Source organism: Camelus bactrianus, chromosome 1, assembly GCF_048773025.1.
Source record: "Camelus bactrianus isolate YW-2024 breed Bactrian camel chromosome 1, ASM4877302v1, whole genome shotgun sequence".
In the NCBI taxonomy this organism is placed as follows: Eukaryota; Metazoa; Chordata; class Mammalia; order Artiodactyla; family Camelidae; genus Camelus; species Camelus bactrianus.
In genome coordinates, this window is record NC_133539.1 from 100,468,105 (window position 1) to 100,593,422 (window position 125,318).

Consider the following 125,318-nt stretch of genomic DNA (forward strand, 5'->3'; position numbering starts at 1 on the left):
ATGGATGCCATGTTTCTATATGTCTAGATAGATTAGCTAGTTTAAATTTCCCTTATGAACCAGGAACATTTCTGTTTTTACAGTTCAAGGAAACTGCACTACATCTGGCTTCTCTGTGTTTGAATATGTGATCATCGGGACAAGCTCTAGACTCCAGTATACTATTACAGTTTTCATGAAGAATCAAAAAAAAAAACAAAAAAAAAAACCCAGCATATTTCAACCCTCCCCAAAAGCAAAGCAAAGTAATGTAAGTAACCACATTACCTACCTACATATAATTTATATGTTTGATTCTTCACACTAAATTCTTTATAAACTTTTCTGCCTTCATTATATATTACATATTTGTATGTCTCATTAACAATGGCATATACTTCCACTGTATACACACAATGTATGTAACTGTGAAGGAAAAGCTGGGCTGGTCTAACAAAATAACTCACAGGTCTAAGTATTGGAATACTGATCTGAGTTCTGCTGGACTAACTTGCAAATCTAAGTTAATTAGTGTTGGTTTGCTGTTTATGTTTTTTTGCTAGCCAGCTGGATTTTCGAAGATACATGTTGGTTTGCTGCCTCCCCACCTCCACTTTTGTGATGATAATGCTGCTAAAGCTGTTCCATGCCTATTGGCCGAATCCCCCAAGCTTATACTTTACCCTATAAAACCTCATGCGCACGTCTTGGAGGTGCTCAGAGCTTCGGAACCAAAGCCCCTCTGAGTCCGCCGGCGTAATACATCTGAGTACTCCAACCCTCCAAGTGGTGCTTGTTTCTTGACTGGCCTGTCATTTCCGTAACATAACAATAAACATACTTCCCTTGTTAATGAGATCATTACTCAGGGCGAGGCTGGTGTGGGAAGCCTCTGTTGCTAACACAGTTTTGAAAATCATCTTTTAAAAATGACTTCCCTGGGGGAGGTATAGCTCAGTGGTAGAGCACATGCTTAGCATGTACAAGGTCCTGGGTTCGATCCTCAGTAGCTCCATTAAATTTTTTTTAGATAAATAAATACCTAAAAATGACTTCCCAAACTGTAAAACTCAGTTTGTACCATAAACTCAATGACTCTGTTGAATCACTCATTACAGTCACTCATTTATCTCAAATCTACTCTCAAAGATTATCCAAGTTGAGTTACTCCCCTCTGAAAACCCCGCAGCAGTTTTCCACCTTACCCTGATGTCCTAAAGCAAACTGCGTTTCCTCTCTGGGTCCTGGATTATTCCTCCCAGATCTTAAATTCCCTTCCTCCTCCTTTTCACAGTTTTCCTCAGAAAGGCATTCCCTAAGCCTACTGTCTAAAATATTTCCAGTCTGCCCAATCAGTCACTCCTTGCCAGGACCTAATACCATCAGAAATATTTCTTTGTTGATAGTAATTTCTGAGAAGGCAGGGCTTTTGTGTGTCATGTTTACCACTATATCCCCACTGCCTACAACAGTGACTAACAAGAAGTAGAGACTAAATAAATGTTAAATAAATGCCATTGAATGTAGGTAAAATAATCTGATAGCCTCTGTAAAGATAATTTCAAAAACTGAATTTAAAAGAGTTACATCTGGATGGTTGGATTATGAGTGATTTTATTTCTACTTTATTTTCCTATTTTCCTTGCCAAGCTTTCTCATTCAATCTCCTTACATTCAGCTCTGCTTAAAAAACTTTGATCCTTCTCAGGCCCAAATTAGCCAAGTTCCAAACTGTCCAAGTCTACCTCTCACTCACTGGGCTCTGACGCTTTTTGTTGCTTCTCATGTTCATTCTTCATCCCTGGGTCCAGGCTCACAGGTTTAGACTGTTGTTTCCCTTAAGCTCCAGGAAATAATTTCCACTGTCTGGAACTCAGGCAGTTTTAAAACGTTGTCACAAAATTCTTTGACGCTACTCCTATTGAGTGGTGGGGTCTATGTCCTCTCCCCTTGAATACAGGCAGGCTTGTGATGAACAATTTCAACCCATCAAGTATGGTGGGAGCGATGCCACGTGACTTATGAAGCTGGATCATGAAAGGCAGCGCTGTTTCTAACTTGTTTTCTGAAATACTCACACTTGGAGCCCTAGGCTCCTGTATAAAGCTTGACTACCTTGAGGCTGCCATGTTGGAGTTAGCCTCAGCCCCCTGGAAGCACCATGTGTGGGTGCTGAGCCCAACAGTGAGAATGAATGAGACGCCAGCTGATTCTAGCTCTGTTAGGCTTCCCCACTGCCTTCAAATCTTCCCAGCTGGAGTCCAGATATGGAGAAGCAGAATCAAGCTGTTCATACTGTGCCTTGTTTGAATTCCTGACAAAAGATTCTTTGAGCTTAATAAAATGGTTGCTTGAAAGTGCACTGCCAAATTTGGGGGTAATTTGTTACACAGCAATAATAACCAAAATAGGAAACTTGAGCCTAATCTGAGTCAGACTTCTGACAAAGAGCTGAAGTCAGCTATTTTTTAAAAATTTTAATCTTAATTTTAATTAATAATTAATTAATTAATTTTTACTGCACAGGAGCCAAATGCAACTGTCCTCCTCAGGTTGACATAATGTTTTTCCCAAGTGTTTCATCAACTCAAGGAGCCTGAAGGAGAGAGAAACTCTGCTTCCTATTACAGAGATGCCCAAGGAGGCCCTAGGAATATAGACTCCTCTTAATATGTTCTATCCTTTCCTTAATAAGGAACTATCCTTTAAAAGTCATTCCCTTCCTCTGTGAAACTTTGGATCCTTGGAATTTGAGGGCTCATTTTCTTTGCCTCCCAAATTCTAGACATCTTCTCACTTCCTAAAAAACATGTATTAGTCTGTCTCCTGGGCCTCCAAAGGAGATTTGGCTGAAGATTTTAGTTTCTGAAAATTTTCTTCAGGCTTGACCTAAGGTCACATATATCCTGAACGTTAGAGGTCAGAAGAGGAGACAAGGTGAAAAAAAGCAAAGAACATGAGTATAAATTGAAAGTACAGGAGAAATTTAGGAACCAAAAGAAATACAAAAAGAATTGTCATTCCTGATTATTTGCCACGTGCCAGTATGTTATGTGTGCTATTTCATTTCAACATAGCAGCAGTCTTAGTGATGCAGGTATTTTTATTAACCCCATAATAAATGGATACTTGGATTTTCCTCGGGGTGGCAGAGTTGATAGTCACATTCAGGAGTCTGACACCAGATCCTGCCCTATTTGACACTAGACCCTACTGCCTAGAAATAGCCAAAACTATTTGCATAATAATATTAAAGTTTATTTGACTTTTTTCACTCTTATTATCTAATAAGCGTGTGGTGGAGTTTTCCACTGCATATTTGGAACAGATGCATAACTCAAAGGGCCAATATATTTCAAATTTCCAATGCACAATATTACATCATATGTAGGTAAAAGATCCATTCAAAGTGCAAAAATGGACCTAAGGATTGTCATGTAACAGAGTACCAAACGTTCATTGACATGGCTTCAGATTTCATTTCACAACTGATCTTCCAGAAACTACCACCTTTCAAATTCTGGTGTGGCATCAAGGAAGAATATCCACTGAAAAGTCTGTTACAATAATCCTGTCTTTTTTGACTACATATCTGAATGAGACTGGATATATTTCATATACATCAACCAAAAAGCAAAACCAAAACAGATTAAATTTAGAAGATATAAGAATGCAAAGCTGTTTTCTATTAAGCCCCATATTAAAGAAATTTACCACTCTTCTCTTTAAGCTTTTTGTTATGGAAAATAAAGTTATTTTTTCATAAAATATGTTATTTATGTTACATGTAGTGGAATAAATAAATATTAAAAAGTCTGTTCTAATTTTGGTAAATATCAATGAATATAACTATATATTCAAAAGATCTTTGGAAGCTGTCTTTGGCAATTTGGGCTATTTTAACAGAATATCTTGGACTGGGTGGCTTAAATAGCAAATGTTTATTTATCTTAGTTTTGAAGACTGAGAAGTTCAAGATCAAGGTGTCAAGAGAGTCCCTGTTTGGTAAGCACCCTCTGCCTGGTCTGCAGGTGGCTGCCTGTTTGCTGCATCTGCACAGGGCAGAAGATAGAAGTCTTCATATAAGGGCACTAATCCCATCACGGAGGTTCCACCCTCATGACTTCATCTGAACCTGATTACCTACCAAAGGCTCCACCTCCAAGAGCTGTCACAGTGGGGATTAAGGCACTGGCATAAGGACAAATGAATTTCGGGGGGACAAACATTCAGTCCTTCAGGACTTTAAACAATTTCTAAGGGTGTAAGGTGTTCCTCAAACCAAAAAGTTTGATAATCTTTGGTCCAGAAATTGGGTGAATACTTAGGTGGGGACAAAGAAGTGAGTCTTTTGATTTCATTATAATAGACTCTGTAGTGTATGCCAGTGCTTCTGGGAAAGTGCAAAGAGAGAGGTGTTGGAGGAATGGGAGGCTACTGATGGGGTGCAGTATGTGAGTAAGTTGAAGCGACTTGTCCCAGAGCACAGTTGGAGGGACCGGCCTGGGAGGGTGAGTGATGGCAATGAATGAAGGTACACCTATAGTCGGAGCAATGGGGATAGAGAGGGAGGGAGATCAAAAACCTCTAAATTGATGGCTTCCAGGTTTTCTATAAAGTAGAGGACAAAGGATTCTTTTGAGATTGCATTTGGGAGTTGAATCTTGAGGAAAGAAGCAAAGAACTCTACAAACCATTACAGGAATGGGAGAGAAAACTCCCCAGAAGCATATAGTCTTATGTTGGCAAATGAGCAAAGATACATTTTTGAATTGCTGAAACTTCCTGTGGAAAAACTTAATTTTTTGCTGTTATTGAATATTGTTCCTTTGTATCGTGCTTAGCTCATGTGAAGAGCGAACAAGGAAAAGATTGTTATAAAAATGACAGTAATGATATCTGGAAGTTAGACATCTTAGGTAAATCTTGTTAAACTGAATAGTGAATGTGTTTTTTTCTTTTAGAATAATCATTATCCATATTCTTCTTTCATGTCTTATTATAGATTAAAAGCAATGTGACTATTTCAAATTTAATTTATGGCTTAAAAGGATAGAGCCAGAATTGTACTATTTAAAAGGCTGGAAACTCACACTTGATCATAAATCTCTTCCTGAAAATAGCATCCAAACTTTCCTAAAACAAAATTGCATTGATATGACTTAAAAAATACGTGGTGGGCTTTACTTTGTTTCTGTCACAGCCCAAGATGACATATCTGCTTCTCAAGTGTTAAAAAATGCTATATCAGCTTAATTCATATTTCAGAATAATTAAAAACGTCTTCATGGGGGAAACTGGTCGGGAGTTAGAGCTCAGGCTGCAAGGAGGTTGGAGGGCCTTGGCCTAACACTGGGCCTGCGATTGGTCAGGGACCCAGGAGGTGAGAGAAGGCAGTTTCTGGTGAGAACTCAGTGCAGAAGCAGGTCTCACATCATTATGGAATCATCCTACTTTTTGCAATCAGCTACATCCCTGTAAGAGAGGCTGTGTTTTATTGCCAAACTGTGCACGAGATTAGTGACACCATCTGTGATGTTAAATCGTATCAGCAGAGCCCTGTGATTCAGGGAAGTGTAAAACCTCTGTTTCATGTTCAATGACCACTTCTTCATGCTGTCATGAAGCCAAAACACTTTCTTCAAATGATGCATCAAAAAGCCACATAGATTCCTTTTATCGATGGACGTATAAAAGTCCCAGCAACAATTGACAAGAAAAGCATGCTGTCAATTTGTCTTGTCTGGATGGTGACCAAACGCCAAAGCCCAAATCTTCACCACAGCCTTCAATGCTCTGTGTCGTCTCCTCTGCCAGTACGACCCCCGCTCCATCCTCCCTCTCTGGTCTGTCTCCTCTCATGTGCCCCTTGCTCGTTACCGCTCAGCAGCTTGTGTTTGCTCTCCTGCCTGTGATCCTCGCATCCCCAGAGCCCCCTGTCCCCAGCTCCTCCTCCTTCACGTAGTGAAATCCCACTCACCCTTCAGGCCTTTGTGTAAACATTTTCTTGCCTAAGCCTTCCCTGGCTAGCTTAGCCCTTCAGGCTGACCCAACTCCGAGCACTTTGTGCTTCTCTCTTTCATGGCATTTACTGCAATTATAATTCCTCTTCCCACCTCTGTCCTCTCTGATCGATTGGAGGCCCCAGGAGGATGGGAATGTGCCTGTCTAGTTGGACACCCCTATCCCCATCACTCAGGATGAATAAAGCAAGGCAGCTTAGTTGGAACTACAAATATGTTTCTATTGACCGATGAAACAAACACTAACTATTTAAAAAAACGCTGAGAAACATTTCTCTCCAGATCACCTCATTCCGTTCGATCAAATTTAAATTGCATTGAAGTATAATTCATAGATGCAGTCAAATGCACAAATCTTATACGGTCTCAAGATATATAACCTAGGTAAACAGGACATCAGTTAAGATACAGAGCATTTCCGTCACCACAGAAAATCCTCTCATCTGGCTTTCCAGTCAGTCCGCCTCCCATCCCAGCACGACTGCTGCTCTGATTTCGCTGCCCAGTACACTATTACTCAGCAACACAAAAGAAGGAGCAGCTAATGCGACCAGCCACATGAACGAACCTCAAAAATGCTATGTTGAGTGAAAGAAGCCAGACACAAAGAACACACACTATGATTCCATTTCTGTGAATAAGCAATCTGTAAAACGCTTTCCTCTGGCTGCCATCGTCTGCTGATAAGGAACGGCTCTGCACTAAGACACACAGCAAATCCTGGTCCGCAGGCTTTGGGAGGCAAGCACACAGGAAACAATTCTTTTAAAAATATAAGAAAGGCTGTTGATTCAAAATTTCTTTCTTCAACCTGAAACTTAGATCATAAACATACTACACTTAAATAATTTTTTTTAAAAAGATAAATAAAGCAAACAAAAACCAAAAAGCAAAACAAAAACAAAACAAAAAACCCACAAAATTTTCTTCAAATACTTTTTATTCTTTCAAATTTCATCCAACAAACACATTGTACTCATTTTTTGAAATTTCTATCCCTGTGATTGTAATGAATTATATTATCATGTATATAAAGATTGCCAGGGGTAACATAAGACCTACTTATCTACAATAGGAAAGCAAGCATATGTTTAAATAAGTTCCCATGGCTCCCAAATTAAACTTTACATATTTAATCCCTCAAAACACTTACAACTTTTGCTCTTAAAAAAATTCCATAATTCAATATCCTGGAGAAATAACAAATATTTTATAGTAAACAATTGATATGAAAATGCGTGTTTTCTGAGGAAATAAATCATCATGACATAATATTATTAATTAAGCCTAGTCAAGGTGAAAATGACTTTACAGAGTTCTGGTATATATTTTATAAAAATCAGAAAAAATTTGATCAACCAGTTCTAGTTTTGAAAAGTTGTTTATAAATTGCCTCTTGTTTTTCCATTGACTTGGATTTCCAAATGGGACAGGTCCTCCTAAAGAAAACATTTTGGTTCTTATTAACATATTATTTTGAACCTGATAAAATATCACATTTGTTTTTAAATATTTTTAAAAGCCAGTTTTCTGAAAAATTCTGGTAAGTTTCTCAATAAGTCAAAATATAAGACTGCAAACTAACATTTTTTTTCATTTATAAGTTTCGACTTGGACAGGAAAAAAATTATGGCTCAACTGAACACCCCTCACAGGCCTGAAAAAGCACAATTGCCAACAGTCATTCTTCCCCAAATGAGACATCGTGACAGGCTTAACGTTAGCAACCTAGCTTCTGAACCAAACAGAAGTGGAGAAGTGGAGATTCGGCAGTAACGATGTAAAAGAGAGAAACCATTAAAGACAGAGAAGTGCAATCAGAATAGACTTTAGATCCACGGCTAGGGGAGGACTGGTTAAACTTACTTGTGAAAGTCAATGTCCTGTTTTATTAATCCCAGTGTAGGAAGTACAGTAAGAATATATCAATGACTGAAACCCGGGTTGGAAAAGGGAATCAATGAATTCGATCTTAGTATGTGACAGAAAGGAAGAAAGAAGTAAATGTACTCATTCATTCATCACATATTTATTGCATGCCAGCAGTTTTCAAGGCCTTGTGCCAGGGCTTTGGGGGATACAGACATGAATCAGGCATGGCCCTGACTCCTGGGAAAAGAGAACTCATGTGTGAGGAACTATGTGCAAGCTGAGATAGCAAGTGTGACAAAGAGATGCAGGCGAAATACCAGGCAGGGCAGAGAGGGAGGGAGAAGGTGCAGCTGCAGGGATCAGGGAGGCCCTTTCGTGACAAAATGATAAACTATTTCCCTTTTTTTATGGAATGTCCAGACACCACTAAATTCTTTCTTCAGTGACTATATTCATCTTGATGATACAGTTTTAAAAGAATATACCTTTAATAACATGCTGATCACTTGGACTTTATATTTCCTTTAGGGAATCATGGTTTCTTTCAGGCAAGACTAGGAAAATCCCTGTTTTTCATAAAAGTTTCAGAATTAGAAATATTTAGAAAGCCATTTTCATGTCTCACTATCTGCCCCCTTTCCCAAATTATTTTATTAAACTCAATAGTTTCCCTTTAGGAAATGATTACAGAAATATAATTATTTATAACCAAAACAAAGAGGTAACTAATTATTTGCTGGGCTAGGGCACAGGGAGGTCTTCAGTGTTTACCAAAGAGCATAGTATCTCTAAGCTTCCATTTTAATGAGTTGAGCCTCATAGGCCTATGTGTCTCCATCTGTGAAATACATGATAATAATTGTAAAGATGTTTTCTTTATTTAACTGGTAGAATCTTGTAATGCAATTATTAAAAATTCAATTCAATATAATTAAAAAGATATATTAATCAATCATAAGCGGAACAGGCAACATTTCTATTCTTACGGAATTTTTAACATAAAGTAGAGAGAACCAAATGTATTTTCCTATGCATTATTTGTTGTATGCATATTTCTTGTATAACCTTAATAATAATAAATATTAAGTTGCTGCTTTCTATGTGTTAGGAAATATACTAAAATTTTTAATGCTTTGCTCTTTTAATCCATCATGCCTACCATGAGATAGGCACTATTCATATTCTCATTTTATGGATGGGAAAACTGAGGCTTAATGTAGTTAAGAAACAGAAGCCTAATTAAACCATGGATCAAACATAAGCACTTTTGTCTACTTCCTCCAGAAATCCCACTAAAATGCAAGTGAAGGAATAAAATCCAAATGGGTAAACCCAAAAGGTGATATAAATAGAATGAGAGTGGATGTTGTTAGTAAATTATGGGCAAATGTAAAGCAGATAGATCCATGTTCACTCTCTTAGTGGGGTGGAGGAAGCTAAACGAGAGTGAGTGCCTGCACACAGGGATTCCAATGAGAAACGAAACAGTTCTTGCCAGCCAAAGGCTCATAATTTGTAGCTATCGAATACCTTGGAATGTGAGTGGAAGTAATAGAGAAGGACCGGTTTAAAGTCTGTGTAGGAAGGTCTGTAGAGATCCCCGAACCCACTTGGCACAGCCAGAAACCTATCCCTCCCTTGTCTTCCCCGTTCCCTCCAGGTGCGTGGAGATTTATTCTTTGCAGAATATGGAACAAAGAGGCATGGACTCAGGGACCCAGAGCTGATGAAAAATCATATAAAATAACACACTGAAGGCAAGATAAATTTTTAAAGAGAATTATTAATTCCAGGAAAAGCAGAAGGCATACAAAATGGAAATGAAACCATAGTAAATTATCTAGCTTAACAGTGAATATTATTTAGATGGCCATAATCATGCAAAACTTAGATATTAGTCTAACTAAAATCGTAACATATTTTGGGAGTTTTGGAAAGGAAGTATGTGTGTGTGGTGTGTGTGTGTGTGTGTGTGTGTGTGTGTGTGTGTGTGTGTGTGTATTAGGTAATGAGTCCTCAACTTCCCTGGTAGCCAGTCAACAAATAGATAATGAGATATGTTGGCTGTCAACATTTATGTATTCTTCCTAATTAAACCTCAATTTTGTTGAAGTTTCCAAAACAAACTCCCTCTCATGTGACTCAGAGAAAGCTGACCCTATCCACAGCCTTAGGAAAAGACCCTAATCAGCCAATCTCTTTCCCCCACCGTGACTGGTTTAAGGATGGCCATGTGCCGTAATTCTGACCAGTGACACCAGGGGAAGTCTTTTGATATGTTTTTCAGTGGGGCCGTGGAGCAGCTTCTGAGCAAAGATATGAAAAAGACATCTTCTTTTCTTTTTCTGAACATCTTCCTGTCAGTGTAATGCCCAGAACTCTTACACACACATTGCTACCAGTCCAAGAACTATAGTAGGGCAGGTAAGAGGATCAGAAAGAAATAGGGCCAGAGACCTAACATACTGGGCCTGGGGACCTCCCTACTTCTGGACACCATTGGATGTGCAATAGTAAATTTTCTTTAATTTTAGCCAGTTCAGAACATTAAGAAACCAGGTCAAGGTTTCAGAGGTATTAGGTGAAAAAATTAGGATTGGAATCTAGGTTAGCCTGAGCCAAAGATTTAAGATAGACAGTGTTATATCACCATTGCTGAATTATCTTCAGTGTATTCTTTAAAAATGGAAATCAGTTTTGACAGAGAAAGAAATTAGGTGATGCTCTACTGGTCAAGAGTAAAGACTGCATTAAAACCCTAATAACTTACCTTTCATTGCTTTATTTTTGCATTAAAAATGGTGTTTTTGGTAACTTTTTTTTTTTCTTGGTAACTGAAGTATCAAAATTAATTGTTTCCTTGGTCTGCATTATATTTCCCAAAAAGAGTGATACGGAGAATTGACATGGCCAAAAAATTTTTTAAAAAGGAAATAAAAAAGAAGAAGAAATGGAAGCACATAGTTTCATACTTCTGTTATTCAACTATATCCCCAAATCAGTACACCTTATCCTTACAAACAGCCGATGTCAAAAATGTATTATCTTCAGAGGATAATTTGAATTATTATTTTATCTGGAGCATTAAGATACAGCCAAAATAATGTAGTATCCAAAAACCAAAATGTTAATTTCTTTCTTTAATAACTTTTAATTTAGATATATTATAGACTACAGAAGTGCATAATATGATTTGGTTTATTCTTTAGCACAGTGATTCACACAAGCATGGAGGTATTCAAAGTGAGGGAAGTGTCTGATTCATCCTGGAATCTGGAAGACACGGTGCTTGCACAGTAACTCTTTGTTGACTGAATAGGTGAACAACCATGAGCCTAATTTAAGGAAATCATGGGTAAAATAAGGAGAAAAAGGGATTTTCCACTTTTGTGATTGATCTGGGGCCATTTTTCTGTGTGGATGCTAGCTGTAACATTTATTTGTTTTGATTTAGGCAATAAATTAAAGTTATGGACACACTGAAGAGTTCAAAGGGAAGCATTAAAGTAATTGCTATGATAATATTTCTCAATTTGAAAGATTTTTCGGTTTTTAAGTCAAAAACAATTCTTGTTTCAAAAATCAATTCTTGTTTAAAAAGTAACTCATTTGGTAATATTTCCCATTTTGAGAGCTTTTTTGGTTTTTAAGGAGAAAGCCAATTCTTGTTTAAAAATTTGTTCTTTAAATGATTATTGGCTTTTTACAGTCTATTCCTAAAACATTATTTAAAAAAAATACCGATAATCTTTTGCATCTGAATAGTGTTTTCACTTTGGGCTAAAATTGGTGTTAGTTGTCTCTCAATTGTGATTTTTAAGAATCATATTAACAGTCGGTGAAAAAAAAGGAACACTAGAGCTGCAATTAAGAAAAATACTGTGATTGAGGTAGAAGATAAAATTAGAGGGCAGTCGCCAAATGGCTACCTGCAGGGAGTTTACTCAACATTTCACAGAGGATGCAAAGAGGCTCACAAGCCGTCAGCAAATGGGCTACATGATCATTATGGCTAGCTTCAAAAAGTCTGAAGGGACTCTGTGAATTGTGATCTATGTCTATAGTACAGAAAATTATATCTGATGCAAACCATCCCTTTTGGAAACCTGTAATGGAAAACGCTCTAAAGAAGACGATACTTGTAGTTCTGGGTGCTGCATTCAGACTGAGCATGGCAGGCACTTCCCTATGGCTACACCCTTTACAGTAAATCCTCCTTCCTTCCAGTTCCATTGCAAAAATAATTCCTTTAGTGTACGTCACGGAATTCACTTTCCAGATTTTAGGAATAATGGGCAAAAAATAGTACTAGCACTTTTATGGCATATTTCTGAATAATATCCACTTCTCTAAGGCCAAAGCTTTATTATTTTATCCTCTCTGTTCTTTTTTATGACATCTAACATTCGAGTTACTTATATCTGTTTTGTTGTGTAAGGATCTGTATATTTTCTTAGTTAGGCTCTGCTTCATTTCAAAGTAGCATTCTTGGAGGCCTCACCAAGTGACATTATAATTCAGTTATTTAACTCATAGTATTCTGTTGACTTAGATGCTTGTAATCAATGAATGTTAAGTTCAATTCTACCATAATCAGCTCTGCCAGAACAGAGATGACCAGAACCAGCAGACCTGCCGGTCATGGGGCAGGACACGTAAAGCAACACCCAACAGTGGGTGGTTAAGATGGTGCCGGCAGGAGGCTCAGAGCAGTTTCAGAGGCTGAGGAAGCTATCGAATTCTGCTCTCTGGAGATTTACAATAAGACAAGGAAAGACCTCAGTCTGAGATGAAGCAGGCTATCAGACAGGGATCCAAGATAACGGCTAGGACACTTGAGCTCAGATGTGTAAGGACGAGCTCAGTCACAGAGGAGGAAGATAATCATATCAGTGTTGGAAACCGGGCAGAGAATATGATCAGAGTTGATGAAGGAAGGCCCATCTTAGGGCTGAGCCGAGAAATGCTGATCATAGACTCCTTACAATCTCGACACTTACGGAAAGGATTGGGTCTAGATTCTAGGGGTAGGACAAGGAGTGAATCGTGGTTTAATGAGGCCTAAAATTTACATTATTTTAGGGATCTTTAAGAAAAAATAGACTTTAGAGTTACAAATATAAAATAAGGTAGAGAAGTGAGTACTCACTTAGGAAAAGAAAACCTAACAGTTTACTGGATCCTTGGGGCTGGGGTCTCTTTTTCTCCTAAGATCTTTTTAGATAGTTCCTGAGAAATAATTTCTTAGTAATTGTTTCTGATTATAATCTAGCTTCCTTCCCAATCTAGGATACCACATGAGTCTCAGTCAATCCCAACACCCATAGAGGTGTTTGCAAGTGAGGGGCACTGATACTTCACTTTACTAGCTTCAGGGCAAATCTGCCTCTGAGCAGAGATGTTTCAGGGAAAGGATTTACATGGTCCTGAGAAGCAGGAGAATAAAGGACCAGAAGGGCAGAAAGCTGTTCAAAAAAAAAAAAAAAAAAAAAGAGAAACTATTGTTGGACCAGAAAATTTTGACACTGTTTTGTGGTTAATCATAATTAATGTCATTCTGGTGTTACCTATGTCAATAAATATGTCATAGCTTAAAACTTCAGTAAAGTATGTTTGGAAGACTGAATGCAGAAGCCACAAACTTATGCTGCCGACCTTGCAGGGTGACTCATAGCCTAGACAGCTCTGTCCAAATCAGTGTGACTAGTCACAAAACATCTGCTAAGACCATCTTTGGAATACTTGTACGCTCTCTGACTCTCTTTCCTATCCTGGCCTGCTCTTCCAACTTTGAATCTGGCTGAATTTAGTTTTACATCTGACATCATTCTGCTAGGTACAAGGGTTTCACAATTCATATTTGCCCAGGGAAGATTCTATATAATCAAGCTCAGATGTCTAAAACATATAATGAAGGTTTAAAAAAAAAAGTGATGCTTTGGCTACAAGTGCTGAATGAGAACCAGGATTCATAAATAAAGGGTTCTTGAAACCAGAGGAGTAAAAAAAACCTTCAGAAGGTAACCCAGGCACATTTCCCCTGTGATAAATAATTGTTTTTCTTGGGTGAAGAAACCTCTTATGCTTACCATATGCTAAGCAGTTCACTTGATTGTCTCACACTGGTTTTGTTTGCATTTCTAACTCTTGAACCTTGAAAACTGATCACTTCAGCTCAGCTGAAAGAATTTAAAAAGAAAACAGCTGGGGCCACAAGTCAGAGGGAACCTTCAGACTGGTGGCAACCTTCTCACCCTCCAATTAGAAAAGCGGCCCCCTGATAAGGGCAGGGGAGGTCTGATGTAGACTGAATGCTTTACACCCTCCTGTCCACTTTGTGCCTTTCATTCCCTGTCCTTTCTGCTCCTATCTAAAGTTGGATCTTAAACTCCTGTCCCCAGTGCTGAAATCAGTGACCTTTTCTCACGCTTCCTCTTCCTATTTTCCAAGTCTCTCTTCTGTAGATGTTTTCCTGTTTGTCCGACTTTATCAGTCTCCTTTGCTGACTCTCCTCCTCTTTTGTCCCCTAATGGGTCTGTCTTCTCTGAGTTTCAGCTCTTGGCTGTCTGGTTGCTTCTCCTTCTCATCTATTACATTTAACCTCTCCCTCCCTCTCCACCCCCAGGGCTATTGCATGTGTTCCCAAGGCTTTACTTTTTATTCATTCAACAAATATTCACTGAATAAATATCCTTGACTCTCCCTTTTTTTATCTCTTACACCCACATTCAAAATGTCAAATTTTGTTGACTCTACAATTAAAATTCATTTCAAAACTGACTTGCTTTTACTGCTACCAACCAAGTTGAAAACAGCATCATCTGGACCAGTGCATTAGGCTCCAAATTGGCCTCCATGCTTTGCAGTTCATGTCCCCACTCATCTCCATTTCCCTTAGTTTTAGTCTCACCCAGCATCTGGACTCTGCCTTCCTTTTCAACCCCTACATCAGATCATGTCACTGCTCTGCTTGTAACTATCCAAATGGCTCTCTCTGTCTTTTTTTCAATTATGGTAAGAACACTACACATGAGATCCACCCTCATTCCAGAATTTTAAGTGAACAATAGAGTATTGTTATCTACAGAGATAACACTGCACAGCAGATCTCTAGAACTTATCCATCTTGCATAACTGAGATTTCATCTCCATCAATTGGTAGCCCCCCCGTCCTCCCTCTCCCAGCCCCAGCCCCATTCTATTCTTTGCTTCTCTGAGTTTGACTGTTTTAAAGTTAAGTGGAATCCTGCAGTATTTGTCCTTCTGTGACGGGCTTATTTCACTTAGCAGAATGTCCCCAAGGCCAAGGCTGATACCAGGCTCTACACCAGCACACCGTCTGCTTACCCGTCCCTGCCTGCTACCACTCAGGCTTCGTCTCCTCCTAATCTTACCCGTGCTCCCTGAAATCCTGCTCATTTCTCTCTTGCCCCCTTAGAACACTCTAGACATGTTCTGGCCACAAGGCCTTTGCACTTCCTGTTTTTCTTCATGGATATATTTCCCCCACACAGGACAATCACCTCTTTTCCTCACCACTGTTGGGTCTTTGCTCAAGCATCATCTCAGTGAGGCCTTCCCAGGACCCCTGTCTTCAAAGTTTCAGCGTGTTCTCTCCTTTTTGGTCCTTCCTACTTACCTTTACTGCTTTATTTTCTCTCTACCACTTATCACCATTATATTTTTCTTATCTCTTTCTTTATATAAGAGTAAAATCTCCAGAAGAATAGAGATATTTGTTTGTTTTTTCACTGATATATTTGTTTTATCAGCATCTAGAACTGTGCTTAGATATATTAGGTACACAGTCAATATTTTTTGAGTGAATAAATGAATGAATAAATACATTCTCCTCTGTGCCACTATGGAGTACAATGATGAAGAAAAATTGGATCCTGCCCTTGATAAACAAAATCTCTAGTAAAAGATTGTCAAAAATGAAAGAAGTTTGTTTCAGGAGTTAGACAGCATGAAACAAGGAGACCTAATCCAGACTGAGGCAGAGTGAGGCACTTAAGTTGGGCTTCCTGGAGGAGGTGGAACCTGAGCCCAATGAATGGAGGAGGAGAGGTTTGGAGAAGGACTTTTTAGATAGAGGGATAACATAACGGCATGGTGGCTGAGCAGACACTGTTAGTGCTTCTCTTATTTCTCCTCAAATTCCTTTACCATTTCTGAATCTACCAACCTGAATCCCCCTGGCCAAGACCTGCATCATTCCCGGGGAGCTGTCATGCCTGTAAACACAGCAGGCTGGGGATGCCTGAGTACGAATGAGTGCCCCCGCCCTTAATCAATGACTGATGAGTGTCGGGGGCACATCATTCTCTTGCCCCTTGGCTGGGACATTCGTGTGGGGTGTGCTGTGCATCAGTCCTGTGGGGTAATGATCACCTACTCTGGTGGACTTAATAATGTATTCACTACTGGCTGAAATTTCCTTTCCTGTGTCACTTTACCCTCAACTACCCCCTTTCCTTGAGACTTGGCTCAGGGTTGGGCTCTGGAAGAACCAAAGTGAAGACAGTGATTATTACCCAAACTCCAGAGAATAAAAAATAATAGTCTTTGGTCTGCTTTGGGAGATGGTAAAGCAAATCAGATTGGCTATAGGGAGAGGTGATTAGGTTTGATAGTGAAGGAATTTGAATTCTAGGTTAAGGGATTTGGTCTGCTTTCAAATTCCTTCTGAAATCTTTGAGTTTGAGAACAAAGTAATCAAAAGAATATTTAAGGATGATGAATCTAGCCATGGTGTATGGGGGCAGGAGGGTCTTTGGGGAGGATGATCAGCTAGGAAACAGATCAAACAGCACAGTTAGGACATACTCAGAAGTGCTTTGGTGAGGTGGCAGGGAGAATGGAAAGGAATGGAGGAGAGAAAATGCAAAGGGAAAAAAAAGACAGGATTTGGAGTCAAGCTCTGTGTGTTGTGGGGAGGGAGGTGGTGGGAGGAGAGAAATAGAAAGTGTCTGAGGCTCTGTGAGTTAGAGAGCAGCTGTATTATTAACAGCGGTGAGGAAGCTGTGAGTGGGATCTGGATTTCATGAGTTAGACATTTGGAGTTTGTGCCAGTGGAACGTCCAAGTAGAAACGTTCAACAGACAGCTGGAAATATAAGGAGGCAGAAGGGACAGGGTTTTAGAATTGAGATCTTTCAGACAGTGATAAATGTGTCTGGCTATTTTGAAAAGCCCAAAGAAACACTTACTTTATACAAGTCATATAGTCCTGATATTGTTAACTCGCAACAGAGAAAGAGGAATGTCATAAGTAACCTGTAATTTTTGGTGGACTTGGCCGTTGAAACACACACAACACTTGGGATGCAGAGAGGCTGTAAGTGCGCATGGGGTTGAGAGGGGGATTGGGAGGGCAGAAATCTAGGTTCTAACCATGCAAGTTCTTGAAGATACTGGACAACCAGGGAAGGGAGAAGTCAAGTCCAAGGAGTTTTGCCAAATTCAGGCACAGTAGACAGGTTTGGAATTCTGGAGATTGAGATTTGGCCAAAAGACCAGCCATGCCCAGCAGAGTCCTCAGACTCGGAGGACTGATGCTGTTTGCTTTTCTGCCTAGTTTTACGGAGTGGCACTGGCCAGACAGTGAAGGATGTTGTTAAGGAATCTCTTCCTTAGCCCTTTCTTCTTCTGTCTAAATAAACCTTATTTCACTGTCACAGGTCATACTTTCCATTTCTTTAATTATTTGTTGCTCTTCTCTGAACTTTTTCCAAATTCGCCTTAGAAGACTGAGACCAAACCTTCCAAACACAGTAACAACTGGCTTAGTTCTAGGCACAGGAAATGATTCTTTTTTCTAAAATGTCACACCCAGGCAACATTTCTTTGCAGGTTTTTCCACCTGTTTTTCAATGTGACCATTTAGTACTCATCTTACTTAGAAATCATGCTAATTTCAGACAAAATATGATCATAAGAGGCACATCCTTTCCAATAATTTTGTTTTAACTTCAAAGGCTGAGTTGGACAGGGTATTGGCTCAAATAAGTTTTTTTTTCTCACCCCTCCCCCATTTTAGGAAGATAAGAGGTAAAAGGTTATAAAATACTGCCACACTGCCAGTCTGAATCTTTTTCTCCCATAAGCTATCTCATGTCATGAAATATATGAGGCAAATTGTCAGGTTTTTGTCTTAATTTATGCATTTGCCCCTGCTTATCCCTGTAGATTAACTACTGGGCTAGCTAAAATGTAATGAGAAGTAATACATTTAAAGGCATTTGCTTAGACATGAGTCAAAACTGGAAGCAGAGGACGCGCCAGGGAGCTGAGATGGCTCTGACAACATCTCTGGGAGTAATTTTCCATGTGGACTGAAGGAAGACCTTGTAAGGCACAGCCCCAGGTTACACATGCTGGACTCCGATTCCGCAGGATTTCCAAGCCATTACTGGAGAGAGTCCACGGCTTGCCTGGCACAGTCAGAGGAGGAAGAGATGTTCAATGGACAATAAAAACTTTAGGTTTACAGAGTAAAATAGAAACAGGGCCTTCCTTTAACAGGGTTTAGAAACTTGCCCCTCAGTTAACGGGTGCGTGTGTGGGTGTCTGTGTGTGTGTAAATTTCCATAGTTCATTGCTTGGCGAGGTCCCATTCAGACAAGATTGCTGCCGATCTGCAGTCACTTCTGCCCCGGGGGTAGGATCCAAATCCAGAGAGGGGCAGATTCGCACCCTTTGAGGCTCCTGGGAAGCTCCGGCTGCCGGGGCAGCAGAGAGGAGGGAGCAGCGAGCGCCGCCCGCCGGCCAGACTCCCGGCGTCTCCTCCCCCTGTCCCAGGCCCACTCCCAAATTTAAGTACGCGCTTCCCGGCTCCAGCCAGAAGCCCTGCGTGAGCCTCCACACGTAGCCGCAGACAGCTCCTTAAATAGGTCGGAGCAAACAATCCCAGACGTGGGGCTGGGGCAGGCCGGCGGAGGCAACCGCACGGTGCACGCAGCGGCGCAGCGGGTCAGCCGGCGGCCAATAGCCAGGGCGCGGCCCGCCCCGTCGCCTCCCCCTCGGGGAGCCTATAAGGCGCCCGCGGCGCCTCGGGCGCCCGCTGCTCCGCGCCTCCCCGACCGCCTGGTTCCGGCCGCCCTCCGCGCCGCTCGGGGTGCCGGCCGCGGGCTCCCTGCGCGCACTCGCTCCCTGCCGCAGTCGTCGGCCCCGGGCGGACCAGGGGTCCCGGCTCTCGCGAGAAGTGGGCCTCCTTCGGCGGTGGGGGTGCCGGAGGCCGCGGACCCTCGCGGGGCCGAAGATGGGGTGGTGCGCGGTGAAGCCGCGGCTGCCCCTGCTGCTGCTGGCGCTCGTCCTCCAGCCCTGGGATTCCTGCCTGGGTGCAGACTCGGAGAAGCCCTCCAGCACCCCCACAGGTGAGCACCCCCGCGGGCCGCCGGGCCTCGTGAGGCTCGGCCGGACGGCCAGTTCATTCATCCAGCAGCCAGCCCTTCGCGTGGAGCCTGCCAGGTGAAGTAGGTGGAGGGGGCCCGCCCCTCCCCTCGCCCGCAGGGGTGAGTGGGTGGGAGCCTGTCCTGCCGGAGGACCACCGAGGTGAGTGCGGAGGGCTGTCCACCCGCCCCAGGACCGCCGAGGTCCTGCGCGCGGGCGGGGCTGGTCCCCGGGGAAGTGTGGGAGCATCCGCCCTCTGGGGCGCTTGGCGTTCTCAGAAAGCCGAGAGCGCACGAAGTTTTCTTCAGCACAAGTTGGGGTTTCCTTTTGGTCTTGCGGGTCAGTGGGTACCAACACCTTGTCCTGCAGCTTTCCTTTCTTCTTTGCTGGAGTTGGCATGACTTATCCGTACTCGACGAGGCAGTACTCCCTCTGTGACCTGAACACGGGGCTCAGTGTACTTTCTGATTGATGGTGACACATTCCTTCCAGCGCCCCAGGAAGCAGCCGGTAACACCTACCTTCTGCCAAAAACAACGCTCAAAACCTTGGTTGTTTTCAGTAAGACTGCTTGGCTACCCGGTAACCTCCAGGCGGTAGCTTTCCTCCTTGGGGATTTGGAGGGGAAGCTGTCTACAGCTTCTCCCCTTAGCCACCCCTTTCCTTAAAGCCTTAATGCCATTTCTTGTTTTCAGAAGCTCGAACTGCCCCGAATAGTTCAGTCAAGTTCATGTAAAACAAGACTTTTTACATTTAGCAAGATTAAAGGGAGTCCCACCACATGTTTGTCCAAACATACTTTGCTGCCCTTTGCTGCACATGAGATACCCTTGGAGTTTTCCACTTTGTGCTCTAACTCTGTGATCCATGAAATTAGATCTTGCATTTAAATGTCCTTCTGCTGTACTGCTTTTTTTTTTTTCAGATTAAAATCATTTTGTCATTTTTTTTTTTGGTGGGGGAGTAAATAAGTCGTTTTTCTGCTTGAACTTTACACTAAACACAAGGACAGAAATTTCTATTTTAGGTGTACATTTAGAAGTTGGCATTTGGTGTAAAACCCAGTTAATCCATGTAAGCAATAGTTTGGCTTTCCGTAAGTGTTTTAGAAAACTGTGGACTAAGTTGCCCATCTTTCTACATTCCTCCCAAACAGTACTTGCTTTGTTAGCTTGAGAAACTTAAGCATTCAGATAGATTTTTGTCAGTTACAGGATACTTTTCTTTCAGATTTATGTGGTGGCTTCAAAATGGGTTTCTCAAACCTTTTTGGTTTCTTTAAACTTGAACTGAAATTTTTTCATAACTTCAAAATTTTCTTTTAGTGTAACATCTAGAAAGTAGACAAGTAAATGCCTTCAGCAAACTTGGAAATCTAGACATTGAAAAAAAATTCCCAGAAAAAATGACTTTCTTTGTTGAAACACCCGAGAAAACTTCCTGGGAAATAAAATAACCTCTCAGGGCTTTGCTGCTTTTAGAGGGACCTCTTCAGCCTTTGTATATTTTATTTCACTTTGTTATCAACACTCCTTACTTTTTTGTAGAAGGCATCTCTTTGTAGCTGCCTTTAGGTTTACATTCAAAATCATCTTCCATTCCTAATCTGACTTTTAAGTTTCATGGAGCTGGACAGTAAAGTTTTAATGGATTGTAACATCAGAGAAAGGATATTTCAGATATGATTTTTTTTTTTTCAGAAAATGACCACGTAAAACCTACTGCTGAAATTTGAGGACTGATTTTGATAAGTGGGCATGGAAAATTCAGATATCTAAATGCAGAAAAATATTAATTTGTAACTGATGGAATCAGCAGTAGCCAGTTTGATTATGAACTGTTCGTTAATTAGGTAGATGTGATAAGCTAATAAATATAAATATAGATGGGACAGTGCTTGATAACATAGCTAGAATCCTGGATTATGTTCCATTTTCTCGCTAAAATACTACAACTGAAAATTGCTTAACTGGAAAATTTTCTTTATCTATGTGAATATCAAGCAAACTTTAGGACTCTAAGTTGTCTAGCTTACTTAATGGGAAGTCTTAAAGAAGAGTGCTTATCATCTCTGACCCCCTGTGTTGGTCACCATATCTCAGATAGCCACTAAGAAATAGACTAGACCAGGGTTTTGTGGCCCTTTTTGCATTTTGAGCCAGATAATAATTGTGGTAGACTGTCTAGTGAATTGTATGATGTTTAGCAGCATTGTTACTCGCTAGATGTCAGGAGCACCCTTCTCCAGGTGTGCAAATAAAAAGCGACTCAAAATGAAAAGTGACCAAATGTCTCTGCAGGGACAAAATTGCCCAGGGTTGAAAACCACTGAATTAGACAAATCTATGTGTATATGAGGCATTCTAGTGTTACCAGAATGATAATAGCAACGCTTTTTAGGAAGCGGATATTTATAGTGATTTTCCATCTTTCCACCGTAGTGGGGAATGTGCTGTTTGAATCACGTTAATCAGTTTTTGGAAAATAGTTTTTCCTAGCTTTGATACTGTGTGTTAACTAGAGTTGAGAACACTGCTTTTTGTTCTGTTTACTGAGAGTTCTGCTGTGGACTGTGTTCATTTCTTTTTTGGTTGCTACTTTGTTCTTAGCATGGAAAGACTCGAAGCACGAATTTGGTTAAAATCAATCATTTTCTCTTAGAATCAGCTATCAGAATTTTACCTTAAAATTTTATCCCCACGGGAGCTTTCGAGGCAAAACCATCCTAATGAATGTCAGCAAGTCACATTCATACCCTGATTTATCTTCCCTATACTTTTTTTGCCTTCTAGATTAGAGAAGGAAAGGATTGGATATATTTCTGCCAAGCATTTGTAACCAGGTCTGCAGACCTGGATCAATGTTTTTGTCTGTTTTCTAAGGTACCTTGACTGTTCCATGATCTAAATTGGGCAGAAACCAAGTTTTGGGCAACAACGGAGGAAATGGTTTCAGATGTTTCTGTGAAGACCAGTATTTTTCAACCATGTTCATTTATAAAGTCTTTAATTTACCCTGGCACATTCAAGGAGGAAAGGGAAAGTTTGTCCCTATCTGTTGATGCAAACTGGCAATTTATGGGGCGGAGAGGAAGAGACCAAGGTCCTGGAGAAACCTCTGGAAGAAGAGAGGGAGGCTTGTCCTTTGTGTACTTTCTGTGTCCTGGGCTCCAGCCACACAAAACAACTTGTCATCCTTAGACTCTGCCATCCAACTATATGATAAAAACAGACATACAAAATGACTTTGAGAATGTGGCGGGCAGATGAGACAATTAGATTGAGATGATCTTTTCTACCCATCACATTGACTAAAGCATTTAAAAATAGGCTCTGATCATACCAACTTGTGAGGATGAGAACTCTCCAACTGCTAATGGGAGTAGGACATTTCTGGAGAGCAGCATAGTAATGTCTAGTGGAGCTGAGAATCCACGCCTCCTGCGGTCCTAGATCTATACGTGAACGAGGCTCTCACATGTCTGTGCCTCCTGTTCTCCTTGGAAGTCTGTTCTCTGTTTAGATCTAGCTCCTAGGAAGTTCTCCCCTTTACTGTCTTTTGTTTGGCTCTTTTTCTGACTTCTTAATGCTGTTGGTTTATACAAATCCTACCTGCTTTGTATGATAGATCATGTTTATGTTGAATAAAGTAGAATTCTGCAGGTCATATCACCTCTGTGGGAACTCGCAACAGCCGCAGAAGGTATGTCAACCAATGTGGCCATTTACATCTTTGAAGTAAAGGACTGAGTCTTACTCATTTCTCTGCACCTCCCAGTGCCTTCCCTGTTCTTTTAACACAAAGAGATTCTCGTTTCATGTTTGTCGAGTTTCTGGCCCGCTCCGAGAATCATGAAAACTGTCATGCAGTCAGTGAGATTGCTTTTCTCCCAGAATTTTAACTCAATTCGGTGAACTTCCTTTCTCTACCCAGGGACCCATACACAACCATGATCAAGGAACTTCCCAATGAAACATCAGGCAAGAGTTTGTTTCTGAACTGTGGTTGGCAACTCTTATCCACAAGTTGTATTTTCTGCTCTACCTACCCTTCTGCATATAAAACCACACCTTCAGAAATACTGTGATCCTTTTTTTTTGTTTGATTTTTGTAGATGGTGAAATGGGCATGGGGAATGGTTATGCCACTTGCAGAAGATAGCTGGAAAGCAACCCAAGAGAGCTGGTGCGCCTTCTTCAGGCCATACTTTGTGTCTTTTCTGACCTCTCTTTGTTCTGTTGGACTTTTGGGAGCTGTGGGAAAGAAACAGAGGCCTAAAGAAGGGCATCAGAGACCTAAAGAAGCAAAAGCGATGCTTTTCCAAAGAGCACTCATTGTAGGTTTATGTAAACGGAGGGGGAGCGGTAGTTGGGGACTGAGGGAAGGCTGGGTGCTAGGCCAGGGTGGCAGACTTTCGGCCCATGGGCCCAATCCAGCAGACTATTAACAGCTACCTGTATTTATACAGCCAGTGATGGTTTTTACATTTTTAAATGGCTGAAGAGAAAAGTAACATATTGTGACATGTGAGAGTTATATGAAATTCACTCTTCAGGGTCCATAAAGTTTCCTTGGCTCATAGCCACATTGGTTGACATATCTTCTGTGGCTGTTGCGAGTCCCCACAGAAGTGATATGACCTGCAGAATTTAAATTGTTTACTCTCTGGCCCTGTGCAGAAAACTGCCGACCCTCACTTGGGAGACGACGTTCCTTGTTTAGCGATGTCTCCTGCAGATCTGCTGCTGTCCTGGAAAGAGCCGGATTCTGGCCAGTAGCAGCTGGCTCCGGGCATTGGAGAGGGCTGTTTTTCATTTTAAACTTTGCCAGTGATTCCTGTGGCATTTTGAAATCAAACAGAGAGCTTCTCTGTTACATCTTTTTAAACACGGTGCTTGATGCTAACTAGACGTGTACCTTGGGGTAAATAGTGTAGTCGTGATAAAAAAATGAATTAAACAGCTTGTAGGTGGGAACGGAGATAACATATTTCTTCTTCAGAGCTTGTGTGTGTTTTAGAAATTTGCCCTAGAAACTTGGTTATGAGTTGTGGCCTCATTCCTGGGAGGAAATGTTTAGAACATTTATCAATGAATATTTTTATTCTTCAATCTTTGCTAAAAAAATTAGGCTAAACTGAGAAATTGGTGACGTTTAAATTGACAAATTTTTTTTCTTTCACATTTTACTTGTTTGCATTTGCTGTGGTATGGTTGCCTCACTAAACAGAACTAATTTTCAGAGCTATTGAGATTTTAGTTAGTCAAGAAATAGTTATCCAGAGTAGTAGGATTTTAAACAGTGTATTGTGACTTCTTGTCCTTATGCTATTTGCTTTTTTTTTTTTTTTTCCAATTGAAGTATAGTTGATCTGCTACTTACTATACTAAGGCCCGTATTTTGCAACCTGTGTTTGGTAAGGGTGCTACTGAATTTATTACTGCCCTATTAACTGTGTCCCAAGAATGCTCCTTCAAAAAATACTGTTTATAATTTAAAGATACAGAAACTTTAAATAAGTTTTAAAGTTTTTTTTTTTTAAACAAAACATTAATGTTTCCCACTTAGGATAACTTTATTTAAAACAAAATTCGAAGAGCGAAGGTGTGTTATTTTTATACCTAGAGGAAAGATTTCCATCATGTTTTCTTTTGTATGTTAAAAGAGGGAAATTACGTTCTGTTAATAATTTTAATTCAGTTTTTAAATATAAATCTGTTAAAAAAAAACTAAGTCAAGTTAGTGCATTTACATACTTAGTTACTAGATTGATTCATAAGTATTTTTCAGGCCTGATTGTATTAGTAGCATACTGTAGCAGTTTTGGGAAAGTAACAATCGTTTTTTATTCTTACTGAAATATGGTTCTATTTCCCCCCTTAAATTTATTTCTTAAAAGAGATGTGACTAAGTGAGAAAATGCTTAATTTGTTACTATGGAAATATATTGTGTTTACTATTTATATTCTGCTACAAAAATCTGGTTTAAAGTTTAGTTTTTATAGGGTTAGACAAATTTTGTTTAATTAGGGAGAAAACTCTAAATGAATAGTGAATAGACAATCTTTGCTTTATTTTGATCTTTTCCTTTACTTTTTTTTGGTACTTTTTTTGACTTTTACTGTTCTTTTTGATTTTTACTCTTTTTACAAGGGAGTATCAGTCTTTATGCAAGTTTCTGAGTGATGGGGGACACTTCACAGTCTTTATTAAGACAGAATGACAGGGTCTCCTACATCTGAGTATCCTCTCCCTTTGAACTGAAGACTCGTATTTCTGAAGTACTACTGTATTTATAATCAAAATCTTCACTAGAATTGAAAAAACCCCCACATTTTAACAATTCAAAGAACATGCTGATTACTCTTAGTATATTCTGTAAAACTTTTAATACAAATAAAAGTTTTCAAGGACACAGCTAAAAGAAGGGGGCTAAGTGGTCAGGAAAAAGTGCTTCTAACAAACATGGTTGAGTTTCTAAAATGGGCTAGATTTATAATTAAACCTCATTTGTTATATTGATTTTAACATTGCTATTATTTTGGACTAATAAGACATCCTGGAGTTATTACATTAACTGATCATCTGCTCTTTTTCTTTAGGGTTACAGTCTCAAATTTTCAAAAAGAATTCTACTTATTTTCTAGTTACCAATCTGTTTTAACGTTTCTTCCATAGAGAGGATTTTCCTCTGATTTAAGTGCAGTGGTTCTGTTCTTCTAATGCTATGGACATCATGCATAAAGGTTCTCATGGCAGGAAGGAACTTGCCAGCATATGCAATTTTTATTGCTCCCATCACCTGCCCCAGTCAGACCCAGATACTCCGGGGCACTAAGGAGACACTGAATATGCATCTTGCGCAGGCACGGCTTCACTCTGTAGGCCCAGCGGCAAGTGGAGGAAGGACGTGGAATCCTGGCAGTCTTGGGTTCCTGGTTCTGGGACATTGTTCAGGAAAAGCCCCAGAAACTCTACATCTTAATTCCAGTGACCACAGAGCCCCGACACAGAGCCAGGGTCCCATCAGCAAGGCCCTATTGTTGACTATTTTGTCGGTTTGAAGCTACAATTTTTATGGGGCCTTAGGGTGCAAGTTACTTTTGGTGCTACACACATGGCTAGAATGGAGCCAATTACTTTTAGATGTTTAAAATGCGTTCTCAAACTGGTTCTTTGAACATTTAATTCTTTTTTTCCCTGGGCCTAACAGTATACTAAACTCCAGCAGCTATTTTAGCATGCCAAAAAAAAAAAAATTAAACAAATATAGAATTTAATTTTTTTTTTTTTAAGAAACTGGCTAGCAGTTTTCAGGCAGACTAAAATGACCTTCCTAGTCTAAGGCCCTGGGAAGTCGTATGGAGCTGTTGTGCAGAGGGCAGGCTGGCCCTCTGCTGGGATTTTCCAGTTATGCCCAAGCCAGCTCTGAGGCCCCTTGTCTTCTGAGGTCCCCCGTCTCCTGCGTTAGCCTTGCTGGATCTTTCCTGGCCTCCAGCTGGCACCACAGCTGTGACCAGAGTGCCTTGCTCGTCCAGAGCCTCTGAAATTCCTGTCTGCCACGTCTGGAGGGGGACAATTCTCCTTTTCTTCTTAGTTCAGTTTAAACAAGGTTGGAATTTTTTAAACAGTGACTTTACTAGGTAACCAAGGGCAAAACAAAACACAGCTCCAAACTGGAAAACCACCAAAGCAAAGCAGTGAACAGACTTCCAAAGTAGAGACTCAGAGTTCTTACTCTACTCTGACTTTAGTTAGAGACCCACATCCCAGCACATCCTTGGGGCGCAGGTGGTGTGCTGTGCTCAGTTTTCTTTCTCCACTCTTGCATCCCACACCTCACTTCTCTTCACCACTTTCTTTTTTACACAGACAGCTCGGTCTTTTCCAGGGTTGGAGTCCACGAAGCCCACGGGTAGATAAGTGTTAAAACATTGTGAAATAGTTAAAAAAATATGTATATATATATTTAATATATATATTATATATATAGTATATATATATACACACACACACACATATATGTATATATTTTTACACTCACACACACACACACACACGCACACACACACTTTGGTCTCTACCTCCCTGTTCTGTTGTTTGGTCTTTGAGCCTGGTGCCTGGCACAGAGCTCCTAAAACCCTTGCAATTTCCTGAGGGAAAGGAGTGTCTGGCACAGAGCTCCTAAATCCCTTAGAATTTCCTGGGTGATAGGAGCATCTTTTATTTTAACGAGACAACTCTTGGTGGGCTTTTGGCTGGGGGCTGGTCACGAGAAAGACCAGGCCATGATTAGGAGCTTGGAGCTTTCAGCCCTAACCCCCCAATATTCTGGAGAGGGCAAGGGATTTGAAAATAAGTTAATAATCAGTTGTGCTATGTGATGAAACCTCTATGAAAATCCCTAAAGTACGGGGTTTGGGGAGCTTCCAGATGGGGGACCAAATCTACAAGCCAGGATGGTGGTGCCCCCCAACTCCGTGGGCACAGAAGCTCCTGCCCTCCGGACTCGTCCAGCCCTCGCCCTGGGTATCTCTTCATCTGGCTGTTCATTTTTATCCTTTAAAACATCTTTTGTAGCAAACTGGCAATAGTAAGCCAACTGTTTTTCTCACCTCTGGGGTTCTTGGGAACCTCTGACGCGCAGCCAGGTCAGACAGGAGCTGTGGATGAGCTGCGGACCTACTGCCTGTGACTGGTGTCAGAAGTGGGGGCTGTCTTGTGGGACCCTGCCCTTAACCTGGGGGCCCTGTGCTGGTTCTCGTGGAGTTGAATCGAAGGGCAGGACACCCCGCTGGTGTGGGAGCACTGGTCTGTGTGGGGGAGAAGCCACACATGGGTGTTGTGTCTGAGTAGCAGAGGAGCTGACAGCAGTGTTTTCTCTAGACGTAGGTGGGCTGCGTATTTCTGTAGTTCCGTGGGTACCTGTCAGCATAACACTAGCCATTTGTTTTCTTCCGTGGGTAAGTTTTTGTGTTTTTGATATTGCTTTAATTCTTGGTTTTGAGTAGTAATTTACATTTGTTTTTATGAACATACATACTTTAATAAATCTACATTTACTTAGTTACCTTTAAAAGATCTGCCAGAATACATTTTTTTTTCTAGAGGTAATTAACACTGTTATAACTTCTTAGATACAAATGTATGCTACAGATAATTACTAGTGTGTGAAACTCTGAAAGGTGACAATTAATATTTAAAAATTCAACTCAGTGAGTATTTATTCAGTGAGTGGCTAGTCTGTTCTGAATTGCCTTATGTGGAGGAAGAATAGAAAAACAAAACATGACAGACAAAAAATGCATTAGGCTTGGTTCCTATTCTACATTGAAAATTCTAAGATTCTTACAGGGAAAATAATGCATGTGTAAAATTGAACAAGTCAAAGAAGCACTTACGGTGAAGCCTGGCCTTTGGGCAAGAGGATAGACATCTGGACGTCGCTCTGACCCTTCCCTCACCAACCTTGAGACAGTTCCCTTGCCTCTCCGACATCTCTGTGATTTATGATCTCTCTGCCTCTGCTGTTTGATGGTCTGAATTCTAAACGTCAGGATGTGTAGCAGAGACAAAGAGCTGCAGGCATCAGAAAAGAGACCTCAAGGAAACTTACTATTAATATATGTGAGGCAAAAGTAAACAAAGATACAAAGTTATTTTGTATTTTAATATTCCAGTTATTCTATCAGGAGCTAGACTTAGACTTCAATATTGTTTTTTTTCCCCTAATTAACTTTTGATTTAGAGGTAAGAAGGTAAGGCCAAGAATAACTAGAATTAAATTTACATTTAAAAATATTCCAAGTGTTTTAATGCGAGAGGAAAAAAACAGTCTGGTGTTTATGTGCAGCTGTTTTCTGTCTTCTGAGAAGAATCATAACTCAGTATATTTAAATATTGTAAGTGGTTTTTAAAAATAACTTTATAGACCTATATTTCAGTCCTGACCATTTTAGTTCTGTTGGTTAACAAAAGTGATGCTGGTACCTCTTTAGAAGTTAAAGAATTTTTTAATGAAATGTACTATTGAAAAATGGAAGCCCTCCTCCAAAATATTCTTGAAACACTTATCAAATCACTTTTTAGAGTCATTAAATATCTTTAAAATATGATTGCATTTAGTAAACTAGAAACATGGTAAATATAAAGAAAATCAGCTCCTGGAAGAAAAGTATCTGTGTGCATTGTGTGTGTGTCTGCACAGAGATGACTGTTAAGCCTTGAGAATGGAGTAGAAAGATGGAATGCCTTTCGATCTGGACTTCTCTTTGATATATACTGCTCAACCATTGTCGCAGTAACGTCTGTTCCACGTGTGTTTGCACCTCTAGGATGGAACATGCGTAGTAAGTGGTGAAGTCTCATACAGACCCAATCCTTGGACGCGGTAATGGTGTCCAGTGCTTTTTCTCTTTTTCTGGCTATTTTTCCTACTGCTGCAGAGAGATTTTATGTAAATTGAAGGAAACAGTTCAAATTAAACAGCTGGATGGGAAAGAGGGTGGCTTGATATTTGAAAACATACCATTGTTACTTTTTCAAATGTAAGATTACCAAAAATCACAGAGCCATTTAGTCTGGATGTTGTTTTTGGAGATGAACTGTGATTTATTGAATAAGCGAGGAAGCGTTAGCAGATGTTTCTCCTGTAGGGTAGGTAAGGTTGAAGAAAAGTCCGTTTTATTAAAATGATTACCCTTTGTGTTACTGTTTAATATAAAGTAGTTGATACATTTATGTCCCTCAAGTGTAAGCACAGAGTTTTTTCTTAGGGTACATAATCCTATATAGCCAAACCCCCTCCTTCATAGTGAGTCACTGAATGGCTCTATTATATACCAGTAGCAGCAGCACTGTGGTGGGTTACAGTTTATGGCTGAGTGGATAGGTAAGATTTTTCAGGCTGAGGTAAAAGATAAAATAAGGCTTGTTTTAAGCCATGCATGTAAACTTAAGCAATGTCTGCAGTCGACAGTTATATCTCCTTTTCTAAAACTGAATTTAAATTCTTTGCTGATGCAAGGTATGACTTTTTCTTAGTAAGTGTCAGAGCAGTCCATGTTTGAATAAGGTTAAAGCATATGTGAGTTGTAGAAAATCCTTTTGGAAAGTGAGTCTTATTCAGTGTGAAGAGGTGATGGGAGGCGGAGATTAAGTGGAGGAGAGGAAGTGAAATTGTTTGTAAGCATGATAGACAAGTATAAAATGCGTGATTTCAGTGGGTTCAGGCAATTAATTCAGAAATATGTGTAAGTGCCACTGCCTCAAATGCATTACAAGTTTGCTTATGTAAAATTGGACACACCCTCAGCGGAAATGTGGGTTTGAATATTTTCATATGAGGAATTTACTTACCTGGATTATGCTAATTGATGGTGTAGCATTTCATATTAACTGGAATAAACTGTACATCCCAGCCATTCCTGCCACACCACGACTCCCAGCCTGCATCCCCTGTCGTGGGTCCTGGTGGGCCGTGCACCCTGAGACGGTGTGCAGTACTGGATTTGCTTTTCATTTGGTTACAGGGAATTCGCTGGTTGCTGTGGTGACCAGCAGAGGTTCGGAAACTTAGGCACTGTGTCTATGATGGCAACCATGGACGTGTTCCATGGTGGAAGAGGGTGCTTCTCATTTCTGGGTGTTTCTGATAAATTGAGGTGCAAGTTCATTGTGCTTTGAATTATCTGGAAAGTGGCATTGGTCCCACTTTCATCCTGAATTATTATTAAGAATTTGAGAATGTTGCTAGTTTGCGCTTTAAACTTTAGGGCAACTGCACAAGTGGTACAGGAGGGAATGCTTGCTTTCTAGATAAAGCCAGAGAGGGTTCTCTGAACGGATGGGGGCAAGACACCTTTAAATGCGATTTAAATGTATGTATGAGCTTGCCTGGGTTACTGGAATACGTGATTTATTTTAAGGCCAGATGTTCACAAACTGCTTGTATGCTAATTATGAAAGATGCCCCAGGGGAGACAGTGTAGAATAATGGCTGAGGGGATGGGATTTTGGAATTGGACAACCTAAATTTAAATCCCATCTCTACCACTTGTTTGCTGATTGTCCTAGAAACAAGTTACTTAACCTCTCTGAATCATAGTCTCTTTATTTATAATGATTATTGCTCCCTGAGGTTGACTTGAAAACTAAATGTGATAATGCCAGTAAGAAGCTTAGCACAGTGTCTGCAAACAGAAATTTCTCAGTAAGTGCTGCTAACTGAATTTATTATTTTGAACAGTATAATTAGCATTATTCTAAAGTGAAACATACAATGTATGGAATTAATTCTTGTATTCTGAATGATAAAGTGGAGAGAAAAGTTTAGGCTTCCAGTGAATTCTAGAAAATAAGTTTTCACAAGTTAAGATATAAAGACAACCTTTTCCAAGGGAACCCAAAGGAAATAAAGAGATTTAGTGGTGCAGTTTCTTTGATAATGTTCTTGGATTACTTACTCAAATTCACAATTTTGAATCACTTTTCTTCCTTCCTCTTATTTATTCTTGATATACAGATATGTTGAGTTTCACCCATTATTTTCTCTGTCTCTTTTTGGTTTAATCTGTAGTGGAAAGAATATTTTTATATCATTGAATATTGCAAACAGATAAGGCCTGTTTAAAAACAAAATCTTAAGACTGCTGTCACACTCAGTAGCAATTCTTTCGTGTCATCAAATACTTATTCAAGTTCCCTTCCGCCCTCTGTTCTCAAAACTGTCTTTTTATTGTTTGTTTTATCAAAATCCATCAATTTCTCCTCCTAAACCCCCCTTTAAGTTATCACCACCTTAGTGGGGGCGACTGATCTCTGGCAGCTTGAAGGTCAAATTCAGCCTGCATATTGTTTTTCAGAAAACTTGAACTAAGTCCTATGTTTTTAAAATCAGGACATTTTATTTAAAAGTCTGGAATTTATTTCTCGGGTTTGGCTGGGGTGGGGAGGAGGCCTGGAGACCTGGATTGATTTGCCGGCCCACATGGCAGCCACGGCAGGCAGATGTGAGGAGAGCTCCCCCTGCAGGTGATACTGGTGCACTCCTGTTCGCCGTAGCTCCCTGTAGGTTGCATCACTATTTATTGCGTGTTGCAACTCTTGGTCTGGGCGCAATCACAGAATGATTATACACACAGTTATAATTGCTTCTTAAATTGTTAAATTAACTTGCCTCATCTTTCCATACTAATCTTCCTCAAGTCCGGTAGCTTTTAGCTGTGTTGGCTTTTTGCCCTTCCCCCTCCCCCCATCCCATGCGATGTTTGATAATGTCTGGAAACATTTTTGATTGTCAGGAGTGGTGGGTACTACTTGTACCCTGTGGTTAGAGACCAGGATGCTGCTGACAGTGCACAGCGTGCCCCCGACCAGAAAGAGCTATTTGGCCCCAAACATCAGTAGAGATGAGGTTGAGAAACTTTGCCGTAGTCTGACGGCACATGTCTAATTTCACTGCTCTGTTTAGAAAGTTCCCATGCCTTTCCTGTTTCCCAATGTATTTATCATTATTTCCCAGTTTTCACTCGATATTCAGACTGGACTTCTTATCCAACCAAGAGACAATGCTTTTTATCTTTTTTTTTAGTCATATCTGTTTTTCCAGTTTCTTCCCACTGTCAAAATCCTACTTATTTTTAATGCCTCCAGTTTCCCTGTTCATGAAGCTGTTTTTTGGTTTGTTTTTTGTTTTTTCACCTGAAAATATTCAGCTTTATAGCACCATAAAATAGATATTAGAACAGTAGTAACACGAAATTTTAACATTCAGGTTTGTAAAAGTTAAAAAGGATGTTGGTATCAGTGCTGGTCAGAATGTGGGGAATGAGCCCTCTGAAACATGATTAATTATCAGTACACCATTTCTGGAGGACAGTTTGTCAGCATGAATCCAGGGCATTAAACATCTTTATACTCTGTTCAGTGATTTCATGTCTAGAAATTTCTTTTAAGGAGATAGAGATGAAAACATTTATAATCAAAAAGTTTATCACAACATTACTTCTAATAACAAACATTTAAAAATTCTAAATCCCTAGTAATTAGAGAGTAGTTTAATGAATATAAAGTAACATGATGGAATATTTTACAGCCATTTAAAAATTATTTGTAAAAGGATATTGAATGACATGAGAAAATGCTTAGGAAGAGGAGAAGAAAGAAAGATGTACAATTACCTGCAAAAGACATCATACATAAACTGTTCTCTGTTTGGCCTACATAATGCTTTAATAGAGTTGAACTGCCAGGGAAGCTCTGACTTTCTGCAGATCATGTTGGTCCCCTGTAATGACGGCCTTGTGCTAACGGAACATGGTCAGCAGAAAGGGGCCAGTATTCTGGGTGCCCCAGTAAGTAGCAGGGTACCAAAGAGCAGGAGAGAAACCTTACAACTATAGTGTGGCCGGCAGCATTGTGAAGCGTGAATGGGTGTTACCGAAGCTGTTTTTGATGACAAGTTACCAAAGTATTCTCCAAAAATCATCTTGTTAGAACTGGAAACTTTGTTAAAGATGATGTGTTTGAACACTTCCCCTCACTACTGTTTCTGCTTCTCCAGTCCAAGAAGCTGCACCCCAGACTTTTGGTCTACATTTTGACCTTCGCTATGTTCAATGCTGTATCCACGGTGCTTCCTAGTCCTTTGTTCTCCCCTCTGCGCTGGACTCCTGCCATGTAGCTCGCTAATTTATCATTTGTTACTTAGTTAGGGGTTTAGTATGTTATTCTCAGTCTTTTCATGTGAATTAACTTCACGTTCTCAGCTGGATTTTAAACTGCAAGATGTCAGAGGCAGAATCTCTTATTGTTGGCACCGAGTCTGAATTGCTGTGCCTCGGAACTGCAAGTGTCTGGAAGTTTCTTTGCCCTATAGAAGGGCAGTCAGATAACCCGTGGGTCACCTCAGCCACAGCTAATGAGGGGACTGGGCACCTGTGTGTGTCAGCGTTCCCTTCAGGGAAGGAACGCCATGCTAGCTATCTCGAGCAGAATTACGGGTCTGCGCAGTTAATGGAAGGGCTGGAAGGGCAGGCTTTAGGCTGAGCCTCCAGCATTGACTCCTAGAACAGCAGGCAGGGCTGACCAGACTAGGGGCTTACAACCTCAGTCCTAACTCAGGGGGAGTCAGGACGCCTCCTTTAGAACTATTGAGACACAAATATGCTGCTATCAATGTAATCCCAGGACCAGGAAGCTGTCTCCCCTGACTTCTGCACCCGAAGCTGGTGACTAGACACAGGGAAGCCGAATTCACCCGCTGCTTCTGCTGCATATCTATCTGTGTGTCTCCCCCCTCCCTCCACAGACTGGAGGACTGGAACACGGAGATAGGGGAACCCCACATCTTCCTGACCGTATTTTCCAATAGAAACGGCCAGAAGTGGTGGGAGGACCATCTGTCTTCCAAATTTCACAGGAATACATCTGAAAGGAGGGGCATGGTTTTCATCTAGAAGCTTAGCTCCAAAGGAATTGGGGGAAATGTAGCTTTAATATTTATTTTTTTCCATGACTTTCTTCAGTGATTGTTCTCCTTGGAGCTTGATAAATCATTCCATAAACTTTTAGAAACGTATGTCTTTTGGACAGTAGGAATGCAAGTGTGGGCTCAGCATTACATGGAACACATGCTGTATTTATTAACATGGGTTCTGTTATAAAGTTTGAAGCTTATTGAATACGTTCTCAGATTTTAAGAAGAACAATTACTGAAGGCAGTCATGGAAAAATGAAATAAAACTGTAAAATAGAGGTGTTTAAGTAATAGGAATTTATCTCCCCTTGCCGCCCAGTTTTAGGGCAGTGGCTCATAACTTATGTGGGAGACAGTGTGGTGCAGCTTATCTCTAATTACCATTTTATAGTGTTTGTTTGACATTCAGCTGTTTATCTTTTTTTTCTTATTTTCTAATGCGTTCATCTTATACAACACCCTATTAATTTCAGTAAGTGCTTAGCTGGCTAAAGTGACTTTTCTGAGATGAAACAACTGGGGCTTACTCAAGGCTTCTGGAATTTGAGAAGGTCAAGAGATAATGGAAAAATGCGGTCTCATTTAGGAAGGAAGGATTTTATTTGACTCCACTTCTTAAGTATTTATGAAAGCAAAAGTACCGGAAAAAAAACCTCTCAAAACTTTTGTGGATCACCATAACTACACTTCATATTTATACATTTATTTTTAGTGATTTTTATTTGGAAGTTTGTTTTTCATGTAATACTTTTTCTTACTTTTGTAGTTTCTTTGCTCATAGCAGAAACTATAAATAAACTTGTGGCTGAAACTTGTGCTGAGCAAATCTACAGAAGATTATTTTGCATTAGAATTAGAATGTTGATTTTCCCCCAAATTTGTTAGAGTTAGGACATGCAAATATATTTCAATTTTACTTGAGTTTTCCAGGTTCTTCCCATCTAAACGTGGCATTTATTTATTTTTAAAGTACATTTGCTTTGCTTGTTGTTTGTGACATTTCCAAGTGATGAGTATATACAGTTCAGTGTTAAAATGAACAAACAAACAACATTGGATTGGAAATGGATGGGTTTGTTTAATTACCTATATAGGTTAATATGCTGCCATGGGAATTTTAGCTGTTTGGTTGTGTGTGTGTGTGTGTGTGTGTGTGTGTGTTTAAAATGATACATCTCAAAAATTTTTGCTTTTATTTTGATGAAGATAAAAATAAATCTATGGTGAATCTGGATTTATTTTGCTGGCATGTGCCTAATGCAATAACATATGCTCAGTATTCAGTCCGTTTAGCCTTCTCTAATAATTTTTTAAATCTATAAATCATTCTGCAAGCTCTGGTAAGAAATGACAGATTTCTTGTAAGAAATGGTGAAGCACAAGTAGGAATCAGTAATAACTAGGATATAACAGACTTCAAGAAAATGGTCTAACTTCATTTAAAAATTGTATTTTTTGATTACAGTGAAAATAAATGTTTATAACAGAAAATGAAGACATTTAAGAATAAATTAAATTTGTCATGGTCCCACTGCCATTAGTAAACAACATAAGATATTGTGGTAGTAATTTTTTCCTTTCTTCTGTTCATGTATCTCCATATGTTTTCTTTATAAAATCAGGATACATACACATATCGACAAGCATAAGGAAATAATTTGCATTCTACCTTATTCACAAAACACTGTGTTGGAAGTATTTTCCTGCAGCTTCGAGTACTCTTCAAGTCATGATTTTAAAGTAATATTTTGATGTCGGTCATGGGATTATACCATAATTTTTATAGCCACTATAACAATATCTAATATGTGATATCCAGTGTAGAACACTATTGGATATAATCGTTTGCATTTTTGTGCTAACAGAAATAGTACTCTCAGGATGGTTTTGAAAATGATTTTGGTTTCTCTTTGTACAGGATAGGTCCAAGAAACAAAATACTGAAACCAAAGGACGTGAACAACTCTTCTATCTCTTGTTTCGTAGTCTCGAGTTGCTTTCCGGAAGGTTGTATGGATTGTTCTCTGCCCTAACTGGGTACCACAGGGTCTGCAGCATGGAATTCCCAGCAGCATTACTTTGTAAAGAGTCTCTTCTCGTTTTTAGGGGGAAATAAGGTTTGCTTCTCTTTATCCTCCTTTTTTATTTCTTAAATTTATGGTGATTTATTTCTCTACTTGCCAATGTAAAAGCCTTCTTTTTTTTTAGTCACTGCTGTTTCCTCTGTGAGTTGCATCTTCCGATCGGTGGTAGAGGTACCCAGCAGGTGTGAGCACTAGGGAGAAAAGTAAAACGAGGCAGGAGGCAAGAATGCTGAGACTGGAAATGCCATTTTGGATTCCACTTTCAGGGAAGGCTTTTCCTTCTGGTTACTTTTGGGCTCAGACCTAAAAAGGGGGGGTCGTAGCTGGGGGAAGAGCAAGCTTTACAGGCAGCAATGATGACAAGGGCAAATGCCCTGAGGGTAGAATGTGCTTGATGTGTCCTCGGAGCAGTAAGTTTTCCCTGTGCCTGCAGTGGGGCAGGGAGGGGCTGGCATGCCAAGAGATCAGAATGACAGTCAGGACCAGATCACTTAGGGACTTGGAGACTCTGCTAAGGAGTTTGGACTTTATTGAGAACAAGGAGGAAACCACTGGAATATTTTGAGGTAAAAAGGGCCAAGATCTGTGTGAATTAGAGTAAGTTACCTCCTGTGAATGGAGTAGGGCTGGGTTTCAGCCCTATTCTCCCTGGGGCCTCTCTGCTGGGTGGCTGCACAGTGTAGCCTCCAGGGTCCAGAGTTGTAGACGGGTCCTCCTGGTGGCAGGGCAGAGAAGACTGACGTGGGCCGGGTAAATGCGGGGAGATGCCTTAGGAGGCCACTTCAGGATCCAGGGAGGAGGTGATGGTGCCCAGTCACAGAGAAGGTGGGTGAGCAAGGCTGGATTCCGTCCTGGCAGACAGCTCAGTGGGGAGTGAGAGGAGCAGAGGAGTTCCCGTTTTGCGTGTTAAAAGTTGACATTTGCCAGAGCCCACATCAGTTAGGAGTGGCTACTTGCCGTTCTTGATATTCTCCCTCTGGCTCACATGGATTAAAACGTCCTTGTGAAGGATTTTGCTGACTACTTTATAGTTATCTTCATAATCACAATTATTAAAGGTCATAGTCTTTTTGATGCCTATAATGTCGTTATCGAAGTGTTTATTCAGTAGGGTGTGAGTGCTGAAAAACAGGCCCCCACAGCAGGCATTTTGCAAGGGAAGTCGGAGTGTTAAAAGTCCAGGAAGAAGGCCAGAGCAGCTGCTGTGATTCACGGAGCTGTGAGCTTGGAAGAGAGCGCTCTGCAACATGGTAGTTAAAGGGCTGAAAAATTAGGGAACAGCTTGAGTCAGATTTTTAAGTTTATGGAAATTGTTGTATAACCAAAGCAAGTGAGTTGGGAACCAGTGGGGTCAGGGGAATCCAGCTTCATGACCCTTCATGATCAGCACTGCTGTGGTGCATCCCTGAGTCGGCGGTGGTTTGCACCAAGGCATGAAGTGCCTTGATTTGACAGGAGATTGGAATGTGCTGACCATGCCCCTCTCTTAAAATTTGATGCAGTCTATTAATCAAAAAGCCTTATTATGAGTTTAGCTTTTATTGTTATCTGTGATGCTTAAATTATGCTTAACGACAAACATGGGATATTTATGTGCCTGGAAAATACTCCCCTCTCCCCTGGCTTTCCATTTAGTTCAGTGGGAAAATTAACCTTGTGATAGGAGAGGTCTGGGTTTTGTAGGATATTCACTGACCACCCTTTGCATAAAAATGCAGCCACCCTGTCGCTGGAGAAAGGTCCCTAGTGATTGTGATCTCTGCCAGTCTTAAGTTTTCAGAAGCAGTTGGAAGAAGGAAAACTGGAAAAGGAGACTGAAAACGAATAGGCAGAGAGAGGAAAAAATTAGTAGAGGGAAACATCAAGAGGGTTAGTTTGGTGCAGCTGGACAGTGAAATTTGGCACTAACACTTCTTGCTAATTGAGTCAAACCAGGAAACTTGTTGGATTATGTAATTGTCTACTTATTGGAAAAAACTTTGCACTGGTTTAGGTGACAAAAATCTCTTTAGGAAAAAAAATGTTTTCTTTTAATGAAGAACGTTAAGTAACAGCAGTAGCTTCAGTCATGGTTATTTTGAGTTACTTTCAAAGGGATAAATGTTTTCTTTCTCTTTTTGAAAAGGAAGGAAGGAATTGTGTTAAATTGTAACTTAGTTAAGTGGTTTTCTGACATGAACGTTTGGTCAGTGATATAGTAAGGAGCATTGTTACCAATCCTCTGACTCTAGGGGAGGAAGTGAGAAAACCGAGAACATAGGACGTCGATGTTGTTGGATAATGTTGAATTCCACCCCTTATATGAACAACACATTTCTTCACCTGAACTCATCTTTCCATGAGGTCTTGGTTTTAATTGGGTCCAAAATGACATCTTCTAGAAGACAGAGAGTATGGAGAGGCCTAGAGGGTTCCCTTCTTGTCAAATACTGCTTGTTTTGTTTCGGCAGGAGAATTTGTAGGTAGGGCGTGTGTGTGTGTGTGTGTGTGTGTGTGTGTGTGTGTGTTTTCTCCAGAAGGAGCTGTGAATTTTTTTCCATGCTATTCTAATAGTTATCAAAGCAACACGATTTTTCAGCAAATACCACGGAAGCCTGAGATAGTTTTCACTACTTCAGCCTGAGAATGTTTTAGGTCAGCCTGATTCTTTCAAGAAAAAGTAGAAGAACTTTCCTAATGTTAGATCTTATTTTGCAAACTGTATCTGGGGAGTATATACAGCTGAAGTAAGCTACAAGATGAATCTGTAAAGACTCCATGTGGTAGTGGTCATTTTATTATTGGTGAACATGTGTAAAATACAGCAATTTTAGTTTTAATGTAGTTAACTTCGTACTTTTCTCTTTGGCCATAATTAATCTAGACTACCAGCTGTTTCTTTATATTACTTATGATTAAAGATAGGGAAACCATTTACTGACTTTATTTAATACACGGTAGGAACAAGTAAGTTTTCTACCTCTGCGTATGTAATATATTATAAAAATTACGAGGTGACAGTAACTGCAGAGATGTGCTGTGTTATTGGTAGAAGTGTGGTGTACTGACACTCAGACATCAAAATGCAGACCAAGAAATTAAAGATCAGAAACAGCATGTGAGAAACATTCTGTCTGGGGCCAGTCATCATGGAGACAAATAGCTGTGTAGGATGAGATGCGTTTTAGGGAATTACTGTGTCACTGGAAGGTACGGTGAGCAATGATCATGAAGCATCAAGAAGAGGTTATATTTGTTCGGTAGTGTTTGCTTAGTTATAGTATTTTATAGAATGATTCCTATAAAGAAGTGTTTAGAGAAAGGCCAAAGACACCACAGCTTAACTTACTGGAATGCTCAGTGGCTGAGAATGCTACCAGAGAGTAATTTGTGAATTTGAGAAATCTTCTCTAATCTTGCTTTAAACCATATGGTAATTTCTGGAAAACTACACCCAAGTAATGTCATTTGATTGAGATTCTTTGAGGTGTACATATGTATTTAAGAATATACCAGTTTATGACATTACTGTGACTTTTCTTCTACTTTGAGAAATTTTGGAATTAAGAGGGAGGGAGGTGTGTTGGATGCTAAGAAATACTGAATGCTTATCCGTGTTTCTAGGTCCCGGCGAAATGGAAGCAGTTCTCTGATGAGTAACACCAGAAACCCTCTAGGGAATGTCTTCTTTGATTCTGGAGTGTAGAGACTTCTTGAGAGTTTGAGACGTCCGCCCAGCAGCTGGCCCCACATGACAGTGGCCAAGCTTCCCAACTAGTGGGCCTTGGTTTCTGCCACACCCGGCCCCTGAATGAGCTGCTGACTCTCAGATACACCCTGACCCACCATATAGGAGCATCTCCGTGTGGCTTTATACTGCTGAGATTAGACTGCATTCAATAGGGAGCTGTTTTATAAACATCTGCTTTAAGTATGTATCTATTTTATGACTACTTCAAGCCTTGCTATGATTTTGTTCTTCTTTTTGAAGAACCAGTGGGTGAGCTGTTCATTTCTAGCGCGTAGCAGCTCAGTAGTCATTGAATATGATTGTTCAGGAGACAGGGGAGGTAGGAGGGATGGAGGGCGGGAGGGGTCAGCGTTTTCACAGTGACCTTCCTCTAACACTGCTCTTTGCCAGCAGCTGACTTTTCTTTTCCCTAGTTGCCTTTCTTCGTACATGTTCTAATCCTTGTAACACATTTCTTACTAATGACTTAAAGCGATGGCATTTGTACAGGAATGTGCAAGGGTAGCTTGTTTATTCTACAAATAGATTTTTTTTAAAAAACAGAAAAAACCCCTGCATGTTGATTTCTGCCTAAAACCAGTGAAAATCTAAGTAAAATGTTATGAAGTACAGAAAAGCTTTACATTTTAGGATGAGCTCAGCTATTATCCTGTTCTATGTATTCAAATAAAACACTTGGTCCACATGTAGGTTGTCTGAGAGTTGGTGTCCATAACGCCTCTGGCAGCAAACAAGTATCAACACAGAGAAGTTATAGGAACTGTATCCTCTTCAGGACCCGGAATGTGGCATTCACATGTTTTACCATCTTGGAGGTCACAGCAGTTGCTTTTGATTTAAACATTTCCTTACCATTTTATGCATGCGGCAGACGAATTTTTAAGGTGAATCTTCTGAAATAATCTGGAGCCCTTCACTCCTTTCTCTCAACCCCCACATTTAATCTGTCAGTCTGGCTTGTTTAATCTACTTTCAGAACATACCCAAACTGAGCGCTTGTTACCTTCTTTACTGCCATTCCTTGGTCCGTATCACCATGGCCACCAGCCTGGATTATTGCTGTAAACTCTCCCCCAGTCAGGCTTCCTGATTTGACCCTTGACCTATTGCAGTCATAGCAACCAGAGCAACCCTGTTAAACTTTAGTCAGATTATGGCAGACAGAATTGCATAGCAGTTACGGGCACAGACGCTGGAGCCGGGCTGTCTGGGTTCAAATCTAGGTCCTGCCATTTAGTCTGTTTAATTTGGGACAGCGTATTTAAATGTGAAATTGGAATGGCGGTAGTGTGTGCCTTAAAAGGTTAATAGTATCTGCGTGGTGGGCGACAGTGTCGGCATCAGCAGTAGCAGGGGTAGTAGCCATCGTATGCTAACGACCGCTAAGTCATCCTTGCTCTCAACATCCTCTCATAGCCTCCCATGACATTAGGAGTAAAAGCCAAAATCTTCACGGTGACCCTCTAGGCCCTGCATAGTCGGTTCACTCTGACTTCTGAACTCGTCTCATTTTCTCCCTTGCTGAGTCTCCTCTGTATTCGGTGCCTGTAGTGAACTCCCTTCTCTCCCCGAAGGACGTATGTGGCCTCAAACTGGCTCATTCCGATTCTTTGTGGCTCCCTCTTCCTGGACAGCTTCCCCTCAGAGACCTGCAGAGCTCGGTCACTTCCTACACTTTATGTCACCCTTGGTGAAACTCTATCGTTCTGTCCCAAACTGCAACACATTCAAGACCCACTATGCCCCTGCCCCCTTTTTCTCTAGCCCTGTAAGTTAGATGAAATTTTTATTTATTTATTTATTTTTGGCTTTTGTGCCCCTAAATTAGAATGTAAACTCTGTGATGGCAAAGATTTATAGTTTGTCTCTTCTTTGTCTCTTCTCACTCTTGAATCTTCAACCTCTAGAATAATGTCTGGCATAGAGTAAGCACACAATAAATATTTTTTGAAGGAGTGAATGAAATTATGACACTTTAACAATGTTGATTCTCTGCTCAAGGCCTCCTGTGGCACTCCTGTCCCTTACAGGGCCCAGGGCCCTTGGCCATGGCCCCCATGGTCTGCCCCATCTTGGCTGCCAGCTGGTCTCTCTCACTCCTGAATTATAATTTGCAATTAACCATTTTCTGTCATTTTGGATACTGAAAACACTATTACTTCCTCCCCATTCTGACTAGCTAAATATTACCCCATTTCTGAGGCCCAGCTAGAATTGTTTTCTTCTGTGGCATTACCCCAACTACTCTTGATTTCTCCCTTCATTGTTTAACCTCCTCTTTGTGCTCTTATTTAGAATTAGAGCTACCTCAGTGTGTGTATTCGTTGGCATACCCAGGATGTAGTTCTGATAATGTGATCCCTGTTGCACATCATCAGCATCTTCTGGTGCTGATACCTGGTGCAAAGAAGTTATTTCTGAGCCTCTCCTAAGATATAACAAATAATCAAAAGTTCTGGAGGTGTGGTCCAGGAATTTATATTTTAATAAGCATTTGGGTATTTCTGATGCAAGCTGATGTATGAGAACTGTTGGACAAGGACATCTGCATGATGGGTCAGACCGGGAGTGTCTGGATTAAGGGTTCAGTTGAGTCTTCAGGGTTCAGCAGTCCCCAGAGACGGAAGGAAACTAAAGTAGGTATACGAGGGTCAGAAGTAGAATGTTACAAGAACAAGTAAACAAAAACATTTCTTGGAAATGTATCAGAAACTGGGAAATATGTCTACAGGATACAGGACAGTTAGGGGAATGGAAGTCTGTTAGTGAGTGCCTAAGTCCACGATTCAGATTTTCTTCTTGTGGAGTAAATCTTGGGCAACAGAAGATTAACAGGGGTTTTGGAATCTGTGAGCATTCGCACTGGGCAAATCATCCAGGCGAAGACTAAGAGAGCACACATGGCCTCTTCTGGGCGGTGAGCATTTGGAGTACCAGCTCTGAGACTAGAGTATTTTGACAGGAGCTAAAACTGAGGAAGAAGGTACAAAACCAGACTCTAGTCATCTGTTGAAATATGACATGCTAGGTATCTGACCACTGATGGAAAAAGTGAAGGGCAGAAAACCCAGTTATTAAGGAAGGGAATATGTCTCTGCAGAAGAGCCTGGACTGGAAGAACCCAGGGACTGAGAATAGTTTGGTGGAAAACCTTGGAAGAAGGTTAAATGGCCTCAGGGGTGGTGTTTAGAGGCCTAGGGAGACAGGTTATCATGGAAATCTTCAAAGTCAACAGATTGAGTCAACTGTGTATTACATATCAAATTAAATATTTTACTTGAAGACAGTGGATGTACCATAATACATCTTCCTGTCTCTTTGTTGCCAGAATGATAATAGATTAAAATCAGACACTTAAAATAACTTGCTGTATATAAGGACTTATTTTAATCATATATGTATGTTCACTATATGATACCAATCTCTTTGATTTTTTGCTCCGAATTTGAACTTGAATTAAACTATGCTTCAGGCACAAGGAGAGTATAAGCACATGTTCAGAAACACCTTTGGCTTTCTACTAAAACTGATCTATCATTCATATTATAATGGGTACTAAACTTGGAAAACGTCAGCTTGTTCAGGGTTCTATATTGTTTCTGCATGACATGGAGTGAAAGTTCACGGGAGCAGACTTCCTCTGCTGCTGTCTTTCAAGCCTCCTAAGCCCCACACTGAAGTGTATGCTTACCCCACCACACCACCCCCGAGCCCTGGCATCAGTCTGGAAGTGTGATGCAGGAGTTCTGCTGAACCGTGACTAATATAATTGAGGCTGTTCTGGGAGGTTGGCCATCTCAGGGTCCTGAGATTAATCAGCCACAGCACAGATTTGTTCAACAAAGACTTGGCAGTGAGAATCGTCCATGTATGTCTTTATCATGTGACCTGGTTCAGAATTCAAGGAAGTCACTGAAATAAGAAATAAGAAGGGAGGATTATCAGGCACTTAAGTAACAGGGAGCTGATTGGGTCAGAGTTAATTCCATCTCAGGGGAGTTTTTGTCAGTGTGGCAAATGGGAGCTCATACAGAACTTTATGTGGGGCTTTATAGCCAATCAAAATAGTGTTATAAAACCAAATTTACTTAGAAAAAATTATGGAACAATATTATGTTCCTATTGGTTTTAATGTTTTCAGTATTTATATACTTTGAGATGTATAGACTACTTTTTTTTTTCAGTCTTTAAAATAGCCACAGGTCACTTGCAATCATGGTTGAAATAAATAATGTTTCCTATTAAAAATATAATGTGTTAATTTGTCATAGGTTTTAGTAATTCAAGATGAAACCCAAGGACTTCCTTGTTTGAAAGAATATGAAAGAAAGCCTCACTAGATTCAGTAATCCACTTATTTAACTTCAACCATGTGATAAAAGAAATAAAAAGGAAAAAAAAATGAAACTATTAAAAAAACTGAAAGAAGAAATGGAAGAATTATTTTATAATTATAACATGTGAAAGGCTTTTCTAGAGTATAACACAGACCTAGAAATGTAAGAGTTAATGGCTGATAAAAACAATGTCATACGAAGAGAAAATTTGCCTGGCAGAAATCATATGGCAAAAGAAGTCAAGATAAATAATAAATGGGAGGAAAATATTTGACCCAGAAGTTCTATTTGGAACTTATTCTACAGATACAGTCTTACATGTAAGACATTACTTATAGATTTTAAAACAAAGACTTTAATAAGAGACAAAATGGTTTTATGTTATGATAAAGCAGTCAATCCCACAAGATTTATCATTTGTAAATAGTTATGCACCCAACATAGGAACACCTAAATATGTAAAGCAACAATTAACAGACCGAAAGGGAGAAATGCCAATACAACAGTAGCAAGAGATTTTAATACCACATTAATTGATGGTTTTCATCTAGACAGAAAAATCAATATGGAAGCATCAACCTTAAAGTACATGTTAGATCATAAACTTAACAGATATTTGCAGAAAATTCCATCTAAAAGCAACAGAATTCACGTTCTTCTCAAGTGCATATGGAATATTTTCCAAGATAAATCATATGTTAGGCCACAAAACAAATCTTAATACATTTAAGAGGATTGAAATCATATCAAGCATCTTTTCCAATCACAGTGATGTGAAGCTAGGAATTAATTACGTGAAGAAAGCCTGAAAATTCACAAGTCTGTAGCTATTAAACAACATTCTCCTGAACAATCAAATCAAAAGAGAAATAAGAAATACCTTGAGACAAATGAAAATGGGAATGTAACATACCAAAATCTATGGGATGCAGAAAAAGCAGTTCTAAGAGGGAAATTCATGGTGATAAATGCCAACTTCAAGAAACAAGAGAAGTTTCAAATAACAACCTAACTTTACACTTCAATGAGCTAGAAAGAGATCAAATAAAATTCAAAGTTAGTAGAAAGAAGGAAATAACAAAAAATAGAGCAAAAATAAATGGAATAGAGACTAAAATACAATATGAAAGATCAATGAAACTAAGAGCTAATTCTTTAAAAGATAAACAAAATTGACAAACCTTTAGCTAGACTAATCAAGAGAGACGACTCAAATAAATAAAATTAGATACGAAGGAGGAGATCTTACAACTAATACCATAGAAGCAAGGAATCATAAGAGATGACTGTGAACAATTGTATGTTAACAAATTGGACAGCTTAGAGGAAATGGATAAATTCCTAGAAAAATAGTCTCTTTCATTACTGAATCAGAAAGAAATAGAAAATCTGAACAGACAGATTACTAGTAAGGAGATTGAATCAGTAGTCAAAACTTCCTAAGAAACAAAAGTCCAAAAGCAGACAGCTTCACTGGTGGATTCTATCAAAATTCAAAGATTTAATACAATTCCTTCCCAAACTCTTTCAAAAAATAGAAGAGGATATTTTACAAGGCCAGCATTACTCTGATACCAAAACCAGACAAGGACATCACACACAAAAAATAAAATTACAGGCCATTATCCTTGTACATAGATGTAAATCCTCAGCAAAATAATAGTAAACTGAATTCAACAATATATTAAAAGAGTCATACACCATGATCAAGAGGGATTTATTCCATGGATGCAAGGATGGTTCAACATCTGCAAATCACTTGATGTGATATAGCACATTAACAAAATGAAGGATAAAAATCATATGATCATCTCAATAGATATAGAAAAAACCTTAGACAAAATGCAACATTCATTGATGATAAAAACTCAACATGAGTGTTGCTAGAACATACTTCAACATAGTAAAGGCCATATATGACAAGCCACAGGTAATGTCATACTCAATGGTGACAAATTGTAAGCTTTTCCTATAAGATCAGGAATAAGACAAGAATGTCCACTCATCCCACTTTTATTCAACATAGTTTGGAAATCCTTGCCAGAGCAGTTAGGCAAGAAAAAGAAATAAAAGGCATCTAAATTTGAAAGGAAGAAGTAAATCTTTCACTGTTTGCAGATAACATGGTACTATATATAGGAAACCCTAGACTCCACTAAAAAACTATTAGATCTAATGAATGAATTCAGTAAAGTTGTAGGATACAAACTTAATATACAGAAATCTGTTATGTTTTCCTACACTAATAATGATTTATCAGAAATAGAAGCTAAGAAAATAATGCTGTTTACAATAGCATCAGAAAGTATAAAATATGTTGGAATAAATTTAACCAAGGAGGTGAAAAACCTGTTCTCTGAAAACTATAAGACATAATGATAGAAACTGTATAAGAAACAAATAAATGGAAAGATAGTCCATGCCCATGGATTGCAAGAATTAATATTGTTAAAATGTCCATACCATCCAAAGCAATATACAGATTTGATGCAATGCCCGTCAAAATTTCCAGGGCATTTTTTTCACCGAAGTGGGAAATACAATCCTAAAATACTTAGGGAAAACTGAAAGGCCCCAAATAGCCAAAGAAGTTTTGAGAAAGAAGAATAAAGCTGGAGGCATCATGTATAAACTATATTACAAGGCTATAGTAATTAAAACCATGTAATACTGGCACAAAAACAGAAATATAGATGAATGGAAGCGAATAGAGAGCCCAGAAATAAACCCAGAGATATGTGGTCAATTAATTTATCACAAAGGAACCAAGAATATGCAGTGAGGAAAGAACAGTCTCTTCAATTAGTGGTGTTGGGAAAACTGGTTAGCCGTATGCAAGAGAATAAAAATCAAATGCAAATCAAAACCGCAGTGAGATACCACTTCACACCTGTTAGAATGGATATTATCAAAAAGACTAGCAATAGGAAGTGTTGGCAAGGATGTGGAGAAAAGGGATCCCTTGCACACTGTTGGTGGGAATGTAAATTGGTACAACCACTGTGGAAAATAGCGTGGAGGTTCTTCAGGAAATTAAAAATAGAACTAATGTATGATCCAGCAATTCCATTTCTGTTTATTTATTTGTAGAAAATGAAAACACTAATTGGAGAAGATACGGGCACACTCGAACGTTCATCCCAGCATTATTTACAATAGCCAAGATACTGAAGCAACCAAAGTTTCCATCAATTGATGGATAAATAAAGGAATTGTGGTACATATGTACAGTGAAATATTACTCAGTCACAGAAAAGAATGAAATCCTGCCATTTGTGACAACATGGATGGACCTTGAGGGCACTGTTGTGCTAAGCAAAATAAGTCAGATGCAAAAGGACAAATACCATTTGATCTCATTTATATGTGGAATCTTAAAACATATATATTTGTGTGTGTATGTGTGTGTTTGTGTATACACTATACGTATGGATACAGAGAACAGATTATAGATTGGTGGTTGCCGGGTCCTGGAGAGTGAAGAATTGAAGAAATGGATGAACTGTTTTTATTTTTTATTTTTTTAGTGTAAATAAATTGAAATAAAGAAGATGCAAAATGAGGTGTAGATAATAAAATATTGGCTAGTGTGTGCATTGGCATCTCTTGAAGCATCCGTAAGAACAGCATCATTGGTATCTTCTGAAGGAAAGTCAGCTAGATGTCTGGGAGAAAGATCTGGGAAAGATTGTCACTTCCTATTCTATCACCCAGTCCAGAAATTAAATTACAAAAATTGTCTGGAGTAGTAAAAAGCAGTCATGTGTATATATAAATATATTTTTAATCTCTAACTTGGCACAGTGAATGTTAGAATTGTTCTTATATTTTCTGGGATATAGTCTAAAAAATAAGACATTTCTCTTATATAAAGATGATAGCTTATGGTATTTTGTAACACAAAGTGAATAATGAAGTGCTTTTTATTTTTTTTGAGTCTTGTAGTAATTCCATAGGAGAAGATGTCTATAGTTGTAGATATCAAATCACCTACACTTAATTTTTTGTCCTCAAAATGTCTAATGTGCTGATGCGGGTTTCTAGTAATCTCTTACACAGCAGCTTCAACTCGTCGAACAGTGTGGCGAACTAGCAGGTTGTCGGGGAGGACTCTGAGCTGCCAAAATAGATGCCGTAAAACTGTCCAGGCAGGTGAGTGTGGGCTGCTGCTCTGATTGTATTCACTTTATGAAAAGTGGGTGCAGTAGAAAATGCCCTCTTTAAAAAAAATACGATTTAATGTGTTCATGGCAATGTGGAGTGGAAGAAGCAGATGTTTCACTGTTCCTGAAGATGATGAATGGAAGTTACGACTTTTGTTTCCTTTTCAGCTCCTCCACTCTTCATCAGATCTGCTTTTAATTTTGCGTCCCAGATTTATTTGTTTTCATTCCTTTAGGTTGGGAAGACTTCTTTTAAAAATTTTTTTGTTTTCCATTATGGAAAAGTGAAGGTCACCTTGGCTCAGGTATCTCGCTCTTACAGCTTTATCTCACAGTGTGGTTTGCGTAACCACAAGTCCATCTCAGGGTGGCCTCTGCCCCAGCACAGCTGTTCTTTTCATTTGTAGGTGCATTAGCAGGAATATATTATCTCAGCCCCTGCTGTTTTGTTCCAATAATTAAGTTTATTATTGATGTCCTTTGCTTATGAGTCTGGGAAATATTTTTAGTGCCTATGCAAAACATGGAATAAACAGCAATAGATCAAATTGTAAATCAAACACAATAATTTGTTTGAACAAACTGCACAACCTTGGGACCAGATTTCTGGCAGGCAGTTCATAGTCTCTGCTAAAGCATTTGGCCAACAGATGAGTTACCCCATCCCACTCAGAGGAGGTCCTTATTACTGGTACATATTTCTATTTTGAGGTTGCTGCAACATTTGAAACCTTGGAATTCAACAGATTGAAGTCTCTTCTGTCTGTGAAGGGGGCATTAAACTTACATTCAAAATATACATTTCATAACTTTTGAACGGATCAAGTGTGCTCTCCAAGTCATAAATTCTGAAAAATGGTCCTATACACTTTGTATTAGTATTTGTAAAGACAAGAAACACTGCTTTTTCCAAGGCATTTCATTCATTCTGAGTGCTTGTAAGTGTACTTTGTATGTGCTGTGTTTGTATGTTTGTGTTCCTCCAAAAATTCATATGTTGAAATCTTAACCCTTAGGGATGATGATATTAGAAGACGGAGCCTTTGGAAGGTGCTCAAGTCATGAGAGTAAAGTCATTATTAATTGGGTCTGTGCTCTTATAAAAGAGGTTCAAAAGATATCCTAGCACTTTTCACTATGTTAAAATCATGAAGGAGCTTAAAGTATGAAATATTTGATCCCATTTGTCGTAAAAATATTCAGTAGGTCTATTTAAGCTAATATCCAGAGACCAAAGCGTATTCTTATATGCCCAAAATAACAATTCCTGTGGATGAAAGTGTTTCAGAAAATAGCCATATTTGCTGGTCAGCAGGTTGGGAGCTGTAATGGTCTGAATGTTTGTGTCTCCTTAAAATTCGTACATTGAACTCCTTACCTCTGAAGATGATAATATTAGGTGTTGGAGTGTTTGGGATGCACTTAGACCATGAGGGTGGAGCCTTCATGAATGGGGTTAGTGTCCTTATAAAAGAGATCCCACAGAACCCCAGCGCCCTCCACCATGTGAGGGCACAGTGAGAAGGTGCTGGCTGTGAACCAAGGAGAGAGCCTTCATCAGAATGCGGTGCTGTGATCTTGGACTTCCAGCCTCCAGACCTGGGAGAAATACATTTCTGCTGTTTAAACCTACCTAGTCTGTGGCATTTTGTTACAGCAGCCCAAACGGACTAAGACAGTATCAATAGAAAATCTGTCTCTTACCCATTAATTCTTCTCCCAGCCAATTATCTCCTTTAAAGTAAAATAGAGGAAATCTATTTTTTTTCCTTCAGATATGATAAGGCAGGGAGATGATGAATCCTTTTTTTCAGGTAGAAAAATTCTCACTCCCTCACCTATTCAATATGTGAAATGCCAAACCTCTAACCATGCTGGTCAAACTCTGTGTTTGTCACAATCCTTCTTAATGTATTAAGTGTGCCAAGTGGCCCATGATTTTCCATACCTGAGCTGCACAGATTACAGTGGGATCATCATCTCTTTGGTTAAGATTGTGTTTTTGTTTATTTGTTTGCTTTGGTCAGCTGTCCTAAGTACTGGCTCTTTTTCCAGCTTATGTCCAGGTAAGGCCCGCTGGCCACCTTTTTGTAACCTTTCAGTTTTTAAAGTCTTTTTTTACTTACTCTGATTGAAGTCCCCCTTAGGGTGACCATTCTCAGTGTTTCGATTTTACTTCCCACTTCTAAACTTCAGAAACAGTTTGTTGGTACAAAGTGTGTATAGGTTTTGGTTGCCATCTAGTCCTTGTATTTTATCTCCACGTCTCCAGGGGTGGTTTGGATGGATGTGGAGCAGTGGGGGCCCTTTTATTTTTATCTTCTTGTTGTTTATTACATTTAGGTTGAATTCTTATCATTTAGGCCACAGATAGTTATTGTGAGGGATGGTGGGGTGTTACTGAAGAGTGTTTTTGAAAGGGGGTTCTGAATAAAGTCTTTTTAAATATGGATTGAGTAGATTCTCTAATTCATCTGTATATGTTAGTGTGTTTCTAACGTACGTGGATACTGTTGAGATTAGGGGAATATTAATTTATTTAAATGCGTCACTGTATTTATATTCCAGGCTTTCTCATAATTTTCTTGATCAGTGGTTGCTATAATTAATATGGTTATTGAGGGGTCCATAATTTTTTATATTAAAATTCTACTTCATTCTAGGAAAAATTGAGTTTCTAATTCTAAAATTCCAATCTTAGCCTAATTATTCAAGTTTTATTGATTGCAACTATGCTAATTTTGATGTTCTGTGATGTAATCATCTATTTGTATGTCATTTTTAAATGTTTCTAAGCTTCCATAGCAGTGTGAAAGCAACTAGCTGCTAGGAATTGTTGAGCATAATATTAATAGTCCTGCCCACTCTGGCTGGAAATTTGTCTTCCATTTAATACTAGGTTACCTGATAGACAAACTAACCATGGGTATATACCAACAGAAAACAAAGGTACTCAAAGGAAAGTCAGAAGACTTAAAAGAAAAACTTTTAATTTTAGCATGTGTACAAAGTATTTTATTTGAAACAAATTTAAAAATTTTTTTAAATGTATATTATGACTTGAAGTACTTACGAGGGATGGAGGTTGTCTTAGTGCACTTTGACCTTTTAAGTGCCCAGGGCCTCTGGAGGTTTTGATCTGTCCCTGTTCCACTTGGTATCTGTTGACCTTCTGGTTCTAGGAAAGTTAATCCTTAACTTAATGCTCTCCTGGACCGTTTGTCATCCAGTCTGTTATACCTGTCTGGCAGTACTCACCCTCTCTGGTCCCACTGCCCATATTGCTAGGGTGACCAGCTCATCCTGGTTTTCCCAGGACTGTCCAAGTTTTAAAATTGAAAGTCCCATGCTCTGGGAACCCCTTTAGTCCTGGGCAACCTGGATGGATGCTTGGTTGTGCTCCACACCACCCTCCCCATGCTACCTTCCTGCACGTACCCTCGTTTGTTTTGCGTCTGTGCCATGTCCAGAGTGGGCTGTGGAAGCTCAGGCATCCGTCTGAATGCTAAGATGTGTGTGAAGATGTTCCCTGTGCAGCATTAGTGGTTGGAATTTACTGTCTTTTTTTCTTTAAGCGTTCCCTTTTCCTATAAAAATGCTAAGGAATCTTCTGATGTCTCTCTGACAGATCCTTTTTAGCTTTTCTCCTTGTTGAAATTGTGGCATGAATTGCTCCTGAGGAATTTTTGTCTTGAATTTCTTTCAACAATTCCACCAAATAAAATTTGTTTTCTTGCCACCCAGACTCCATGGCTTCAGTTTGCTATAGTGTTTAAGTGACTCAGTACTTAACAAAGTAACAAAATGGTGCCATAAGACCTAGGAAAACCATGTTTACTATTTGGGAGTCTTGACTTCCAGTCCTAAATTGGTTTCACCAACTGCAGGATCCTGGACAAATCTTATGTTTTCTTTAGATCTTGGTTTCCTTCTCTGTAAAAGAAGTGGGCTTTGCTAAACTATCCCTGGGGTCACAATTTATGTTGAAATGATTCTCAATCAGTGGGAGAGCAGGATATGATTGCCTTATCTGCCAAACATTTCCTGTATGGAGTCTGTTTGGAGTCTTATCTGTATCTCTCTAGCCTGGCCTCTGAGCCCAGATTTAATACTCAGCCATGTATCAGACACATACCCAGTTAGGGCCGTAGTGCTTATTTCAGATGAAGACTTGCTGCCTGTAGCCAGAAGCATAGTGGGTCAGCTCTCCCCAAGACCATCCCCAGACTCAGCAATTCAGTAGAACTCAGACGAATTCAGCATGTGGTCATACTGAGAGCTATGACTCATTACGTTGAAGATACCGAGCAAACCAGCAAAGGGAAGAGGCAGAAACACAGGTGTAGTCTTTTCCCAGTGGAGTCAGAAAGGATTTGCTTAATTCCTCCAGCAACTAGTTGTGACTGCATGTGTGAGATGTTATGTATCGGGAGAGCCCGTTAGAGGTTCTGTGCCTAAGGTTTTTCTTAGGGGCTGGTCACAGAGGCAACCTCTGTACCAGAATTCCAAACACCTGGAAGAGATGCTGGCCTTCAGCATAAATGCACGGTTTGTACAGTTTAGGTATGATGGCACGTTCTTTCTCTGGGAATGATGGGGATCTTCTCCAAACCCAACTTCCCAGATGCACCCAAGGACCAACTCTGCACCCAGGGCTTATGCTTGCTATGGTATCTCTTTTCTGTACATGTATTAAAACACAGTTTGCTTCTAGTCTCTTGACTTCTCACCACCAAGTAAGGCCGCATGAAACACTGGAAAGAAATGGGCTTTGAGGAATAACTGAAGTTCCACTTCCAGCTTGGCTAGTAACTTGTTGGCTGACTTTGGCTAAGTTAACCTATTTAAACCTTAGTTTCTTCATCTGTGAATTGGAGATAATAATGCCAACTACACAGAGATTTTGTTGAGAACAACTTTTATGCACACATACACATAAAACATCACATGACTTGTCTCTGAGTCCCCTCATTCAGCAGATGTCCATTGGGAACCTGCTATATGCTAAACCCTTAAGATGTACTGCTGAGCAAAAGATACGCTGTGTTTCTGGAATTTACAGTCTAGTTGGGGGAGACAGACTTTAATCTCAATAATAACTGTAATTAATATGTAATTACAATTTGTCATAAGTGTTCTGAAAGAGAGGTAGAGAAGCATTGAAAATACTTAATGGGCACTGACCCACTTGGGTAGGTCAGGGAAGGTTCCCCAGAGGATGTGGCATATGTGTAAGAATCTCAAATTTGAATAGGCAGTGGCGACACCAAGTGATCAGAGAGGGCATTAGATAAAGGTTTTGCATAGGCTCTTCTGCTCAGGGTGGGAGGGAGCAGGTATTGTTGGAGAACAACAACAACGAAAAATGCCAGTACAGCTGAAGCAAAGAGAGTGAAGGGGAGAGAGGTGGTGGATGAGATTAGAGAGGACAGAGGTAATGGGTAATGGAGCTCAGTCATCATCCTAAGAGTAACAGAAAGTCATTTAAGGATTCTTAGCAATGAGGTGAACTGATTAGATAGCTAAGAATTTTGAAAAGATAACTCTGATTGCTTTGTAGAGATGTGACTGGAGTTGGTTTAGGAAGCTGTTGTGGAAACTGGAGCTAGTGATGATCGTAATTTTAGTTAGCTTGCTTGGAGGTGGAGTAAAATGCAAAGATTTGAGAAAGTGCATCTACAGTTAGATGCTAAATTATTTTAATGAACAGCTTCAAGTTGAACTGTTTTACATAGTTGTTTGTTTGTTTTCACTATTACAGTAGTACCCCTCTTATCTTCAGGGCATACATTTCAAGACCCCTAGTGGATGCCTGAAACTGTGGATAGTATCAAATCCTGTATATGTTTTTTTTCCTATATGTACATACCTATGATAAAATTTAATTTATGGATTAGGCACAGTAAAAGATAAACAATGATAACTTAAAATAGAACAGTTATAACAAGATACTGTAATAAAGTTATGTGAATGTGGTCTCTCTCACTCTCATAATATCTTATTGTATAAAGTTAATGCCTTTTCCATCTTAATTAAGTACTTACCATGCACTGTGGCCGTAACTTCTACAGTTTGAGGTGTGACAGCAATACTAACGTGAGTTTCTTTTCCTTCTTCACAATTTCACAGATAGATGATTTGTTCTCAGTGTAGATCGTGGCAACCTCAGCATGTGAGTTTTTTTTTTTTTTTCTTATTAAGTCAAGAACTTTAACCTTTTCACTTAAAGGAAACACATACGGCTTCTCTTTGGCATATCTGAATTGCCAGCATCACTGCTCTTGTGCTTTGGGGCCATTATTAAGTAGAATAAGCATTTCTTAAACACTTACACATGATACCATGACAGTGGATTTGATATTCACTGAGGCGGCTACCAGGTAACAAACAGGTGGGATATGCTGGACAAAGGGATGATTCACATCCCGGGTGGGACATAGCAGGAGGGCAAGAGATTTCATCTTGCTACTCAGAATGGTGCTCAATTTAAAACTTACGAATTGTTTATTTTTGGAATTTTCCATTTAATATTTTAAGAACATGGTTGACCCCGTGGGTAACAGAAACCACGTGTAGGGGGACAGTACTGTAGTAGCATCATAAAACCTTTTGAGAGCTGGAAGAGGTATCAGGTTCTTGACTGGGTAACTGGTAGAGAAAGAGATCGAGTTACATAACTTGCTGAGATTTGCACATCAGCCGTGACCTCCCTTACCCATGCATCTGTTGAGTAGAAATAATAAGATACTGTCTAACACGTGTAGGACTTACAGTGTGTCAGGCACTTCATGTATAGTAACTCATTAACCCTCACAGCAAGCCTCTCAGGTGCTATGATTACACACATATAATAGATGAGAAGCAGATGAGGCACAGATTTTAAGTAACTGACAGATTTCAAACAAGTGATGAATTATAGGTCTGAGGTTGGAACCCAAAGGAGCTTGTCTTCAGAGCCACATGGCCGACTACGTGGCAAACCATGACCCTTTGGCCAAATCTGGCCCACGGCTGTTTTTGCACAGCCAGCCAGAAAACTAAGAATTTCTTTTTATATTTTTTAAATGTTTTAAAGAAGAAGGGAGAATTGTGACAGAGAATTGTGTATGTAGACCACAAAGCCTAAAATATTTACAATTTGGCCTTTTTTAGCAAAAGTTTGCTGGCCCCTGCACTATGCTGATCATTACCAAGAAAACATGTCCCTTGAATAAAAAATTGATAGCTGCTGACCTTTACACATGAAGGACATGTCTGTCATTAAATGAGTTATCACTGAATGAAAACAGTGTACTCAGAGCTCCTTCTGTGATAGAATTTTTCTTGATTTTTGCAAATTTGAAATTAAGAACTGGTTTGACTGTGTGTAGAGAGTTTCTTGGGAAGATAGGAGATTTATCTCCCTGAGTGAGATTAAAGGGAGTTGGACTAGTGCTGAGTTACTGAATGTGTTGTCTGTCATTAGGACAGTGAATTTCTGCTGGATTTATGTGCTGATTTTAACATTAGAGACAGCATATATTAGCCAAAAAACTTCCTGTTTTAAACCCATAATTTGTTTTTGGAAAGAAAAATTAGATCAGCACTAAAAATTGATAAATTCTGCTGGTATATCAACAACTATTTGGAGAAAAAACCTGGCCTCTTAATGCATTCTTCCCTGCCCCCTGGCTGTAAGTGCATTAATAAAAGAGAACATGGCAAGATGTTTTGCCTTTGTTTGTCTGTTTTGGCCTTTTAAATAAATTGTCTTGATTTTTGGAGAAATTCTATTACTCATCTGAATTTTGGTAGATAGCTAAATATGAAGCCACTTAACAAATATGTATTAAACGTTACTGTAGTGCTAGGTATTTTGGAGGGACTTTGTAAATATGATTACAGAAGGTTTATGGGTATTTTTTTGGCTATGATGTGATTTTCATTTGATAAATGGTTGTTCTAGTCAAGCACACTGTATAGATACATTACATGTTTCTTGCTCACGAAAACTATAAATCTATTTTCTATAGAGTCAGGCAGTGGCTCTAGAGTTTACATTTGGTCACAGTGGGCTTCCATTTGCCCTTTCTCTGACACCGTCATAGACTGGTTTTGGTAGTGGTTGATGGGTGTCCATTAGTCAAGCCCATTTCTTCAGTCACCTGCCTTTATCATTTCGGCTGTTGTGGGTGGATTGGGTAAGATATTAATTATAGTTGTTTAAATTGTAATTTTGTTTGGTTAGAAAAGCTTTCTAGTTCATCTTTTCTTTTACTTAGATAATTCAGATGGTTAAAAAGAATTTTATATTGAATATTTTTATGTCATTTTTCTGATTGGAAGATTAGGAATTGTCTATAAAGTTGAACTCCCTTTTTTTAAATTGTAGTAATTTCCAATTATTGCACATAATTTTCCAAACACGTATAAGTGGAATCCAGCTTTAACAGTCATCACATATGTGCAGTCTTGTTTAATCTTATCCTCCTTCATCGCCTTCTGTGTACCCCAGATAATTTTAAATAAATCACAAACAGTATATCCTTTCCTTGGTTAAATACTTTAGTATTTGTGTCTAAATTATAAGGACTCTAAAAAATATCAATTCCATTAGCATTAGCAAAATTCAAAATAATTTCATAATATTAACACATTTCCAAGTAGTGTTCAGATTTTCCTGAATACTTTTTTACAGTTGGCTGTTCAAATCAGGACCCAAATAAAGGTCATGGTTTACATTTGGTCGAATTGTCTCTTAATTCTGGTTTCCCTTTCCTTTTTTTCTCTTTTGCCATTATTCTCTAGGTCAGTTGTCTTCTGTCCTTATATTCCTGATAAATTTGTGGTGTACATTTTAGTGGAATCTAAAGTGTGTGTCAGATGTAGGTTACATTTTTTGACAGGAATACTTCATAGATGGTGAGCAAGTTGGAATGTTGAATTGGTTGGTGAGAACTTGTGAGTGGAGCACGTCATAATGTTTTTCTTTTATTTCCCCCAGTTGTCCTTTAACAAAATTACTTACTTATTACATTTTTTTTTTTTTGATGATTAGCAACAGTACTGAAACAGTAGGAGTCCTTATTTGGAGTAGGATTGCCAGACACAGTCCGACTACACATTTTTAGTTTTGCCGTGTGACTCACTGGGTTAGGTAACATTTCTGTCTCCCCAAGGGTCTGGCCAACATTACTTTTCTTACTAAGGATGATGAAATCCTTGCTGTTAATTTTTTACTGGAAATTATAAGTATAAAAATCCATCCAGGCAGAATCTGTAAACTTATAGCTAATTCTTAACGATTTATGTAGAAAAAGTTAAGAAAGAAAACTATATTTAAATACAGTCATTTTATTACAGAGAACAAGGCAAAATATTCCCTTTGCTGTTATGAAATAAAACTTAATATTCCTTATTTCAAAATTTATTGTGAATGATATGTTCAAGTTTTCTTAATTGATTAAGCCCTATTTGAAACTTTACAAGTGAAATTTGTTTTTTTTTAAAAAGGAATTGTTAATTGAAAACACTCTGAAAATATATTTACTTCAGGCTTGACAGTTTAATGAAAATGACTTATTCTTCCTTGAATATCTGTTTCTCATAGGGTGAAAATTATGTGAGAAATACACACTTCTAAAAAAAATCTGAGAATGTTAATTATCTTGATGGAAATGTTTTCCTTTTTTTTATTGACTTGTTTGAATTTATTTGTTTATGTGTGTTATACTTATTTATATTATGTTTAAATTATTTTCAGAATTTGATGATTGCCTTGGGTCCTATGAAATTGCTTTTAGTTGAGTCCTATAATACATTAATGCTATATATTTCATTTTCAATGACTGTCTATTGCTTAGGGGATATTTAATACCATCAGAATTTTTTCTTATTGATAAGACAAGTGAAAGTCAAATATACAGCTCAGTGCCTAGAATGTCAAAAACATGTTAATTTTGCTTTCTTAGTCCACTGGTCCTCGTATATCCTAAGATTAAAAAAACTGCCCTGACACCTTTGGCATTTTGTGATGCACTTGTTTCTTTCATGTATTTTCCAACGTGTCTTTTCCTGATAACCCATTTTCCTTAATCGCTTCTGATATTTTGAAATGACTCGTTAAATCTATCTACTTCTAATAAGAAGGGATGTTTTGTTAGTTTGAAAGTAATAATCCATTATAATCAAAGCTGTGTATTTACTAGGGCAGTGCTGGTTTTGGTTCCTTTTATTCTTTAAAGGAAAAGCAAAACACTGAAGGTGATGTAAATGTGGATTTTGTAGACTTGTCATATACAAAAATTCATTAATAGGAAGAAACTGTGATTCTCTTTCTAAATATTTGTTCCCAATTCATCATCATTTATTTTAAAAATTAGGATCAGTCTCATGATTGGATCTTTTCTTTTTGTACATGGGTTTTGAGGAATCATATTGCGCTTCTGGACCTCACTGATGTGTGTAATAAATCAGTGATGATTATAGGTGACAGTGGAGCTAGTTGATTAAATAGTGTCTAGGAGAGTTTGTCCTTACAGATGAAAATTTGTGCATTTATGGAAGTTTTCTCTTAGTGGTGAAGTCCTCTGATGAGGGGATGCTTTTAAGTATTAATGCACTTTCTTACCATTATAATAATTCATTATTTGACAGTTCGTCATTTGGCAGTAGTATAGCCAATTTTAATTGCCTAGTTTTCCAACAGCTCCTTGTTTAGCCTCGTGTAGATTATCAAACTAGAACGTTCCCATGGGTTTAATGAGGTCTGTAATCACTATAGTCAGCTGTACAGTGTGAGCATTTAGTCTCTTGGTAAACTGTCTTACGTTATTCCCTCTGTCTTTGCAGATAAATTATTAGTCATAACTGTAGCAACAAAAGAAAGTGATGGATTCCATCGATTTATGCAGTCAGCCAAATACTTCAATTATACTGTGAAGGTACGGTATATCTTTTAATTCATGCAGATGTTAAAATATGTGCTTAAAGTACATTTTTCATAACAATGGGGACAACAGCAACACAGTGCTGTTAGTTTAGATATACTTGGTTGTTTTAAAGATACATTTTGGCCTTATTAATAATACTCTGCCATGCAGACAATAATTTCTTAATTTTGCTAGTGCTTTGTGTAAACATGTTCTATAAAACAACAGAAAAATACATTTGTATATATTTTTATTTCTTTTGGGGAGTAAGGTATGAGGATGACATGATTTGACAGCAATTTTTTTCACTTTGAAGAATTTTTTTCTGAAATGGGTTTGACTACCCTTGGTGTATGTCTTTATTTAGAAGAATTGGAAACATTACTGTGAAGGAGATACCTTTCCTGTTCCTTCACTGAGAGGTGCTTTTCCTGGTGTTTATTTGTTTGTTTTAGAGGAATTTAATAACATTATAGATGTATAAAAGGGCTTTAGAAGACTTGTCTCTGGGGACTATCTCATTGGTAAATGATCAGAGGAAACCTAGGGAATCTGGTAGGACTAGTGAGCTGTGAAAGGCCTGCATTTTAAAAAATAACTTATTTATTTTTTAATATAAATGAGGCTCTGTCAACCAGGTCATTTCTGCATATAGAGGCAAATAGGGCAAGATCTCAGGTAGGAAAACAAACACATGAACTTAATATATTTACAAAACAAAACAATAAAACTGAAAAAAAAAAAAGAAGAAGAAGAAGAAAGGAAGATTGCTTTTTGCCCAGGGAAAACCCATGCTGTTCCAGTAGGTAATGAACAAAAAAAGGTAATATTTGCTACGTAACCACTGGAAGCTAGGTACAGATGTTAACATAGAACAGCTATTAAAGAGGCTAACTTTGCTGGAAAAGAGATCTAGTGTTAACAACTAGATGTTTAATGTGGGTAAGTGAGTAATACGCTAGAGAAGTTTGTGAGGGTAGTGGGGAAATATCGCACTGTGCGTTGATAGGCGTCAGTATGGAAGGAAAGTTAGGGTAAAATAATGCTGAAATCCAGTGGGGGGCATCTCAGGGGTTCAGACTGGGGGGAGTGTGGAATATTTCTTATGTGTGAGACACTGTGTTAGGAACTTTATATGTGATCTACTGTTAATGCATTATATAAACCATGTAAGGCAGGTATGACTTTGCTTATGAGTGAGAAAAACTTGCTCCTGGGTATGTAGCTGTGAGGTGTCAAATCTGGGACCCCAACCCCGTTTGACTGACTCTGGACTTTTGGATCCTCCTGCTGTCTTCTCATTAGGAAATGCAGTGTTTCTCACAGACTGGACGCCAGACCGCCAGCATCGGCGTTGTCTGGGAAACAGGAAAGAGGATTCTTAGGCCCCACCTCAGACCTACTGACTCATAAACTCGGGGAGCAGGACCCAGCAGTCTGTGTTTTAACCAGCCCTCCATGTTGCATTTTAAATCTGATGCATTTGAAAGTTTGACACACTGATGAGGTGGAAAGAAAATGGGGACTAGAGCTTAAGCAACATGGTGCCCTGCACAGGGGGGGCGCTCAGGTGTGCCTGGGCCCGGCGTTACTGGAAAAGTCCGGAAGTTTTGTAGGATGGAAATGTATCAAATCTTAGGGCCAGAGGAGGCCACTTTTTAGGGCAAAAACGAATAATTCTACTAGACTGGCCTCGATCTGAATCCAGGTTCCTACACCTGTTTGAGTCTTTTTGGCTCGTAGTAACTAACACTCTTCAGTGTAAGTAGTGATGATGAAGTGCTGACTAGAGACCTGAGGCTTGGGGGGCCCTACGAGTGCTTCCAGCCAGGTTTCTGCTTGGCTCAATGTTAAGTACATTCGAAACGAATAACATTTATTTTCTAAATTAATTTTATCTTTTTTTGTATTTATTTTTAATTTCATTCCCCCTTGATTTCACAGATCTTTTAGTAGATCATTATTTTAGAAACTTCAGGCTTTGGGTGAAACTAAGATACAAGGTGTGTGTGTGGCAGAGGGGGACACGGACCTGCTTCCTGCTCCCTCAGAGCTTCTGGTGTGTCCGCAGGCACTTCTGATTAACAAGGCAGCCGCTGAGGCAAACAGCCGAGAATGGCTGCCAGTTTATCTCTGAGTACTTGTGCTTAGGCGATTGTTTTGCATGGATATATTGTTATTAAGCTTTTGAAGGGAATGTAAGATTAATGTTTTTAAGGTAAAGCAGGTGATGTTTGACCTGATGTCCTCTGTGTTTCCCTGGACAACCCTTTTAGTTCAGTAGGAAAATCGCTTAAGGGCCCCATCCAGGAATCCCTGAGCTTCCAGGGCTCCCAGTGGTCATCATGCAGGTTTCCTGCCAGATTGGAAAGTGCTGGGGAAGGTTTCTGCATTTTCTTTTTTATTTCAGTCTGAACAAATAGAAATAAGGTATGAGAAATACTTTCTGTGGCTTCCCTGCCCAGCCCCCAACTTCCTTGGATTGGACTGTAATTTTGAAAGGATAACGCTGGGAGTGGCATTTTATGGGGTGGATAACATTGAAGAATTATGACCTGACGTAGGCATCAAGTTTTTTTTTCTGTCTAGCATCATGATTTGGTGAAATGTTTAGTTTCACACTATGCAAGTTGCTGGTGACTTCCAGTTTTTATGATACTTACCAAAATTTGAGTTTTGCCCAGGGATTAAATGTTTACTTCATTTAATTTATAGGTCCTTGGTCAAGGAGAAGAGTGGAGAGGTGGTGACGGAGTTAATACTATTGGAGGGGGCCAAAAAGTGAGATTAATGAAAGAAGTCATGGAACATTATGCCAATCGAGAGGATCTGGTTGTCTTGTTTACTGAATGGTAAGAGAAGTAACCTATGGATTTGTAAGTCTATATTAAATTACTTTAAAAGAATTGAAATTTATATATTTAGATTGTATATTAAATTATTTTCTTCACAAGGAATCATCATTTTAAAATGTTAGATTTTACTCAAAATTATAAAACCATGGTCTGACATAGTTATGTAATTTGATGAGTTACCATGAACACCGGTGGGAAAACAGGGCACAAACTAAAGTTTTTGTGAAATTTATGTTTTAATCCTGACTTGATTTGGAGTAAAGATCATGTTGAATCTTTCCATTGAAGAGTGTGACTCAGTGGATTCTGGTCACCCGGGAGGAAACACATTGTGTAAGTTATAAGTGAGAAATAGAAAAAATCCTATGCTTATTAAGAGAAGAAAGGCTTTCTCATGTGGAATTATCTTTTTGTATACTACTTTGCTTTTCTTCTGCTTAATTTGGAGCGTTCGCTGTGTTTCCCTAGTTTCTTCTGAAATGTTTTTAATAATTTGTCAAGATTTAATAATTTGTCAAGTTGTCATGAGCCATTATGGTTGCCATCTTCTTCCATTTTCTCTACATTCTTTTTTATTTTTATTTTTTGGTCATCGATTCCTCATGTTAAATTCCCTTGCATTTTCCTCTCTAACTTAGGACAGTTTACTTTTTATTTATTTATTTTTATTCCTCTCTCAATTTAAAAATCCAAAACCACAAGTTATTACAAGGGAAAGTAAGAATGATGCTTTTTATGCAAATGTGTTAAATAAGAAAGACAGCAGAAATTTTGGAAATGAAAATAGACATACTGAAGTCCTGGTGCCATCAACACAGGTTTTGAAAGGATCCATATACTTGCATCTTTAGAATTTCCCTAATGTCTCCTTGGAAAAAAATAAAACTCTACTTATGGTTACTTGTTCTTGTGGCATGAGATGTGGTATGGATGGTGTTAGCTTGTGTACTGAGAATTTTTCTACAGAATCTATTATTATATATATTTTTTACCCTAAAAAAAAGAGTTGGAAGTTCATAATTGTTTGGATTAAATACCGAGTATGTTTGGTTTAAAATAGCCGTGGACTTTAAACAACCATTTCTGTCAGCTTGAACTTGCCACATGTACATTTCGATTTTGACTTGAGGCAAATTCTCCTTGTAATAGTTACCACATATGAGCCAGTAATGGTTTTGGATTCCCAAGACTGTGCATTTTAGGAAGAACTTCTTTTCCTCCCCCTTTCCTCTCCTATCCCATTTCCCCTCCTCCTGTCCCCCATATAAGATTTAGCCTTGGAAGAAACTGGTTTCATAAGGGGCCAATTTGTTTCTAATAAGAAAAGGGACACTGTGAGATATCTGAAGACTGCTTGAATTTGTGTTTGTTTACTTGGATGATGTTTTAAGACCCAGTGTGCAAAAAAAAGACAACAATAAAATTTTAATGGGAGGTCCAGTCTGTGCCAGGCACTGTTAGTGTTTGGGATATATCAGTGAACCAAACAGACAACTTTCTTGACAACTCCTTCTGAGAATAGCCAGTTAACTGAAAACATGCACGCCCAACTCAGCCAAGCCCTTGTCTAAGAAGGATCACTAGCAGTTTTTTTAATCATCACCTGCCATATTTGTCCTTCTGGAGAAACCTAGGGATGATGAGAGAGTTTCCAAGGTAAAGAGGGATGGATAATTGGAACCACTATAGAGCTTTTTTCTCCTTTTTACTTTTTTTTTAAGCAACACCCTTTTAAAAAAAGTATTGTGTACAGAGTGATCAATACAGTTGAAATTGTGGGAAATCTAATGTCTGGGAGAAATGAATTAGACTGTAAATTATTTGAAATAGGTTATCCATTCTGTAGTAAAATTGCTACTCTCCTAATTAAGTTCACCTCTGGTTAAGGCTGCAATTCAAAATATATTAATTTTAATAAATCAAAAAATTCCTATTATGTGATGTTTCTAAGGACAATTTAATTGTCATAATTAGTTTTATGGAAGTATGGGTCACTACTATGTGAAAAAATTACCAAGATTTATGTGCTTAATAGTATAAATAGTCTTTTTAAAGAAACAGCTTTGCTGAGGTATAATTTGTATACCATGACACACACTCATTTTAAGTGAAAAATTCAGTAATTTTTAGTAACTTTACAGAGTTGTGCAACTATCTTCACTAGTCAATTTTAGAATACTTCCAATACCCTAAAATGATCTCTTCTGCTCAGTTAGATGGGCTTTTGTAAATTAATTTGGAAACAGTCTTACAACATTGCTTCAATGGGAGTACGTATTCTAAATTGACTTTTGGGTGAACATTTAAAGTTGGAGACTGGATGTTCATAAATGTACTCTGTAAGTTAAGATTTATCATATTTAAGTGAGATAAAAATAAACATTATGTAAGGGCTTGGGTTTTTCTTAAAGTAAAGTGAAAACTCAAACTCTTCATATGAAAAAGTACCACAGACTGTTTTTTTCCAAGTTATTTCATACTGCATGTGTGCACGTGTGTGTGTTTTATTGCAATTAAGATGGTTTGTAAAGTTGAAAATCTCCCTTTGATTAGAACAACTACCAGAAAGTATAATGAATTTGATGACTTTAATGGATGAGTGTGATGAGTCCTTTTGAAATAGGCTCATAAAGATTTTGGGGATAAATACTGTAACGATGGATAGCTGCAGATTCCCTATGGAGAAAAATTATTCTATGATGATTTTATAATTCACCTTAGTCAAGGCAACGAACATTTTGAGTTTATAATAAGGTACTTTGCATTACTTTTAGAATTACCTAGTAGAATATGTATTTCTTTTACCCTAGTCACATTGAAGCCAGGTAGTCAGACCTAATTATTATTATATAGCAGACTTTTTTTTTTTAAGGATAATATGTAGGCTGATATGTAACAAAAGGTGTTTGTGTTATTCTGAGTAAGTTAGATACATATGCCCACAAACTTGTTCTGGGCTGCGTACAGTAAAATATAACCCAGCAGGATCCAGACCCTAAAGTAATTATGTGTTAGACTACCTTTGGGTATCAGATAAATGTCTAATAAAACCTTTGGTTATTTGTTTTATTCTTTTTCTTTTAGACTAAAGGAAATTCTTTAGAAGAAAAGTAGTTAGAAATAAAGTTGGTGTAATTATTTGAGTTTGAATTTGGACTGAGCAGAAATTTATATTTTTTGGCAATGCTGAATGGAACACCATTAATCAGAATACAAATGGGCTTTCTTTTGAAAGACTCCCAGTGTATGAAATATTTGAAAGACATATACAGTGGTAGTCATTGGCCTCACCAAGAAAAGTATTTCCTATCTGAAAATATATACACCAGGATATTGGTGTATAGCAACTCCCCGGTTCATTAAAGTATTTGAAGATGATTAACTATATGACTTTGAAGTAAGATAAAGGAATTGACTGTTAATTTATAGGTTCTTGCTAACTAATGATAGCAGTAAGGTAGACTGAAATTAAAAAAAAAAAAACTAGAATGGAAGTCAGTGTTACAATACAAAAGTAGATATCAAATTAAAATGAACATAATAAAGCCGTTAGTATGGTTTTCCAGGTGGCTCTGTTGTGGGAGATTGATCCAGTAAACACTGGCCAAAAATTGAGGGAAAATCCTAGTCACAGAGTCTTTGCTGTTAGCATATATCTTATCTCACTTTGATTATATACTACTAGCTTCTGTTCACTTATCATGTTGAGTTGTAATGGTTTCTGTGCTTCAGACAGTGAAGCTAAGGGCTGTACCTGATTTACGTACTGTCAGGGTCAATAACAAGGAATCAATAAATAATAGGTAACAGTGAATTACACTAAAACAGGGAGAAACATCTTACAAGAGGCAGAAATATGGTGAGTGCTTTGATACTATTTTTGTTTAGTTTTCTTTTGTGGGAGGAGATAAGTAGGTTTATTTATTTAACAGAGGCACTGGGGATGAGAGTATTTTTAAAGATCTTTTTCTCCAGTCATTTGGAGAAATAAAATGACTTATAAAGGTAGGAAAGCATCCAAATTTTCTAGATCTCAAAGATCAAAATTATTAAAAAAATTGATTTTTGGTTAGAAACCGTGAAAATGATGCTGTTGCTTTTGACCTTTCCTGTGTCTGCCAAGATTTGTTTCTTTTAACTTCTAGTTAAATATTAGAAAAAGTGACATCAGTGAGTGTATTTTTCACTTTGCATTCAGAATACATGTCTTGAACACAAACTTTGATCCAGGCATTGAACTCAACACTGTAGAAAAAGAGATAAAGATAGATCCTGCCCTCAAGCAATTCTCATATTATACTAATTCTGTGAACAAAACAACCAAACTAATTTGGAAGAAAAGTGTTATGTTTTCAGAAAATCTTGAATGTTGACAGAATCTGCTTAGAATCATTTACTTTTAGAAAATTGTGATGGAGTATGGTTTATTGGATCATTCTGCTAATGGATTGTGAACATATTTTATGATTTTGTTGTAATTGTTACAAGAATTGTAATTAATACATATTAATTCTGCAAGTGAACAGATCCTGTCTTAATTTTATTCTATGGAATAACATTTTATACCTCTCATAATTCAGGTTACATTCCCAGTATGCCTACATTTTATCTTGTCTTGCATAGTTTAGGCAGAAGACAGAGTAAAAATTTTTTGAAAGCAAAGCTTTTTAAGAATGATAGCTATAATTTTAACTAACTATGGCAGATTTATGTGATGGATTTCTCCTTTTTGGCAGTGAGGACAGTTTGGCGGTTTAAGTGTGCAGACCCAAAGAACCTAGTCATTAGCGATGGACAGCATTTCATTATATTAGTATGAAGGAAAGCCAAAACACATCAGACTTCTCAGTTCTACACTGCTTTTTCATTTTTTCCTTTTTTTGAAGGAAGGCTTGAAGTCTTTATCTGTCACTTAAACGTATTGCACTGCCTTCTGACTCAGCCGTAATAGTGTGAAATACAATTAGGGATTATGTATTTTTTAATTGTTCAAATGTTCTTACTTTTATTTACTGCGTGTTTTAGTGGGTATGTTGGGATAAGGAAGAAGCAGATTGTATACAAAAGCAGCATTGGGTGTTTCTATAAATCTAGAAGATTTATCTATTTTTTGTGTGTATAATATCTATATAATTTTTTTTTCTCAAACCAGATTGTCTACTCTTTGAATTTTTTTTTTTTGAGTGAACATGTATTAAGCATCTGTTACTGTGTAAAATCTGGTGCTGGCTGCTGTGGCTGGATCAGGGGGCTGCCTGGGGCAGGAGTCTTGCCCTCTGAACACATTTTTCTATCCATAGCTTGTTTATGTTGTATCTGGCATGTTGTTTCTTGATGTTTTCATTGATTCAGTGAATACTTATGGTGCCCTAAATATGTCTCATATTTGAAAGTTCTAATGTTGCAGAGATTAATTGTTGTTTAAAACTATAGAGGGAGGTTTTCATTTAACCATTTATTTTACAAATAAAGAGACTGACCAGGAAACACCAAGTGATGGTGACTTGTGGCCTCACAGATAGCTAGCAGTTTGAGGTCTTGCCACTTTCTTTCCTCGGCTGCCCTCTCTGCTAGGAGTTACTCCAGCCCTGGGCCACTCTTAGGAAGCTGTTTGGAGAAAATGACTCACCACTGAGGCAGGGTCCCCACTGACTCCTACCTCTACCCAGCCTCAGTAAGAATTCTGTATATAGAAAATGAAATTTTATACCGTTTGGAGGAAAATGTCCCCAGTCAGAGTTTTTAAAATACTACCTGCTTTATCTGAGCCAATTCCTTCCCCTTCCTTCAAAATGCCTATAATAAACTTAATCATTTCCTTTGTGGTTTTACTATGATTTATTCTGTAAATTCAACTGGGTGGAGATTTTCCACAGCTTTTTTTTTTTTTTTTTTTAGGTTGAGAGGAGTGTTTCCATAGTATTGACTTGTGGTATTGTTTTTGAAAATATAGATACATATTTAGGTGAAGATATGATTAAAGACAGAATTATTAGATATATTGATACTTGCATGCTTCAGTTTCATTAGACTTTGAGCTTTTAAACATTAGCTTCTAATAGTTTGGATGATTATAACTTTTGGCTGAAGTTTGCATCAGTCATGATGAATAAAGCATTGGATTGGGGAGGAACAGGTAAATAAGATTAGGGCACACTTCTTTTGCTTTCTTCTCTGGTTACCCAGTAGCCTTTGCTTTTTATTGAAACTTGGGATGATTCATTCATTAGTTCAACAATGCCTATCTTCAGAATATAAGGCTAGGGAAATACACACACGGGTAAAGATGTGGATCCAGCATATGAAGAAAGAACATGTATAAATAGCCACTCCCAGCATGAAGCATAGAAAATAAAGCATTCCATGAAAAAGGAGAGGAAAAGAGCTGGCAGAGTTAAGAGGAAGGAAATGATCTTTTCCATTTATGCTCATCAAGTAGGTCTGTAGAGGAGGGGACATTTGACAGGGGCCTTGAGGGTGAGTGGCTGGACCTGACTGGGAAAAGACATGCTGCTAAGCAGATGGAACATCATGATTAAAGACGTGGATGACAGATAAAATCATTCAACTGAACTTCAGAACAAGTTGTTTAGTAGAAAGTTACTAATGTGAGGCTGATTCATTATACTTTATTCTACAGGCCAGGGGTTGCTTGACGGTGATCTGGCCTATGGCTCTTTTTTGTAAGTAGTTCTGTTGGAGCCCAGCTATTCTCAATTGTTGACATATTGCCTATGGCTGCTTTTGTACCACAATGACAGAGTTGAGTCATTCAGCAGAGACCATACTGCCCTCAGAGCCTAAGGTGTTTTCTGTGAAAGGCTAGATAGTAAATATTTGCTGAGTCCTGCTTTAGACCATAGTTGAGAACCACGGATACAGTCTGGGGACTGGTGCAGAATGGTTTTCAGGAGAGTTTGTCACACAGTCCTTATTAGAAGTAAAGGGGTGGGGTGTGGGTGATGGGGATTTTTGAATTAATCTAGTTCGGTGTCTTCTAGTCGGAGTGGAGGGGTTTTGAATTCTAAATAGATTAAGTAGATGAAATCAGTGGGATCTGGAGAAAGATTTGATGAGAGAGGCCACAGAAAGAGAGGAAGCAAGGCTGAATGAAAAGTTTTCAGCTTGGGTAACTGTATGGCTGATGGCGCCGCAGAAGCAGGGAACACAGAAGGACAAACACTTGTAAAAGTTTTAATGACCTGTTAGAGATAGAACACTGGTGGAGGACTCAGTATGACCACATAAGGTGGAACCTTATGGTTTTTGCAGGACCTCGGAATATTTATCACAGTTAACTGGAAAGTTTTATTTTACTGTTCGTACTCAAATGGACCAAACTCCTGTGAGAATTATTTTTATGACTGTTGTGCATTTTTTAAAAAGTTTGACCTTTTGGGTTGTTGTGGCTAAAGTAATTTTAAGTAGAAAAACTTTCTTTCCCTCTGAAAAGTTTTAAACGGTTGAAAGAATGTTTCTAAAGTACTTAAACACAGAACTGACAATGCCACTAGGATGAAATAGGAACATTTCAGTAACCTTAAATTTTTATTCAAAGTCAAGTTCTCATTGAATTGTGTAAAGATAATTTTTGCATTTTACATTTTACTTTACAGGGATTGCTTTTTGTTATAAAGATAATGCACGCTTATAAAATACTGAATTGTAAGAGTACAAGTTGCCACAGCTCTGCCTTTTCAAGCTACTGACTTCTGTTGGTAGTTTGAGATCTACTGTGAAGATACTTTATCTGTCACTGGGGTTACACTTGCCAAATGTGCATGTATAGCTTTGAATAGGTGACTCTACCTGCAGAATATCTGAATCAGTTAGACCCAACTCTCCAGTCGTATGGTTCTCTGATGTAGTAAGCTCTTTCCTCCATCTCCCCAGACATCATGTGGGTTCCTCTGCAACCTGCGTGACGCTCTCTGCCTCAGAGGGCTTGGCTTTTGCCTTCAGTTACGCATAAATCTGGTCTTATTTCCTAATCTTCAGTATTCAAAAAGATTGTATCAGCAACTAGTAGTCTTGAGGAAAATACCCCTGTTGGAAAAGATAGGATTATCCTAGGAGGGAGAATTCTAAAGTGGTCATGCTAAGGACATCAGTTGTACTTATTTGTAAGAAAAATAGAAACTTGATATATTTATATAAACATTATTTTGTGAAGTCAGATTAATTCCATTTTTTAAAAAATAAACAGGCAGAGAAGAGTTGTCTTGAGGTTTTAGTCAGAACAAATTTATTCTGATTTAAAATTTATCTTAAAACATATGTATATTTGGCTAAATATAAAATTATTTTAAACTACAGACTAGTGTAAACTTGAAAGTGAGTTTTCTTCCTGCCTCTCTTGTTTCTCCAGTCCCTTTCCTGTAGCAACAGTAACGTTAATTTTTGTTAACTTTTGTGAACGTTATAATGTATCACGTGTTGTTCTTAATTTAAAATTTTTTTAACGATAACTTGATGAAACAGATACTGCTTTCCCCTCATTTTGTAATTAAAGAAGCTGAAACATGAAAGGTTTAGGCAACTGACTTGTCTGAGGTTACTCAGATAGCAAGTGAGAGCTGGAATTAAAGACCCAACAGGCAGACTTCAAGTTGTATGCCCTGAGTCATTTTATGATTACGTCATTAATCACATTAACAATTTCTTGCCTATTGTTCCTAGAAGAAAAAAAAACTATATGCTAAGATGTATATATATAGATAACTTTTTATTTCTTAAATGTTATTTTTTGTAACTGAAATAAAAATCAATGATACAATTTAAGTTCTCTACAACAATTTAAAATGAAAACAAAGTCTCTCTGATTCTAACATAACTTTTACTATTTTTTAAAAAATTGACTGGGCATAATTAATAAACTTAGCACTTGCACATTAGCAACATTTTAATATTCTTTTTTTTTTTAAAGATTCAGAAGTGGACAATATGGTGAGGGCATGCATGTCAAGTATTTTTTATTTGTAAAGTCTGATTCACCAGGAAAGGGAAAGAAACAGAGGAAGCAGAGGGTAGGCAGCTTCCTTTTTAAAGCGCAGGACGTGGGGATTACCGGAGCACACCAGTGCTGCTCACATTCCACGGGCTGGGTCATGTGGCCACATGGCTTCAGAGTAATCATTAGCCATATGCCCAGTTAACATGCGGGGATTCCATTATTAAAACAAAGGCATGGGAATGTATACGGAGGTGCGTTAGCATCTCTGCCAAAAGTATAAACTTACCCTATTCTTGCTAAAGTAATTTTTTAAAAATTTTTCACTAGGTTTTTACTTTTATAGAGATGGGCAATAGTGTGTTTTATTTTGATAAAATAATTCATATATAGAAAATTATTAAGTGTTGCCTGATGTATTACTAGTAACCTAGCATATTAACAAGCTCCTTGAGAGCAAGTCTGGTGGAAAGGCATGTGGAACAGCTTCCTTACTCCTCCACTCAGATTTCACAGCAGCGCATTTGGACTGCTGGCTTTTAGGAAGACCCGGTGTGGAATTCAAGAGCGTTAGTTTACTCTTATTGTTTGCCACCCGGAATGTTAAGTCATTAAATTATCATCTTTGGAAACCTTTGGTTTCGAGGTATTCTGATGTGAAAAAAAGGTGCAAAATAATTTGTGGTTGTAGCAAGAATAAAAAAATTATTGCAGAGTGGAAACATACTAGGTAGTGGCTTCTACGTTTCATATTTTTTTAAGTCATTGTGACTCTGAATGAACTGTGAGGAATAAAGTTGCCAGAAAAATCAGTGAAACTGTAGACACTAAATTATAGTGTCAAGTTTTACATAGTTTTTCAAAGGTATTGAGCTTTAAAAAGATGTGCTTGTGTATACACTTTTACTTTAGGATTTGAGGCTAGTGAGTGATTCAAGTATAAATTTATATTGATGACATTTAGTAGTTGAATGTATTTTGTCAAAGATAATGAAATCTTTGGAAATTATAATGGATGGTTATAATTAAATTGAAACATTAGGAAGATGCAGTGACAGCGTCTGTCAATAATTGTTTATATTATTAAGTTGTGTAGCAAGTTACTGATTAACATTTCAACTCTGTTTTAGAATTTTGATTTTGCAGAATAAGTGATTATTGAAAAATAATTACGAATGATACTAAAATGCTGTCTTTTATTTGGGCTTAATTGGACAATATGATGTAAGCACTAGTAATTTAATACAATCCATGTAATTTAAGTTGAAGGAAAATTGTTTGGTATACTCTGTAAATAGTTGGTATTAATCCTGTGTTGGATTCTAACATCTGACTTTTATTAAAGACTATTTCTTGGTTTATGTGTCCAAATTCCAATAAGTGTATTTTAAAACTTCCTTTTTAACTCATCAAACAGCTTTGATGTTATATTTGCTGGCGGTCCAGAAGAAGTCCTAAGAAAGTTCCAAAAGTCAAACCACAAAGTGGTCTTTGCAGCAGATGGAATTCTGTGGCCGGATAAAAGACTAGCAGACAAGTACCCTGTTGTGCACATTGGGAAACGCTACCTGAATTCAGGAGGTGGGTAAGATACTGGCAGAAAAGTGTAATCAAACTCATAGTAAATTACAAATATTGAAACAGCCTTTTTTATGTGAAACTATATAACATGAGTTTAAAATAACTATTATATTCTTATTACTATGGAAAAATTACATCGGTTTAAAATCCACGGTGCATTTTATAGTTGACGAGGCATTTTCTCATATATTTTTATCATATGATGTTCCTAATGACACTAAGCAGTGTGAATGTTATTATTTCCACATTATAAGTGAGAAAACCCAGTTTCCCCAATTTAAGTGACTTTTCCTAGAGACATTCTGTTGTTAAAGGAAAAATAACATAGATTTAGATATTCTGATTATAGTTTCATTGAGAATTTCTGGCTATAGGATAATGAGTTTAGTGAATTCCCTAATTTAGGAAAATGTGCAAGCTACACTCATGTAGCTTTACAAAAGATAGGCATTACTTGTCTATTTTTAAATATCTGGAAGTGATTTGTCTTGAAATCACTAGTCAAAACGAATCAGCATTGAGTGGTCTAGATATACTTAAAGTGCTGCGTTAGCTATGCCACCATGGATTAAAGGAACAAATGATCATATTCTCCCTCCTTCAAAAAATAAAATAAAATTTGACTTGGATATTATTATGACTCCAAAACATTTCCCTTAGACTGAAATTAATGTAAACATATGGCCAGAAGACATGGCTTTAGGATGGGAGAACATGTTAGAGAAATAAGTAGGGGGGAAATTGCAAGCCATATTGGGAAAACAGATCTTTGAGTGATTTACATATAATAACTGATTATATTTACCTGTTCAAATGGGTGCTGCTTGAGATGGCAGCATGTCCGACTCTAGACTTTGCTCAGATACTTTTGTCAGTGAAACTTCGAGCAAGTAATTTACTTTCTCTGAGATGCTGCAATTCCAGCTCTGTTCACCTGCAGTTTGTTTTAGCAACCCGTTTCCATAGTGGTACCTTGGAACGTTGTCAGCCCATAGACATATTGCACTTCTGAAACCTCAAATCCCAGTGTGCACTGCCTCGTTTCAGCTCACTCTCAATCTTTCTATCTCAATATGTTTACAGTTCATGGCTTTTGGGATTTCTTGATCACTTTATTTTTCTCCTAATTTATCTACCACTTTCTGGATTTTACTTCCATATTCAAGTCAGAACCTAGGGTTTCTCACGTTGGTCCCTTTGTCCTCTGTATTTTAGCAGTCCTTCTTTCTTAGATTTACAGTGTAGATGGCTGCCCACTCTTAACTTCTCTGTCTGAGCAGTTGAATTGAGGATGAGTGCTGCGTCTGCTTCCAGCTGTCAGACCCTCAGTGTCACGTGGCTAATCTCATAACTTATCCTAAGTCCTATGTAGTCTAAATCCCATTGAGCTATGCAACTCTGGGACGAGTTTTATTTTATATTTATTAGTTTTTCTAAACATGATGTGCGAAGTGAACTATATTATATGTAAATTTTTCTAGATAGTGACATACCTACTCAAGAATCTGGATTCAAACAGATGCACAGTGCTGTGGAAACAGCAAAAAATTGGCAAGTGAGTGCCTTTGTGAGCAAGTTTGGTTAAGGAGAAGGTATCTATAAATGGGAGAGTAATCATCCAAGGACATTAAAACATCATCCCTATGCTTTCTGTAGTGAAAATAGTTAAAGACATGCGAGAAAGTCTAAATATGTTCAATAGAAGTTTATGAATGATGTGTTCAGAGTTATTCAAGGGCCATGAGTTTTGTTTGTAGGTACCTCGTTTGGCTAAAGAAAATCTTCATGGAGAGTAAACATGTTCCTTTAGGAGGAAAACTGCGGAATATTAGAAACTTTGTTCATTTGGAATAATATGGCAGTTTAATAGAAAAATATAAATCATAAAATATATATCACATACTATGAAAATATAATTCTTTTTCATGTTTAGGACATTTGTGATTTATAAAAATGATAAACAATTTTTAAAAGCAGTAATATAAACCACTGGAAAATGTCATGCGTTACTACTTGGATATATTTTTCATCACAGAAGATTGGCTATAGGAATTAAGAAATACATCTTTTTCATTTGGCAAAAATTAAAAAAAAAATGAGCAACTAGTGATTGATTTAGTCATGTTTTCATTTTGTCTTGTTTTATCTAGTTAACAGTAATATTCCTGGATCTATTTCTTTTAATTCTTTTATTCCCATGAGGACATTTTAATTTTGAGGGTAAAAAGCTAGGTTTCCTTTCAACTGACAGGAGTAAAATTGGTCCCTTTTTAAAAGTATTGCATATCAATGAGATACAGCAGTTTGGCTGCGTTTCTGAAATTCAGAGGAAGACTCAAACACAGGAAAAATAATCCTGTTGTGTGTGTCTTTTATAGACAACTGTTGTTGGCAAGTTTAATGCTTATGCTCTGGAGCCAAGGTGAACAATCCAATTTTAGACTTCCTTTCTCCAGACCATGACACACAAAACCTAGCCAGAAAATGGTTTAGCAGACGCAGTAATGACTAGCTCCGTGAAGGAAAAATTCCCAAAATGTCCTAGATATAAAGTTTCTTTGGGATGTTTGTAGTCAGTGACAAATCCAACATTCCTTTGATTGCCTTAGCATCTCTGGCACTGACATTAAAACCACTGTAGTAGAGATTTTCTTTTTTCAGAAACAGTGAACCTTTTACAAAGGATCTAAGAACAGCATTTTAGAAGATCAGAAAGAAAATGCTCTAATTCGAATTTTTTCCTAGTAACTCTTTTTTCCCTTAGGAGCCTTCAAAAACATTAGCCCCCCGTCTTGTGTCAGTTAATTTGGGGACTATGTTTATTCAGAAAAGAGTCTTTGATTTACAATTGGTAGTAAAAACTTAATGTATTGCAGTTTATATATAAAACAAAGGACACACAATAACTCATATTTCTCTCATGGTGAGCTGTGAAATTCCAAACTAAGGACTGAGCCTAATAGCTTGGTAAGTCTGTGCAACTGGTCTGTTGAATTGACATAGACAGGGATGTTGGTGTTTGAATTCTAAATTCTCTATTCTCTGTTGTATTGCAGGATTTATTGGTTATGCTCCATATATCAACCGTATAGTTCAGCAGTGGAATCTCCAGGATAATGATGATGATCAGTTATTTTACACTAAAATTTACATTGATCCACTGAAGAGGGTATGTAGTACCTCTCACTTTCCTTGTAACCTCCTTGTTCAAATGGCTACTGGTGCTCCAGCCATTGCATCCATACTCTGGGAAATTATCAGGCAGAACAGTAAGGGACCATCTCAGTTGGGTCAGCTCTCTTTAAGTAGCCTACCTAGAAGTCTCACAAGACACTTTCTCATACTTTTCTTTGACCAGAATGTATTTACTTAGCTACACATAATGTGCACAGGAGTTTTGTTCTTTATTTCAAGCACATGTATCCTACTGAAAATCTGAATTCTCTGATTAAGGGGAGGAATGTTGGGGACAGTAGCAGCCTGCCACGGAACCTAAAGACAGTATTCCTGAGACTGATTTAAATGAAACTTTGGAGAAAAGTAAAAACAAAGTTATCTAATTTGAGAATATTTTTAGTATATTTACCTGATGTAAGTTAATAATGTAATAATGTGACTTAATAAGCTTATTCTGTGTCACCAATACAGCTCTGAAACTTGCTTAATTGTGTATTTCTGGATGTTGCCATTAGGGAACATACTTTTTTTTTTTTTTTAAGTATATTTTACTGTGAGCTTGCCACTATAGCTGCTTTGGTTTCTTAGATAAATACTTCAGTTATCTAAATATTGTCATTAGATACTTCTTAAGAAACTTTATTCTTAAAATGTTTATTTTTCTTCTCTCCTTTTTACTGTCCCTCTTATGTGCCTGACATGGCCAGCCTGAGGACTGGGTCTCCCATCTGGGAGGAGACACCTACTCTTATTATGAGTGCTAGCACAGGCAGCTCGATGCTTGTCTGTCTTAGTGTAATTCAACAGTGAAAGTGCCCTGAGTCTTATTATTATTTTTTTGCTTTAGGATTCTTCCTCTGAAGTCTCACTGCTGGGTTCGTAATATTTTTAGTTGTGTAAATCCTATTTAAGTTTCTCTCTGAGCATAAGATTTTATCTGGTGAGCATGTGTCTTAGGCTGCTTGGTTTGCCATAAGAAAATACCATAGACTGGGTGGTTTAAACAAAAGAAATTCAGTTTCTCACATTCTGTAGGCTGGAAGTCTGAGATCAGGGTGCCAGAATGGTGGGTTTCCGGTGATGGCTCTCGTTCTGGCTTGTAGATAGCAGCCACCTTCTTGCTGTGTCTTTACATGGTAGAGAGGGAGAGAGAGTGTTAGGGGTTGAACATATGAACTTTGAGGGAACACAAACATTCAATCCGTAAAAACAATTTTAGGAATATTATGACAGAGCCAAGAAACTGGCCCACTGAGAACCATAAGATTTGTAAAGCAGATTAATCTTTATGATTAGGTGGATTGACTGTAAACCTATTGCAGCAGTCAGGCAGGTTATGCTGCATAATGATAATCCCCAAGCTCAGCAACTTAAGGCAACAGGGGTCTTTCTGAAAAAGATTACTAGAATAATTTACATATAGGATCTTTAAATTCCCCCCCAAACCAAACTATATTAACATGATTGTGTTGTTTGCTGTTTATTGTCATTTTTAATACCTTCTCCATTCTTACTTTCAGGCAGCTATTAACATCACATTGGATCACAAATGCAAAATTTTCCAGACCTTAAATGGAGCTGTAGGTATGCTTCCTAAATACTGGGTTGCTCGTTTTCACAATGAACACCTGTGTTTTCAACTGTCTGTCCTTTGTTGTATTCATTTTTGGGCTATGACTAAAGTTGACGTGTAGATATTGCAACTTTTAAAAGATGTTGGACTTAAGCTTAGCTTGATATAGTTAAATATAGTCAGTTGAAATTATTTCCTAAGGCTAGTATAAAAAAGAGAAGCTTCTGCCCTTAGGTAACTTAGACATTATTGTCTCATCATCTGGAGACTGTAGATGTGGTTTTGTATTAATTACACTTTGTTTTTACACATTTTTCAATGTCAGTTCTTTATATGGTGAATTACTCAGGAGTATTAGAGTATTTTAACCTCGATTAAAGGTAACTGGTAACAAGGCATGTACACTGTGGAGAGTGTGTGTGTGTGTGCGCTTGCATGCCTGCATGCCTATGTGTGTTTTCCTGTTAGACATATATCTTGATAGAAAATATATTAGTATATTAAATTTAATTAATTGATGTATTAAACATAGAAATACATTAATAGATTAGTGTATTAATACTTTAAAAATTAAAAATACACTGCAGTTCAATATAATTATTCAAGGCAGTTCATAAATAAAAAGATACTCCGAATGGAAGGCATTTAGTTTGGATTGTTCAAGAAATCTACGGAAAGGAACTTGAAAACAACAAAAAATGTGTCTGCTCCCAACTGACCTGTATATTCCTGGAATTTACATTAGGCCTGATTTTCAAGAACTGGAAATACTATCAGTGAAGGCCAGGTGTAGAAACCTAGCTCATGCCTGGCAATTTTCTGTTCTCCATACATATTTTGTTACTGTCTTCATTATAACCTAGAAAAACAGGCAAGGATACTGTTTTACAGATGAATAAATTGAAGTAATAATCTAATTCATTTAGGATTACATCACTATCAAAAGGCGTAGGCTGGATTACAAAGGTGCTTTGCTTTTTTTTTTTTTTTTTTTCACCAGACACCTTATCTTAACTCAGTTTGCTGGTGCCAAGTTGGAGAAAGTGAGATGCTCAGAGTCTGTATCTGTGTCAGTGTCGTCCTTCATTTTGAGTATCTGCTGACTTAGAACAGATAGAGTTTCTAGAAGTGCAGCACGTGTAATAGCATGCATGAGAAATTTAGTAACAAAAACAAGATACAAAGATGTATCTGTGTATCTACATATATGAATACATACAAGCACATTTTAAATTACTAATACATGTCTTTTTTTTTTTTTAACCCAGATGAAGTTGTTCTGAAATTTGAAAATGGCAAAGCCAGAGCTAAGAATGTATTTTATGAAACATTACCAGTGGTGATTAATGGCAATGGACCCACCAAGGTGAGTCACAGTGACTTTTCGCTGTTTCCTTATTTCTCGGAGATTATGGAGCAGTATGTAGAATGTCTTCTTCTCTTCCTCCTCTTCCTTCTTTGTCTCCTCCTCCTTCTCCTCATCCTCCTTCTTTAATATCTTAAGAGGCTTTATTTTGGTGCTAACAATTTACTAGTTTCATTTTTCATACAGTGTATAATTTGGTTTCATTCAGATTAGTCAAAATGATGATTTTTCCTCAGCAGATTGATAACTTTCCATTCTATTTGTAACACATTTCAGTTTAGTGTTGAATAATTACAGCTAACTTGAGAGTGAGCCACATTTTTCCATACAGAATATCCTCTCTGAATAGGAAATGTTGAGGTTCACAAGGGATTTGTTTCACCCGAGGCACCATTGTCAAAGTTAACAGCTCTGTTAACATTGGGGTGTAACTGTATGTCCAGAAAGCTTCCTCTTGCACTTATTTTATAACAAGGTTGATGGATTGTAGTTGACAAAGACATAAATTGACCAAAGAAATTTTACATGCTTTTCAAATATATGTAATTGAGCTTGCTGAAAATGTTTATGCCTGCAAAATCTGTGATAAATTTATACTGCTTGTATGCAATTAAAACAGAACTTGCATTGTTTTATGTGTGTGTGTGTATATATATACACATATACATATACATACACACACACACACACACACACACACACACATACATATATGTTTAGTAATACTGTGCTTAAAACAATGTTCTGAGATACTAAGATGATACCTGGCTTACTCATAAGTACCTAGAAGAGAGATTACCAGATACATTTAGAAGATGCAGAGATGTGTCAGAGTGAGTAGTCTGAATTCCAATAAAAGCTGTATGCATGGGAAGAAATTCAAAGGAAAGCCCACATTGGCAGCTTCTCCACCATAAAAAACGGGAGAAGTAGATCCCCCTTCTCCTCTAGCTGATCTTTCCACCTTGCTTTTCATCCCGTTCCAGCCCTCCTACAGAGCCTTCCCAGTGGTCTCCTTTTTCTGTCTAGAAGCCATTTTCCCAGCTCCGTTCTCTCCTCATCAGCATTTAAAAGACCCTCAAGTCTTTCTCAAAACAAAACTGAGCCAAGGCAAACTGCAACGTCCTTCTCAATCTATGCTGCTCTGGACTGCCTGTCTTCTTCCCTCCGCTTCACAGTCAACACTCTTTAGAGACAACTCACTGCCACCACCAGTCCTCTTCCCACCACCCAGGAAAGACTCCTGTCAAGGTCTGTTGTGACATCGTTGTTGAATAGTAGACATTCACCACCAGCCCTCATTTCTCCATCCAGAGATACCACTTGACAGTGTTCATCCCATTTGGTTCAACTTGAAATACTTCCCTTTGCTTCCATGATGCTCTGCTGGCTTGTCTACTAATTTTCTGGCCTTTCCTCTTTGGTCTCTCACTCTTTCTTTTTTTAATAATACTTTTTAAAAATATAGCACTTTGTGTGTGTGTATAGGGGGTTCATGGGCTGCTGTATTGTTTTAGTTAAATGTTCTACAGGTATCTGTCTGAGACATCTTCTTTTTCCCTGCTACACACATTCGTTGGTAAATTGCTTTGTTCCTAATTCAACAGCTCTTCTCTTAAGGCTAATTATTTTGAAATCCTTACTGTAGCTTCTGTCTTCCCTGAGCTCCAGATTTGAGTACTGAATTGTTAGATTTATTTGTGTGTCATATGAGATCTGGAGCTCAAGACCTTCAGCTCTGCCTTCTCTTCCACCCAGCTGATTAACCAGCACCTGGGTTTTGTTTTGGCTCTGGTTGCTTCTCACTCCCAATCCAAGAGCTACCCTTCCTAACTCCCTTGTATGGTGTTTGTCTGATTTTCTCGATGTCAATAGCAGCTTCCTTAGTTTAGGCCACCTGCAACTTGCCAGCAGTAGCAATCACCCACCGGCAGCCTGGAACTAGAATATTCTCCTGAAGCAGAAGCCCAGTCACATTACTCACCTTGGTAATGCCCTCTGTGGAATTAGGTATAAGGTTCCAAATTCTCAGCTTGTTTTGTAAGGCTCTATTTTGAAATTTGCTTCTGGTTTGGCAGTGCCCAGCTTCCTGTCCCATCTGCTCCCCGACTCCTGACACTGTAGCGTCTGCACACGTATTTCTGATTCACAGTCATTCCCTCCCTCTCTCTCTCCCTCAGCTCCTGCCATCCTGAGTTACTCTGAGTTTTGCAAAAGTTTCATGTTTCCTCTGTCTGCAAGTCTCCTGAATGTGCATTTCATTCATTCTGGAATCCTCTGCCGCTGATTCACATTTGCTGTAGCCACCTACTAAGTGCTGTTCATCTTGTAGGTGTCAGCTTAGTGGTTAGACCTCGAGTTTTCTGCATGCTTTTGTAATTTCTGGAGCTTCATCCATCACAGCACAGGGATGGAAATTTACCCATTTGGGTTTCTTTCTTTCCTTCCTTCCTTCCTTCTTTCCTTCCATCTTTCTTTTTCTTCCTTCCTTCCTTCCTTCCTTCCTTCCTTCCTTCCTTCCTTCCTTCCTTCCTTCTTTCCTTCCTTCCATCCTTCTTTCTTTCTTTCTTTCTTTCTCTTCCTTCCTTCCTTCCTTTCTTTCTTTCTTCCTTCCTTCCTTCCTTCTTTCCTTCCATCCTTCCTTCCTTCTCTCTCTTTCTTTCTTTCCCTTTCTTTCTTTCTTTCTTTCTTTCTTTCTTTCTTTCTTTCTTCCTTCCTTTCTTTCTTTCTTTCTTCCTTCCTTCCTTCCTTCCTTCCTTCCTTCCTTCCTTCCTTCTTTCTTTTCCTTCCTTCCTTCCTTCCTTCCTTCCTTCCTTCCTTCCTTCCTTCCTTCCTTCCTTCCTTCCTTCCTTCCTTCCTCTCTTACTTACAGGGTCTTTCACCTAGGAATTACAGAAATTGTGTCTATCCTGTTCACTTTTTGTTTCCTTAGGGTGAGCACATGTGCAGCATATATTAGCCTTTCAATAAATTGCCATTGAATGCCAGAGTCTATAAACAATCTGATGACCTAGAATTATCCTTGGGAATGGTGAGGTGGATTTTTTTTCTGGCAGGGCAGAAAAGTCATAAAATTGCTGTAGGTCCTTGTAACTGCCCCTGGGCAGATGGATGGACTTTCCCAACCAGACTTCCATAACTAAATAGTGTGCTGTTCCGCCTTGGTAATGCAGTATTTTAATCAAATTTAAACGTCTTACAAGAGGAAGTTTTCTTCCCAGAATTACCTGTTGTGAGTAAGGCCTGATATCCAATGATTTCATTGTGTTCACCAGTTCTCTCCAATTCCCAGGATAATGCTGACAGGAGTTTTACAGAGAGATTAAAAGACTTTTCATAAGAAAAGGAGCACTGATCCTTAATCATTTAGAAACATCCAAGAAGTATTTTCAGTTTGGCCTATCCCTGTTTCTGGCATTTTAAGCAGTAGGATGATACTCTTATATTTTCTCTGACATGATCCTATGATTCTATTTGGCAACAAAAAGGAAGTAATTTTTTTTATTATAAACGTTATATTTGGTATAATATAAAAGTTTGAGAAAGGATTATGTAAATAAGCATTCAGCTAATGCTAATACTCTTTTTAGTAATATGTTAAAGTTAAATAATATCATATTTTCCCCTGTGTCCAGGCTAAGGAGGAGAGAAAGAGGATTACTCTTTTTAGATACACTTTTTATTTAACCATCCTAAAAGAGGAAAGGATTTTTTATATAATTTGCAATTTACCTTTAGTTATTATTTCATTTAGTAAGGGATGATGATACTGTCAGTGGTTTTGAGCCATAACATTGAACTAAATGTTAATATTCAAGCCACGTTTTTCACTTAAAACTTTATAGAATATGTAAATGATAAATTGTTTATAGTGTGTTTATAGACCAAAGTATGTAAAAACAAGTTTACTTCTTAATTAGTTACTTTCTCTAAATCTCATACTGTTAGGAAGAATAATTTTTAAATTATAAATAGTTTTAAAAAATCACTTGTAGTTCCACTGTTCTCTCATATTGTTTTCATTCATAGTTGCTTTCAGTATTTATGTCCTTGTTCAGTATTATATCTATGAGCATTCGTATTTTTCATTTGTTTTCATAATGGTGTATACATAGTTTTGTGCTTTTTAATTAACATTTTATTTGAAATAAGTTTTTATATTTACTCTACATTATTATTTTCATACTTATCTAGATATAATCTATAAATCAATTTTTAGATAGAAACTACGACTTCTGGTTTGAAGTTTTACTATTCTTGAAACTTATTTATTGTTAGCAACACATCATCATACACTTATTTTAATACATAACCTTTTTCTTTTAAATATCAGATAATACACTTCTTAAGATAATCGTTGTAAAATTGGTAGTATTTTTTATACAAACAGAAGTTAAACATAAGAAGAGCACATGACCTAATTTGCACATGAAAATGTCATTTCTGAAATGAATTTGATTTGCAGTAAAAATAGGGACCTTACTTTTGTGCTTATAAACAACAATGCTTGGGTCACTATGACCTTGAATAATTGGATGATTTGTAAAAAAAGGAAAGAAAAAAAGAAAAGATTCGGTTGGAAAAGTTTCTCTGCCAGTGACATGACATCACCCTTGGAACCGTTTTGATATTGTGAAAGAAGGATCCGGAGAGCACTGCCACCTAGAAGCCAGGGACTGCCCGGAACAGCCTAACTACAGAAACAGTTTTCTGCACTTTCCAAAGCCGCCAGCATAAATGTCTGCAATTTTTAATGAGGAAAACAGATGTAAATGGAGGATGGGGTTGGTGGATAACCTGCTTGTGTGATGAGAGATCCAGAAGAAGGAGGTTTCCAGTCTTAACTGTCTATGGAAATCAAATTGAGGCAAAAAGTGAAGTAGAAAATTTACAATATGAAGTTTTAGTTCTGAAAACGAAATGTAGCACCTTTTATGCTCTACCCTTAAAAAAAATTGATCATTTTCATATTCACATAGGGGTTCTAGTAGACTGATCAGTAATTCATTAAATAAATATTTAATTTGTTATGAAATTCCTGAGATGAGGAAAGTGCCAGACTTTATATGTAGATATTTTAGATATGTCTAACTGTTTGGGAGATTTTTTTTCTTCCTTTAAAAAAAAATTCTTTCCCAGAATTTTTAAAATGAAACTGTGTATTTCCCACTAGCCTTTTAAAAAAGTCCTTTTAGAAATAATGCTTACTAGAAGATCCATTTTCACACGAATCTATTTTCTTTCTTCAAAACCATAACATTATATAGAACATAAATGATTAATGTTTGCATGTATAGTTTGACAACAGTAAAATTTTTGTTTTTATTATAAAGGCATATTAAAATGACCACATTGACTTTTGAAATGTTGTTAACGAATGTCATAACTACATATTTCCTGTCTTTTAACTTGTTTCCCGATTTATCATGAGGTTCAAAAGGGTTGTGAATGAGTTACTTTTTCATGTCTTATTGTGCTGTACAGAATAATGTATCTGTCTACAATATCTGTGTAACACAAAGACTTGTAGTTAATACTGTACTTGTTTCAATAACATTTGTCTCAGTTGTAGTACAGTAGAAATATGAATGGAATCCCAGATAACTGAGAGGAATCAGGTAAAAGGGCACTACACTAATTTCTTCATCTGTTCTGTACCGTAAGATTTCTTTTAGAGTCTTAGGAAGCTAGAAAAATCCAGTGGGCACTTCTGTACATCTTTGACGAACCATATTTCATGTATAAACACTTTTTCTTTTGAGTTTATTTCACCTTTTTGATGAAAAATTAGCAGTTATGTAAGCATAATGTGGAGTTTAGTTACTTCCATTTAATAGTAATACAAAATTACAGCCAAAACTAGTCCAAAACTACAAATGTTCGTAATACTACAGGTATTAAAATCGCAGCAGAATGTGTAATAATTTCTTTAAAGTAAGGTTGGCAGAGTTCCCCTAAAATGTTCACACTCTAGGGATATTCAAAAAAGTGTTTCTTGAGGGCTCAGAGCTCATCTTAGTGTGCTTATCTCTCTCTCCCATCCATCTTCCCTCATGTTCTCCGAAACCCAAAACATACACAAGGACTCAGATTTTAGATACAATGAATGGTAACGGATGCTTAAGGAGAGGGGGAGATAAGTTCCAAAGGAGATGCTCTGAGAGGTTTGAAAGGGAAAGGTGGGGAAGCAGTATTATACTTTAGTTTTTTTTCTCTTCCAATTTTATTGAGGTATAATTGACATACAGTAGTGTGTAAGTTTAAGGTGTACAGCGTAATAATTTGACCTACATACATCATGAAAAGATTTCCACAGTAAGTTCAGTGAGTATCCATCATCTCACACAGATAGAAAATAAAAGGGAAAATTTTTTTTCCTTGTGATGAGAACTCAGGATTAATTTTCTTAGCAACGTTCATATATAACACACAGCAGTGTTAATTACATTTATCATGTTGTACATTACATCCCAAATACTTATTTATCTTATAGCTGAAGTTTGTACCTTCTGATCAGTTTTATACAATTTCCGCTCCCCTGCCTCTGCCTCTGGTGACCACAAATCTGATCTCTTTTTCTATGAGATCGTTTGCTTGTTCGTTTTTGAGGTACAATTGCCTAAAACACTTATGTTAGTTCCTGGTGCACAGCATAGTAATTTGATATTTCTACACATTACAAAATGATCACCACAATAAATCTTAAGTATCATTTGTCATTTAAAAAGATATTACATTATGATTGACTGTATTTTCCACACTGTTCATTTTATACCCAAGGCTCATTTGTTTTGTAACTGGAAGTGTGTAAATCTTAATCTCCCTCTAATTCTCTCATCCCACCACTCCCACCCTCTCTGGCAACCACTGTTTGTTTTCTGTATCTGTGACTCTGTTTCTGATTTGTTATGTTTATTCATTTGTTTTGTTTTTTAGATTTTGTATATAAGTGATATCATATGGTATTTGTCTTTCTCTGTCTGACTTATTTCACTTTGACTAATACTCTCTAGGTTCATTCATGTTGTTGCCAATGGCAAGATTTCATTTTTTTAATGGCTGAGTAATAGTCCACAGTATATATGTATCACAATTTCTTTATCCATTCACCTATTGGTAGACACTTAGGCTGCTTACATATATCCTGGCTATTGTAAATAATGCTGCAGTGAACATAGGGGTACATATATATCTTTTAGAATTAGTGTTTTTGTTTTCTTGGAAAAAAATACCCAGAAGTGGAATTGATGGATCATACGGTAGTTCTCTGTTTAGTTTTTTGAGGGACCTCCATACTGTTTTCCATAGTGGCTGCACCAATTTACATTCCCGCCAACATTGCAGGAGGGTTCCCCTTTCTCCAAATCCTCACCAACATTTATTTTTTTTGTTTGTTTGTTTTTTTTGATAATAGCCATTTTAACAAGTGTGAGGTGATATCTCACTGTGTTTTTGATTTGCATTTCCCTGATTAATTACATTGAGCATCTTTTCATGTGTCTGTTGGCCATTTGTATGTCTTCGGCAAAATGTCTTTTCAGGTCCTCTGCTCATTTTTCATTGGGTTTTTTTTTGATGTTGAATTGTATGAATTCTTTGTATATTTTGCATATCAACCCCTTATTGGACATATTGTTTGCAAATGTCTTCTTCCATTCAGTAGGCAACCTTTTAGTTTTGTTGATAGTAGTTTTCTTCACTGTGCAAAGGCTTTATGGTTTGATTTAGTCCCATTTATTTTGCTTTTGTTTCTCTTGCCTGAGGAGGCATATCCAAAAAATACTGCTAAGAGCAATGTCAAAGAGTGTACTGCCTATATTTTCTTCTAGAAGTTTTATGGTTTCAGTTCTTATATTTAAGTCTTTCTTGTGAGTTTATTGCTGTATATATTATGAGAAAGTAGTCCAATTTGATCCTTTTGGATATAGTTGTCCAGTTTTCTCAACATCATTTATTAAAGAGGCTATCTTTTCCCATTGTATATTCTTGCCTCCATTTTCAAAGATTAACCATGTAAGTGTAGGTTTATTTCTGGGCTCTCTATTCTGTTCTTTTTATCTGTGTGTCGTGTGTGTGTGTGTGTGTGTGTGTGTGTGTGTGTGTGTGTCTGCATGCACACATGTGCGTGCCAAGACCATACTGTTTTGATTACTGTACCTTTGTAGTACAGTTTGAAATCAGGGAGCATGATGCTTCCAGTTTTGTTCTTCCTTCTCAAGATTGCTTTGGCTATTTGGCATCTTTTGTGGTTTCATATAAATTTTAGCATTATTTGTTCTACTTTTGTGAAAAATGACATGGATATTTTGATAGGGATTGCACTGAATCTGCAGATTGCTTTGGGTAATATGGACATTTTCACAATATTAGTTCTTCCAATCCATGAGTACAATTTGTCTTTTCATTTGTTTGAATCTTCTTCAGTTTATCTCACCTATGTCTTACAGTTTTCAGAGTATAAATCTTTCACCTCCTTGGTTAAATATATTTCTAGGTGTTTTATTCTCCTTGATGCAATTGTAAGTAAAATTGTTTTTCTAAATTTCTTTCTGATAGATCATTATTAGCATATAAAAATGCAACAGAGTTCAGTATATTGTTTGTACCCTACAACTTTACCGAATTCATTTAGTACACTTAGTAGTTTTTGGTGGAGTCGTTAGGGTGTTCTGTATACAGTATCATGTTGTCTACAAACAGTGGCAGTTTTACTTCTTCCTTTCCAGTTTGGATGCCTTTTATTTCTTTTTCTTGCCTAATTGCTCTGGCAACAACTTCCAAACGATGTTGAATAGAAGTCGGGAGACTGAGCATCCTTGTCTTCTTTCTGATCCTGCAGGAAAAATAACTTCAGCTTTTCACCATTGAGTATTACATTAGCTGTGAGTTTGTCATATATGGCCCTTATTATGTTGAGGTATGTTTCCTATATAACCACTTTGTTAGAGTTGTTGTCATAAATGGATGTTAAACTTTATTACAAGTTTTTTCTACATCTGTTACATCTATTATTATATGATTTTTATTCTTCACTTTGTTAATATGGTGTATCACATTGAGTGATTTGTAGATGTTAATCCATTCTTGCATCACTAGAGTAAATCCCACTTGATAATGATGTATGATCCTTTTAATGAATTGCTGAATTCAGTTTGCTGATATTCTATTGAAGATTTTTGCATCTGTGTTCATGATTGAAAATCACCTATGATTGCGTTTTTTTTGAAGTGTCTTTTTCTGGTTTTGCTCTCAGGGTAATGGTGGCCCCATAGAATGAGTTTAGAAGCATTCCTTCCTCTTCAATTTTTTGAGATAGTTTGAGAAGAATAGATATTAAGTCTTCTTTAAATGTTTGGTGGAATTCATCTGTGAAACTGTCTGCTCCTGGACGTACATTTGTTGGAATGTTTTAGATGTTTGATTCAATTTCATTACTAGTAATCAGCCTGTTTAGATTTTTTATTTCTTCCTGATCAGTCTTGGAAGATTATACAGGCATACCTCATTGCACTTTGTTTTACTGTGCTTCACAGATACTGTGTTTTTTAAAAATTGAATGTTTGTAGCAACTGTGCATCGAGCAGTCAGTCCATCAGCACCATTTTTCCAACATGTTTAATCACTTTGTGTGTCTGTGTCACATTTTGATAATTCTCGTAATATTTAAAACGTTCTCATTATTATTATACTTTTTATGTTATTGTATATCAGTTATAGTGATATATGATCTTTGATGTTACTATTATAATTTTTTTGGAGTGCCATAAACCTCACCTGTATAAAATGGTGAACTTAATTGATTGTTGAAATGACAACAAAAGACTTAGAATATTATATAAATATAGTTGATAAAGCAGTGGCAGGGTTTGAGAGGTTCACTCCAATTTTGAAAGAAGTTCTGCTGTGGGTAAAATGCTATTAAACAGCATTGCATGCTACAGAGAAACCATTTGTGAAAGGAAGAGTCAATTGATGTGGCAAACTTCATTGTTGTCTTATTTTAAGAAATTGCCACAGCCACCCCAGTCTTCAGAAACCACCACCCTGGTCAGTCAGCAACCATCAACATCAAGTCGAGACCCTCAACCAGCAAAAAGATTATGACTCACTGAAGGCTCAGATGACGGTTAGCATTTTTTTAACAATAAAATATTTTTAAGTAAGGTATGTACATTGTTTTTTTAGACATAATGCTGTTGCACACATAATATACTATGGTATTATGTAAACAAAAGTGATATATTAACTAAGAAGCCAAAGATTTTGTGTGACTCACTTTCTTGTGATATTTTCTTTATTGTCGTGGTCTGGAACCAAACCTGCAATACTTCTGAGGTATGCCTGTATGTTTCTAGGAATTCATCCATTTCTTCTAGGTTGTCCAGTTTGTTGGTATACAATTGTTTGTAGTAATTTCTTGTGGTCTTTTCTATTACTGTGGTGTCCTTTGTAACTTTTCCTCTTTCATATCTGGTTTTATTGATTTGGGCTCCCTCATTTTTTTTTTCTGGATAAGTCCGGCTAAATATTTATTGATTTTGTCATTTCAAAGAAAAAGCTCTTAGATTCTTTGATTTTTTTTTTTTCTGTTGTTTTCTTAGTATCTATTTCATTTATTTCCACCTTCATTTTTACTATTTCCTTCCTTCTAGTAACTTTGGGTTTTGTTTGTTCTTTTTGTGGTTCCTTTAGGTGGAAGGTTAGACAGCTTATTGTTTTCTGGTTTCCTGAGTTAGACCTTTGTCACTGTACACTTCCCTCTTTGAACTGCTTTTGCTGCATCCCATAGATCTCGGATTATTGTGTTTCCATTTTCATTTGTCTCCAGGCATTTTTTGATTTCCTCTTTGATTTCTTCAGTCACCCATTGGTTGTTCAGTAGCATATTGTTTAGCCTTCACATGCTTGTATTTTTTGCATTTTTTTCAGGTAGTTGATTTCTAGTCTCATGTCCTTGGGGTTAAAAATATGCTTGATAGGATTTCGATCTTAAATTCATTGAGACTTGTGTTTTTCTTTTTTGCCCTAGAAGTCATCTATCCTGGAAAATGTTCATGTGCGCTTGAAAAGAATGTGTGTTTGCTGCTTTTGGATAGAATTTTCTGTATAAATCTATTTAGTCCATTTGGTCTAATTTGGTGTCATTTAAGACCAATGTTTCTGTATTGTTTTTGTCTGAGTGATCTATCCCTTGATGTAAGTGGGGTGTTAAAGTCTCCTACTATTATTGTGTTACTGTTGATTTTTCCCTTTTTGATTGTTAATATGTGCTTTATGTATTTAGATACTCCCAGTGCAGCCAGCTGTAAGGCCTGGCTATAACTGGTGGGGTCCCCCTGGTGTGGTGTACTGGGCTGGCCCTTGAGGTAGGAACATCTTTGGGAAGTCCCTGCTGCTGAGCAAGGGTACCAGCTGGGGCTCGCAGGGTGAAGGGCTGCTTTAGAGAGGCTCGGGTGCTGGATGAGGGTGCTTGTGGGTATAGGTGGGGTGGCGGCCATTTTGGAGGAACACTGGCTGGGTCGGATCTATAGGCGAACGCAGAGTGGGGCAAGTGGTACTGTTTGATGGGGAAAGTCAGAAATGGCACTTTCCAGCACCAGGCCAGCTAACTATAAGATGAGCCAAAAAACCAAACAAAACTGGAAGAAAAAACTGGTGCCCTCTCGCTCCTTTATACCTGGACACAATTCCAACAGATCCTTGCTCCTTGAGCACACGCCCTAAAATTATTAAAGGAATTTCCTTTTTGTATGACCCAGGTGCTTTTCTAACTGCTGCCTCTGCACTGGGACTTGGGATGAGTGAGTCTGTGCATGTGCCCTTTAAGCAGAGTCTGTTCCCTACAGCCCCCTGGCTCTCCCGCATGTGAGCCGTGCTGGTTTTAAAGCTGGATGTTATGGGGGCTGGTCTTCCCAGTGCAGGGGAGCCCAGTGCAGGGTTTGGACCCTTCACTCCTTGGGGAAGACCTCTGGGGCTCTGATACCCCTAACTTGTGGATCGCTCTACTCAGGGTGTGGGTTCTGACTGGACTGCATCTCTGCCTCTCCTAGCTGTCTCATTGTAGCTTTTGCTTTTTATCTTTGGTTGTGGAAAATATTTTCTGCTAATCTTCAGGTCGTTCTCAGAGCCAGTTCTCTGTATGTGGTTATAATTTTGGTGTGTCTGCAGGGAGAGGTGAGCGCAGGACCCTCCTACTCTGTCGTCTTGTTCTGCCCGCCTACTTTGGTTTACTGTTGGTAAGATTTGTGGGATGGCTATAATTAGGACTTGTTCTAGATCTGTTTTAATCTGCAGGCTTTCTCTTCGTGAAGTCTGAATCACTGCCCTTAAGCCTAGTTTACAGTAAGTAGCATAGTTTCCCAGAAGAATTTAGTGCCTTTTGGTGATAAAATTTATACAGTAACTTGTGTGGTGATGGTTGGTAAGAGGTCACACTGCCACTGCCCCATTCGCTGTACTTGTCTGCACTGGGCCTTTAAACATATTTATCTTATTACTAAATTACTATTCACATGACTGCTCATATTTGTGTTGTTTTTGCTAATAAGTCTCATTAACTCAATTAAAACTGTGTGTTTCATTGTTTGACATATTTCTTTAATTGTGTCTATTCTTATTTCTTATATAATGAAATAATATGACCTTTATGACTTACAATGAAGTTTTTAGCATTTGTAGACAAAGTTTGTCCAGATTTATGATTCCCAGTCTGAAGAGAACTTTGTTCATTGTGTACCTCTCAGTGATAAATGTTAATACAGTTATTAAGGGGCTATAGCTAATGCAGAAAACATGTTTTGAAGTTAGGTGTTTATAGAATGAAGGCACATTGATGGGAGAGGCTTATTTTTGTTAATACAGTTTTCCTTCATTTACTAGATTCTGCTGAATTATTTTGGAAACTATGTACCTAATGCATGGACACAAGATAGCGGCTGCACTCTTTGTGAAGTGGACACAGTTGACTTGTCTACATTGGATGTAAGTGGAATTGACTCTGTGAAATGTAGTAATGCAAAGTACATTGTCATGAAATGCAATGATTTGTAAAAAGAAAAAAAGCACATTATTTCAGGGTTTTGATAATACGGTGGATAATGGATTTATAAAGCTAAAACATGCTGACTCAGAAAATTGCTGGATTTGTGTATTTCTAAACTGTTTCTGAAAGCAAAACCAGCTAGTAGTTGACCCTTGTACAAGGGGTTTGGTTGTTAATGTTGAATACCTTGCTGTGATTGGGCACTCACTTTATTATAGTCTGTTAACTTGGTCAAATCATTGAGGAAAGAATGGTTACGATGCTTCAGTATTTGTATTGACTAATTTTATCTGTGCTTGATTTTCAAATTTGATAATTAAAAAAATACATATGTATATAATTACATAACTAAGATCTGTTTCAATATTTTACATATTGTGACTCATATTAATTTCACAGATCTCTTAAGTAGGTAGTACTATTGACCAAGTTTTACAATGAGAAAACTGAGGTGCATACACATTAAGTAACTCACTTAAGGCATGCAGTTTTGTTTTAAGTGTTGGAGATGGGATTTGAATATAGGCATTCTGGCCCTGGACTTATAATTTTGACCACTGTGCAATTTTGTCTGGATTTCATGTATGTATTACATGTCAGGCAGAGTGCTACTTATACATGTATTTCATGGAGAATTATAACTATGGTTTACTATTTGTACCTTGAGGGTAAATGAGCAATGGGAAATAATTATTATTGATCTATGAAATGTTCTATGCATCCTCTTCAACCAGGGAGTTGCAAGATATCCTATAGTTAGGATATCCTAACTATATCCTAGTTATAGTTAATAGGACTTTTTTTCTTCCAAAAAATTATTCTTGTAACTTGGAAGACTACTATGTGTATGAACAATTGGATTCTAGGGATGATTTTGCCATTAAGACTGATCCTTTCCTTCATTCACCAATTATTGAGTATCTACAGCATGCCAGACAAGTAGCCAATATAGACAAAAATAAAATTCCCCCTAATGTAATTCTGGTAACTCCTGGACCCGTGCATGTACAAAATACTCTCACTGTAAAGCACAAAGCTCCTGAATTATAATAGCTTCTTTTCTTATTGCTGTCGGAAGGGGAGGATAAAGAGTAAGTTGTGCACATTTAAGAGCTTCTGAATAGTCCTATTTTACTTGAAAATAAGACTTTTTGGCCAGTTTGGCCAGAAATAACAAACTGAATGTTTCTTATCTGGAAAGAAAGCCAGAAAATTTCTGAATGATGTTTAAAAATTCATTCTAATCTGTTTTGTAAAGTAAATGTTGTCTTCTGGAGGGAGAGTTAAACTATTTTATCTGTTTGGTTTCCTTTTACATAAACCTTCTGGTGTAAAGATAGAAAAATATTTACATTATAATTTTTATCTTTATTTTTTGCACGTAGGAATAAATCACTTGATCCTTAAGCTGAGTTTTTTTTTTTTTTTGTCTTATAGGCGTTAGAAAGGAAAACCATTTAATTATGCAAAATAAATTTCTTGTGTGCTTTATATATGTAGTAATTATGCAATAAGGGTATAAAGATTAAAATTATGTGGGGAGTTAGGATCTAGGGCTACCGTATTCTTAGATGTGGGCCATGGCAACTTTCTTAATATGTAAAAATGACGATGGCTGTCTTGGAGGATTGGTAGGAGGGTTAAATGAAACTTTATATTCATTCATATATATATATAAAATGATGTTTTATATATATATAAGTAATATATATGAAGTGCTAAGCCTTGAATAACAGTTAATTGTTACACTGTTGTTATTACTGGTATGTAAAAATGAGCTTAGGTCGATACTGCAGATGTAGCATGTTGAAGCCCAGCTCTTTACCTACTAATTTGTTTTCTGAGTTTCTTAACTTCTCGAAATCCCATTTTGCTCCTGTGTAAATTTGGTATAATAAATAACTTCTAAGGTTATTATGAAATTTAAATTAAATGCATCACTTTATTTGATAAGGGAGAGTTGTCATCCAGATTTGTTCATTTCCCCTATTAAATTGAGAACTCCTAGAAGGTAAATATTTTGTCTTTAGTTTTTTTTTTTTTTTTAGTGATTTAGTAATAAATATTTGGATGACTGAATGAATTGTTGAGAAGTACAACAGTGTATGAGTTGTACTTCAATGCAAACAAGTATTAAGTTATAATTCAGATAATGGAGGAGTATATGAGGAGTATATGTGTGAAAAGATGGGGAAGAGTTAGCTAATTCAGCACTTAATATATATGGTACTTTAAAAAAATCTGTGATCTTTATTTAAAATGTTTCTTATTATTTAAATAATTTTTCTTGCTCAGTAATGCACTGTATTTACTTTTTCTTTTTACCTTTTGATCTCCTTCACCCATCTGTATGTAATCTGTAATCTGTCATTTAAAAATCTAATCTTTAAAGTCATACTTTAAAACGTGGATTTAAAAAGGCATTTATAAAGAAATCTTTCATATGGTTCTAGTAATAACACTATTCCCTGGTCATTTACTTACGTTTCTGTTTTTTCTCAATCATTTGTAAGTTTTTTCAAACCAGGAACTTTCACTCCTTTTTCTATAGATTGCTTATCAGAAGGACTGACTAATAATGGATACGTCAGAATTGTTCATGCAATGAATGAAGGTTAAGTTATCCTCTAAAACTTACCCAAACAGAAATTAAGAAAATACATGAAAATAGATAAAGATAAAATGTATTAGTGAGAGAAAGTAGTTTTCCTCATATATCATATAATAATGAAGCATTAGTGCTATCAGTAAAATGAGATGAAAGGTGCAAGGACAGAAATAAACCCTCAAGTCCTCTATGATTGCTTTATTTGAGCTAAAAATTAACCCCTGAACTTCCAAGCCATGGAAACAAAGCGCAAAGCATGGTAAGCATTCTGGCTGTCAAAATAGAGTCAGATCTGAAGGAAGTTTCCTTAAGGACCACCTTGAAGGAAGCCTTAAAGGTTAGAGCAGGCAGTAACCTTAGTCACATCCCTACAGTAAATATGATAGTTTCTGCTTCACCCTAAGTCGTAATGTCAAGATGTGATTCAGTGAAATCGCTTTGATGGGGTTCCCAAAAATGTATTTCGAGTGTTGGAGAATTGCCATGGGGCAGTCACATTAAGAGGATTATGTTGTACTGACGTCCTAGTATAGTTTATGTTGTAATAATTGAGACTTGAATAGAATTTAAAGTAAAACCACACTAATGATAATTTGTTCTTATGTTTGCCATAAAACAAAGATCTACCCAAATGTGACAATAGGTGTCTTTATTGAGCAACCAACCCCTTTCCTACCTCGATTTCTGGACACACTGTTGACACTGGATTACCCCAAAGAAGCGCTTAAACTCTTTATTCATAACAAAGTAAGTATTTGAGAAATGAATGTTTATATGAAAACTATTTTGATCTTATTTGAAACTATTTATTATTATTTATTTATGCCTAAAATTTTTTTTAAATTTGAGTTAAGTTCAGTGGGGGATTTTTGAAGTAATTACAGCCCTGTCTGTTTAGGACCTAAGGATTTAGAGTCCAAAAACTAGTATCATAGTATTGGGATGAGCCACATGAAACTATCAGTTTTTTTGTAGATCAAAAATGGTTGAATATTAGCCATTTTTATATGTTCAACTTAATTTATAATGAAGAGATGTCAAAAAGGGCCTGTGGTCATTTGCATTTGGTCTGGTGCTTTTGTAGAACTGGCCATTAAGTTGCTTCCAGCTAGTGAGAATACCTAACATCAGAACTTGAAATAGCTTCCAGATACAGTGTTGTTTTGATTAATCACACAATGTATGCTCTTCGTGGAAGAATTCTGATACTGTCATTTCCTTCAGAAATATTCAGAACCTCCTAAATGCCTCCCACATATAATCTAAGTTTAAATACATTTTCCTCAGTATTTTTCCATTTACTTGTCTCTTTACTATTAAAACAGTTGGCATTTATTATCATCTAGAAAAGTCAATAGCTGTGAAGTATGCTCTTTTCTCTCTTTTGTTCTAATACTTTTTGTTTAACATTGGTCTTTCTTCCTGATCAGCTAATCATTTGCCTTTTCTGCAGACTATTTTACGTTTGCACAAAACCAGCTAAAATAAGTTTAAAAGGGTGAATGCAGTGAGCATTGTAATGTATGTACTTACATTAAGGTGTTTTATTTTTATGTATTGTCTCTTATTTATATTTTCCCCCTTTCATAGGACCTAAAACCCCTTGATAGCAGTTTTTATCTTCTCTTCTTTTATTTGAAATTAACTCTATGCAGCTTTTATATGATAAAGTAGTTTTAACAAGCTGTGAAAAGCTTTCAAATATGCTTAGTGAGATGATACATAAAAAGCTCTGAGATGCTCTAATGATGAAGATAGATAATCTTGTCTAAATTTTAGCCCAGTTGAATGACACTAATTTGATGACTTTTATTTGATGATTTTCTCATATTTCCTTATTAATAAAATTTTATTAACTTTCCCTGCTTTTTGTAAAAAACACAATTTTATATTTGAACATTAATTTTTCTCTCTGGCTTTAAATAATATTGTAATATTTATTTTATAAATATGATTATATTTACAATTCAGATTGATATCTGTTGGTTAAGTAGATTTTTTAGTGGATATTTTACAACATATGTATGAGATTCTCAGGCCACCAGATATTTTTCCCCTCATGTTAGAAACATTTTATAGCACCCAGGATTTAAATATTAATGCAAAGATCTGTCTAGTATTAGATATTAAAAGAATTTTGAAGTATCTTTTAAAAATATTGATATGTATCTATTTTAGATTTTTCACATGACATTTAGATGGTATTTAAATATGAGATGTTTAATAGGCTTATCATTTTGTCTGTAATTGAGTGAATAGTGGAATTCACAATTTTGAATGTGAAGCCATTCCTACATATGAATACTTCAGTCATTTTATTGTCTTTTTTCTCACTACTTTTTTCCTTCTTTCTTTCTTTCTTTTTTTTAACTAATTTTCAATTTTGTTAAATATGTTACAGGAAGTTTATCACGAAAAGGACATCAAGGTATTTTTTGATAAAGCTAAACATGAAATCACTACTATAAAAATAGTAGGACCAGAAGAAGATCTAAGTCAAGCAGAAGCCAGAAACATGGGAATGTATGTTTTAACAAATTTAAATTCAATCGTATCTACTAAAGAAACTTAAAAAAGAAAAACATCTTTTTTTCACAATTAGTAATCTGAAGTTGGATGTCTCAACTGTGTGTGTGTGTATGTGTGCGCATCTGTGTGTTTGTGCCCACACATGAGTATATCTCTGCTGTTAAACTTATCTGTACTTGTATGTATTTATATCTAAAAGGCCATGAAAGTTATTTACATTTTTCTTTTAATGGCTAAGAGTCAATATAGTTAATCAAACTATTCACTGAACTTTAGATCAAAATTTCAAAAAGTACTCAGACAAGTGAATAGTATGACTGATGGAGCATCGTTTTGAATGTTCATTACCTGAATGTTGTGTATGGCAAAACTGTGTTTCAAACATTCTAGTTGCCTGCTGATCTAATCGTACTGTAATCCTCAGGAGAAATATTTTAGGTCCTTTGTTTAGTCCTTTACTACTTCAGACAGATTACTAGTAAATTCTGGGTAATAGTAAAAAACTCGTTTATTCAGTAAATGTTAATTGAATATGCTAGTCAGTGGGTTAAGACGGCTGATAAAAAGGTGAGTAAGATATGGTGCTTTCTCAGCAGGGAATGTTCTTGTCTTGTATATGAAAGCTCTGGGCCCTTAAGTGATGGAGAGTGCCTGGTGTGGGGGTGAAGGGACAAGCAGGGACACAGGCCTCAGAGAAACCAAACAGCTGTTATTACTGCTGGTTCCATAACCTGGTCATCGGAGAGTACATTGGATCCACATTTAGAACTTATTTTCTCTATTTAAAAAATTTTTGTTTGTGCTCTGTTATGTCAGATTTTGGCTCAGTACAATGTTTTCTAATTCACTCATGTCATTGAAGTTATTAGCAGTCCATTCCTTTTCATTGCTGACTAGTATTTTATCATATGAATATATTGCAAGTGGTTTATACACTCTCCTGTTGATCAACATTGGGTTATGTCCAGTTTGGGGGCATTATGAGTAAGGCTGCTAGTGAAGATTCGTTATTAGAAGGGTGTGTGTGTGTGTGTGTCTGAGAGAGAGAGTGTATGTGTGTATATATGCTTTACTATATTTGGGTAAAGTACTAACGTGTGACTAATTAGGGCAAAGGGTTAGGCTGGAGGTATGTTTAACTTTATAAGAAACTGCTAAATATTTCAAAATGGTTGGACCATTTTATAGTTGAAACAGCAAGGTAATAGAGCTCCAACTGCTCCATGTATTTGAAACATTTGATATTGTCTGTCTTTTTATTTTAGCCACCCTACTGGGTATGGAAAGGTATCTTAGTAGGGTTGTAATTTCATTCCCTGATGACTAATTCCCTGTTCAACTAATTCCCTGTTCATGTGTTAATTGGCCATGTGTATTTCATAATGTAGAGTATCCAAATCTTTTGTGCATGTTTGTTTACATTGAGCTGTCTTTTTTTGTTATATAGTTTGTAGGAGTTCTTTATATATTCTGTATACAAAAATCTATCTATAAATCTCTATCTACATCTATATCTGTGTGTATAATGTTTTGTATCTGTTCCATTCGGTGGCTTGCTGTTTTACTTTTTTAGTGTTGTCTTTTGAGAAAAAATTTTAATTTTAGTAAAATTCTATTTTTTTCTTTATGCTTTATGCTTCTGGGTATATTTTCTATTTAAGAAATCTTTCTTATTCCAATGTCATGAAGACATTCTTTGGAATTTTTGTTTCGTAAGCTTTATTGTTCTAGCATTTATGTTTAAGATGGTTCAATCTGCAATTCATCTTGAATACATTTTTGTGTTTGGAGTGAAGTAGGGGTCAAATTTTATTCTTTGCAAATGGAATTCCAGTTGTTTCAACACTCCTTTTTAATTTAAAGCTTTTCTTTTCCTACTAATTGACTTGGCCTTGGTCAAAAATCCGTTGACTGAGTATGAATGATTGTGAACTCTCTATTCTGTTTCATTGTTGTAAGATCAGTTCCAGACCTTATTACTAGGGATTTATATTAATCTTGAAATAATACAGTATAAATTTTTCAATTTTTTCCAAGATAATTTTGGCTATTTTTCAAAAAATTTTTATTTAGATTATTATTTTTATGGAGGTTTAATCAACATATAACATATTAGTTTCAGGTGTACAACATAATGATTTTATATTTGTATACACTGAAATAATCACTGCAGTAAGTCTAGTTACCATCTGTCAACATACATAGTTACAAAATTAAAAAAAAATTAAATTTTTTGCACAATTTTTACAAGCTTTCCTGTCTGGTTTGACTTCCTGTTTGACGGTTGCTTAGAAGTAACTATGTTATGGAGATAAACACTGACAATAGCAGAAAGTGATACTAGGATCTGCAGTCAGGGAGGGGAGCTCAGAAAGAGAGAACCCCAAATGCAAAAACCATAATACTTGGAATCATATTATGTATCGCAGGTAATTCATTCCTTAATGTTCCTCATGATAACACCACAGACTCGGCCAGGAAAAGCATACATCATAATCAGTGTCCCCTGATAAGACGCAGGGAAGTAACTCTTTTAGGAAGAATCCTGTGCAAATCAAGTTTAAAAAGTATTAAATACCTAAAGAGTTATGCACTTATATCCAAGAATCACTTACAACTGAGTTGTTGGATAAACAGGATTTTACACTGTGGGTTGTATGTTTGTATGTGTGTGCAAAAAACATTTTGATTTGTAAAAAAAGTTGTTGATAAACACATTGGGGTACATTATGTTTCCTTTTCAGAGAGGATTAAATGCTGAATTATAAATTGTCATTCTGACCGGTTATTTTATGCTTTGAAGTATTTAGTGGCTTGAAAATATATTCCAGTTGCCCTAAAATTTTTAATGTTGATCTACCCATGAATTTCTGTGTTGATGAATTGACCCTTTTGAAATTTAAGGCAGTATTTACCCTTTTGGATATTGTCTTACTATTTTGATTAGAAAAGTGTTTTAGAGAAACTTAGATTACATATGAGTTCTATGTTAACATTTTTCAACTAGCAAATATTTATTTTTATTAATTCTTATTTTTTTTCAATGTCAGGGATTTTTGCCGTCAGGATGCAAACTGTGATTATTACTTCAATGTGGATGCAGATGTTGTTTTGACAAATCCAAGGACTTTAAAAATTTTGATTGAACAAAACAGGTACTATGTACAATGTCTGTTTATCTTTAAAATGACAGTTATTTTCTGCATCTACATGGACTTGCTATTAATTACTTATGTAATTTAGCAGACTGAGGGAACTTACACAAGGTTATTTTCTACACCATATAAACTTTCAGTTCTAAGTAATTCTTTTCTTTTAAAGGAGTCACATAGGAAACAACCTGGGTGAAAATTAGAAATAATCAATATTAGTTACAGTCACAAATGTGATGTTTAGTAATTGTTTTTGGCCTATTTTTCTATTCAAAGCTAGATGAAATTGTGATAGATCTATAAAATTTGGAAATGTTTATTTTCTGCAGGTATTTTTAAAGTAGAATTTCATAAGACTTCTAACCTAAAAAGTTTCTGCAAACAGAGTTAGAAGTTCTTAGAATTTGAAAGAAATTTCAGAGGTACGAATTATTCCGTAGCCAGATCTGTGATTTTATTTAGTGCTGAACTATTACTGGGCAGCAGCTGTTTTCACTTAACTGAATTGAAATGGGAAAAAGACACCATCTACACCAGCTAATAATGATATTAATCTTTATTTATTACTACTGCTGCTGCTCCTGCTGCTGCCACTACTACTAAAAGCATTATTGATACTTCCTCTAATAGCCCACCTTTAATGAGTGCTTACTAAGTGCCAGGTACTGTTTATGTGTGTTCACATATCTTAACACAGTTATTTTTCTTAACAGAATGGTTAAAAGTGAAATGTTAGAGTAAAATATATAAGAAGTCTGTTATGCTGTACAAACCCATCCTTTGTATAATTTGTGAGTTTAAGAATTCAGTTATTACTTCAAAATCTCAGACCACTCAGTATTGATCTTATAATTCTATACTCAAAAATACTAAGGCACATGGCACATGGATTTGATTTTCAACATTTCTTTGCCCGACTGTCTTTATCAGGCAGCTAGGATTATAAATTACAAGACTTTTTTCTATTAAATATTTGATCTTGTTAGTTATTGATACTGAATTATCATAATATGTCAAGTCTAACTAATATTATTTCTAATAGTGTAGGTATTCTAAACAAAACAGAATGTCAGTGTGTCTGGTTAACATTCTATTTTAGTAGGAGCCGGGAAAGACAAACCACAATCATTATTTTGCATGAAGTGTATTTACAGACTATGTGTCACTTTTCCATAGGAAAGAGAAAGGCCACATCTTGTCTTCACAAGCCTGGAGTGTTGTGAAATAGTTTTTTTGTTTGTGTTTTGATTTTTGATAGAGAATAGTCAGTCTATAAATTTCCTCTTAGAGGAATTGTGTGAGCGTTCCTCAGAAATTGTGCGACATCACTACAGTTGACTTCATCTTAGAAATAATTCTAGCAGAGCTTCAGATATTGTTACCTTATTTGGAAAATGTTGGCACATTATAAGTTAGATTTCCCCCTCAAAATAAATCGGACATGTTTTAAATTTGTAACACGTACTTGTCTCAGAGGGGCTGCACTCCTGTTAGGCAGTGAGACAGAGCGCTGTGGTGCTTACCTTCCATTCTGTTTTCTAAAATAGTTAAAAGACCAGAAGAGTGTGCAGTGTTGCCAGAGCTAGCACAACACATTTTAAAAGTTAAAAGAGAAAAAAAAGAATGGAAACATACTTTAAAGTAATTCAGGACTGAACTTTAGGAAAACTGGCCTATTTACAAATATCTCAGCCCATCTTCATACATTTTTTTTAATTCAGCAGATATTTTTCGCATAACTTAATGCACCAGGGACTATCAGGTCTGCCTAATATTGAAAATACTTGATTTCACTTAGTATAAGTTCTGAAATATTAAAATAATTAAGGTAGTTTCACTTTTTTGGATAATAAGTATGGTACTTTTTTGATGATTGAAAATTATTTTCTTAATTGAAGTATAGTCAGTTTACAATGTTGTGTCAATTTCTGGTGTACAGCATGTTTCATACATATACATACATATATTCCTTTTCATATTCTGTTTCATTATAGGTTTAAGTATGGTACTTTTAAAAGTTGTTTTTATACTTTTATTAGCATTTTCAATTACTTTTCCTTCTTTTTTTCAGTCTTTAAAGTGAACATCATTTTATCAACAGTGTACTTATTTAAGAAAACGTGAGGGGAGGAGATTCCTCTCTATTTTATTTTAGTTTTTGGACTAACTATATGTGTGCTAAATGAACTTTATTGTTTTATGTGCCATGCCAAGCCCAAAACACATAATTCTGTGTGGCAAATTTAAAAGTGAATAATTACCTGGATTTGTTTTTCTCTCTCTCTTTAGAAAGATCATTGCTCCTCTTGTAACTCGTCATGGAAAGCTGTGGTCCAACTTCTGGGGGGCACTGAGTCCTGATGGGTACTACGCTCGGTCTGAGGATTATGTGGATATCGTTCAAGGGAATAGAGTGTAAGTTACTTGATTTAATCTTTTAATGTAAAACACCTTTAGCTAATGATTTGGTCTTGCTGGTATTATATTGAATTTTTAAAAATGTTTACCTTTTTTATGTTGAATGGAAATGTGAAGACCTGGAGACTCCTTGGGACCTTGCAATACTAGTGTAAAATTGATCTTTAAGTAGTTGTTCTTAAAGTTGTAAATCTTCAAACACACAAGCTCACTGTTGTGGGATATACTAAGAGACAATAAATGATTATCACTCGTAGCCATCTGATGGTTCTTAGAAGAGGAAGACTCTTTAAAGTTTGCAGAGGGAATTTAGTTTAAGTAACTTATTTGGTGGCCAGGATGAAAGTTGTTTGATAGCTTATACAATTTATAAATGAACAAACAAAAGCAACACCAACAACCAGTCCTTCCAGCATCTCCTATTGCAAGAGATTTTTGTGTGAAATAGCTAATATTCTGCTTTAAAGAGAAGTCTCTTCACCGATATGATTTCCAGTTCTAGAGTTTGAAAAGAATATACTTGCTACAAAATGTGTGTGTGACTAATATTTATTCCAGAGACAACAGTTGATATTTTTTAAAACTTAAAAGTAATCACAATTGCAGCAGTTTTTTTTCCCCCCTAAGGTAATATTAGAGAAGAATGCCATTCTTTTTTTTAATACTGATGATGGACTAGGGTGGTTGAGACATTAAGTGCTTTGCCTAATTTCTCAGATGCATGAGCTCAATTTAACAGGGAGAGCATTCTTTCATGACTAAAGATACATGCCCTTAAATTTGGAAAAATAATCACATACTTGTTGAACAGCTGAGTGGTAAAAAGATATTTTGCTTGTGAAAATAGTAATAGTACCTTTTGAATGATGTAAATAAATATATGATAAAGGCACGTGTTAGCTGCAGTTAAGAAGCATGAAAGCTGACAGAACACTATTAAGCCCATATTCCGTTGTTTCAGAGTACTTTCATTGTCTCTGGGATGCTTTGTGTAGACCATATGCCTGATACTGTGTGGATAGTGGAAATAGAGAACACCTATTTCATTTAGGTTGCTTTAGGCACTGGTGTTTTCTGTCCAACCTCCTGACATTGTTGTCTAAAGTGTAAGGAAAAGAATAAGGTAGAGGTTTTTTTATTTAGTTAGTAGAATACACTTTGTGTACAAAAACTATACAAGGGAATGACTTCCTGTAGTGTGTGTGTGTGTGTGTGTGTCTGTTTTCTATCAAACTTGAAACACTGCACACTACCCCTGATTAATTTCTGAATGCAGCAGACACATTGCATATATTTTCATGACCGTTAACTTTGAGGCTCATCTAGTTAAGACAGAATGATATTAAGTATATTAGTTTTAATGTCTGACTACATTTCCTTGGTCAAGATCTTCCCTTTCTGTGCTCTAAAAGCAAAAGGCATATCCCTTCAGGTGAAACTTCTGTTACACTGTTTGTAGGAAATGAGTCATGTTCTGAGTAAGGCAACAAGCTTGGGAAAGAATGAAGGATAAACAGTGTCTCCCAGCACTCCTGTGCTTCTAGCTGTTTCTTTGTATCTTCCTTTTTCTACAAACAATTGAGGTATATTAATGAATTTCAAAAGACTGTATTTTAGGAGAATTTTAGGCTGTTTTAAGTGATGTGCTCATAAATGTCTAACAGCTGGTTCTTGGGGTTGGAGGATGCCCTGATTGGTGGTGTTTGCCCATTTTTGTATTCTAAATATTTCTACCATGGCTGATTTCAAGCTTCCAATGTGAAGTCACCGAGTGTAGACTTGGGAAAGTAAGCTGAATGCTCTGGGGAACGAATGTGAGCTGGCTGCAGTATGCTACTGGTTGTATGTGATATTTTTACTATTAAACTGCTTGATCTTAAATGTACAACACAATAGTATACTCTATCAACAAAGTGAGGGATGACAGCCAAAATGCCAAACATATCAACATGAAAATAAAGTTTATGTAGGGAGGTAGTGATTTATCTTATAAAATACAGCATTTACCAAGTAGTCTCATATATGTAAGTATATACATATATATGTATATCACATATATATATGTGTGTATATATGTCAGATAGCATTAAATGTGCTTGCATTTTCTGTGTAACTTGATTCAGTAATTTAGACATACAAAGTTTAAAAACATACAGGGCACTTATTTTAAAACCATAAAAATAAAACTTGAAGTATTTTGTATTTGTGGTATTTTGGAATGTCTTATCTTTACTTGCAGAGGGATATGGAATGTCCCATACATGGCTAACGTGTACTTAATTAAAGGAAAGACGCTCCGTTCAGAGATGAATGAAAGGAACTATTTTGTTCGTGATAAATTGGATCCTGATATGGCTCTTTGCCGAAATGCTAGAGAAATGGTAGGACATACAGTGATGGCTTGCTTGAATGTCTTTGTAAGATGGCTGGCTTTACCAGTTGATGTGCCATTGTCTTTTGGTGCCCTTTTTCTTTCTAATTTGTAGGTACTAGCCAATTTTTTTGATTCTATATTGAAAAATTGGGAACAATACGGAGACTGATTTACCTTTAGAACATTTACCTGTAGAAACAACTTGAAAAAAGTTAGGCTTGGTTCCTAGGCTAACTCATGAGCAACAGTAAGATTTTGATAATAAACATGGATTTGTTACAGATCAGCTTTGCATTTATTTTTACGAATTCTCCTTTACTACCATCTGAAATTATGTAGTGAACACCTGACCTAATTAAAGTTAATTAGAGAAAGCCCTGGTGAAATGACCATTTACACATTTGAGAAAAACATACTTTTGTCCTGAAATTAGTGTTCATATTTTCTTTATCATTTTTAATCCCATACTCGCAAAAAGTAGGTTCCTAACCACTGTATTGGGAAAAGGATTGAAATACGTAGTTTATTTAATCTGGGTGGAAAATTAATGATACATCACTATTCTACAGCTATACTTTCATTATAAAACTTAAATGATTGTAAAAAATAGCTTGTTTTTCAAAATGTGTAAATATGTCTTAAAACACATTTATATGGTTTTGTTTTAGAAATGATTGGGTTATTTTTTTCAAATTTATTTAAGCAAATGTGATTTGGGGAAAAATCAGAAAAGTTGGCAAGTACTCTTCTAGTTTAATAAGGCATGTGTTGTGGAATATGTTTTTCCTACAAACCTATGTCCACTGTTACACTGAATATCCTGTACCTGTGATTGTAATTTGTGCTCATGTTTGGCTTATTTGACTCAACAGCGCATCCTGGAATGGCCTCTGTCACACATTTTTTCCTTTGTCTTAATTTTGTATCTAATGAAAATTCTACTAAGGAATGAGCTTGGATTTATGTTTGACCAAAAGAAAAAAAAGGGCTGGAGTTGTTTGTGTGCGCTGTAAGCTTTGCTCGTTCTGCATGTTGTCTGTGAAGGACGTTTTGGAATGTCAGCTTTTGATCAAGGGCTGCTGTTTTTACTTACCTAAGAATACCTGAGGGAGTGGCTGTGCCCATCAACTTACCCAGTCCTTCTCTTCATTTTAGACTTTACAAAGGGAAAAAGACTCCCCTACTCCGGAAACATTCCAAATGCTCAGCCCCCCAAAGGTGTTATTTTTATTTATTTATTTATTTTTGTTTATTTAATTTTGTTTATCAATTAAAATATGATATGTTATATTGCCTAGCAGTAAAGTGCCTTTAAGAGCCTTCTTTCCATTTAGCGAGGTGTAAAATCTCAGTATTCCTTGGTCCTGAATCTGTATGTGTGTGTGTGTGTTTTGCGTGTTAGGGGTGGGCATTGTGTGATATTCCACTCTTAGTTTTTTGGGCTGATTTACACTGTATGGTTGACAGATGAGAAAGTTAAATCCAAATTACTTTCACAAGTTTTTCCAGTTTTTGCTTTTTTAAGGGGAAGAAGAGGTAGAAGTAAGTATAAAGTACATCCTGATTAAAATGAGATTTGGGTACTCTCACTAATTTTTTTTTTTGTATTAATAACTAACTCTTTTACCATTAAAACAGGTACAGAAAGAAACAACCTTACCTAAAGGTGTTTGACACATTTATTTAGACTTGGGGCAAGGACATGAGACTGATTTTCTTTAGCTGCCTCATAACGCAGGAGTAATTTCTGTGTTCAGTCTTTAAGCATCAGGACAATAAAAGTATGAAACAGACTGACAAAATAATACTGACATTTAAACTCTTGTTTAAAAAGTTGTATCTTCTTTGAAAGGGAAAGAAGCCAAAAGAGGAACAATTAATTGCACTTCAGTGTCTCAAAAACATTTCTGCTTTCAAACAGGATTTTTTTTTTCTGATGTCTGCATCTAGGACCAGTGAGAAAGGGACAAAAACAGTCATTCTTTCTCTTCTTTTTCTCAGTTGAGTGTCAGTGCTATCAATTAGTTTTGTGTGGTGTCTGAATTCATAATCAGAATTGTATTTCTTTCATTTTAAATCATGCATGTTTTATATGAAAAATAAAAATGCATGTTCCTGAATGAGATATAAACATTGAAATTAGTATCTCTTGTATATTCTTCCTGTGGTTAAGTTTATTTTCTTGTATTTTCCTCCAAGATTATTAACACTGTTATTTTTTGGCATATAGGGTGTGTTTATGTACATTTCTAATAGACATGAGTTTGGAAGACTATTATCAACTGCTAATTACAATATTTCCCATTATCACAATGACCTCTGGCAGATTTTTGAGAATCCTGTGGTACGTATTTCATGCTCAGGTTCATTTATTACTTATTTTTCTATAACTCTAAATGGATGTAAATCAGTTGGGTTAATAATATGAAACTGTGATAAGAGGCTTTAAAACAGTATTTTTAATTATATTTTTTAAAGATAGAATTAATTAATCTCTTGACTAAGAACTTTCTTTTTAAAGACTAATTAGGTTTGAGGAAGGGAATTATCAGTTTCTTTGATTTCTCCCAGTATTTATTTCTGTTTCATATATTCAAGAGCACCAACAAATTTTTAATAACAATTTCAGAAAAAAAAATGTTTACAGGTAGCTCACAGATGACAATATTACATTTGACTTTCAGGAAGAAAATTCAAGAAGTTTGGGAAAATGCATTTTATTTTATCATTTTGTTTATTTTTTATAATAATTTTGTTAAATTATACCAAAGATAGAAAAAATTAGAGTAAGTGTACTAAGCATATATATAGATAGTCTAAGTTGAGGAAACTGTTTCCTTGTAAAGTCCAAAATTATTTCTTTTCTTAAAGATTTGAATTATGCAGGAATTAATTCTATTTTTGTCTTAATGGGTCGATTTGCTTTAGTCAAGTTGGCACCTGTATTCAAGGGAAAATAACTCTCCTGAGTCTCTGTAGTTCTACGGTTTTCTCCTTGCCAACAGTAAGAGTTTTAAATTACAAAGACTCAATTCTGATCCACTGATCAGAACTGTCTTTTATTTTATAGTGGTACTTGACAGCTGGGAATAGTAAATTTAATGGTCTCTGGACCACTGTTGAATGGAAAAAGAGTATCTTTTGACTTTCTATGTATTTTAAAAAGTACTTTTGTTCCATTTTAGCTGCGTATCTCCATCTGTCACAGAAGTAGAGTTGAAAAGAGGCTTTTTTAAATGGTGAGGGTGGAATTACATATTTTATTTACTTTGGTACAGAATCTCTTAGTATTTTGAGAGATAGAATTATTTGATTTCTTGGGTAATAGCTTCCTGAAAAAAAGTCCCAAATTATATCCCGAAATGTAGATATTTGTGTAAGAATTCAAATTTTGGAGAGTATTCAAGGAAAATATCAGAAATAGTAATTAGGAGCTACTTTTCTTTCCATGACTTTGCTTTGTTTTTGGTAATTAGCCTGATTGATACGCTTCTTGGGAGATACCCAATAGCAAATAAAGACTGTCCCATTATCTGAACTCCTAAGGTGTTAGTAAAGCACAGTGTCTTCAGGGATACTTGAAAGGCAGTCTAAAATGCAAAGTTAATATTAATGCCTTAATGTAAAATCTTAGGGGCGTTTTTCTTTAACTTCAAAAAAATCTATGATGATGCCAGGAAAAAAATACTTTAAAATGCTTGAAGATTCTGAAGTGTTATATATGATTGTTTATTTCTAATTTTCCCCCATATTTTGGAATCAGAGAACCAACCAACATTAAAGGGAATAATGAGATAATACAGTGGTTTGATCCTTATAGTGATATACAATGTATAAATGAAATTTATTAAAGAATTTGAAGATAACATTCTTCCAAATCAAAAATATCTGAGCTACGTATAAGCAGAGATCTGAAAAACTAAGAATGGCATATAAGTTACCAGGGCCCTTCTGAAATCTGGTCTTAAAATATATTTCACATATTTTTTTAAACATATTTTGATTGCAGTTATTTTGAGTCCATATCTCAGTTCTTCCCTGCTACCTCCCTATATTTGTACTTGGCAAAGAGAAAATTAAAAATTTTGAAAAAAAAAATTTTGTTAAATGCATTTAAGAAAAAATTGTTTTAGATACTGAATCACATTTTAATTTATACCTTTTAAATATTGGGTTTTTACATAAAATACTTAACCCAGGAAAAGGATTCCTATACTGACAAAAGTTGATATACCTTTGTATGTGGTTTATGTGTCAGAGATGGGGCTAAGAGAAGAATCAAGTTTATGAATTGGTATGAAGAGGAGCTTTTTCTTAACATATAGTCTTATACTTTAATTTCAGTAACTAAAAGATATGAAAGTGTTAGTAACCCCATGATCATCCTTCAAAACAAATCTAAAGCTGAAGTGAAGGCAGAAATTGTAAATATGTTTTATTTATTTATTTTTGTTTTTTTATTTGTTTTGCTTTTTTATTGAAGTGTAGTTGATTTACAGTGTTAATTTTAAGAACACAGTGAAGTGATTCAGTTATACATATACATACATATATATAGTTTCTTTTCAGATTATTTTCCATTATATATCATTACAAGAGATTGAATGTAGTTCCCTGTGCTATGAAAAAAATCAAAATTATTTAAGAGTAATTCACTATAAAAGTATAAGTAAGACTACGGTTGATTAATTTGCTAATTTTTACTAATACTTGTTGGTAGGATTATGTTTCTTATCTTTTTCACTTTTAAATACACATTTATTTACCTACAGGTCTGGTATTTACATAGAGTATAGCTTACACATATAGTGACAATAAGATTACTCAAATTTTAAAATTCTGATTTATAAAACTTCATAAATAAAAATTTTGCTTTTCATAGAATGATGTGAACATACACAGAATCAGGCAAAGTTTAAAAAACAAACTGGTTTCTGAAAATTCCTATTTTGTCTACTACACATGGTCGTTTATAAATAGAACAGTTTATAAAATGCATATATTTTATATTTGCTATTGAAGTATTTATAAAAAGGCTTTTGCTTTATTCTGTGCAATTGATTGATTGATTTGTTTTGGTAGGACTGGAAGGAAAAGTATATAAACCGTGATTATTCAAAGATTTTCACTGAAAATTTAGTTGAACAGGTATGTATTAATAATTACTATGCTATCTGGAGCATTTTTGCTATTTTCTTCAGCAGGGAATATTGTTAATGCAACACTGCTTTGGTAGAGGATGTTGTGAAAGTTGGAGAAACTATCCTTTAGGTAAAATTCATATGGATTAATTACCAGTTTTACAACCTTAAGGATCATACGATTGTAAAAATGTAGAAAAATGGAGATTAACGATAATTTTAAGATTGTGCCTTTTTTAAACCATAGTCCCAAATGTCATAGCTATCTCAGAAATAAGGAATTTTTGGCAGCTCTCTGGTGTAGGCCTCATTCAATGAAAGTTTGTTTTTGAAAGAAATTGGGCTCCCAGTGTCTCTATCAGAGAGGTCTATTTGAAAATGAACTCTATTTTAGATAAGCGTCCCAAACTGTTGCCAATATCTTACCTCAGAGAATGTAAAGTATCTTCAGTTCTGAGATGCTCTGTTATTTTGGGTACTGTGAGAAAGGACAAAAAAATACTGCCAATTAAACTGTGACACAGTCTTTTCTAGTCATTTAGAATTTTCTATTTTATGCATATTGAAAGAGCCATTTTAGACTTATTAAGGCATAGGTGTCATGTCATAGGGCACTGTATACATAATAACTTTTCATTTCAGTGGCCAATGGCAGTATAAATTATTTTAAAAAGGCAAGTCAGCTCAGTAAGTGCAACACCAACTAAATGTGCGCATGCAGATGCACACACACAGACACATGCACACACACGAGGTGAGGACAGAATGAATGTTTGACCAGGTGTATGTGCACTGCAATATTAACAGCTATTTCACGATAGCTGCCTGGCCAGCCACGGCTCTAAGATTTATCTTGATTTCACAGATGTTAAAATGCAAAAAAAGGCTTAGAAATTGTTGGGGAAAAAAAGCCCCAAACTAGTATTGTTTGTAACAGTAGTGTTAGTAATGTTGGGCAACCTTTTGAAAAAGACATCTAAGTGAGATAAATACTTGAATATTCTGTCCTAATTCTTTTGAAATGCCAGTTTTTTTCTGAAGACATGAAGTGTTACTCTTTTAATGGTGATGTCATGTTTTATATATAGCCTTGTCCAGATGTGTTTTGGTTTCCTATATTTTCTGAAAAAGCCTGCGATGAATTAGTGGAAGAAATGGAGCATTATGGCCAGTGGTCTGGGGGGAAACATCATGTAAGTTGTCTTCTCATACAAAGAAGGAAAATGTGTATGTGCGGTTAAGGATGTGGGGTTGATATTTAGAGAACGTAGAGGAGGTTTGTCCTTCTTGTCCATGTGTCTCTGAGTGCTAGACCTAAATGAAGGGGCTAGCCAAGGCTTCCAAGAGAACTCCGTTTTTAGCCTAATTCTGCCACTCATTGTTTAGCACTTAATTTGTCTAGGCCTCAGTTTCATCTCCATTTACACTGGATGCTCCTTAAAGGTCAGTGTCCCCAGGCTGGGGATGGGAAGGTAATATATGTCTATTGTGTGATATCGCTCTTCTCCAAGGCCACTTATTCTCTGTATTTTCACAATGTGCTGTAGTGAAAATAACAAGACAGAGTTTATCTGGTTGACTGCCAAAGCTATTTTTTTTGTGTGTAAACATAGAAAGAGGGAATCTGTTGAATGCCTTTGGTGTAATGCAGTTTGCATTTACATTCAGAGTCAGAGACTTGGCAGGAAGTGTTACTGTTGGTGGTTCAGTGTGTTTCTTTTCCTCTGAGAATTCACTGATGCCAGCTCCTTCACAGTACCAAAGAATTTTAGTGGAATACTCTGGAGTATTACTGCTTCTGCTCAATGGTACACCCTAGCTAGTTAGCTGATCAGGAAGAGGAAGTTCAGAGTACGAGGGAGAACTTGAAGTCAGCAGGTTGTAGCATAATGAAAAGCAATTGTGGAAGGTCTTTGGGCACCACAATGTAGAAGTGAGGAACGTGGCAGGGAAAGTTTATTTTTAGTGATAGGTAATCCAGAGGGCAGACCAAGCGGAATCTGTGCTCATCGAGCAGCTAAGACTGCCTCTGAAGGGTCAGGGTAAAAAAACTCAGTTTTAGGGGACACGGGAAAGCTTTGGCAGTCAGTTTTATTTACTGTCTAATCAGACCTCATGTATCTATTAAGTAAGTAGGAAAGCAGTCTCCTTACTCTGCAATACTTTGCTTTGACGTTGATACAGTTGAAAAGCCATATTATCAAAGTTGTTTGGATTGTTTTGCAATTAAAGCAGATGGTACACCATAATTGGACTGTTATTTTGATCATCTATTACGACCTCATGATTGAAAAAAATTCTAAGATGATATAAATGTGAATTGCACATGGAGACCACACTTTATGATGTCATTAATGCTCCTTCTAGGACAGCCGTATATCTGGTGGTTATGAAAATGTTCCCACTGATGATATCCATATGAAGCAAATTGATCTGGAGAATGTATGGCTTCATTTTATCCGGGAATTTATTGCACCTGTTACATTGAAGGTCTTTGCAGGCTATTACACGAAGGTAGTTTATCCTCCCATTCCTCCTGCCTGCCTCCTACCAGTTTTTACACAAATGTGCTATTTTATGTTTTGATAGATAAGCAAATCCATTGCTTTGCTTCTTTAGGGGTTTGCCCTGTTGAATTTTGTAGTAAAATACTCCCCTGAGAGACAGCGCTCTCTTCGCCCTCATCATGATGCTTCTACGTTTACCATCAACATTGCACTCAATAATGTGGGAGAAGATTTTCAGGTAATTATGGCTTTTATTTTTAAATAATTTTCAAAAGTATGTCATTTTGAAAAGGCCTTTCTTTGCCTTATTTTTTTTGGATTCTGCTTAAGTTGCATTGTCTGAACTTTACCACTCGTTAAAAATTAAACCTAATAACTTGATACATTTATTTGTTTTATCTTTCTAGGGAGGTGGATGCAAATTTCTAAGGTACAATTGCTCTATTGAGTCCCCAAGAAAAGGCTGGAGCTTCATGCATCCAGGGAGACTCACGCATTTGCATGAAGGACTTCCTGTTAAAAATGGAACGAGATACATCGCAGTATCATTTATAGATCCCTAAGTTATTTACTTTTCATTGAATTGAATTTTCTTTTGGAATGGATGACTGGCACGAATATGTCTTTGAAGTTGTGCTTGAGAAGATGAGAGGAATATTTAAATAACTTCCACAGAACAACTTCACTTTGGGCCAAACATTTGAAAAACTTTATAAAAAAATTGCTTGATATGTCTTAATGTCTGCTCTGAGCCTTAAAACACAGATTGAAGAAGAAGAGAAAGGAAAAGAAAATGTAAAAGCGAATATTTATTTCTATGCCTTATTGTCTCTGAGAATAATGACAATTTTCTGAATTTGTGTTTCAGTTGATAAGAGTATTCAGGTACAGATGTACAAGTGACAAGTGAGACTAATAATATTTTCTTGTTATAAAGCTGGGAAGAATTTTATTTATCAACTTTTAGACAAAATGGATATAAATGAAAATTTCAAAAATTACAATTTTTGAAATGCTAGAAAACTGGAGTTCTAACTGAATTTATATGCAGTGAATTCTGTAAGTGCTTTTTTGACCACCTGTGTAGGTCCATTTACAGTAGTTCCGGAAGTAATACAAAGAACAATATTACACAATGTTTTTCCTAAAAAAAAAAAAACAGTACAGAATACAACTGAGGTGCCTATCCATTTGAAACCATGTAGATTGTTGTTTTTTTTTTTAACATTTGCATTAGAAATCAAGCTTTCTATTCCTTCAGATCAGTTTCACAAGGTGGATTATATTAAGTAGATGTTAGATTTAGAACAGCTTTAAGGCTTTTCTATTTTTAAAGTACATCAAGTATCGACTTAAGATCAGCAAGTGTACTTAAGTCAAAAGAGATTTTTTTTAAATTCAAGAAAATAATGAGGAAAAAATTTCATTGAGATTAGTAGCAACATTTTATGATTTTTTTTTTTAAAAAAACTTAAGTACTTGAATTTTATATCAGGAAAATAAAGTTGTGAGCCTCTCTTCCCTTTTGCCCTTTGTCTTTTTCCTTATTCTCTTTTAGGGAGGGTTATTCACTTTTTTGTCTTCCCAGCATAGTCTCCATTTTATCCTTCTTACTCTTTTTATTACCTTCCTTTTATCCCACTTAAAAAAAATTCCCCAACACAAAAAAATGTATGACTTGATTCTTTTTTACCATTACTCTGAGTGAGGTTTAAATATCCTTATTGTAGCTACTGTTTCTAATTTAAAGGTTAAACTTGAAAAAGTTTTAAGTCATGGTGCCAAATTTCATTTTTCTAACACCATGTGTTAGAAAATTATGAAAAATAAAATAATTTAAAATAAGTCTCTGTTGTTCTCTTTATTATTGGTGATTTATCTTTAGAAGAGAATGGTGAAGTAGCCTGAAAGAATATCTGGATCTAATAGGCTATTTTTTTTTTTTTTTTTTTTTTTGGTTCGTACATTTCCTGATATCCTAACTTAATGAATACCCTATTTATTGAATTCCACATTGAATTGTAATATCTCCAATTTCAAACTGACTAGGGATTTGATCTAACTTATTTTATAAGTGAGGAAATAGAGACAAAACACTTATTCAATATATATTTATTTATTCAGTCATGTTTTTCATGTCCCTACTTTGGGCCAGGCACTGTTCCAGGCACTATTCCAGGCACTGAGGATATGGTGATGAACAAGATGTTATAAATCCTGGGAGATGGATTTAGGAAATAAGGAGTTGGCTTCTACCTATTTTCTGTTCTTGAGTGGCTCTTAATATCCAAAGTAAATTCCTACTATCCATTAACTTAGTTGAAGAGATATTCTAGTAATTATTCATGAATTATATTACTATACTTCACAGCTGCTATTCCAAGTTGTATCGTTATGTCATGGATACCAACCCTTCAGAACAAATTGGTTATAAAAAACAGAGTTCGACCGATGCAAGCCAGCATAATGGCCCTTACAATAGGTTTCAGAGGAAAGACATAATCAGATCCTAGTTCTTTACGATTGTGGATACATGAGAGGTGACTTAAAGCAACTATTTTAATTTCATGCCATGTTTGTAGAAATTGGAAATCAAACACTTGTTTGTTTTAAGCACTTCTTAATTTCTCTGCTTGCTAAGCACTAAAGCCCATCTTGTATGACTTTTTTTTGGAGCTTGTCATTCATCTGACATATGGAGTGGTCTGTAATGAAATTTTTAGTCTCAGTTGAGAGTTAGTCTGAATAAATACTTCACTTTGACTAGATGTTGACTGTTTTGGAAAATTAGTCTTTAAGACTTCATGAAAGCAGCCTTCGTGAAACAGCACTGTTTATCTGTGGCTTTTAGAATAGCAAGCTACAGACCTCTTTTAGTATAACTCTTTGTTAAGAAAAAGCCATTGGGGAGGAATGGGGGGAAATGTATAAAGCTCTTTAATGAAAGCAATGAATTTTGGATTTAATTGAAGAGAATAACACTAAAAAACAAGTAATGAGAAGAGCAGAAAACTGTACACACAGACATGCTTTAAAAATGCAAAGTACTATATAGCTAAATTATTCTAATAAAAAGAATTAGGAAAATTGGAAAGATGGTTATGTATGTTAGGGATGTGTGGACTTTATAAATTTTAAATCTTCCTGACAGCTTTTTTTTTTTTTAAAGATTAAATTACATTTTTGTTTCATTCTTAATATATTGAAGTCAATTAGAAAATACGTATTTGGAAAAGTAGGTTCTTTGCTGATTTTTAAGGTGGTTGGTGGTGGTCTTTTTTTTTTTTTTTTTTTGATAAATCAAGTAACAGTGATTATTTTGGCATGCTATTCTATCTTTACTGAAAAAATGGTTGACTAAAAAAAATCTGATTACTTACACTTTTGAAAATTAGAAAATAATTTCTGCCTATTTAACAATATAAAATAAATAATCAACTTAAAAAATAGTTTTAAGAGAAGAAATGAAAAACATCCTGTTTGCTATCAGTAATTTAAGGAAAATATTGTTTCTTTCAAATCATCTTCACCTGAAAGTAAGTATTAGATTGCAAAAAGAGAATTAAAGGATGGAGCAGGAGAAAAAAATTTCATGTAGATTTGTAACGAGTAATGAACTTCTGTGCTTTAATTATAAAATAATTTTAAAGGATATTTTTCTTAACACTGATTTGAGTTCAGTAACTTTTCCTTTAGGAATACAAAGTGCAATGGCAGAAAAGATCCTTAAGGAAATTACATCATGATACAAAATTCTGCACCTACTCAGGAGGATTTTATATTTGACGGAACTTAACTTCTAAATGAGAAATGGACAAATTAAAGCATAACTTTGTTCTGCTGAGCATAAATGGTTAGATAATTAATTTTAAAATGTGCGTATTCTAAAAATGAGATTATTCAATTAAATTTTGTTTTATTATTTTCATTTGCATTTATATACTTCATAAATTTTATAAATCTTGCCAAATTATGACATCAGAGCCCCACCTTGTGGTCAATGTAGATAACTAGTATCTACATTTTAAGCAAAAAGCAAGAGCCTTATATATGTATTTTAATTTCATACTTTTAAAAAATTTTTCTTAAAGGCTAAGATAAATAAAAATGACATAGATTGATTTTTTTTCAGGAATTCCTTTTTTATTTTTGTAGATACAATATAATGTTCTAAAAGAGAAATTGGGGCACTTTATTCTGAAATAAGGAATAGCTAGCATATTTCCAGTTAGTACTGATGAGGTCATTTGTTTTCTATACTTTATCTACTTTGGAAACTGCTAATCTATGATCACTAAGTAAAAGAGCCAATAATAAAATCAGTGTAGAAATGGTCAGACACAATTACAACTGATAACAGTAATTGGTTTTGAGTAGATAAAATAACTCACATGATACTAGAAAACATCCAGACAGTTTGATTGTAAAACTAAATGTGTTTTTAAAAATTCTTTTGGGTGGGGGGTGGGTGGGTGTAGCTCAGTGGTAGAGCACATGCTTAGCATGCATGAGGTCCTGGGTTCAATCTCCAGTACAGCCATTAAAAAAAAAAAGAAAGGGCCCCCCAAATTCCTCTGTGACAGAGAACGGCCAATCACACTAATTTTTTTCCCCTTATAATCAGCCCAGGGCTTGTAAAGGGCAGCAATGAGAACAAGATTCCTGTGATACAAAAATTGGGTGATTCAGACAAACTGTAAAAATAATTATCTCAGTGTTGTCTTTTGAGGATTAAGGAAATTTGTTCCTGCTGAAGTTATGAAGGGAGGTATACTAAAGTAGGTCTAATTTACTCTAGCTCCCACATATTCCGATGTTGACCACACATCCTTCTTGATCATCTTTCCCTCCTTTGGGTCACCTTGCACCCTGGCTGCTTCACTGAACTTGGGTGCTGCCCATCTAACTCTAGAGTGAAGTCATTAATCTTCACGTTGTCCCAGGATGGCTTCCTTTTGATCTGTGAGCCAAGAGGAGAGCACACTTAAAAACGTGTGTTATCGAAACTTGAATGACTTGCTGTCTGTGCTACCAAGTCTCCAAAAATGGTCCCCAGTGAACCGTGCCTCCCGGGATTCTACTCCTGCATAGTTCCCTCCCATATCGAATCTTGGGGAGGCTTCTGTAACCAATGGAGTGCAGCAGAAATGGCCCTGCCTCACTTTCAGGTTGAGTGATGAGAGACTCTGTGGCTTTGATCTCTTGGAACAGTCACTCCTAGGCACCCCCTGTAGAATCCAGGTGCCAGTCTGTGGAAAGCCCAGGCCACATACAAGCACTCCAGCCAAGTGGAAACTCAGCTCCTACATCATTTGGGTGAATTACTTGGACATCGAGCCCAGTCGTACCTTCAGATGACTATGTCACCATGGTTGACTTCTGCCTGCGACCACATGTGAGTCCCCAAGTGAAAACCATCCAGCTGAGCCTAGTCAACCCACAGAGACATGAGAGACAAAGATAACATTGTTTTAAGTCACTAAGGTCTTGTTACACAGCAAGAGATACTGAAACAGAGATAACTGCCTGCACTGCCTCTCTGTGTGTGCCTGCTTTTCTGAGCACTTAGCACTGGATGGTTTATTTACCTTTCATTTTCCTCAGTGAGGCCAGAAGCTCCTTGGGTGGAGGGACCGGGCCTTATTCAGTCTTTTCAGTTCCAAAGCTTAGTATAGAGCCTGGCATTTAGTAGGCACTCAGCTGTGAATGAGTAATTGCGAGTGGGCTTTATGTCTGAGATTTTGCTGTATTGGAATGAAAATGACCCCTGAGGGAAATAAGAATTTTGAATTTAACAAACCAAAAATAAAATTAAATCTATCTGTACTTTGGTTATGATGTGTGAGGTAAAGACTTGAGAAAGATTGTACAGCCTGTTCCTGAGGAAAGGGTTATGGTGACAGCCCCAAGTTGGCTAGAATGATGTACTAAGATGTTATAAAAAGAAACCCATCCCACTGTTATCCTCAGCATCCTGGGCTGAAGTGCTCAGTTTATGAGTAACTGCTTGGTGGCCATATGTGTATTAGCCTTTCAATGAGTATTTTGAATTGAATGAATTTGGTTTTACACATCTTAAACATTTTTAGTAAAATGCAAAAGCAATACATCAATATTCTGACTAAAATCTCTGCATTTTATCATCCCACTTTAAACTAAGAAATAGTTCTAAAATAGAAACATGTGAAAACAGTCAATTTCCAAATGCCAAGGAGAGTGTGTCCTTGAGGTGTATTTTCACTGGAGCTACTGTTGTCACCGTAGTTACAGACTGCACTGCTCACTGGGTGTGGCTTGTTGATTTTAACCAAATACCTTTTTAACATCTATTCAGTATGGGCTAGAGATGTGATCAATAATGGACCTTAAACTATAATTTCAAAAGTATGGACCTGGTTGAATCTGTTTAAAAAATGAGTTGTTTTAGGAGAGCGATAATGTGGATGATGTCAGAAAAAAAAACAGAATTTAAAAACTTCTTGATTGCATGTCAGTGAGAATTTGAATAGAACAGACTTGGGATAAAGTATTTTTATACAAATATAGAGGAGATAATTTTAACTGTTTAAAATTGGTAAAGGATTTGGCGGATCTGAGACATTTAAAAGGAAACAGTGAATTTAAGTGTGTAAAGTGGAAAAGACGTGGGAGATAGCAATGAGATCGAGCAGTTTTAATCTATCTAATTATATTTCAAAGTGAGGATGTGAAAAATGGACTTAAACCCACATCTAACTTGCCACTGATTAGAGGGGTTACATCTCCTATGGGATGTTTGTTTTGTCGTTAAGATTTCAGGTTCTAGTATTTTTGGAAGGCATGTTGTGTGTGCTAGTTTTCAAACAGTTCCATCCTTCAACAGACTTTCTTGCAAATATTTAGTCCAATGTTTCATAGTTTTTTTAAGGTCTAAAATGAGGACAGAATGAGAAGTCCAGAACGCGTACTTGTCTGTGTGACAAGATTAATTGATACCTGCTCTCAGATGTGTGTAGCCCAGAATCTAAATCTTCAGTGATGGTTTACGTTTGTGATAGTTACATGTACTTTTCCCTGAAAATCCACGCGCTTCCCAGATTTTCCACCCACTCATAGTTAGGAGGGGCCCTGTGACAGTTTTTGGCCAGTGGCCTGTGAGCAGAAGTGATGTGATTCACTCCCAAGGCCAAGCATTTAAGAGCCCATTGTAGCAACCCTTGAAGCATATATATTGAGACGTCTGGATCCTGAGTCACAATTTGGAAGGGAGTTGCCCTTAAGGGATGCCAGGCCCACAGCAGAGACATGTGAGAAAGAAATAAGTTTACATGTTAAGCCACTGAGGTCTCCAGGCTTGCAAGATGGCTTATTTCTACCTAACACACCTATCACACATTTGAGAAAAAGATATATATTTTAATTGAAGAAGATAGATTTTAGGTATATATTGCTTTTAAAATAATAAAAACCTAGAGTTATTTTAGGTTTCAGTGATTTAATTTGTATCCTCTAACAATAGAATCTCAAGATTGGACTGGTCTTAAAAGCTAGGTTGGCCAGTCTCGGTCCTGCACTCACCCTAAACAAACCCCTTTCAAGTTTCCCTGGTTGATCATCCAGACGATATTTGAAAATGTCATTTAGTGAATGTTTATTAGGTGTCTCTTACATGTCTATCATTGTACCTGACAGTACAGATTTGATTTAGATTTATAGATATGATTTATCATCCTTGCATCACAATCCAGTGATGACTGAGTCACTGAATCCTGACTCAGAAACGGTAGAGCATTTTCTTAACTGTGCTGAAATCTGTTTTGTAACTTCTACTTAAAGTTTATTTGTACATTTGAAAATGATATGAAAAAATTAATGCCTTTTAATATGGGCTTATCTTTCAAATACTGAACAGCAGTAATCACACCTGTTCCCTCTCTCCCCTCCATGCCCCTGTGCCTCACCCTCTTATCTTTCCCACACTTAAAATATCAGATTCTTCCCTAGTCCTTTATATTGAAAGACAAAAATAACCAGTTTCTCCTGAGTGTACGCTGTATCCAGAGACTGGACCAGTGCTCAGGTGGTCATCTCAGACTTGGTCCAGTCTCACAAAGAAGAGACAGGTTGTGATGATAGACAGCCAATAGTCTGAGTCCCCTCGGTCTCTTGTTTCTTCTGCTTTAGCTCCAAAAGCACAGGTACAGTTTGAGAAATTTCAAGGAGCTTCAAGTTGTTCTCTCAGGTTATTCGTACAGTGGGACAGAAAAGGTGGCATAGTCCAGCCCCCTTCCCATGTCCAAAACAGATCACCTGACCTCTGCTTGAGGGTTGCAGGTGCTCATCTATGCTTGAAAAGCTCTTGCTATCGGAATGCTTTTCCTTATGTGGAGCTGATGTTAGCTGCCCTCCTAACTTCTTCCTGTTGTTCTGCTTTCTGGCGGAACACTGACTAAGTTGGATGCCTTTTCCATGTGTTAGTGATGCGAAGGGATTGTAGTTTTCCTAAGTCTGCTCTCCAGGATAAACATTTCAGGTTTTCACAACCATCTCATCATCCTGTCCTCTGTGGCTCCCTGCTTCTCTCTCCTTTGTCAGCATGACAGTTCACAATGTGTCACCTGGAAACCTGACGACTGCAGTGATTCTGATTGCCTCCTTTGGTCTGCTCACTGTGTTTCTAGATAGAAAGCCTAAGATTTTATTGTCTTTTATAGGGGCTATACTACAAGGATTTAAAAGAAAACACCGGATTAGTGGTTTTCAAACCAGGCTGCACATTAAAAGCACCTGGGGGAGTGTTTTAAAAATGCTGATGCCCATGTCCTAGTCCTGACCAAATAAACCCAAATCTCTGAGGGTAAAGCCCGGGTATAGTGCTTTGTAAGTGCTTCAGTGATTTTAATGTGTAGTCAAAAGTTTTGCTCTTAAATGAAGTTTCTCTCAATTTGTGTGTAAATGCAATTTTTTATTTGGCTATAACATATCAGACTTTTGCTCTGTTCCAGTTCAATTATCTCTGATAATAGGAGTCCCAGAATTTCCAAATGCAGTTTTGTGAGGTCAGTCCTCAACAATCTTCAACAAAGCTAGAACATTAAAATTACTAAAATGTCCATAAAATGTTTAGAAAAGTTTGGAAACGAATTTTAAAAAGTATAAAGATTCATTTCAATTTAATATTTCTTATATTATTGGGCTTATGCATAATATAATTTGTACTGTATGTACTGTATGTATGTAAAAGCATTCTATGATCATACTGTGAATAAACTTGGATGATCATTGTTAGCAGGTGACAGCCCAGTAAGTATGGGACACAAGAAAGGTTTTCCAAATTCAAGGTCCTTCGAAATAAAACAAGCATTAATCCTAGGCTAGTTAGCTGTTTTTCCTTATTATTATGAAAACCCTGGTTTTTAAGGTATATCCAAATTAAACTACTTTTTATTCCTTTAACTTTTGATATCTTTCAGCTGTTAAAATGAGTGTTGTCATAGAAAGTTTGGCAGCAGAAATCTTTGAGTCTGGCACATCTGAAATTAATCAGTGTTGAGGAAGCGTTAAGAGGAAAAACTGCAGTTGTTTAAATTTGCATCTTTGGGTCATTTGGATTTCTTCCCCCAAAGTTGTTAAAATTGCCTGAGTATTGCAGTATAGTGGATTAGAATTCCATAAAAATCAATGTTTATTGGCCCTCGATTCAAAAGGCCACGAGCAGCCCTCATGCTGCACCCCCTTTATTCTTGGTGTATTGAGTACATTGTTGGTAAGGATTATGCTGCGGTTTTGAAGGCACCTGTTCATAAGCCAAGGCATTGTGCATTGATGCTCATAATCTTTCATATCCACTTGAAGTGAATTAGGGATTATCCAGGGAATAATGTTAATATAATTAAAATGAAGATACGTGAGGTCAGAAAATATTTAGAGGAAGTGGTGAGTTTATTGTAACTGCACACAAAACGTATTCTGCTCTTTCGTTAGCCAAGTCAAAGGAAGAAACACAATGGGTTATCTATACCAAGGTCTCTTTATATTGCCACAAAGGCATTTCTCACTTCCTGGCTACTCATCTTTTTTTTTTTTTTTTTTTTTTTCCTATTCCTCTGTTAGACCTCCACTTAGTGATTCAGTCTTACTTGCTTTCAACTCAGCTCTAATCCTGTCTGTGCTCAAGGGCCCCAAGTAGGTCAAGTAACAAGTTAACAACAATGCTTGTTTTGCTTTGACTTTTTCCTTTCAGATTTGTTAACCAAGTTTTATTCTGAGCCTATGGGGAAACCATACACTTCATTATTTAGAACTGATTTGTCTTGTTCTTTTTGTCTGAACGTCTTCCTAGGTATCTTGATTCTCATTGCTGTTACTCTGAGACTGGGGACTAGAGGTCAGTATGTGCTTCACAAATATACCAATTAGCTTTTGCCACACAAAAAACTACATAACAAACCACACCCAAAGCATAGTGCCTCAAAATTACAATAATTGAATTTCATGGATCTATGAGTTGCCCGGGCTCAGCTTAATGGGGTTTTCTCTGCTACAAATCTCTCGTTTCCCTCCCAGTGGGCTAACCCCAGCAGGCTTCCCTCATGGCAATGATGGAGATAAGGACCAGTGGAGACACAGAAGACCTCTTGGGACTGGCACATCACCACTTCCACATTATTCTTTTGCTAAAGCAAGTCATGTTGCTGAAAGTAACCTGAAGAATAAATACACCTGGAACCTTTAGGAAGAGAACATGGCAGAGAATGTTGAAGCAGGAAGGGTTGTTGAAAGGAATAAACTGTTATTTAAATATATTAAAATGTATTATCACAATTTCAAAAATTAATTAATGTACAATTGACCCTTGAACAATGCAGGAGTTAGGGGCCTTGACCCCTATGCAGTTGAAAATCTTAGTAAGACTTTATAGTCAGCCCTCTGTATCCCCTGCTCCACATCCAAGGATTATAATATGCATACTTAAGTTTTCACACTCTACTTAGAATTAATATTTCACCATATCTAGTCAAATGTAAAAACCTTACCACCATATCTTTCTTTTCCTTTAGTTGTAATATTTATTAACTCTCTGTTCACTGAACAACCCATCAATGTTATAATTTTTACTTTCAACCATTTAAAAAACTTGAAGAACCATTTAAAGTAACTTAAATGAAAAGTAGTCTGTTTATTTATGTAATATTTACCATTCGTGTTGCTCTTCCTTTATTCCCAAGTTCCATGTTTCCGTCTGGTATCATTTCCCTTTCACCTGAAAATCTTCCTTTTGAAATTCTTTTATAGCAAATTTTCTGGAAACAAATTCTCTTAGTTTTCATTAATTTGAGAATGTCTTTATTTCACCTTAATTTGTGAATGAAAGTTATTTTTACTGGATAGAGAATTATAGGTTGACAGTTTTTTCCTTATAGTACAATATTTTTTTGCTCCACTACCTTCTTTATGATGACAAATCTAATCATTTGAATATTTATTCTCCTAGATATAATGAATTATTTTGTCTCTAATTGCTTTCAAGATTTTTTATCTCTAATTTTCATCAGTTTGATTATGATATGTATAGGCATGGAATTCTTTGAGTTTATCCTATTAGGGGTTTGCTGAACTTCTTGAATCTGCAAATTTATGTTTATACCCAAATTTGAAAAGTTTTCAGGTATTATTTCTTCAATGATATTTTTCTGTACAATAGTCTTTTTTCTTTCTGTAACTTCAATAACACAAATGTTAGACCTGACATTTTCCTCAGGTTCTTGACACCCTGTTCATTTTTTCTTTCATTTTTTTCTTTTTATTGTTCAAACTGGATAATTTCTACTGATCTACCTCCAAATTCATTAACTCTTTCTTCTATTGTCTTCATTCTGCTATTGAGCTCATCTAGTAATTTCTTTTTAATTTTGGTGATTGTATTTTTCAGTTCTAAAATTTCCATGTTTCTCCTTTATAACTTCTATTTCTTTAATGACATTTTCTATCCCTCCATTTGTTCCAAGATGTTTGTTGTTACTTCTTTAAGCATAATAGCTTCTTTAAAATCTTTGATAATTAAGCTTCTGGTTCATATTAGGTTGATGTTTGTGGA

General features: G+C 36.8%; 1 protein-coding gene across 4 annotated transcripts; it reads left to right on the forward strand.

Annotated features, from left to right (window-relative positions):
- Positions 1 to 18,915: 18,915 nt before the first annotated feature.
- Positions 18,916 to 115,087, forward strand: PLOD2 (procollagen-lysine,2-oxoglutarate 5-dioxygenase 2). 4 transcript variants are annotated; one of them, XM_074370024.1, is made up of 21 exons: positions 18,916 to 19,251; positions 48,941 to 49,048; positions 59,890 to 59,981; positions 62,685 to 62,821; positions 73,192 to 73,355; positions 76,412 to 76,524; positions 78,053 to 78,116; positions 79,374 to 79,471; positions 92,351 to 92,452; positions 95,743 to 95,868; positions 97,523 to 97,644; positions 100,701 to 100,805; positions 103,092 to 103,217; positions 105,460 to 105,601; positions 106,750 to 106,812; positions 107,825 to 107,938; positions 110,677 to 110,742; positions 111,824 to 111,928; positions 113,103 to 113,249; positions 113,355 to 113,480; positions 113,650 to 115,087. In XM_074370024.1, exons 1-21 carry the CDS (start codon positions 19,137 to 19,139, stop codon positions 113,803 to 113,805), a joined length of 2,391 nt encoding a protein of 796 aa, XP_074226125.1. In that variant the 5' UTR covers positions 18,916 to 19,136; the 3' UTR covers positions 113,806 to 115,087. The 4 variants fall into 4 exon arrangements, with proteins under 4 accessions (XP_074226125.1, XP_074226128.1, XP_074226121.1 ...); XM_074370020.1 differs by lacking the exon at positions 106,750 to 106,812 and having other exon boundaries at positions 18,987 to 19,251; XM_074370021.1 differs by lacking the exon at positions 48,941 to 49,048 and having other exon boundaries at positions 18,988 to 19,251.
- Positions 115,088 to 125,318: the final 10,231 nt, after the last annotated feature.

Coding starts and splice junctions, on each gene's coding strand:
- PLOD2 (XM_074370024.1), top strand. CDS start 19,137: ATGGGGTGGTGCGCGGTGAAGCCGCGGCTGCCCCTGCTGCTGCTGGCG. Junction 105,602..106,749: donor GCCGAAATGCTAGAGAAATG/GTAGGACATACA, acceptor TCTTCATTTTAG/ACTTTACAAAGGGAAAAAGA. Junction 107,939..110,676: donor AGATTTTTGAGAATCCTGTG/GTACGTATTTCA, acceptor TTGTTTTGGTAG/GACTGGAAGGAAAAGTATAT.